Source organism: Ischnura elegans, chromosome 11, assembly GCF_921293095.1.
Source record: "Ischnura elegans chromosome 11, ioIscEleg1.1, whole genome shotgun sequence".
NCBI classification, from domain to species: Eukaryota; Metazoa; Arthropoda; class Insecta; order Odonata; family Coenagrionidae; genus Ischnura; species Ischnura elegans.
The window spans coordinates 42,078,496-42,222,674 of NC_060256.1; the positions used below are offsets into that span (position 1 = coordinate 42,078,496).

Here is a 144,179-nt window from a genome sequence, read left to right on the forward strand (position 1 = left end):
ATAATCTTCCACAATAAGAAACTCTACCGAAATATTCCACGAAAATTTTTTCCCCGAGTAGGAAAGAGGGTTAATTCCCAAACTAACCCAATGGTATCCGTTTGAAAACGGTAAGTAATGCTTTCTCAAAAATATCACTGAGAACACAGCGGCCAAAATGACACAAAAAAAATCTCTCGGAACACGCGACGCCCACATCCGCGATAGGTGAGGACTTAAAAAAAAAATATCTGCATTAAAAGAGGACGGAAACTGTCGCCAAGCGGGACAAACATATAATAGGGTATTCGCGCCAAAGTTATAATTCCACGGAGGGATAAAAATGGAGGAAAAATACGTCCGGGTGACTCTGAATGGGAGTTTTTCAGAAGCGAAGATAAAAACCATTGAATGGGAGCACAAAAGACAGGGATATGTGGGAAGAGGGGAGAGCTGGGAATAAAAAAATAATAAAGGAAGGATTTGGCGAGGGAGAAAAAGAGAGAGAGAGAGAGGCCTTCCGAGCATGTGAGAAAGGAAAGAGGCACTATCGGAGATTAACTGTGAGAGCCAAGAGGAGAAAAAGATGGAGGTCGGGGAGACAGACAGACCAGGGCACGTTGTCCGAGAAGTAGTGGGATTCATGGGATAAGGAAAGGTAAGGGAGGACGGAGAAAAAAGAGAGAAAAGAGGGGAAAGAAGAAAGAGAGAGGGAGAGATCGCAGACACCAGGGTAAGATCGCGTTTTTATTTCAATAATTTTAATTTTCTCCCGAAAAAGAAACGATTATTTTTTTCCACAAGAGAGAGGTTTCGGAAGCACCAGCTGAATCCGAGCCCAAGCTTATTATGAAAAAAATAAAGGAATCGCGTAAGTCACATATTCTTGGAAATAAAACAAATCTCTTCTTCCACTCTGGAAACAATTTCAATCGTAGACTGGAAGTTTTATCGGAGGACTTTGTGGAGTGAGAGACTGTTCGATTTTAAAAATAACGCAATAAAAGCGAGCGAAACCGAATTGATTCTAATAGGCATGAGTTCCTCCTTGAGAGAGAATAACTGAAATTAAGATCCCGCAGAAATCTTATTCAGCGGTCTTAATGTTCCCATGCAGATGCGAAAAAAATAGTCATTCGCATGGCCTGGGATCTCATTTCCAACGCGGCCAGTTAGACAATTCTTAGAATATCAGTGGAAAAGAGAAACTTTCCTTTGAAATGAATTTTTAACATTTTCATAAATGCGGTCTCATCCTCTTGCCTCCGCCCCTTAGCAACATGAAGTAAATTAAACTGTATGAAAGTTGTAATCGTTATCAAATTTATGAAAAGACGATTCACCATTGCCATTATTCTTTTAGCATACGAGGCTGAGTCAATCCGTAATGTAGTTATAAAATTTCATAAAAATAATACTGCAAAACTACCTACGAATTTTATAGAAAATTCGTTGGAAGAACCGTGACTAATTTGCAGACGATGTGCCACTTCGTCAATAGTTATTCTCCTGGCTAAGAGAATCATTTCACGTGAACGCTCAATGTTTTCTTCATTTGTGGCGGTAAACGGTCTTCCGGCTCCTTCATCATGCGGAACACTTGTGCGACCATTTTGAAAAATTTCCATCCATTCGTAGACATTCCTTTGTGGCAAAACACTGTTCCACAACTGAAACGAAAGTCTTCGATGAACTTTGGCCTCTGATACGCCCTCCGACCACCAAAAAAACGGATCACTGAACGTTGCTCTTCTTTGGCGCAATTAGAAAATGGAGCCGCCATGATTAACCCATTATAACCCCAATGTTACTTCTAAGTAACATCAAAAAAGTTTAAATGTCCAGCTTTAATCAGGAAACATTTACTACTTTTACTTCTGTTTTGTGATGTAATGGCGAAATATATTGCTGCCACAATAATTATGATTGAGTAGAAAATTTTCAAGTTATTGAAATGAGAAATCTTGAAATTTCATTCCTCCCAGAAGCAGCTCTGGGTTAAAAAGGTTAACAGCAGGACTGCGATAACGAAACTAACTCAGCAGTTTGAAACTTGAAAAGAAATAACAGCAATTAAACAAAGAATGCGTCATCAACGTAAAACAACAGTGCTACCAAAATAAACAAAGATAAAGCTAAATTGCGGATAATAATTGACTTTTCCCTCGTATTGACGAAACGAAACTAACTCAGCAGTTTGAAACTTGCAAAGACATAACAGCAAATAAACAAAGAATGCGTCATCAACGTAAAACAACAGTGCTACCAAAATAAACAAAGATAAATTGTAATTATAAATCATTATTATAGCCTTCCAGAAGCAAAAATAAGGAATATTATTCAAACGAATGAATAAGTGAAGGACTCAATAAACGGAAAAATTATGAACAAACAGTTTAAATATTAATTGTGTTTTTAAAAGTGCTTTAGTTAATTTAAATAATAACTTCAAAACAGCATTTGAAAGCAAGAAAGCGATGATGCCCAAATTTATAAGATAATAAAGACTAATTAATGTGAACTTAGTGAAAAATGAAATGAAAATTACAAACTATACTCTGTACTTCAAGTCAGAAATCATTCCAATGTATTTGAAGACCAACTTTACTGAACTCTTGACGTTCATTATTTAAAGGTCTACAATAAGTAATGACTAGTGTTGATCCAGCCCAGCAAAATATGTACCAAAACCACACTGAAATTACGATTAGAAACAGATCATTCCGAAAAGAGCAACACTAAGGTATATTTAGTGAATAGTGGATAACATATTATAATTATCAGCGATGGTTGATTTTAGTTTTTCTTGGGCACGGCGAAGTGCGATACGCGGTTGAAACTTTTTTGCTTAAGATTGGCTTTAAAGTATCTATCACTTGCAGTCAGTTGCAAAAGCTCTACGTTAAAGGTAAAGGTGGTTCCACGTACAACTTTAGTCTGCGCCCAACGCTGCTTAACTTTGGTGATCTTATGGGAACTGGTGAGTCGTTTCAGCTAGAATACTGCCCTCGACATGACATTTTCAGTCAGGGAAGAAGAGTAAAATCATTCAAATATAGTTCTGCCGATGAAGTATTACGACCAAATATGTCAAAATACTTACTAATGAACAAGTGCTAAAAATAGGGGAAGAAAAGATAGGTCTTCCAAAAAACGTGAGAAAAATACGAAATAGGGTGGTTTCCTTCATCAAAGAAAACGAAAGGCATTGATTGCGATTCGTTACCCACCACTAGTGTATTCATAATATACAAATTATTATGTTTTAGAAATACCGGGTTAGACGAATGGCAATGGTCCATTTTTATCCTCATTTGAAAAGGGCCAGATTGGCGCCCATGCGAAGCCACTCCACGTGACGTCACAGGGACCTAGTTTCTATACGAGAAGATAGGAGTTATACGTCGTCTGAGGTTACAATTGCATGCATGAGGCGCAGAGCTCAGGGAAACATGTCTTAACAATCACTTATTAAAACTGGCTAAGGTCGGAAGGTTTTCCTCGTTCGATAAGTTATTAATAATCCTTATTTAAGCCAAGCGCTACCAGCCAGCAGGGTACTAGGCTAGCCGCTAGCAGCCTGCGTCGTATCAGCGCTAAGCCTCGCCTCAAGGTCACCTCGCAGGGCGGGAGGGGGAACCAGAAATACGTCACGCGGAGAGACTTCCCGACATTCATACTTAAGCGTCGCGTTTTCACTTTTCACTTTTCATTTAATCGCGAAAAATAGATATCGTCATTTAAAAATCTGAAAGCGTGAAATACGTACTCCAGGAGTAATAATCTTTCGATTTAGGCAATAAAAAAATAATAGGAAACCACCCTATTGTCAGTCAGCTACATCGTGAGGTATGATTGAGGTATGAGATGAAGCCAGTCGTGAAGGAATAGTGGATGGGAAGAACGTAAATTCGAGCCTCAAATTAGCTGTAAAGGGTAAGTTGTAAAGGATGTAAGACGACACAAGTAAATAAGGAAATATAGAAGGCTACTATCCTGGAGATGACATTCACAATCAGATGAGAATAGTAAAATCATTCATAATAAGGTTCTCACGATGAGATATTACGATGAAATTGGTCAGAAGACTTAATAATGAAGAAGCGGTAAAAAAGTGGAGAAAAAAGATAGGTCGCCTGAAAAGCCTGAGAGAAATATGAAATAATGCGACGGCTAGAGGCGCATTTTTTCCTTTCGAACGAGGGTACATAGTTCTTCGTGATACTTAAATCCATGGTAGGAGCAAAGTGAAGCGGTCTTCTTCGGGAGTTCGCTGGCGAGGTCAGTAATGAGAGGAAACTAAGGAGAGGGGAGATGAAAGGTCCATTGGTGGAGATCAGAAAGCTGGCTTACCAACGTGATCCGTTTTATTTCATCCTATGGAAGCGGAAACAGTATTTTCTCTTGAGAAGATGATTTTTTTTCCTCCTCCGGTAACCATTCATATTTGTGAACGGTTTACGGTTTCTTTGTTGCTATATTCCTCTGTTTCCTCCATGCCTTTGTCAATTACAACTTTGGCCAGTGCATAGCTCTGCCATGAGAAAACATAAAACCTATTGATTCGGCTTTAAATTGGTGAAAATTCATACTGAATGAAGATACACGAATCTTTGAAAAAATAAAATTTGTAAATTTTCACAGATTTTTTTGTAGGTCTCCCAACCACTCTACCACCCACCCTCCTACCTCACCCCGTTCTCTCCCCTCCATAATCCTTCTCCCAAGTCCATATGACACATTTATTTGGATTGTCTTGTAAAAACTTTGTACTTGAAAGTGCCGCCTTACAGAGTCGAAACTTGCCGTACCAAATTTAAATCTGAGAACGTGCACAAAGGTTGTATACCTTCATTCAACATAAATAATTCGCATAATGGTGTTCGAAAGAGCGGTTATATTTGGTTTTAACATTACCGCCAATTTCTGTAAGTCATGAAATATTTCCATGATCCAATAGCAGAACAGTCTACAAGTAAAATTTTACATTTAAGTATTATGCATTGACATCGTACTATTAGGTCTTGAATGGGCTCTGATTTTATTCTTGCTCTTTCTTTATATCTTATCTGACAAGTCTATTGGTTCTTTTTCAAATGTCTTCATAACAATGATGCACCACTACGACATGAATTTCCTGGAGAAAGTTTAATGTAGATAAATTGGATCGCGATTGGTGGATTGATTGAGCCCAGCGAGAATATAACGAACCAAAATTGAGAGTGAAGAAGCCAGAAAAAAACAAATATTTTTGCCAGGGAAAACTAAAGGGTTTTGCACTAGGAAACCTTTTATCAACCATGAGTATAATAATCGCTCAGAGAATCTTTATCCATATTTTCAGGTCGGCGTCCTGTCGGGAAGGGAATGAGACAAGGCTGTTGCTAGGATGCGTGCAGGGGTGTCAAAGCAGGGGTGGGAGGAGGACTGGGGATGGACCGCGCTGTGTGGAAAGAGGCGGTCGTGAAGGGTACGTCGTCGGCAGGAGGAGGAGGAGGCGGTGGTTAGCAAATGTTTGAAAGCGTCCAATCAGCCTCTCATTGTCCGAAACTCCCTCTAAACAATCGGCCAAGTTCGAGGGTGTGAGGAATACATATATATAAATATATGTGTGTGAGTGTAGTGGTTGGCTGTGCGGATAGAAGAGGAAGGGGTTGGTGAGTAGATTCTCCACCCCGGAGACTTTGCCCGGCGCGGTGCTAAGCATCCCGTCCGACGTTTTCATAATACTCCGTCCCTGAAAAGCGGTCTCGGGCTTTTATATCGTCCAGGCGGCGGCATGCTCCTCGCTTTGTTCACCACAAAACTCTCCATATTCCAGCGAAGCAATCTCACGGTCTTATTAGCGAATCATTCAGTAATGGAAGGACGGACTGGGGATTGTTCCCGCAGGAAGAGTTTTTTAAGTAAACTAACGTAGGACTCGGGAAATATTCCCGCATCGGTCTGTGGTGGGAAGGTTGTTTCTTGTGTTCCTCTTCTTTTGTGGTAGTCGACATAATGCGATGTTTTGCTTCGGTGCGGGAATGAAGGTGTTTTTATTATAGACTTGTCATCCTCCATGCCATGATGTTGTTGCAGAATTTAGTGGATTTTTTTTTACCCTCGGTGTTGATTTACTGTCAAAAATGAAATATGTAGCATAAAAATAATGTCTATATAAGTTTATTTTTGCAATTTAAGGTCAAAAATAGAGGAAAGAATGGGCTTAGGTATACCATAATATCATGAAAGAATGGCGCGGTTTCAGTACTTCATCGGAATATACCAGATCTCACAGCTTGTGGGTACATCAAAAGCGTAATTTGGGAAGGTTGGTTCTTTAATCTTTCTACTTTTGTCGTCATCACCTTGACGCGATATTTTGCGTCGGTGCGGGAATGAAGAATTATAGATCTGTCATCCTCCATGCTATGCTGTTGCAGCATTTAGTAGGCTTTTAAAAAAAATAGCCTGAAAATATTGTTAATACAAATATATTTTTCACATTTAAAGGTCCAAAATAGACGAAAAAGGTGGCTCAGCCATCAATAAAAGGAAATGAAACGGAGATTGTCGATTGGTATTTGATATAATTTGATGGAATACATTCTACAAGTTGGATTGAGGTGCTATTTAAGATCATGTTTCTAAAATTATTCTTTGACGTGGATATTTATATTTGTCTCACAATGGCGTTAGCTCAGTGATTTGGAAATCCACAAATATCTTAGCCAAAACTACACCCAGCGTAAAACCCGAGAAATTTTCCTTCACTAACATCTTGTTGATCGATGCCCGTACCGCGATGAGGAAATAGTTATTAAATTTTTACTTCTGAAAATTAATAAAATAAAACTTAAAAGCGTTTGGATTACTTTTCTCTATCATTTTTACAAAATATTAATAGTACATATTTGTGGTTCCTAAATCATGCACTGATGAACTTCGATTTGCCACTTCGCGGTGGTTTATTTTCGGTAGCTTTATTTCTTATATTAGTCTGGTGATTTACTCATCAAGTGGCATGATCAGGGAAACAATACTGCATTTGACACATCGTTGTGAGCTTATAAACCTCTTTAATCAAATTCTCCCAATTGCTCCTCATTTTAATTGCTATTCGGAGGGTCCTTGGAAAGTAGCGTCATTTATTTCGTGGTAACTTCTGTAATCGGTATTTTTTTTACTAAACATTAAACTTCGATCTCATTGAATTAAGAATTAGATCTCATTGAAGAAAGAAGAAAATACAAGGCTGCGAAAACAGAGGAAGGACAGAATCGTTACAAGAGGATAAGGAACGAAATATGTCGTAAAGCGCGGAAGGCTAGAGAAACGTGGATGAAAAGAATTTGCGAAGACGTGCAAAACAATCTTAAACATGGAAAAGTAGAGGCCGCTTATAGGATAGTGAGGAACCACTTTAAGGAAAGGGGCGTAAGATGTTATACCCTTAGGGACAAAAACGGAGAACTATTGATTGAAAACGAAGAAAAAGGGAAGAGATGGAAGGAATATCTGGAAGATTTGTACAAAGAAAGTCGCCTCAGAACGAATGCTATCGAAAACGAGAGGGAAGTGGATGCCGATGACATGGGAGCCCCAATTTTAAGATCGGAATTTGATGCGGCTGTAAGAGACCTCAGGATAAATAAAGCGTCTGGCATTGATGACATTCCTGCAGAACTAATCAAAAATTCAGGAGAGAAGACGTTGAACCAGCTATACAAAATCATTAGTGAAATGTATACGACAGGTGAGATACCAAAGGATTTCGAGAGGAACATTATAATCCCTATTCCTAAGAAGAAACGAGCGGAGAAGTGCGAAGATTTTAGGACCATAAGCCTTACTACACATGCATCAAAGATACTGACAAGGATCATGTATAGAAGAATAGAACGAAAAGCAGAAGAGTACTTGGATGAGGACCAATTTGGATTCAGAAAAAACAAAGGCACAAGGGAAGCAATATTGGCCCTAAGACTGCTCATAGAAAAGAGAATGGAAAAGAACAAGCCAACATTCGTTGCGTTTGTGGACTTAGAGAAAGCATTTGATAACGTGGATTGGAGCACAATGCTTGGAATCCTAAAGGAAATTGGGGTTCTTTATAATGACAGAAGAATCATCCACAGTTTATACAAAAACCAAGTAGCCGTGATAAAATCAGGGCCCAGCTGTGAAGAAGCAAGAATTAAGAAAGGAGTGCGACAAGGCTGTACATTGTCACCCGTAATTTTCAACGTTTACATTGAAAAAGCCATTAAGGAAATCAAAGAAAAGGCATTGGGAGTGAATATCCATGGAGAAAAAATAAGCATGCTAAGATTTGCCGATGACATAGCCGTTATAGCAGAAACAGAGAAGGATTTGAAAAATATTCTGGTTAATATGGGTAGGGTAATGAGTAGATATCAGCTGAAAATAAGCACGAAGAAAACCAAGATCTTAGTATGCAGCAGAAGAGAAGAAGCCAAGACAAACATTAAAATAGGGAGGCAAAAACTGATAGAAGTGGATGTATTCTGTTATTTGGGAAGCAAGATAACTAGTGACGGGAGAAGCAAGAAAGAAACTATCAGCAGAATAGCCCAGGCGAAGAGAGCATTCCACCAAAAGAGAGACCTGCTTACAGCGGGAAACTTAAATATGGATGTAAAGAAACAATTTATAAGAACCTACATCTGGAGTATGCTCCTATACGGAAGTGAGGCATGGACAATGACCGCAGCGGAGAAAGCAAGGATAGAGTCCTTTGAAATGTGGTGCTACAGAAGAATGATGAAAATCAAATGGATCGACCGAGTTAGTAACGAGGAAGTCCTAAGAAGGGTAGGAGAGAAGAGAAGCCTCATGAAAACCTTAATAAGAAGACGGAACAACCTTATAGGCCACATCTTGAGACATGATGGCCTGATGAAGACAATCGTCGAAGGACAGGTGGAAAGCAAGAATGGAAAAGGAAGACCTCGAACAAAATATATGGAACCAATAAAGAGAGATGTGAAAGAGAAGAAATACGTAGGAGTGAAAAGATTAGCTGATAGGAGAACTGAGTGGAGAGCTGCGTCAAACCAATCCTAGGATTGTTGACCAGTGATGATGATGATAAACTTCGATGATTGCTCCTGCACCTAAATGCTTCGATCTGTCTGGATTCATTGTTATGGGATCTGTCTAATTTAGATTTATTCGCCTATGAAGAAATCCGTTGGTAGGCGTTTGAAGAAGTGCAAGTCGTAGTCTAGTGGTACAGCGCTTGCCAACAGTCGGAATGGTACCGTGTTCCTTTACCTGGGCGAGATGGTCAAGGGTAAAGATCATGCCTCCGAGTCTAGAATATTTCCAACCATATGACTGAACCCGGGGCGAGCTTTACCCTACATGGATTGAGGTCTTATAAATGTAAGGTTTGATCGAAGAAGATATTTAGTTTCTCGTTGAATATTTTCATTCGAAATATTTTTATACCTATTTATTTCACGTTACTATTATTATAAATTGAGAATGAAGGCTTCCACGCAGTGGCGCATTAGGCGCATCTCGCCTTCTGGGTTGTACTCCGCGTCGATGTATCTTCAGAACGACAGTTTCGCCGGCGTTTCAGCATGCGTCTTCAGGTTTGAAGTGTAGGTGCAAGCATTGAAGTGACAGATTCTTGCAATGCTTGAAGACGCCTGCTTCAACGCCGGCGAAACTGTCGTCATGAAGATGAATTGACGCTGAGGACATCCCGGAAGCCTAGGTGCGCGTATTACCATAAAGTCTAATTTAGATTTATTCGCCTATGAAGAAATCCGTTGGTATGCGGTTGGAGAAGTGCATGTTGTAGTCCAGTGGGTAGAGCGCTTGCCAATATTTGGAATGGTACCGTGTTCCTTTACCTGGGCGAGGTGTTCCTGGGTAAGGATCATGCCTCCGAGTATAGAATATTCCAAACCACATGGCTTAACCCGGGGCGAGCTTTACCCTAACCTATCAAAACCATACATATATCCGTTGGTATGCGGTTGGAGAAGTGCATGTTGTAGTGTAGTGAGTAGAGCGCTTTTCTACAGTAAGAATGGTACCGGGATCCTTTACCTATGATTGATGGTCCAGTAAGGATCATGCCTCCGAGTCTCGAATATTCCCAACCATGTGGCTTAATCCGGGGCGAGCTTTACCCTAACCTATCAAAACCGTACATCTGGTTGATGCACTGAGTGATTGAATGGGCGGAGGGGAGTTATCTTGATAAAAGAACTCTTAAACCCTTTCCTGTTCACGCTACTGTTCATTCTGGCTCAAACCTATGCATCGAGCCCCTTAACTACTACTCAATATCTCTCGCTGAGGGCACGCTGCCTCCCCTCAAATCGCTATGGAAAAGGCCTGCGGCTTTTACTGGTCAATCTGCCATTTCTTATAATTTTTGTTGAACCCTGTAGCGGAATACCGTATCTCCCACCATTGTACCCAAGGAAGTGGCAAATATCTGGTAGCGCAGTTTTCCGAGTTTTTGGCGTGGTCAAAATTCCGCATCTTAGTTTGACAATTTTTGGACATAGTCTTCGACTGATATTTTGAGGTGGCTGAGTTTTGTTCTGAAAATGAACTGCATTAAGTGAAAAATGCTACCATAATCATTAGTAAGTCGCCGGTGATTGTCATCGGATTTTTTCATTCGCGATACTTCTTTTAATGTATAAACTCTGTGATTGTTAACCACTTTACTGGTGGGGATATCCTTGCAATTATACTTTATTACGGTAATTGTTAATTTCCGTTGACTATAATGAAATTAAATACCAGTATAAGAGCAGGTAAATGACTAGTTTACTCTCGTAAGATTTTCTTTTCAGCTGACCTGATTGTAGAACGTAACCGGGGTGATTGATCATAATTTTTCCCTGAAAAAGATGCTTGAGCCATAACTTCGCGAAGCCTAACAATGAAGCCAGAAAAAAAGGTTTACATCGTGCGTTCCATACTTAATTTTAATGTATTAACGAGTTATGACCAAAATTTTCTCCAAATAGTAAGCATTGACCCTTAAAGTATTGTCAATGTTTTGTCAATGTGGGCGTGGCTTATCATACCCAAGCACTCCCATTCCGGCCACACTTCGCTCCACCCTCGAGACCAGTGGTGCCCCCTCCAGAAATTTACAACCTCCTTGGTTGTACCCCTATGACGTAATGCCGTATTTATGTTCCGTTGTTGTGGTAATACCTAATTCACGAAATAGTGAAATTGCACGATTTTTCAAAAATAAAAAGTGCTCCGATCGGTCTGAAAACTGGTTTTTCGACGTATCAGGAGGTCTAGATTCGATAAATTGTTTTGAAAAATAAATTTTTTGACCTTCAAATGCCTCTAAGAAGTATGGGAAATTGGCAAAACTGTAAGCGATGGTAAAGTCAGTGCTTTGGCTATTTTTCTTAGGTTTTACTTTTAGGTGGCGATTTTTAAAGAGGTCGATTCTATGACTTTTTGTCGTATCTCGTCTCGTTCACCCAAAAAAATTGCATGAGAGAGTCAGTCAGTAGTCGGAAGTGGGTTTTAAAGTAAATAGATTTTCTAAAAAAGACTGGATCAATACGTTACAGTTTAGCCCATTGTTTCTCTTCTGAGTGTAAACTCGCATTGATCGCTATAATCTGTACCTCTGATCACCAGCAGCTGCGGACTACAAAGCCCTAACATTAGGACTTCTTTATGTTGCAATAAATGCCTGGGATCCGTCTGATTTAATGCCGTGTCATTTTGTTTGCATTTTTTGCATTCCTGATTGAAAAATCATTTTTGGCTCGTAAGTTTCATCCTTAGGCATTTAGGAAACTTGTTGGTAGCTAGGGAAAGAAACGAATTTTTGTGGGCAAGCTCTAATTATCAGCTCCAATGTCTTTGGAATTTCTTCTAAATGCTCATATCTACAATAGAAATTTTACTCAAAATCAATTAGGGATAAAAAATTAGTCAATTTAGCTGACGGCGCTCTCACTCCCCGTCACGGTTTAATCTACATTTTACTTAAATCAGGATACGACAGGCTTTGAGTGTCGTTATTTGGAGATTTAGGAGGAGACCGCTGTAAAGTTATAAGTGGGATGGTACTAGGATACTAATAGGATGGCACTAGGATGGTAGTAGGATGACCCGCTGCAGGTACTTTGGATGGAAATCTTTACAGGAGCGTAAATCGAAGTATAGGCTAAATTTACTTAGCAAATTCGAAGATGATATTGTATCAGATGCCATGAAACATAACCTACGTTTACTATCGTACTATAGAACACGCGATCACGAGAATAAAATGAAATAAATAGACTGCAGAACAGAGAGATTTAAGATGTCATTCTTTCCTCGTCCTATTAAAGATAGCAACGCTGTCTCAATAAATAGAGTTAATGGCGTCACTCGCTTGGACGACTCATTGCATGTTTTTTACTTCCATTGCTCTAATCTCGAATTTTTTGCTATAGGAATTACTTAGGATTGGCAAGTTTTGTCTTAGCATGAATATCTACGTATATTTGGATACTTTGCGTAATATTTCCACGACCGTGCGGTGTGCACGTGGCGGTCCTCTTGCATGCTGCCTGTTGGTGATTGGTCACCCCCTGCCAAACACCATGGAGGTGGCTCGCAGGGTATTATGTAGATGGAGAAAGGTAGAGTGAGTTAGCCAACCAAAAGGCTCGGCGAATATGAAATGACGCTTTCATCTCTGACAGCAGGTGGCAGAGATTCTGAGGAGGCTTTTGGACTCGGATCCTCTCCGTACAAAAATGTAAGGAGAAATGACGAAGAAAATGGCCTAATCCTGTTACATTTTTCCCCGTCCCGCCATTGGCGCAGCTCGCGTTAATTGAAAAGTATTCACTGGGGCTAAAAGGAAGGTGTCATTCGGAGTCATTCAATTCTGTCTTCTTTTTTTCCTCTCATTTATTTCAGACGCTCGCCCGGAGCACGTGCACCGTGTTTGTGAGGAGATGGGTGTCAAAGGAGCGTGTATATATACTCCGGTTGCGAACCCCCGGCGTGCACCACCCCCACTTGACATTCGGAAGGGAGGGTACAGAGGGGAGAGAGAAGGGAGGCTAGGGGTATGATGAGCAAAGATGTGAGCAGAGAGCTCAAATACTAGCCCGAGTAGAAAGTTTTATCATGTGCTGGTCATGCAACCTAGGATTTACAGATTCGTATATCGCCATGGCTTTGGATAGGATATTAAATGTATATGATCACTTATCAATAATCGTAACATTGGTTTGACTTCAATGGGTTTTACTGAGAAGTTGAACACTGGTCCGCGTAGAAAGTTTGATCATGTACTGGTCATGCAACTTAGGATTTACTGATTTGTATATCACCTTGGCATTAGAAAGGATTTTGAATGTACATATAATATCACTTATCAATCCTAGCATTGGTTTGACTTCAATAGATTTGACTGAGAACTTGAATACTGGCCTGTATAGAAATTTTGATTATATGCTTGTCATGCAACCAAGGATTTACTGATTCGTATAACACCTTAATAATGGAGAGGATATTAAATTTATATTATTACTTGTAAACAACCTTAAGATTGGTTTGACTTGATTAGGTTTGACTGAGAACTTGAACACTGGCCCGCGTAGAAAGTTTGATCATGTGCTGGTCATGCAAACCAAGATTTACTGATTCGTATATCTCCTTGGCATTGGAGAGTCTATTGAATATAAATTATCACTTGCCAACCATCCCTAAGAGTGGTTGGACGCAGCTCTCCTCTCAATGATATCACACAGGGACTACTTTGCATCTCTATGTGATATCATGATGGATCTGTGAACTGGAACGTGTCGCACGCATTAAAAAATCGTGGAAAAGTTCATCTACCTTTATTTCAAAACGTCGAACTTTCTCTACATCACGCCTTAATTGGGTAGTTTCCTTCATCTAAGAAATCGAAGGGCATTGATTGCGATTCGTTACCCACCATTCGGTATTCATAATTTTGTATTTGTATAAAAATTATTTGGTTTTAGAAATCCCAGTTTAGACGAATGATAATGGTCAATTTTAACCGCCTTTGATAAAGGCCAGATTGGCGCCCATGCGATGCCACTCCACGTGACGTCACAGGGACCTTATTTCTATACGATAAGATAGGAGTTTTACACCGTCTGAGATTACCAATGCATGCATGAGGCACAGATCTTAGGGAAACATCTCTTAATATCCACCTATGAAATTGCCTATGGTCGGAAAGTTTCCTTTGTTTGATAGGGTATTAATAATCCTTATTTAAGCCCAGCGCTACCCGCTAGCAGAGTACTCTGCTACCTGCTACCAGCCTGCATCGTATCGGCGCTCATAGCCTCACACTAAGGTGGCCTCACACGGCGGCAGCTGGAACCAGAGCGACGTCACACGGGCATTTCCCAGCATTCATACTTATCCGTCGCCTTTTAGCGCGCTTGAAATGCTCACTTTTCATTCAATCGTGAAAAATGGATATCTTCATTTAAAAATCTAAAAGCGTTGAATACGTACTCCAGGAGTAATAATATTTCGATGGCGATAGGCGATAAAAAAATAGGAAACCCCCCTTTTGGTTGAATTCCTTCTATTTTGCCTCCTTTGTTGTTAAGTTATTATTTGAGCAGTGAGGGAAGAGTCGGAAAACTTCAAGCAGTAATCAATTCAAGGATAACCTGTGTTCCTTGATTTACTGTCATAAAATTATGCAATACTTTTTTTTCGAGCGAGCGAACGAGGAATACACAAAAATCATCATCATTGTTCAACACCCCTAAGATTGGTTTGACACAGCTCTCCACTCAATTTGCCTGTCATCTTATCTTTTCAAACCTACGTATTTCTTTTAATTCACATCTTTCTCCACCCCTTCCATAATTTTGTCCTAAGTCTTCATTTTTTGCTCTTGCCATTTACTTGTCCCTCGTGAATGTAACTACACGCAAAAAACAACAACAAGCTCTTTTTCAAAGGTCAGCCTAGTTTTGGACATTAATGAGTTATTTTTGAAGTATTTTTACTTTCAAATCAAGTGTCTTATATGTACCTACATCAAACATATTAGGTGTCTTTGTAAATGGAGAGTGAAAAGGGTCTTTCACGACATTTTATCGGCTTTAATACAGTGTAGATATTTAAGACTCTGAGCAACAATGGAAAATACGTTGCTAATTTACAAGTTCATCGAATACTTGCCATCTATCATTTGCTTGCCTTGATGTAGTTAGTGTCATACCAAAAAACGTGGCCTCCTCTAATGGTTCAATATTCCCATTAAACAGTTGGCTCTTTTCTGAACTGGAACCCCATTCATTTTGAATAAACTCAACGCATGATATTTTCATATGATACGACTCATAAGCATATGACATGTATAATAAAGGTGTATTGTGACGAGAATTTCTGTGCTTTATCACGTAAGCAGCAAGTTACGAAAGAGACATGAGAAGTATTTCATCTCTCAGTGCTTTCATCAAAGCGATAAATTGAGGCGGGATGGGTTTATTAATTTTTCAAATTATTACGCCGTGGTTAAATTCGTGGTTTATATCATTTTGGTTGAGATAGTGATTTGTATAGGTGATGAAAGGCTTGGGTAGATTTTTTTGCCGCATTTGTACCTCCCAAGGAACGAAATCTCATTAAATGCTCCGGTCGACAAAAAAAGTCTTTTCCAACTTTTTATCCAACTTTCAAAGCTTTGCCTTCGGGCTATGATAAAAATTATGTAATAAGCGAAGTAAAAGGGTTAGAGGCATGATTTTTGTGTCCATATCAAGAGAATTATTGCATGCGGATGTTGAGTATAGACATCACTTGGGAAATCACCATGGTTTGGCATATGTTTTAAAGAAAATATGAGAAGCTGTATTGAGAGGCTTAATGTGAAAGGTATTCAGGTTTCTATTTATATCATAAGGCTCAAGCCTACCTTTAAAACGTGGTATAACGACAGAATATTTATCGGTAATGACAAGCTGTTTTGGGAAAGGTGTCGAAATAAATGAAACACTGGGGTAAGGGTTTTTTCACCGTGACCAGCATTTCATTCATTTTGTTCTCCGTACTCTCGCTTTACTTGTATGAGGCCTTCGTTTTTTATTGGTATAATAGTCCTAAATGATGACGATGATTTTTTTCACGTAAAACTTTCAATATGAGTCATGCCGACGCATTTTATAGAGCTGCTAATTCATGATTCGCGATGAATCGACCTCTAAGGGAGTTATTTGTGAACAGTTTGGCTTCATAATACATCAAAGTGAGAGATTTACAAAAAAATGTATACTTCCTCCAGTAGAGAAAAAATATATGATCAATTTGTGTTGCTGACGCTTTCAAGAGGGCCACCGATTCATGGCGTGCGGTGGTCGGGGAATATATCCTCTCACACCTCGATCCTGGATTAATTAATTAATTAACTGCGTCCCTTACGGCCGCGTTTTTTTTAAAGGTATTCACTACCGCTAGGACGTGTCGCGACGCTTGCCACGGGGGTGATGATGCGTCTCTCTCACGCCGCGTCGTGCCGTGAATAAACTTCTCATGTATCGCTCCACAGGACTGCGGAATGGCCCGCCGAATACACACACAAGTGGCGAATTTGGCGTGGGTATGAAGCACGTGCGATGCAGTCAAAAGTTCTTCATGTTTCAAAGGTGAATTTGGTCACTTTTATTTATATTCCAAGTCCCGAAAAAGTGGAGAGGGAGAAAAAATTCACTGCGGGATACGGAAATTCTGTCGTCAGGAAACAGTTCGTGTTTTTCAAATGTTTCCTGACGGCTTCGCTTGCGGCGAGGTCACAGGAAGGACTGAATGAGGAAATGTGTTGCTTTGGGTTTTATGTCATTTCAGAAGGGATGGTTGCTGTGATACAATATTGGGTCCTCACATGTAAACGCCGCTCCATATTTTTCCATGAGTTTAAATTAGCTTGTCAACCTCCTTGCATACGTGAAACTAACGCCAAAAATATATATTTGGAAGATACGAATGGGCTTTGGTTCTGCTCGTTTTTAACCGAGTTAAAAATACCTTAGTCCGATAAATAAAGGCTTAACATTTAAACATTTTTTTAAAAGCCAAGAATGAGAACGTGTAAGGTGCAACTAAAAGCTTCTTCTTGTTGCAGTGGTGAATTATGTTATTTTTCATGCCCAAAAATAGCGAAAACGGTGAGAAAAACTCGCTGTAGGATACGGAAATTTCGTCGTCAGAAAACATTTCGTGTTCGAAAATACTACGGTTGCGGCAAGGTCATGTGGTGGAAACTGAATTCGAAGTTGCTTTTCATAGGGTGTTATTCCATGAGTTGGTGATATGCTGAATATCTTGATTTCACATGGTAATTAATGGTAATTCATAATTAATGAATGTTGGGCCTTCACCTCCCTCGTAAGTCAATACCGATCTATATATTTTTCTTGAGCCATGGTTTAAATTTAAGTTGTGAAACTTTTTGCACGCGTAATATTTATGCCTAAAATATATGTATATGAAGACCCTAGAAATCAACGGGTACAGGTGAACCTTTTATAATTTTGGAGAGAGGTGAAGATAATGGTTGGTGGGGTACAATTGTTATTACAATATTGTTGTGGCGAATGAGTACTACTTAGTCACGGAAAATATTTTAGTATACCGGGACTAGCCACGTGGATAACTTTTACGGGTGTTACCCGCAATGCACAAATAGTACAAAAAATCCACAGGAAAAAAATCATTCGACTTGACCGGAATCCCGGTCAAGGTGAATGATTTTTCTCTGTGGATTTTTTGCACACTGAAAATATATCACGTAATCCTCTCCGCTGAATATTCACCACACCGCGAAAGCCTACTCATGGATACTACTCTATAATTTATTGAACCTGAGCACACCCTCAGTTAAGAAGAATGTGTGATGCAGTTAAAGATTTAATCTCGCTTCAAAGGTGGATTCGGTGTATTTTATTCGTGCGGCCCATGAAGCAAAAGCGTGAATCGTCTAGTCCGCTGTCAGGGAATAGTCTATAAAAGCTCGTGTTCAGCGACGTGAGAAGAGCTTATCAGGAAATCTGTTCCATTGGGTGCTGCATCGTTTCATGAGTGCTGGTAGAAATTGTGCCTGAAAATTTCCATGCATGCATAACATTTATATCAAGAATACATTGAGCAGGCGGGGAATACACTATGGTTTCGCTTTAATTTTCCCGATACGAAATTGCCGTATTTTTTGTGATTCAAAAGCTGAAATTAGCCTTTGATTTCCCTTACATATCTGAAGTTAATATATTGAGAATGAATAGGGGCAGAGTTGACATATATATTGGTTTCTCCACCTTGAAAATGATGAAAAATAGCAGAGAACAGTTAACGCTTCAAATTTCAAGCTCTGAAATTTCTGTGGTCGCATTTGCGATTACTAAGTACCATAGTACCACATGTTGATAGGCGTATTGCTCATTCATTCTAAGTGATCTTGAGCTGTTGCGTAACTACATGCGAGGGGTTTAAAATCATGCGACTATATCGATAACTTTTTTATATTTTTAAAAATACATATAGGCATATTTTTAGTACTTTACTTTTTATTTTTTATAATACCTGTATTAATAGTTTGTTATTATTTTTCCTAATAATAGATTTTTAAGTTAAAATATTCATATTGTTTGAGTTCTCTGCTAACAGGAAGAAGGAATTGACAATAGAATTATAGTTGCTACCGTTTAGAATTTGATCCACGATTTAGATGTTGAAATGATTCTCGTGAATAACTTCATCATATGTAATTCATCGAATGCATATTAATCATCGTATTTAGGGTAATCGTTAGTATTAGTTAAATATGAGTCCGTTTTGTGATCAGCGTCGCATAAATGTGTTACTTGTTTTCATAATTCGGAAAGCTATTACTTTTGAGGTATGCACGATTTTGAGATACAGTGACAAGTTTTATATGAATTCTTATTGAGGATGTTTTTTTTAACGGTTATTCGCTTGGCTTAAGTATTTATTGGTAATACAGTGGAACTTGGTTATAACGTCATCAAAGGGACCAGAAGATTTTTAACGTTATATCCGAGTGACGTTATAAAAAAGCAGCCTTAAATCTGAGTGAAAGGACAAAGTAAAAACGCAAATGTTATGCCATATACAACACTGTTTATTGAAATCTACTCGTACATTGGAATATGTATAATAAAAAAAAGTTAGTAAAAAAATGATATTCACTTCTACACATGGTTTTTACGAACTTTGGGACATAATGTAATCACACTACCACTTTTGCAACCTAAGAACCGCAAAATTTTTGACGCTATACCCGAGCGTCGCAATATTTGTTGACGATATAAACGGGTTTTCGTACAACATAAAACGTTCAATTTTGGCTGGTTTGTATAAAATGTGACGTTAAACCCGAGTTGACGTTACAGCCGATGCCGTTATTACCAAGTTCCACAGTATATCATCAAGCTTGCAATCTTGGAGCTTTGCAAAAGGAAATTGTAGATTGTAAATGCTGCTGCGCATTCCTATCCTTGCCTGCAGGAGATATACACCGCTTTTATGAGGAATGGCCATTGACCTCATCATCACCTTCTCCCTCCATTGTGTAACAAACAGTCGTCGGGTTATTGAAGAGACCAACGCCGTCCCTTGATTCGTCACATCACCTTGACAACCGTTCCCACCCGCTTCGAGGCTTATTGTTAGTTGAGCTTCATCTCTCGTCTCTACGTCACTTAAACCTCATTGATTTCTCTCACTTCTTTCTTATTTTTACTCTTTGAGTCAGTGAAAAGTAGAAATATCGTGGGCTCCCTCTGCACGATAGCGTACGAGAAAAAGTTCAATCACTTCGAAGGTTATTCAAAGCCTCATTTTTATTCTAGCGTTCACACTGGGTGGTATTTCCTAACGATCTCTCTTGGATGCACGTATTCCCAGAGGATCATGTGCCATCATTTGCTTTATCCCTACTTGACCTTTTCTTTCATCAAGGCCCAGTTCATGAGGTATTGTGTTAGCCTTAAGCAGTTATGTGTGACAGGTGTTGAGATATAATAATGATAATCTTATTTATTTATCTCATTTTGAAGTGCATTGGTGAAAAAATGAAAGAAAAAATAGATTATAAAGAATACGGACTATTCGTTCTAAAAATATGATATACATTTATTTTCTTTATAGATCTCATATTGAAGTGCATTGCTCAAAAAATAAAATAAAAAGAGAGTAAAAAACGTACGGAATATCCAGTATACAAAATATGTAATGAACTTCACTCCATATGACAAATACATGGCATGAAAATTCAAGATAAAAGGAAAATCTGTCAGAGAAGATACTTTCGGAAGTGTAAATAATTTTAACCATAAGAGATCCTCTAAGACACAGCAGGCTCATTAGAAGCTACTCTCTAATATTAATACATATAATAAAACATTTTGCCGCAGTCATTGCGGATCAATCAATCCAGTTAGTCGCCTTTGGACTGTAACGCTGCGATGGGGGTTCATTTGGTCTAGTGGTTGGCTGTTATTTGGGCGTGTATTCATTTTGAAATTGCTAATAAATACATATTACGGCAAACTTGGTTATTTTGCACTAATTATCATTTATTACACTACATCAAAAAATAAAACTCATATTGCGTTTATTTTCAAATTTCGACTTTTTCCCATCTTAAAATACTATAATAAATGTTTTGTTTAAATAGGCTAGTCGGTAGTTTTTGCATTATTCATTAAACGTATTGACTTTGGCTAAACGTTTTGTCTTCGTCCAAATCCACCATCATGGCGAAACTTTTATGATTAACGGACTTAATACCTAATTACAATGATTACCACCCTCCAGATGAATTTGATGCTGAGATAATGCATATAAAACATAATGGGTTGATATGCCTTGAATTTTATTTTATGACTGCGAATCTATATAAACGCATTGAAGATATAGCCACCGTAATATTTTCTTAAAAATTATTGAACAAGGTGATCAATGCAAAAAATTCTGATGTTTAATTTTGCACTGACTAACCTTTGTTAAAGTTAAGTCTCCTTATGACGAAAAAACGTTGACTTTCACCCACACCCCATTTTGTTGTCTGTTTTAGGTCATCGGCCTTCATATGTTCACCCAAACTGTTCCCCCTCCAACTCCCTTCACGCCACTTCCATATACTCCCTCGTCCAGTCTTGGCTCTGGTATAAATACATGAGGGAGTGTCTGTTTCATATGACATAAGAATATCAAAACCATGATCGGTAGCGGAGCTATACATTTAAGTGTGGATATTACTTGTTAACATTTTATCATGGAAAAAAAGTCATTAAATTTTTCTACTTTTATATCCATATTGGAAGACACTGTTGGGTGGTGTGGTGTCATAAAATTTAGGCAAGGTTAGCCTAATACGGGAAAAAAGAAATAAGTATGAAAAAGCGAAGATAATATCGATAACCGCAACTAAAAGCTGCTTCCAGCACCATCACATACTGTAAAAGGTGATCAAGAAAAAAAATTCGTAAAAGTTTTCTACTTTGATCCTGGTAAACAACTGCCCCACGTGGCTGTCCTATCGAGAACAATTCCCCGCATTAACGTCCTCGAGGTGGAGATGGTCACTCTAACGTGAAATTAGGACACAATACTTCATGATCAAACAAACTGTCCCGAGTTAAAATCATTCCATGACTTGTATTACGGGGAATAAGAAGTTAGAATTTGCGAAAAATCGAAGATAACGTCGATAAGCGCAAATGGAAGCTTCTTGCAACATCGTCACACATTGTAAAAGGTGATCAAGACAAAAAAATTCATTAAATTTGTCTACTTTGATGCTCATTGCAGAGGGCACGGCTGGTATTCCTGCCCTAGAATCCTCCCCATTGTCGCCCTCTAAGTCTATACCCCCCAAGTCATAGGCGAAAAATTCTCTCGTTCCACCCATTCCACGGGGATACCGCGGCGCACACCCCTCCCCCACCCTGGGTGTCCTCTAAGTCTCCGTTGTGCGCCCTCCTTGTCTTGCCGAGGGCTTATCTCTGGCCGCATTGTGTCGGGTGGTGCCGCGTGGATCTTCGGCCGTGTGAATATAGTCTCCACTGACTCCTCGTTGGGGGTAGGATAAAGAGCAGGGTTGGTGAGAAGGAGAAGGGGGGTGAGATAGGAGTCTAGGAGTGGGGGAAGGGAGGGGTAAGATGTGTTTGTTGTGTGGGGTGAGGTGGGTTGATAAAGCGACAATGTGTGTGGTTTGAAGGGTGGGTTTTTTTGGTGGGGAGGAGGGGGTTGAAAGAGGAAGCCAGATAGTGCGAGAGAATGGGTGCCGTTGTGAGGCCAAGAGCACCAGCGCGCGTTTTGTGCGTTTGTCCCAGTAAGTGCTGCAGTGATATCCGAACGGGCTCCATAAACGGCTCGGCGCGCATTTGATGGCCCGACCTTCACACCCACGCTCGCTCTCTCTCTCTCTCCCTCTCCATCCCTTCGTTTGGCACCGAGATACACTCATTCCCCTCGTGAATTGTTCGCATATATGTCTGTTGTAAAATTAAATAAATGAGTGGCTTGAATGTGACTTCGTAAATATTTTCACATTGAACAGAAAATTAAATTTACAAAGAAGAACTTTGTGCTTTCACATTAATATTTATTCACAAATTTACGACCTTGATTTCAACGTTAGACGTCATCATCAGACCTGATGATGACGTCTAACGTTGAAACCATGGTCGTAAATTTGTGAATAAATATTAATGTGAAAGCACATAGTTCTTCTTTTTAATTTTAATAACGAATCGCTTTCACCAAGTTACGCCTCAAACACTCAATTTGAATTGAAAATTTTATAAATTTAGCACAAATTTCTTTTATACTCTATCCATATTTAATTCGATCGCTTTATACGATTTGACCCTTCACTTTCTGACACCACTTAGAAGATTCTTGTCAAATCCAGGTTGTTGTAAGTAATGCATGTTAAATACTCCTCCTTCCCCATTACTAACTCGGTCGATCCATGGAATAGGAGAGAAGAGAAGCCCCATGAAAACCTCGATAATAATACGGAACAACCGTTTATGCCATGTATTAATAGATGAAGGCCTGAAGAAGACAATCGTCGAGGGACGAGTGGATGGCAAGAACGGAAAAGGAAGACCTCGAATGAAATATATGGAACAGGTAAAGAAAGGTGTGAAATACTTAGAAGAAACACGTAGGTGTGAGAAGATAGCTGATGGGAGAATTGAGTGGAGAGCTGCGTTAAACCAATCTTAGGATTGTTCACCGGTGATGATGATGTTGATGTTAAATATTATCAGAATATCCGACAATGTGGACCGTATATAATATGACGTAAGATAAATCAGGAAATTATTGGCTTGCGAATCGATTGTGAATGAAAAAGCATACGGCAAAATTCTGGGTGAATTCTTACTTCATGCGTTATTGTATTTCATGATTGGCACCGTTCATGCCATGCTATCGATGGTAGACCTTGTAATAATTTTCCGTTCTCGATTTAATTTTTCGTGTATCTGATGATGTTAAATATTATCAGAAAGTGCGACAAGGAGGACCGTATATGATATGACGTAAGGTAAATCAGGAAATTATTGGCTTGCGAAATGATTGTGACTGAAAATGTGGAATATTTCGCTAAAATACATTTCCATACGATCAGTTTCCCTTATTTGCGATATCAAGAGGGGGACGGCAATGCAAACCAGGTCATTTAACTTGGGTTTTAACGTTTAGGGTGGCCAATCTTCTGGAAAACCTGGAAATTCAGGGAAATTCAGGATATCATTGTGTCTAGAAAGACATGGAATGTCTGGGAAAACGAAAATTCATACTTTTTACCGAAATCTAGAGGTAATTATAGTCATCCAATTTTAAATATGTATGTCTCATAAATTTAAGAATCACTTTTTCAATATTTCATTCAGGTGGTGCTTCATTATTGAAGGGGAGAAGCCAAGGACTACAAGTGATTTTTTTTTCTAAACAGGTAGAGGTACAGAAATCAGGTAAAGAAAAGAAACGAAATCAACTAGATATTTATTATTGCATTCGATTTTCCTGCAGAGAACAGCGCAGAAGAAAGACTCACTCGTATCCCTTCCCCGCTAAATTTTTGTATACTTCTATAAATTTCTGTAGCAAACTCTGTTCAGAAAAAAATTACTTCTACCTTTCGGCTTCACATCCCCTCAATCGTAAACATTTTCTACCATGATTTTTACTCAACGTAAGTAAGGATGAAGATTAGTTACGTGCCTTAAATTACATTTTTAACTCCTGTAGGAGTGCATATTTGGTACAGTACACAGTATAAAATGTCTAAAAAAACAATGGAAAAATTCTGGAATTTTTGGTAAAATCAGAAAATGTCAGTGGAAACGGACCACTCATTCTATAATTGAGAAAATCCTTAAGTGATTTATTTAAAATTTAAGTTTTCATTTAGAAATATGGATAGGTTATCCGCCAAAAATCTGTTATAAAAATATGAATTGGCAAATTCATTATATCGTCCTACTCCTACTACTATTTCTTTTAATCATCTCCCTCTACTCCCATTAAAATGTATGCTAAAATTATTTAAATGTTTTTGGGGCTATCTCGAACATTTTGGCTGGTGAATCGTTTGCGGAAGTAAGCAGAATTTCATCCCATTGTAGTTGTACTTTTGACACCTGTGGCTTGTGCAAATGAAATTCCTATCAACGCGTGAACGCCATCACAAGCACATAATTGGCAAATGAATATCGCATATAATTAAAATTAGAGATCGCTAAAACGCCCCTCAAGGGAAGGAGGAAAAATATATTAAGTTATATACATAATGCCAAAGAATGTACTCTTGCTAAATTATGATTCACTTAATGATTTAACCTGAAGGTTGGTGTGGATAGATGAGGGTAGAGGTCGTCCAAAACTAAACTACAGTCGTGTGAATTTCACACATTCAGAGTAGGTCCATTCTCTCGACCAGCTTGCAGTGCGATACTGAGAGGATTTTGTTTGGGGGCGTCAGAAGGGTTCTTCCGGGGTATGAAACCTTGACCTTTCCATCAGCGGGCAAGCGCTATACGTGATGGGCTACCATGTATTACCTCATATGTGATATATATTTGAATCGTTGCTCATATTTAGACGAATTACAAAATTTGGAACTTATATACTACCGTAGTAAGCACTTTTATCCGCTATTAACGTTTCCTTTTCACAAGTTGTATAGAATCGTAGACTTTTGCAGCAGGAATAAAGAATCACTTGGATGCATTTCGAAGCTGAAACTATAGACCGTCACGTCGTTTATTTCTCTCGCGTTTTCTTTCCATTCATTTCACGATGCAATCCAATATTATTCTTCTTCGACTGTAGAAAAGTGTTTTCTGAGGCAATATTTTGACGGAAAGGATAAAAATTCTCCGCCCTTTTCTACAAGTCCAATTTATCTGGAAGCGCTTCCCCTTACTTGGTTGTACATACATTCTCAGTGGTGCCCGTTGTGTTCTTCTCGAGTTTTATCCCTCTCCATTCAGAGCCAAACGGGTACAAATACTCTTGTCCTATTCCCTTTCTCAGACACCCCCGCTGTGTCCGGCTACTCGCTCAGCACGATCTGTTTACACTGTGTCGAGGCTGATAGCATTGTCGCGAAGGGAGTTTCTGTAGGCGGACGCAGTCGATAATCGCGTCTATTGTCTGATGTCCTCACGGACCGAAATTCCTCGACAAACAAGAGGCGTCGACGTATCTCTTTTGTTGACCGATGCACTCCAAAGGCTGAAGACTCTCTTTTCATGCCAAGTGAGATTATTTTGTCCCCTCAGTGAATATATCTTACTTATTTTTCCGGCTTCGAGCAAACCCATGCTTCTACAACCGACCGCAGTCTGCTGTTTTTTCCTTAATTCTTTATTTCAGAAGCATACGGCAATATTATGGTTGAATGCTTCCTTCATGCGTAATTGTATTTCACAATTGGCATTGTTCATGCCATGCTATTGATGGTAGACCTTGTACTAGTTTGCCTTTTTCGATTTAATTTTTCGTGTATCTATAAAATAAGAGAGACAATAAGACTGCAGAACAGATAGATTTAGAAGTTCATTTTTCTCCGCGACTGATTAGAGACAATAACGGCTGCGTTAAGACTTCGAAAAGGGTTAGTTGAATGGTAGTGTAGCTTACTAACTTCTGTATTCCTTGATTCATTTGTCTGAATTTTCCTAGTATTTCTAACAGCTTGTTTTGCACGTTTTAGCTTAATTGGTAGATTGCCTTCATAAGTAATTGCCAATTTTTGACTTTGCATGATTATGGAATAATACATTTTTTGTTCGCGTAACATTTATATGACCGTGTGGTGTGCATGTGGGAATTATCTTTCGTGCTGCATGCTAGTGATTGATTACCCCCTGCCGGACACCGTATAGGTGGATCGCTAAGTATTATGTGGATGTAGATGCAAAGGAAACACATGGAATTATGCCAAATTACGTACTCTTGCTAAAATATGGCTCACTTCGTGATTTAACCTGAAGGTTGGTGTGGATAGATGAGGGTAGAGGTCGCCCCAAACTAAACTACAGTCGTGTGAATTTCACGCATTTAAAGTAGTATATGTATAGGCAGGCAGGTAGGGGGGCAGGTCCTTTCCTTCGACTACCTTGCACTGCGACACTGCGAGGTTTTTGTTTGGAGATGTCAGAAGTGTTCTTCCGGGGTTTGAAACTTTGACCCTTCCATGAGCGGGCAAGCGCTATACGCGTTCGGCTACCATGCATACCCTCATAAATGAAAAAAAATCGTAGCTCATATTTAGACGAATTCCAAAATTTGAAGCTCAAGTACTACCGTAGTAAACATTTTTATCCGCTCTTTACGCTTCCGTTTTCCAATTTAAGATGAACTCTCACTACTCCACTACAATTAAATTTGCCCCAACGGATCCGATAACTCACTCCATATTAATTCTTCGTTAAAAATTTCGCGGGTGCTCGTCATGTTGAATTAAAACTTTTGGGTTATGTCGCCGCGTCAGATTTTGGGTGGCCCCAACGTTTCCCGACCGATGCTGGTCGCTTTCTCAAGGGAGTCTGAAGAGGTGGGATTTAAAACCTTAAGGAAGCAAAAATTGTTGCGAGAGTGAAAGGCTTTAAACAGAGACTCGTAAGAGAAGCAATAGAAATATCTAAAGAGGATAAAAACAACTTCAACAGAGACACTGGCCTTAAAATCAGCCGTACTTGGCAACCCGTAATCGGCAAAAATAATCGACAACCTACTCCTCCAACCTCTCACTCCCCTCCCCCCACCACCTGACACGTATACATATATATATCAATTTTAAATCCCACCTCTTCAGATTCCCTTGAGAAAGCGACCAGCATCGGTCGGGAAACGTTGGGGCCACCCAAAATCTGACGCGGCGACATAACCCAAAAGTTTTAATTCATCACTCCATATTTTCAAGATCCTTGTTAACCGTTACATCATTTCCGTTCATTTGTCAGGTAAATTCTCTTACAATATTCCTACGATTTTTAGACTTGTGCTAATGAGAGCGTTTTCAGTCACCGTGATTTTGATATTGAGTTCTCTGGTCAACCCGTTTTCTTAAGTAAACAGCGTTTACACTCCTGTTCTGGAAGTGCCTTCAGGCTAAAGATGTGGTGCACCTTGCGGCTATGTATTCGAAAACTCAAGAAGTACATCAATGCAAATACTATACGTGAAATTATGTATCCTGGATATTTGAGAATAAATTATCTTACAAATACTTCAGCATAATGTAAGCCGCACTTGATGCAAAAATAAAAAAATCCACTGATACCTCCGGAATGAGATTTGCTGTGAAATTTGAATTAATGGTGAGGAAATGGGCATTTCTTGCGAAATCAATTGAGTCTTTATATTATTACTAAAATGTATGGTGGATTTTGTGGAAATTAACGAAATAACTACTTATGGAATATTTCTGTTCAATTTCAAAATGTGAGATAGCGAAATCGATCGGAATTTTATCGTTATTTCTTTTGAAAAGGGTTGTTTGCTTTTCCTTCCGCGCATTATTTTCTCCTTTTAAAGTAACATGATGACAAATAGCGGCATTTTTGTGAAATAAATGTAGGTATTTTTTAAATCTTCCTCACCCCGAAAACAGCTCATTTAAGGCCTTTACATCGAGGGTTGTAACAAGTTAGGTCTAACACGCACAACTATACCCTATGTAGGAGCCACCTACCCAGGGCACGAGAATAAATTATTTAAAAAATAATGGTGCATAATGTAAGGCACACTTGATACGAATATAAACTTCATTGATACCTCCGGAATTAGATTTTTCGTGGGGTGAAATTTAAATTAATATTGAAGAATCGAGCCCCACCGCCACCGAAGCCGGCAAATAATATAATGCGGTCTATATATTGAATTCGATTGGGCAGAATGTGTGTGAAATCCTTTCCAAGGCAATGGTGATATGAGAAGAAATGTATCTACCCCTGTCGCCTTATCCTGTTTTTGGGGAAAAATATCGTTCTCTATTCTGCCATCCATTTGACCTTTAACGTCACCATTATTCTTCTCTTTCGTGCTTCAGTGCTGCCAAAGTTTTGAATTTCCTGCAAAATGACGTTTTTTATGACCAAGAAAGGGCGGACATTTTCCCCATCCTGTTTCTTGGTGTGAATTATAACTACTATCCATGCGTTCACATTTCATCGGATTTCGCCTCTTTGACTCTTTCGGTAAAAATTTCTGGGTTTCCGAAAAGAACTGCCTTTCACCTGACCTGAAAACTGTGTTCGAATAAAAATACCATATTCAATAAGTGATAAATGACTGAACATAGAAAAGCCTACGCTGAAGAATATTGGAATGCGCAATACGATAAAATTATTCAACAACACTGTTTTTTATTCTGTCCTTGATTCTCGTAATGCTGCAAGGAATTCACTGGTGTAATGACTGTTAATTAACGGTTAAACACCTTTCCCCTAGAAGCGACTTTATTTCTAATTGTTGCTTTTTTCATGAAGTACCCTATCCTCTCGGGAGAAATTTTTTCTTGTATATGATGAAGAAATACGCTTGACCTTAAAAGAGGTTCCTGATTCGTTGGCCCATTGCTTTCTTTGCCTTATTTCCTGTAGGTCGGATTAAAGCATTCGGGATTGCATGCCATTGAATGGGCAAGTGAATTTTTTGTTGAACTAGTTACTAGATTAAAAGATTCCCTACCTTTTTTCCGAATCGTTTTTTCCGACGACCGAATTTTTTCCCGAATCGTAACGCGTCCCCTTTCCCGAAAGCTTTTTTCCCGAAACCCTTTTCTCCGAAACATTTTTTACCGAACACCTTATTTCCCGATTGTATAAAAATGAGTTCATATTTTTCATAACCAAATATATTCATACACAAGATACATCATTTTTTCAGAAAATGATATTGTGCGCGATAGCTCTAAGAAATTCAAGAAAATTCCTATCGTTCTTGTAATCTTCTGAAATCGGTTGTAGAAGAATATGAAGATTACAAGAACGATAGGAATTTTCTTGAATTTCTTAGAGCTATCGCGCACAATATAATTTTCTAAAAAAAATGATGTATCTTGTGTATGAATATATTTGGTTATGAAAAATATGAACTCATTTTTATACAATCGGGAAATAAGGTGTTCGGTAAAAACTGTTTCGGAGAAAAGGGTTTCGGGAAAAAAGCTTTCGGGAAAGAGGACTCGTTACGATTCGGGAAAAAATTCTTTCGGGAAAAAGGTCGTCGGAAAAAACGATTCGGGAAAACGGTCGGGTACGAGATTAAAATGCCGCTCGTTTTGAAACGCGGATAAATAAGGAGTCTTCTTATTATTTTGATTTTGGCTTGAGTATTATATTTTTTCTGCCGCCAGATCATACGTCTATTTCTTTTGCAAGAGACTATGGCAGCCCATGGCCTGGGACATACATATTTCAGGTAGGAGCTTGTGCAATAAGAAAAGGTTTTGAGTCTTGTGTGTTATTCTTTCGATTATATTAGTTAGAGCATACAAATTCATGAGTATTGTTAATATCCGTTATTACTTATTTCAAACTAGTCTTATTAGTTGCAGAGAAATGGCTGTTGGAAATGCTGACTTTAGTACTTTACAAGAAAACCAAGATCTTAGTATGCAGCAGAAGAGAAGAAGTCAAGAGTAACATTAAAATAGGGAAGCAAAAACTGATAGAGGTGGATGAATTCGGTTATTTGGGAAGCAAGAAAACTAGTGACGGGAGAAGTAAGAAAGAAATTATCAGCAGAATAGCCCAGGCGAAGAGAGCATTCGACCAAATGAGAGACCTGCTTACAGCGGGAAACTTAAATATGGAAGTAAAGAAATAATTTATAAGAACCTACATCTGGAGTATGCTCCTATACGGAAGTGAGGCATGGACAATGACCGCAGCGGAGAAAGCAAGGATAGAGACCTTCGAAATGTGGTGCTACAGAAGAATGATGAAAATCAAATGGATCGACCGAGTTAGTAACGAGGAAGTCATAAGAAGAGTGGGAGAGAAGAGAAGCCTCATGAAAACCTTAACAAGAAGACGGAACAACCTTATAGGCCACATCTTGAGACATGATGGCCTGATGAAGACAATCGTCGAAGGACAAATGGAAGGCAAGAACGGAAAAGGAAGACCTCGAACAAAATATATGGAACAAGTGAAGAAGGATGTGAAAGAGAAGAAATACGTAGGTGCGCAAAGATTAGCTGATAGGAGAACTGAGAGGAGAGCTGCGTCAAACCAATCCTAGGATTGTTGACCAGTGATGATGATGATGATGATGAGTACTTTACAGTAAATCATCGAGGTGGCAACAAAAATGGTGGGTACATAGTTCATCCAACTTTATTCACATTGCTGTTCACACTGTTCATATGTATGATGTGTCGGGAATATATATTATTTATATGACCGAAGTGCTCATCAATCCAAAGCGAGTGCAACATATATTTATACCTCTCTAGTCGTACATTATTATAGTACAGGGTTGTCGTGAAAGAATGGTACGGTTTTGAATATAGCTTAAATAAACCAGAAATACTTACAGCTTTTGTTTGAAATATTTTGAAATATCATAAGGGAACCAGTGATGCCCCAATCGGGGGTTAATTGGTCCAATGCATGATATTTCATGGTTTTGATGCTTGTTTTTACTGATGGGTCAATGCTATCCCAAGTAGTAAGTTTGCGCATCACATTGCACTTTCATACCTTTTTCATGCTTCGGATCCTTGAAAAATGTGGGAATATCTTGTTAGTTTTGACAATGACTGAAAATATATAATAATAGGTTGACTGAAAAACCTGATGGAAAACATCAACTCTCCTTTTAGAGTGGTTTACGGTAGCAAGAAAATCTGTTAATGACGGGGAATAGTTATCGTATTATATGAAAAATCTTTTGTAGTTTACCACTTCCCCACACCTATTTCTACAGTTATTTCATCGGGGGTGCAATTTTTGTTTCTTGTGGGGGTAGCAACATGAGATGTTATGTCTAAGAAAATAAATTTTATAGCTGCGGATATACGAAGGTTTCTTCCTATGATACACTTGGAAAGACCTTGGTATCGCATTGGTTGGATCTCGCTCACCGTCCTCTTTGATGAAGAACCGGAAGTCGTGGGAATAGTAGTCAGTGTGCTTCGGGGCTTATATCTCTTGTCGTCTAAGAGGTTAGTTGTGAAAAAGGGGCCCTTAACCCCTCCCAGGATTCGCACATTCAGTACGCCGATGCTTCCGTGACACTAGGTCGGTGAGAATAGGAAATATATGGAGAAGGCGTTTTGTTAGGAGGGGATGACGAAGCCATCATTTCCATCCCCACCCAACAAAACGCCTTTTCCTTATTTCCTATTCTCACCCTTGCTACGCGCCCTTCAGATACGAGATTGTATCTTACGACCACGGCACGTTCCTCGCCGCACTCCCTGGACCTTCTGCCTCATCCGCGAGCCCCATAAAACATGTGGTGTGATGTGCAACAATACTTCGCTCTCTTTCCCTTGGGTTGCCTACTGCGTCGTAAGGGAATATTCCAAACGTTTGGAATATTAGACAGAGCGGCATAAGCGGAATGTTTCAATTTTATAATCCCTGTAGCGTACGAGAAATTCATTTTGGTCGCTACATTCGCATATTTTTGCTAGCACTTGTAATAACAACTATGTTTTAATAATTAAAGTGTCCGTGGTATTTTCATCTTTCATCTGGGCAACGAGTGAGAACTGCTATCTCAACGTCTTATTATGCATTAATATTTTCGGCGATGAGTTTTGATGATACATGTATTACCCGGAGTATAAATTCCCCCCTTCCCCTTGGCCTTCTACCTTGTTGCGGAGGAAAGACTTGCGCGTGCCTACGACCCATAGAGCTGCACTGGCGGGATTAATTCTAAATCATCCCGGTAGGGCCTAGATTGTGAAAAAGTATTTTATAGCGTGAACTGGGTAAAGTTAATGGATATTCTCAAGAAAATAGGAATAGATTAGAGGGATAGGCGTCTGATTCGTAATATGCATATGGCCCAGACTGCGCAAGTGAGGGTAGCGGACCGAGAATCTGGGTGGGAAAGCATTGGCCGAGGTGCGAAGCAAGGCTGTCCTCTATCGCCGCTGCTTTTTACCGTGCACGCTGAGGAGATAGTAAGGGAAGCGTGGGATGCGTTGGAAGGTGGAGTACTAGTGGGAGGAATGATATCCAAATCAGTGAGGTTTGCGGGTGATCAGGCGTTGATTAGCCAGTCAGAGAGGAGGCTTCAGGCTCTAGTAGATGCGTTACACGAGCGTTGCGAAGAGTATGGGATGAGGATTAATCACAATAAGACCAAGGTTATGCGGTTTTGTAAAGCATCACGAGCGAGGAATGTGAGACAAAAGAAAAGGTGGGTGGGAAAAACTAGAGGAGGTAGAGCAGTTCAACTATTTAGGCAGCACGTTCGAGGAAAGCGGATACAATAATAAGGACATTACGAAGAGAATTGCATTAGCAAAGGAAGCGTTCATGAGCAGGAAGGAGATTCTAATAGGTTCTATGTGTAAGAATTTAAAGAAAAGGTTGGCGAAGAGTCTGACCTGGAGTGTAGCGCTTTACGATGCGGAAATGTGGACACTCAGGAAGGAGGACGAGAGGAAACTGGAGGCGTTCGAGATGTGAGTGTGGCGAAGAATGGAGATGGTGAAGTGGTAGGAAGGAAGAGGAGAGACGAAGTGCTGGATATGGTGGGCAAGGAGAGACAGATTTTAGATGAGATACGGATGAGAGAGAATGTATGGATGGAGGGAATACTAAACGGGCAGGGAATGTTGTAAACAGTGGTAGAGGGTAGAATGTTTGGTAAACGAGGGAGAGGAAGGAAAAGAATTTGGATTATTAGATAGAATGAAAGAGAGTAGGCCTTACAGTGAATTGAAGAAGGCAGTACTTGATGGAAAGTGGGTCCGAAAATACTTTATGAGTACTCCATGGAAACCTACCTTAATCGGTAGAATACTTTAATAATTTTTATTTATTTTTATTTTATTCCCAAACCTCCGAATACAGCTCTCATAGGCCATTTTAAATCGGAGTATTAAACAAATTCAGCAATGAAACGTACACGAACAACCATGCCCTGGATAAGGGAAATTTACCCAGGCGGGACTCGAACCCGCGACCTCATGTTTGGCAGGCGAGGACTTTACCCCTCCGCCACATAATTTATTACCCAGGACATTATGCCATTAATTATATATTATTTTCTATTTATTTGATGAAAGGAGAAATGCGTCAGCATTTTTATGGATTTGCATAAAAAAAATAATGCTCACTGGTACACCGATAACGATGATTGAAGGGAGAGAAGCCGAAGTCGTTTGCGACCCATTCGGTTATAGCGACCGCCGCCGATGGCGACCAAAAAAAATCATAACTTCTCAATCCAACAACTCTTATAATCGCTTGGTTGCATGAAATTTGTAATTAAAATAAACTAATGGACTCATTCCCCGCATAGAGAATGTGTCCAGAACAAATTTAAAGGTTTTTCGGTAGTTTAAAAGTCTAAGTAAGTAAGCGCCCGCATTCTAATTTTTCATTGCAATGGGCTAATTCTTAGTGTCCATGAGCGGGGGTCTTCCAGGTGTCTCGCGGCAGCTCAGTCGCGACCTTGGTAGGCGTTTCCATGGTTACGGTGGGGGAGGGGTTGTTGATCGCCTGGAATGCGCTCTCGCTGATTGGTCGATCTTATTAAACGCCTTCCACCCCCATCTCCTCTCCTTCCACAGCTTAATTCCGCCGGGAAGACATTTATTGTTCCTCGCCTAGGTGTCGCGTGCTGTTTGAGGGTGCCCATGTCGTCCGGAAGGATTCTGCATCGTTATCAATTCTTCGCGGAATCAGCGTCGGAGAATATGAGTTTGGAAAAGATTGCATAATGGAGTTGAGGTAAAATTTAATTTTTTTCTTTAATTGCCACCTCAAATCAAATCTCGAGATATTTTTCATTAGAAATGTAGATTATTATTTTAAATTAGTGTGTTTTGCCGCTTCCGTTTTGGGGTGTATACTTTCTTATTCTCTTCCCCCAGTAGGATTGAATACGTCATGAAGTCATTAGGTAGTTGTCTATATTTCTACAGTATGCCATGTGAAACTCGATTCATTTGACAGTTGTGAAATGTTTTATTTGTGTTTGTTGGAAGTCATCTTCATACTTAACATTTCTATGCAGTTACTAATGTTTGTATTAGCACTATTTCTTGCTTTGTTGATACTGATAGTAATTAACTAACTCATTATTGACCCATTTGCCAGGTATAATTTCTTGAGATTTTCATTTTCTTGAGTTTTATGAGTGATAAATTTGATATTAACTATATATGCGTAGCTCGAGTGCATCTCCAAAATGCGTAGCTCAGGTGTTCTACCTTGTTGTAGGTTTCGGGCACGGGAGCTGGGTGTTTTCAGCGGTGGGTGCGATTATTGTTCACCTCTTTTTTCAGTATCGCACACGGCCATCTATTGGGAAGAATTTTATTGACAGAGGAAAGGCAAAACATTCATTCCTTTTTATCCTTGTGCCCTGAATCGTATTTTTCTATGCATATTCTAAGTCATGGCATTAGAGTAAAATCAGTAAAGGTTGGGTTTGGGTGAGGATCAAATTTATTCCCTCATTTTTTAATCTGCAATTTCCTTTTCCTCTGTCGATTCTATTCCGTGGTTTAACCTCTTAAGCCCCAGTGTATCATATATGAGTGGGTGAGAAGCCAAGGGGTGCAAGTGATTTATTTTTCTAAACAGAGTTAGTTACTAAAATTTATTGTATTTTGTTCTTCTTTTTCTCCATAAATAACATTAGACACATTATTAATGTAAATAATGATCTTATTAATCTCAAGTTTTACACGCCGTTGTTGTCTCTTTGATTGATTGATCTTATCCCGTAAGTAATCAACAACTCTTGACCCTTGACAACCCTTTTGCTTATTTCTATTAATTTAAATTAGCATTTGATTAAGTCATTAACTTTAACAAAATTAGGTAAAGAAAATAAACGAGATCAATAAGATATTTAGTGGTGCATTTGAATTTCCACTCGATATCGGGGTAGAACAGAGGCTCACTCGTATCCCTTAGTCACCAAGCTTTAGTATATTTATTCTATCAATTTCTGTAATTTACTCCGTTTAAAAAAATATCATGTGTACCTCTTGGCTTCTAATCTCTTCATATGATACATCTGGTTTTATGTTATTTGCTGATCTAATTGTAAGAGTGTCTCCATATGCTGAGCGCCGCTTGTGTCGTATACTATAAATTCTACGCTTGAACATACTAAGCTGTTTTCCCTCTCTCTCTCTCTTGAATCTCAGGCGTGGTTGATGGCAAAATATTCCAGTGTTGGTGTTATTCTACAATAAGCGGCATTGAGAAAGGTGATTACCATTCATGGACATTATTTTACTACTATTTATTGATTTATTTAAAAAACATGTTCTTATATAACTTCAATACTCTGAATGTATGCAATTTTTTAAATTTGTTGCGTAAAAACCTTTTCTTGTAATTGTTGCGTTATTTTTTACGTATCATGGGTGTTAGGAGGGGTTACTAGCACTAAAAATACAATTTTTTAAGCGGATTCATATATTTCAGTTCTATTTCTGTAGAAAAACGAGGCAAGCGCAAATTTTCTGCGAGAAATAAATTTTCAAATCTGAAGATGATACTATATCTTCATCCATCAAGTAGAAGTAGGCTCCTACATGTTCTCCACATTAGTATTGCTGTTAAAACCATCAATTTGGTGCTGAGATCCACTTCACGGACTTATTGTTAGTCCTTAAACGCTGGATTAGCCCTTAAACGAACTTATTCGCATTCAACATGATATTATTGCAGATTTATCGACCTCCTATCAATTTTAGTATAACGTTACCATTATTGGAAATGTGGTCCTACCGAAAGAATTATGAAGATAACATTGATGAACCGTGTAAGTAACGAGGAAGTGCTTATAAGGGAGAGAAAAATGATAAACCTTCTAAAAACGTTTGGGAGGAGACGGGACAACTTAGTTGGCCACATTATGAGACATGATGGCCTGATGAAAACAATCCTAGAAGTACAAGTGGAAGGGAAGAAGGGCAATGGGCGTCCCCGAATGAGTTACTTAGGACAGGTTATAAAGGATGTTAAAGAGAAGAAATACGTCGCTATAAAAAGGTAAGCGGATGGGAGAAAGGAATGGAGAGCTGCGTCAAACCAATCTTAGGATTGTTGACTAATGATGATGTTACCATATTTAATGAATCCTTTAGCCTTAGCCATAAGCTTTTTTCTTACCATCAGGTAACAGGTCTAAGAACGAATTAGTTCAACATTTGTATATTTATTTTACAGGTGCTGCAGGATCAGGGGCGCGCAGTAACCGCCTTTTGAGAGACTGTTATGCGTCCTCTTCAAAAACCAATTTTGTAAGTAGATGAATAGGGTGGTTTCCTATTATTTTTTTATTGCCCAAATCGAAAGATTATTACTCCTGGAGTGCGCATTTCACGCTCTTGGATTTTCGAATGACGATATCTATTTTTCGCGATTAAACGAAAAGTGAAAAATTTCAAGCGCGCGAAAACGTGACGGCTAAGTAGGAATGATGGGAAAAGTCCGAGTGACGTATTTCTGGTTCCAGCTGTCGGCGTGTGAGGTGACCTTGGGGAGAGGCTTGAGCGCTGATACGACGCAGGCTGCTAGCAGGTAGCGCATGGCTTAAATAAGGATTATTATTCCCCTATCAAACGAAGGAAACTTTCCGAACTTAGGCAATTTTAATGTGTGATTATTAAAAGATGTTTCCCTGAGCTCCGTGCCTCATGCATGCATTAGTAATCTCGGACAATGTAAAACTCCTATCTACTCGTATAGAAACTAGGTCCCTGTGGCGTCACGTGGAGTGGAATCGCATCGGCGCCAATCTGGCCTTTTTCGAATGAGGTTAAAATTGATCGTTGCCATTCGTCTAAACTGGAATTTCTAAAACCAAATAATTTGTATGTTACGAATGCACTAATCGTGGGTAAGAAATTTCAATCAATGCATTTCGTTTTTTTTGATGAAGGAAACTACTCTATTCGTAGTAGTGGATAATGCATGGAAATTAGATGTGTTTGGATTGCATGTAGTATATCTATGAAGTAGTGGTTGATGTTGCTAATTAATGAAATGCAAACAGTGCTAAAATTGGCTTATTGAGAAGGAGAAATGGTCAATTAAAATTCTTTATTTGACCTGCCTGCTACGTATGCAAAATCTAAATTTTACTTTTGAATGGTATCATATGTTTTTGAAACAATGTGTACTAAAATTTTCGGATAAATTTTGTCTTTATTTGAATTTTTGCAATTAAGCCTACTTAAACGTTAGCTTTTGACGCTTATTTGCCATGTCACTTGTAAGGTACTCAGTGGCCTTAGAGAGTTGTTTCAGAGGGGCAATGAGCTCAATACTGTTCGTTATGTCCCGGGTTCCGATCCGTGGTGAAGCCTTCAGACACCTTTAAATAATAGAAATCCACGGATGGATTACGTCATGGCACAGGTAAGTTATTGTTTCCCTACTTAAATTGTTAAATTCACACGGATCTTGCTAAGTCTTGGGTGAGGAAAACTCTAACTTAAGGGTATACATAAAATAATAAGGACATAGATGCTATGTAGCCTTTACCTTTTCCACTCGAACCTACCTTCAAATTCAATCACGGGAAGAATGAGTGCAGGGTTAGACTTTATTATATCTATTCCTAGGATTTTTCTTTGTGGTCTTAACTAGTTACTCGCTAGTTGTTTATTTATGAATGCAACGGTTCACAGAAAATACTTTGAGGCTATCAAGGCATGCTTATTTGAAATAAGCTTTGGAGAAGACATCTGTTCCCTTAATCTTTGTGAAAAGCGTTGATGTATTCAATTCCCAAGTGTGGTGCTTCTTGTGCTGTATTTGAAGCCCTTTCGAGGACGCCTTCTTTACGCGCTAAAAGGATATTCCGAATCTCACTGCCTTGTACCACATTTCTCCTTCACGTATACCTGAACGCCTTTTTTTGTCATGTGATCTGGTAATTTATCCCCCACGTCAACTAGAATGCCATACTTAAATATTAGATATATCAGAGGAGATGAAGAAATCAGACACTATCATTCATTTTAATGATTTTGATGGATTTATTTATAAAAACGACGTAAAATCAGTGAAACTTAAAAATACTGCAACCTTATGGAAAGAACAACTCTCCTCATGTTATTGCATCACCGTTTGACAACTTACCTGGTACCATAACCGGTAGCACTGGCCATTGAGTGACCCCTTTAATGTTATATTTCGTAAAATTTAACAAACACATCACAGGGATAAAAAATTAAAAGTCTTCAACAACTATTGCACTTGGTTTTTTGAACGTAACATTGAGATATAGAACATCATGATCTTTGCTCGAGGAAGATACTGCTTTTATTTTACCCACCTGACTGTGTGCATTATTTAGTTCAACCATCCACTATTAAGCGGTCCTTTTCACTTGTCGATTCACTGATATTCAGAGAATGTCAAGGCATTAAACTCACTCTGCGTCAACCGCCAGTGTTGTTCCAACAGAGGAACAAGCGTTGAAGTCACTGAGTCTGGTCCTGACGGCTTATCTCCATCTCAGAGGTAATAGCTGCACTTGAAGTCTGATCCTTAAGAATTTATCCTCCACTTCTCTACTTTGCACGAGTCCTTACACTCATCTGGCAGCATTTTGGCTGCCCACAGTTTCGTTCATTCTCGTATGGAGAACACTAATATTTGACGCCGCGGCGACGAATTCAACTTTGTTCCGGATTCCGTATACCAATTTATATTCACAAGAAAATGACATGTATGCACATTTAAATTTATAGTATATATCACATATATTCTCAATATTGCAATGAGCGTCTTACACATTTTATCAAAATTTCTTACTTTTGATTGGTACATGGAAAATTTAATAAGTATCCCGACCAATTTATTCCGTTTTCTTCTCAATGGCAATCAAACCATTTTCAATGACCAACTATCAAGTGTGACTCGAATTTGGGGATTGAGAATTTTTTGCTTAAAATCAGGATTGGTAATTCTGTAACCGATGGAAAATTTTAAAATCATTCAATGCTGTTTAATTACCCAATTTCTGAATATTACCCGTACACATTTTGGAGTTGATGCTACTCGTCCTGATACAAGGGGTTGGTAAAGATATGTTATCAGCGCACAATGTATTTCGGGGGATGGTTCTAAAAACTAGTCAACGCTTGTAGTGCCTAGGATAATATTTTAATCCTTCATCGGTTAAATTTTGTGCATACATTCCAGGATTAACACCTATTAGTAAGCACTGGAACTGGATTTGAGACAATGGCAAGCAGGGCGAGAATAAAAATATGGTGGGAAAGGTACTATAGAAATAATGGTTACTCGTGAGATACTTAGATTAGGAATTCTTTTCTCATGAGTTAATACATTTTTCCATATATTTTTTGCTCTTCGTAAATAGCCAATTTTCTTCTCTAGAATTTTTTCCTGGAGTATTTGCCGTTGCTCTTGAGTATTATCGGTCGAATCACTCCAAAATGAAATATATATGCATGATATTTGCAGTTTAGTTCACAAATTTGTCCCTTCTTATTCAGGCAGAATTCATGCGGAAAAAATAAAATTTCAAGAAAATGTGGAACGAATGTTGCATTTAGTTATCCGGCTGTTGAAAGCTATTTATCAAGAAACTGATAACACCGCACAATCAGGTTAACGAGGTAATTTTTTGTTTCATGTTGAAAATGAACTGTTGTGATTGCTTATTATCGTATGACGCGAACTTTCAAATGTAAAAGTAAAGATCGAAAAGAAACATTTCAAGTGAAGGGGTGAAATAAATTATATTCCCGCAATAGAAATTTCTACCAATTTCATGAATATGGAAAAAAGAGAAATCAAAGCTAAAGCAAATGCAAATATGGTATGAAACATGCATCAGTTTCATTAACCTAATATTGTAAATAAATTCTTTGTGAACTTTATTGCGGAGCTCACCGTGTATGGCGACATTATATTGTCTTCTTGATATTCGCGGTATCTTTTAAGTTTTTAAGTTATTCATTTACGATAATGGTGAAGAGGAGTATTGAAAAGTGGAGGAAATAATATCTGTTTATGTATGCTTGCTGTAGAATTGGGAGAATTATATTTCCAAATAGATTCGTGGATACGTGGAATATTTCCTGGTTGGGGATTAAAAAAAGAGGAAGTATCACAAAGATGATGTGACGTATTTAAATGTTGTCCTTTTTCAAGTTTTCACTTTACACCTATATAATTATGTCTATTCCAGCATTGTACTTGACTTATAGAGGTCAAATAAAGCATAACTTTAAGGATATATAACTCAGTGTAAATCGTGGAGAGAGCAAGCGGTATTTTTCCATGCAAGGAAATTACCGCGGGCTAGCCAGCTGCATACCTATAAGTAGCCACCCGCAGAGCACGTCGGGAGTGAAAAACATATCAAGTAAAACCATTTATCTATGTCGGATCGAGGCAAATTATTTTTTCTCTTTGGAATTTTCGCTCCTGGTATTTTTTAAGATGGATAACGAAAAAATACAGGCAAGGAGACATCTGTATACTTTACTTACCCCTTTAGACTTCAAAACTGTGTTTGATATGCTGAAACCGCCATTTGTCCTTCGATATGTTTATTAACGCCTAATATGCCCATGAAAATGGAAATTTTGCACCTGGTATTTTTAAAGACAGATAACGAAAAAATACAGGTAAGGGTATATCTGTATACTGTGCATATCCCTTTCCACTTCAATGCTTTGTTTGATATGCTGAAACCGCCTTTTGAACTTCGATATATGTATTTACGCCTAAATTGGCCATGAAAACGCGGAGACCTCACTTCCATCTCACTTGAGGACCACATGGACGCTGCGGTGAGATCAACGCTCGGAGCTCGGGACTGTGGACCTCTCCCGCGCTGGTGGCGGGTGACCCCTCCGCGGTGCCGGCCTAGCGATACCGCCCCACCAGGGCGACGCGCCCGGTCGCACCCCCTGGGCCGCGTGGCCCGAGGGCACGACCGGGAGCGGTCTTCATATGACGTGCGCCGCGGGCGGCGTCATGGGTCTCGGCGGCAGCAGGTCTCCCGGCGACGTCTCCTCCGACCGCTCGTCCACCTCCACGTCCTCCTCCTCTTCCTCCTCCGGGTCGTCCGCGTGGTGATGTGCCGGGGGATGGTCCTCCTCCCCTCTGGTCGCCTCTTCAGCGCGGGGCGAGGACGGCGGCGGTGCGGGGGACCTCCGCGTGCAGGAGCAGGCGAGCAGGGGACAGTGCGGGTGCAGGGAGGCGGCGTAGTGGTGGTGCTCGAGCTGGTGGTGCTGGAGGAAGGGGGCATAGAGGGAGGAAAGGGAGGTCGCATCTTTCCCTCCACCGCCGCCGTCCTCGCCCGGGAGGAGCTTGGAGACGTCTAAAAAGTGCGGGGGCGGGAAGGGTGACGGTAAGTGAGGGCGGAGGTGAGACAAGAGGGAGGCCTTGTCGAAGAGGGAAGATGGGAATGGGTGGAGGGATGGTGGGGGCGGTGGAGGCGGCGGAGGCGGTGGAGGGGCGAGGAGGGGGCCGAGGAGGTGTGGGAGCGAGAAGGGATGCGGGTGGTGCGGGTGCAGCGGGTGTGGGTGGTGCGGCATCGGATGGTGAGGGTGGAACTTGGGGCCGGAGGCTGCGGCGGCTGCCGAGGCCGCCTCTTTGGTCTTCATCAGGAGGGATTTGGGTTTCCGTCGCGGGCGGTACTTGTAGTCCGGGTGCTCCTTCATGTGTAGGGCCCTGAGAAAGCGAGCGAAAACAGATTTTAAATATTAAAATATGTATGTAGGTTTATATTAAGTAGGGATGAATGAATTCCACTTTTTTTTCGATTTCGATTCCAATTCCCCTTCTTTCAAATCGATTCTCGATACCGATTCCATCGATTCTTATTTATAATTACACGTCGGATACTAATTTTTCAGTAGCATTACTGCCATTAAAATTTAGGAATTGATTGGAATAAAATAACAAAGATAAATAAGTGGCCCAAAAAGGATATTTATTAAAAATAGCTATTCTGTATTATAGTAATATATCTTCAGCTGAAAAAAAATAATAAACACTTTAACTGTTTCAGACATAAATTGTCTTATTAAGGTACAGTGAACAATGGCTCAGGTGTGTAGTGACCTCCATGCCCTAAGCTCATAGTCAATATTCAAAATATTTATCTTCCTGATCTCGATGGAATCAGAATTTATTTTAGACGATTTATTCTCGATTCCGTTTTCTTGGTGGAATCGGTGGAATCGAGACTCGACTCATCCCTAATATCAAGTATATAGCGCGCCAGTCTATCTGAATCTTGCACTGTCACATTTTAGGCTCTATCTGACTCCTAGCAAGTGCTATAGGGATGGAGTCCAACGTAGAATCTCTGCACGCACATTTCGGTATTGGCCCTTGCGCTGTAGCTCGACATTGCGTCAAGTTGCAGACAGAAAACGTGCAAAAACGGACCAAAAACAGCCTGCCCACAAAACGGGAGACAGACAATGGAAGCCACAATGAATTCCTGTCTCCCCAGTGCAGTGGTTCTCCTTTGCAAAACTCTAGCAAACAACAACAGGCTAAACACTATGACAGGCAACAGCGCTACAACGATAGGCGACAAGGCAACGACCGGTAGCGCAGCGGAGTCAACCTGGTTGTGGAACAGGCAGAGCATTCGTCTAAACTGGGATTTCTAAAACCAAATAATTTGTATATTATGAATACACTAATGGTGGGTAACGAATCGCATCAATGCCTTTTGTTTTCTTTGATGAAGGAAACTATCTTAGTTGTTTAGGAGACACGAATGAGTTCACATTCTTAGGAATCAAGAATAAGAGGTTTATGACACTAAAAATGAGGAGATACTGAATTCTCCCTCTCTAACATAGATAGCTCCTTGTAGTGTCAGATTTACTTATGCCTATACCCATTTACTGTAGTAACGACATTTGATCTCAACCGAGGGCAATATATGTTGACGCTTGGTTGATTCTTAACTTATAACGTAATTTTATTTAAGACTAACTTCTTTGATCAATAGGAAGTTAATATTACAAGGTTTGTATTGTGTACTATATCTTGCACCCCATTTGAACTTAAAAGATTATACTCGGCCAATTACCCTTTTTTGGTAGTACCCATATGTGATACTGAGGGAAGTCATTCTGTTGACTTAAATAAAATCTCGTTAAGTACTAGTACAGTGCATCAATTAGACCACCTTTGCATTGTCTTATCCTAATGCTGACAGAATCTATGTTCATTTTGTAGATGAATTCCTTAACCTGGTTTTATTCTTCGAAATTAATCGTGTGAGACATGTCACTATCGAAGTTTTATAAGTATCATGCGGAGTGTATGGGTTTATCGCTATCATTATCGCCTGATATTTTTCATTGAATCCTGACTTTATACTCTTAACCTCTTTTTTTCCACTGATTAGTAATTTGAGTACGTTGTTATTTCTTTATTCATAAAGTCATCTCTTGCCTGAAGTACTCTTGTTAATTTCAATGAATATCATAAATAATAGTCGAACAATTAAATGGAAATCCCATTTTCATAATATATTAATACGCCAATGGTACAGTTAAAATGGTAGGGTTGCCAAGGGTGATCGATTCCCAGATACGAAAAATGTTAATTCATTTGTATGGCAGTGGACATGGTAAGACTGAAAGAGCTTTGAGGAGAGGAAACAGCAGTTATGTTACGAGTAAAATTATTAAGTTGAGCAGGAGAATTGAGTGGTGAAGAGAATCAGTAGTCTAGAGACCGCTTGATAGGGAATAATCTAGGCATAGGTATTTGAAGTAATACTTGGCTACTTATGGATAGATTACTGTGAAATAAACGAGTGAAAGATATTGATGAATATAGGCATATAAGTTTGGAATGCTTCAATAGATTGTAATCGATTTTAATTCCTTGGATGCAAAGATCAGCGTTTGATACAGAAGTGAAATTGAACCAGTAGGCACGTCGCGGAAGCGGAAAAATATTGTGCTATCTCTCGGAGGATAAATATTGGAAGGAATGGTTTCATAGCTTAGGCTTATTTAAATTTCTTTTTTTTTAAACTTAATGATTCGGTGGCATTGAATGCGCCTAAAAATTCATTCGAATTAAAACACAAAGACACACAAGTTGAGTTTTTCTTTTGTTTCACACTTTTAATTTGTGTTTATTATCCATTTTCACGCTACCCCATTCCACCTGAGGCAGAACGGGTCAATTGACATAATTTTTTCTTGTGGGAAAAAAATGCAATTAAGATTTTTCTCCTCTATATTATTGTATTTTTGTGTTCACAGAACAGAAAATCACTCGTATCCCTTAGCCATCAGGTTTTTGTACATTTAGTCTAGCAATTTCTGTGCCTAACTCTGTTGAGGCAAAGAAATATCACTTGCGTCCAGGGGTGTAGCCAGGACGAAGTGTTGCGGGGGGGGGGGGCACGACCCGAAGGATGAAAGGCGTGGAACCCCTTTTGGACATTTTTATCCCTAGATTCATGATTGATGATGTTATTTATTATTATTAACAATTGTTCGGTGGTCGGGAAGCTGTTTTTCTAAATCATACTAGGGTAAAAAACACATTTTACAAAAGTGAATTTAAAAAAACCTTATTAATATAATCAATAACTTTTACTCAAAGAAAACAATAAAGGAACATAAATAAATCACTCTAGTATTGTTGGAGTAAAATATATTTGTTTTCCAGGCTTATATTTTTCAGCTAAAATGAATTGGTTTTGGGGGATGCCCCCTGTTCCCCTCCTGGCTACGCATTGCTCGTATCACTTGACCTCTCACCCCCTCCATTATTATAAGGTAGGTTGAGATGTAGGTAAGGGTGGTTGTTGCGAGACAAAGAAATCATGTGCGGAGGGTGGATGTGATCGTGGGGAAGGAGGAAGCGGGGATATCGAGAGGGGGTTGAGCCCGCGGTCGAGGACGGCGGTATGGGCGCTGCGATCGATTCGGCGACAGTCACTTGTCTCTCGCTCTCTCTCCCTCCCGCCTCCGACCGCGTGGACTGGGACCCAGTGGCGGCTAGACGGCGGCCGGGCCGCGGAAGTGTTGGGGGTGGATGGGTGGGTGTCAGGCATTCCCTGTGGGAAAGACGTTTTGCCCGTGAGGAAAGGAATTAAAAGGATAGGTGTTATTTTGGGAAAGGGCATTATTTTTTGCGGAGGAATATCTCAATATGTAGAAAGGATTCTCGGGTTTTCCACCGAGTAGTTGGTAGCATGTCTCCCGACGCACAGTGGGCGGAAAGAAAAAAAAACCTTGCCAAAACCCTAAATTTTCAATATTTTTTTTGGAAAAAATGACACAGTCTGATAATATTATATAATAGAAAGATTTAGTTATTTCCTGGCGAATGGAGTTTCGTGAAGAGTTCTCGGGATCGCCACCGAGTCAGGAACTGCATTAATGCTGACGTTTCGATGTCCAACTCGTCCATCGAAACGTCAGCTATAATGGAGTTCCTGACCTGGTGGCGATCCCGAGAACTCTTCACGATGATAATATAATACCTGAGGATTAAGAAAGTATGGCTATTTAAATATCTGGTTTGTCCATAACATCATCAGAAGCCGTATAAATGAGAAAAAAAAACAAAAAAAAAATTCAATTCGGAATGTTCGCAAAAATCGAGTTTTTAATTTTCCCTCGTGAATCGTTTAGCTGATATTGTATAAATTTCAAAACATAATTTCTGAATGAATAAACGTTTTCTAAGAATTAAACGGAATATTAATTTTTATAAATTTCAAAAGTTTACTATTTTAGGACTATTTTTTTCATGAAGTGGTATTAATCTTTGTGAGGGCGACGAGACTCGTTCGAAAGATATATGGCGCGACGTTTTGAAGAACGACTTTCTCTTCATCCTCAGGGGATCTTCTGAATTGAAATATTTGCCATAATAGCCGTAACTAACTGAATTATTCATCATCATCGATTGTCATAAATCCGAAGATTGTTTTGACTCATCTTATGAGCTAATCTTTTTTGCACTTTCATGATTCTTTCGCTTAAAATCCTACATCACCTCTTCCATATAATTCATCCGAGGAGTAGATTTACCACCCTTTCATTACTGAATCATTGAGGTCAAAAAATTACTTATCGTTTTTTAGCTGACTGTCCTCAAGCTATGAAAATATTCCTGCCAACATTGTCCTCAGACTCTTAAAGCCTCAGACTCTTTACACGGTGAATGATCATGCGAATAATCATGCTGAATGATCACGTGATCATTCACCGGATCATGCGAGCAAAATAGACCATGTTCTAATTTTCATTGAATGATCATGCGCATGACGGTTCATTCGCGAATTTTTCCGTTATACACGGCGAATTTTTTCATTCGCATGATCATTCAGCTGATTATACTCTATCAGTGAGGTGCCTTTGAAACCCACCCACCTGTACCACTTATCTGTCATCTTTATATAACATAGACATCTGCTTTACACCAATCGTCTTAGAATTTCCTAGAAGAGGACTAAATCTGTGTGGAGTCGTTTTTATTAAGACTTTAGAAGTTTGTTTGATTCCTTTGCCAATGCGATATATGAACCATAGAGAAGTCATAAATGCTAATAGTAGGTGGAGATTGGAATCAAACTCTCTTAGAGCAAATTATTGAAGCGAATAACAATATCATTTTCTGCTTCAACTTTCAGGGACTAGAGACTAATTTTGTAAGGAATCATTGGACGGCTTCCTATGACTACGTTTTGATAATAGTTAATTAATAACAAAAAGTACGGCATTCCATGATTTTCTCATACATCGTTACAGTTTTTGTTGGACGACATTCAGCCAATATTATTAGGGGTATTGTAGCTCTGTAGCAACAATGTTACCTCGTTATTTTTAGAGACATGGCTTACTGAATTTGCCCTGCCTGTGAATAACTTGGGTGATCTTTTATTAGACGCATAGCATATTTTTTCTGCATGGATCAAGCGCTGATTTGCAGAGTTTTGTGTCCTTTGAGGGCTAGTGCAGAGTTTGATTGAAAGTTGCTGCCATGTGGTCGCAGACGAATTTTCGGCTTTGTGCTTTTTTGAAGCAAATTTCTATGCTAAAAATGGCAGTGGTTGATAATTAATTTAATAATTCAGGACTTAGTGTACTCAAAAACCTTCCAAAAATTTCTTAATTTCATTTATCTTTCTAAGTATCTAAGTGCAAGTAGCATTAAAACAGGCACTATTAAATTTTACATTATTTGAAGCAATGATAAATTGCGAAAACGCCGTAATTGTTACACTAAAAATAGTTTTTTCTTCCATTTGCTTCAGCACTTGAGTTATTGGGTGATTTCCTAGATGAGAAAAAAAATTCACATTAAGGAACCAATTTAGACGTGATACAGTGGAAGTTCGTCATATTGAAATAAAAAATTGTTTCAATTTTTCCACAATTATTTAATTCGAACGACGGGTATCGGCTCACAGAGCCATAATATCGCACAAGGCATTACAATAAAAGAGAGCATAACATTTGTATATTTGAGGAAGAGGTGGAGGAGGATTTGACAAGTTTGAAGATAAATTTGACAAAGAAGTTTCCCACCACTTCCTCAAAGTTGTCAAATCCTCCCCCCCCCTCTTCCTTAAATGTATGAATGTGATGTTCTCGTGTACAGTAATGTTGCCAAAATGATTTAAAATGCAATTTCAGTCAAAGTTCAATGTTATTTTTCAAACTTTTTCCTGAATTCCCCGTTTCCCGGGGGTTAGCTCCTAATAACCCTTCTCATCCCCCCAAATCATATTCCTTGTTACGCCACTGTACCAGATAATGGTAATAAGAGCTAAAACACATCGTACGCATTAAATAATCGCGGAAAAGAGTAAATACCTCATATTTCAATGTTTCGTACTTCCAATATATTACGTCTGAATTGGTTGAATTCCTTCTGTTGTTAGGTCTTTATTGTTTAATTATTATTTGAATATTAATAGAAGAGTTGGAGAACGAAAAACAGTAATCATCCTTAGGGCACACCATGCTCCTCGTTTTACTCTCATAAAATTTTGCAATACTTTCATTTTGGCGATCTTGCAAAACGAGGAATAATATAAGATATAATTAAATAAATGTGTGACGATAGCGGTAGCTGGAGATGGAAGAGAGAGATGAAAAAGGGAGGCGGAGGAAGGAGATAGCGTGAGAGGGGGTATGAGCACGTGTTATGCGCGCACGGAGGAGAGAACACGCATGCGCAATGGAAGGAGGCTCACCACCGCGGCGGGTAGAGCGGGAAGGAAAGGAAGGGACGAAATCCAGGTGGGAGGGGCTGAGACCATTTTCTCCCACCGTCCCTGCACTCCTAACATGTGCGACAGGGAGAGGACGTGTGTGCTTTATGCATGTGGCTGAAAGTAGGGGAGGGTGTGGGGAAAAGGGGAAGGATCATATATACATATTTTCAGAGAGGTGGGGGGAAGAGCTGGGGAGTAGGGTAGAGACTTCTATGGACCCTGAAAACCAATTGTGTCTGCTTAAAGAGATATCCATTGTGCGCGGACAAGGGAAGGGTTTTGTGGCCATTGTGCGGGAGCGTGTTTTGTGTGAGCAGCCGATGGGCGTGAGAGAGAAGGGAGGGGAGGGGGTTCCAGGGTTGAATCGATGCGGGAAGGGGATGGGGAATCAGAGGGCGTGACGGGAAGGGAGTGAATACAATGCAGGGAGAGAGGTGTGAAGCGAGTGGCACTAGATAGGAGGGAGGTTGAGGGGGGAAAGGGAGTTTATGACGGTACAGAGGAGGATGAGAGAGATTCCAACTTTGGGAGAGGTAAAAAAAATGTGCCAAGAGATGAAGGGGTGGACCGGGCGAAATTCCGACCATGCTGCGGATAGAACAATGCAATATGCTTGGGAAAAAGAGACGTGCATGTAATCGGCAATAGGTGGACATTCAGCTCCGACAAAGCCATCAAGCTTGATCGACATTTGGGTCCCGATTACCCGTTTAAGTAATAGTTTCCATCAACGCCAGCACATCTCAATCCGAATATTGGTTTATTGTAGTCCCGTCGAATCAATTCCTCACATGGAGTTTTTTTCCATTTATAGTTTGATTTCCCAGTTTCTTGCGGACTTCCACGTCACCATTTTCTTTTTTTCGCAAAGGGCCAAGTGTTGAAACTCTTTCATTAATATTAAGTATAAGTTAGTTGTACTTTTCCACATTTATTTAATGGGCTCGGCGCGTTTCAGCTAACAGAATCATTTTACCATAACTCGTAGAGATACGTGTGAGATCTCATATGATGTGTGAAATATCTATGTGGTGTCATATAAAGGCTCCGTGAGCCGAGACGCGTCATACGCATTAAAATACTTGTGGAGAAGTGAAACTGCCTTTGATTTTTATATGAACAACAGAAGGCATCGTTCCCTGCTACATAGATGTTCCATTTCTTAAAAGAATCAGAGAGGATCGGGTTGAGGTAGTGGCTAGAGTGCTGGCTTCCCATCCAGATGCTCCGGGTTCAAATCCCAGAGATGGCAGAGGTTTTTTCAGAGGCTGCTCGATCCCTACTTTGGGTCTTTGCGGAGGGCACTTCAAGTGCAGCATACCGTCCGTCGAAGGGACGTTAAGCCTTCGTCCTCTGGGGGCCTTTTGTTAAGAGTAGGCTTATACCGACGCCGGGTTTCTCTCCACCTTTCCTTCCCTACCCTTCTCTCGTGACACAAATCACATCTGCTGTCGGTCGCCTCCTTCAAATATCATACCATAAAATATATAAATCAATTCATTTATTTAATATATTGAAATCCTAAATTTGTTTCACTGCTGCCTCGAATTTCTCCCTTCTTACCAAGTCAGTTCCTTTATATTTTTCTTCATTGTGTCCTCTTCATCTGCTCCAAGTACGTACCTATTGTTCTTTTTCGGGAGACTTTCAATCCAATTTTTCCCTCCTTTTTATTCTTCACCTTATTGACCTTACGACACGACCTATCAACTGTGTCCCTCTTTGACGTGTGGTTCATTTTCTTCTCCTATTATTCGCTGCACTCCGTTTCCCTTATTATCCGACCATTTCAAATTCAGCACCCGCGGCTGGACTGAAGTTTCAACCTCTGTGTTGGCTAAATCAAGGAAATTGGGAAAATTTTTGCCTGGACCAAAACTGTAATTCGAAAACTCCATTGACTCCAGGGAAAGACATCACGTACCTTTTGTGAAAAATTGCCATGATCGTGGACAAGATTAAATATACTTAAAAATGAATGAAATTAACCTAGAAAATTCCACCGCAACCAATTTATTAGGAAATAATCTGAATAGGTGCGTTTCAATTAATTTAGTCGTGGCAGCATCGTAAATTTCAGCATTTGCAAAGTATTTGTTAATATAGATTTATAACTTGATAGTAGCAATAATTGTACGAAACCTGTATTAATTGAATAATATTTAGAATAGAAAAGAGTATTCTTGTGATTCCTTGACTGGCTTATATTTCATTATTTTGTCTCATAACGAAGTTACTATAGATAGTTTAACTTGGTCAATAATGTGATTAAGTTATAAGATACTAGGTTAGTAATGCTATATACATAGAATGTTCAGTCTGTGAATTAAAAAATTAAAGTAATGAATTCGCTTTCAGGAAATGTTTAGACTACAGTTGATTCGTTTTCCGGTCATATCGAACGTATTTTCGAAGTAAATGCCTTCGTTGTCGAATTCAACTCTGCACCTGTATGAATGAATAATTTTAAAGGCACTGTTTTTGTGCTTAGCATCAGTGAATTTTTAAATGCCATTATGCTCCCCGCGGAGTGGTCAAGGGTAAGCAATATTGCCTAGAGAAAGGAACATCGCCCACCTACGCTTACTGTGTTGTATGAACACGCCCGCATTAAATTGGTCTGGGGTGAGCTCTACCCTCACCTATCCTAACTAACCTTAGATTCAAATCACTGAGTGCTATGTGAGTGAGCAACATGCTCCCCCTTCAATTCCAATGAATTCTAGGGTATCGGGTGGGTGTGGTGGCTAGAATGTTGGCTTCCCACCCCGTGGGCTCGGGTTCAAATCCAGGCGGCGGCAGAGAATTTTCAGAGACCTGCTTGAATGATGTGAGGGAAATATATCAAGAGCAGCACTCCGTCCGCCGAATGGGACGTTAAGCCGTGGTCCCCTTGGCGCCTATCGTTAAGAGCAGGGTAATGCCGACGCCAGGTTTCTCTCCACCCTTCTTTCCATAAGCTGACCTCAGCTGTCGGTCGCCTCCTCAAAATATCTAACTACCTTATTTTAATTTATAAACATTAATTGACCATCATCCCCTGCCGAACACCCTAGAGGTGATTCGCAGGATACCTACCTTTTCCTCATGGCGCAAATGGCCTCAGCTGTCGGTCGCCTCCTCAAAATACTATTTTTTACCGAGTTCCTGTGGTTTTTCGTGTCCTCCTTAAGTCATCTGCCTCCTCATTAAATCATTATTCCTCCTTTGTCCCCGATTCCATATTTTATACACCTTCTCTCTTTCATTGGCCCATACTTATGATCGTGGAAAACAAAACCTAATATGGGACGACATAATAATTTTCGCCCGTGCGAAACTTGCAAATTTTTGCGTCTCCCAACCGTTCGCGAGGGCCTCGTCGGCAGTTTGAGCTCTCGGGGATAGAGGATATGAATCGATTAGGGTGCGGAGGGGTGGAAAGTTGGACAGAGACAAGAGATCCGCGGCACATTGTTGCTATCGGCCAATCCCTAAGCCTCTTTATTCTGCCGCCCTCCCTCTGCCGGCAGTCCCTTATTCTCTCCGAACAATTAGCATTGGGACAGCCAGCCAGGGTCCTATGGGGAGGGGGGGGGGGGAGAGGGGAATGGCCGTGACGCGTGGGAGATCAGGATTTGAGGGTACCTACCGTAGAGGGGTAGTGTGGCACGCATCCAGCAACTTATTTCCTCTGGGATACTCTCCCTTCCCCCTCCTGCCCTGTTCCTCCCTTATCTCTCCAGACGACGTCCCAGATTGAAGCCTTCCCCTCCTCTTTTCCATTATTATGAACCCTCTTCCCTAACCTCTAAATCCTGACAATCGGCAAACAGTCGCAGACGTCCACTTATATTTATAATAAAGCGGCGATTAGTGAAATGATACGGTGGGGACGCGATAATCCTTCGGAGTCCATTCACTCTATAACCACCATCGACGTTCCCTCTTTTCTTTCGTGCCTAGGTCGCATCTCAAAATGTCCTGTTTCTAAAAGTTTCCATGCAGGCTTCCGCAGAGATTTTGACTGTAGGGAGTGATTCATCCGGGTTTTCGTCCGCGTTTATCCACTCTCTGGACAATATTTTGCTAACATCTCTGTCCTTACTGTTCCTACTTACATTCCAGTTCACCCCCTGGGGATGCTATCTGCATTTAGATTCCAGTTTTTATTTCTATTAACTGTTTAGGCTCAGAAAAATGTCCGATATTTATGCATTCATGAAATAGACTTGTATTGGAAACAGTAGCGCCAACTCCATGGGGACTGAGGGGGCCCGAGCCCCCTCAAATATTCGTTATGGGTGTGAGGAAAAAATGTGTCAGGCTTGTCGATTTTCCCCGGAGTGGCCAGATATCGAGATTCGAGTTATCAGGGTTCTAACGTTGATCATATAACTTTTCTAAAATGTTTAAAAAAACTTAAAACTCACTACTTATAAAATTTCCCAGGGCAAGATCCCCGGTTTGGGCCCCCAAGATTTTTTGTGAGTCGGCATCCCTGTTTAGAATTATGATCAATCAAAATATTAAAGCAACAGTTAAAATTTAATTTATATTTTCTCCAAATCTGAAATTCTCCTATATTATCTTATTGAAAATTGGATGGTTGATGTTGTTTACTATTTAACAGCAGCATATTTCATTTTGTCCCCTGGTTTATTTCTAATCACCCCATGCTTTCGCGCTTTTCATAGGAAGAGTACCTATCCAGTATCATATGCAGTAAAGTTTATTTTCCGACCGTGCAACGTCTTTCACCAAACTGTGGTACTTTATGGCACTGTCCTGAGTGCATTTTCAGAGTGAGGAAAGCGATTGGTAATGGGTTTCCTCACCTATATTGTCTCCGCCATGCACTAAAGCATTACAAATAAGATTGCCCTCATATAATTTGGTGAAACATCTCATGTGGAGGAAAACTGAATTTCAATGGAAATTAAACGTTTTTTGAAACTTCATTTTGAAAATGCAATACATGCTTTAAGTACGACCAGAAGTCATCAATTTTGTACCTATGTATACAGTGTTTGTCTAAGGGATTTTGTTTTAGAGAGGCAAGAGGAGTTATTTTTGCTTCAAACTGATTAATTTAGTTGAAGTTTTTTCAAGGTTAAAAACGATTAGACCCCAATGATGGGACTGTAATTATGGCCTTGCCTATCATTGTGAAGCAAAATGTATGTCTCTTGTGCACATGAAATTTTTCCTTGTTTGTAAGTCTTATGTGTTGTTTAGTGTTGTTATGGGGTTTCTCCGTTACCATCTGCATACCCACAAAATTCGTCATAGAGTCTATAATTATTGATTAAATGAAACGAAAATCATGCTGCGCAGGGTTTGCGCTATTTCATTCAATGTACATTCATGTTAGTGTTTTCCTTGTATTTTTAAAGCTTAGTGTTTGGATTTAAAGATGCCTCCTGCTCTGCAAATATGACGTTTTGATTTAAAGCATTGAAATGGATACTAAGGAATCCGTTTTTACCCATTGAAATGATTATAAAAGACCCATTTTTATTTGTATCCCCGCGGAAATCTAGTCTCCATCAAATAGCTATTCAGTTGGTACGGTGATGGAATCGTAAGAGCCAAAGTTAAAATTCTTACTTATACATATTTACCTATTTTTTATCAGCCCTTTAGACATCTTATTATCTTGCTTCGTCCATCGATCATCACTCGGCTTCTTAGACAACATAACTCTTTCACCAGCTCAAGTTTTTCTTTTCCAATTTTATTGCTAGCCTTATCCTCTTCCCTACTGCTACATGCCAGTAGTATTTCTTATCGCATGTCACAAAGGAATAGTCGTGCTAACTTATCCACACAAGTCATCAATATATAATCGTCCTCAGTTTCAGCCCCAATTACTATTAATATAAAGACTTAGGGTCTTGCAATATTTTTCATTACTTAAATTGCACCAGTAATTTTTGAAGCGGTTGTCGGAACACTTATAAAATATTCTGGGTAGTTAATTTGACTGTGGGATTTTTTTTAACGTTAATGTAAAACATTTATAGCGTTTTCATAGAGACGTATTTCTTCTCTTTTAAGGCCGTTTTACACGGTACACGGAATTGCGCAGGTTAGAGCTGCATTAATTTCTAAAATGGCGTGGAATTGCGCGAATGCATGAACGAAATTAGAACAGGGGCTATTTTGCCGTCTCGCATCCACGCATTCTCGCATGTGTTCTAGCAATTCACCGCTTTACACGACGCAATTTTGATTGCGCCTTCACACGTACGTCAGATTGCGCAATTCCGTGTACCGTGTAAAACGGCCTTTACGCCCTATGGAAAGACTAGCGGATAGGAGATAGGAATTGAGAGCTGCGTCAAATCAATCTCAGGATTGTTGACTAATGATGATGACGTAAAAAATTACCACCAAGTTATGTCTGAATATTAATTTTTTCGGCGTTCAATTTACCCTAATCCCGTGAATATCCACTCGATGAGACCCATTATTTCACGCATGGCCCTCTCTTTTGTAAACTTTTATTATTGCGAGGGACTGTAAAAGGTCTTCTTACTGAATTACTCCTTCTTCACAGCTTGGTCTGATTTAATCACCTCCAGTCTCTCAAAAATGAAGCAAGAAAGAGCAAAGGCTTACCTACTGCTACCCTGCAAAGATGAGAAAAAATGGAGGCGCTAAGTAAAGGGCAAGGCGACCTCATCAGCGGGTATTCTTTAATCCAGGTAAGAACTCGTCCGTCTTCCATCGTTTCCACTGGCTCCTCCTACGTTTATACGTTTTTATTACCCTCATCCGTGCTCATATTATCACCTACTCTATTCCTTAGACTTCTTAAACCCTCCTGAACCCCCCTCTCCTCTCCCCCACCCTATTTTCTCAAGACCGTTCTTCTTTCCGCATCACTTGTCCCGAATCATCTCCCTCCCCAAACAGCAGAGTTCATTAAGTCGCCGGATAAAGACTTTATGCGCCAAGGCCAATAAAAATGTTATGCCGACGTTGGCTGGGGGACGGGAATTAATACTTAATTATTAACCTCCCTGCGTTCGTTTCAAAATTCAACCCTCTTCCTGCTTATCTCCCGCTCCTCACGGTATACACACTCCAAGACCCTTCGCCGCCCCGGCGAATAGGCAGGCTAATTGAACCTTTTCTCTCGATTTGATATATTGTGTACCGGGAGAAAGGAGGTATAAAGTGATCAGATCGGGGTGGTGGATGGGTGGGGTAGTTGAAGCAGTTTCGCTAATAAAATGATCCTGGAAGAAGAAGAACACGCTTATTAATCCGTCGCTAACGAGCACGGAGGACTTGGAATGAGAAATGGCGGGGGGGTGAAGAGGTCTTATGCGTCTGATGCAAGAGATCTCCGGTACAGGTTTGGAGGAATTACTCACACAATAATGGCGGTGTTCCGTGAACGGTAATTGTAACCCAGATACAACTATTGAGAAGGACGACACATCGCATTCGCCTTTAATTTATTTCATTCACTTTAGTTGTGAAACACCTGAATACTCAACGATGTATCCATGATAGTCAAATTGGCTATATTGGTATACGGTAATCGTTTTAGTTGCCTTTTATTGAACGAAACGGAACGGATTCAGTCAAACGAGTGGTTTGGAAGCCAATGGGTACAAGTGATTTATTTTTTTCTATACACAGCTAGGTACAGAAATAATATATAGAAAACAAACTAGATGAACTAGATATTTGATATTTTGCATTTGTTTTTCCACTCCATGTCAGCACAGAACTGAGACTCACTCGCATCCCTTGGCAAGCAATTTTTGTGTATTTCTTCTAACAATTAACTTTACCTCACTATGTTTAGAAAAAAATCACTTGTATCCCGTGGCTTCACATCCCCTCAAATATAAGTGTTAAAAAATATTATTCCATGTTATATACACCGGGATCCAAATATTTTTTCATGGCGAACTTCATCCTTGGTGTTTATAACATTGAACCCGGGCGCGTGACTGCGTACAAAGTCACTTATTTCATGCTATATTTATCTTATTCCATTAAATGACCCATCACCTGATATCAGTGATTCTTCCATTGGAAATACTTAAACAGCGAGACCAAGATTATTAGCTTGCCCAGGTTCCCTCATTATTGGAAAACAGATCAGCGAATCAGATTCTGCTGTGGCACTACAAACATGTGGGAAAAATGAACTTCGTGACCTGCGAAAATGTCGTTGAGCGTTGGGCGTAGAATAATGCTTACAATATCTGTGAATCTACAACGAAATTGTGTGAATTCCAAATTTCACTCAAGTGTTTCAAACTGAATGTTAGCTTACAGGCCGGTGTCCTCAAATTGGCTTCAGGGGAAGCTATTCTTGTGTGCGGGTCGTACATACTTAAGTTTTTCGTGAATTCGCCCGAATCGGAAATCGCATGAATTTCATTAAATCAGCTGCTTGTTTCGTTTGAATAATTCTTAAATTTAAATTTATCGCAGGTTAACGGCAGCCATTATATATTATGTATAGCTATATCGAAAAATTAAGCGTCAAAGGTACTTCGTGGTCCACTCAGCAATGTACCGCGGGTACTCGCCACAAGGGAAAAATATTTCGTGGAAGTTGAACCCCCCCCCAATTCCTCATGGCTAAATGCCTGTTGGTGATGATGTTAGAGATCTGCCCGAGCTAAGTCTTAGGCTTGTGAAGTTTGCACATTCAGGTTAGGGGACGCAGCTCCGGGGCAGTTGATGTGCTGGGATCACCTGATACTGCGCCGCCATGACTTTTACTTTTATCTGAGATTTCCAAAATTTTTCTTCCCGATTTGAGCCCAGAATCCTTTGGTCAGCAGATATACCATTAAAAAGTTATCCTTCAGCCTCAAGCACCCTTCACTTTGAAATTAGAAGTAGAAATTTGCCAACATTGTGAAGCTTATATTAGTGTACAAATTTCGTCAATCATAGCCTCTCATAAATTTTAACAATTGACTTTCTACCTTATTCATGTCATTGGCATGTGTATGCACTACCTTCTCATTGAAAAAACAAAATTTTGATTTTTTTCTCACTTACTACCTTCCCCAAATAATCGCTTCAATTCATATCTTTTGTATTTGTTACTACGTCTTACCTCTAGGGAATTAACTTCTATACATAATGCCGTATTCTTCGCGACGCTATCTAATACGATACATCCACTAGAGCCTGCAGCCCTCTCGCTGACTGGCTAATCGTCCTGATCGTCCGCGAACCTCACTGATTTAAACATCGTTCTCCTAAGACGCTATAATAACACAGAACCTAAATGCTTCAGTGCTGCCATCAGAAAAGTTTTTCATTCAAGTGGATAAAATGATCCTGAATGAGTGAAATCGTAATCGAAAAGAACTGATCCTTCTTTCCTGAATGTGTGATTTCCTGAATTCACATGCATTTGAACTTGAATGGGCGGGCTCTAGCGCTATATACCAAAGCCAGTAATTGTAAATCGAGTTCCGCAGCAAATAGAATGCAAATGAAAGGTATACCACCGCTTCTTCATGCAATGCGGATGGATGCATTTTCATTATTGCTTAGACTAAAAATAATTTCCATGGAAAATAATAAATGAATGAACTACCAACATGGTATTTATCAAATCTTCATTTGTGGGTATTACATTTCACACGCCATTAGCTATCCCGATTATCACTTGTCTTTCTTCTTCATTCATCTGCCCCCGCCCCCCTTTTTGTGAGGGCGTTTTACTGCAGTGGGTTTTTTCCAATAAGGACGACAGTCAATATCCTTAGGTTTTTCCAACGTTCACTAACATCTTTTTACACTTGGTCAATGGTAACTTTGTTAATTTATAATTTTATTTGTTGATTGAAAATGGAACTTCTATTTCGTTTTATGCAATATCTCTGCATGTAATGTCATGAGCAACTTGACAATGAATTTAACTGCATATATTTAATGTTTGACGAGGGGTTAGATGGAAGATGGGACTTTCTAGTCCCAATCTCGCCCAATAAAGACGTTTATCATTATATCTGAGCCAGTCTCCTATTCACAAAAATATGTCATTAGAAACTGTTTGATGACATTTATTACTCTTTCTGTAATTTATTGTTAACCATACTTGCAACGCAGGCTCTTAATAGATAATCATCGGGCACTTTAGTGTTGATTTCATGGCGATAGTCTTCCCTTGCAGAGCAGTGGCTTGAGACACAATCTTTGTTTTCAACTCCGCCAGTCGATTTGGTGGGTGAAGCATCCAGTGTACATTTTATCTTTGCCTCAATGACAGCCAGCTTTCCCTGTTTACGCGTTCTTGCCTTCTTTTTAAGTTTCCCCCCCTTCCTGCCCCTTCATGTATCTCTTTTTCGCTCTCTCTCTCTTCTTGGTTAACTGGGAGTTCAAATGGTCCCACTGCCGGCTCAGAGAGCTATGAAACAAGCGAAAGGAGAAAGGGAGACGAGGGCTTTGTCTAGTCGCGAAGGGAATAGAAATAGCAGGCGATGTTTGTGCGTGTGAGAGCGGAAAAGTTAAATGTCGTTCTCAGCAACTTAACTCAGCTTAAGAGCGCTTGAGAAGATCTTCCGCTAGGTCAAAGCAGCTAAAAATAGGCCTATGTGGATTAGGCGTTGTCATTTGTTGAGCAAAGCTTAACTTTAAGAGGACGAATCACTACCTCAATGCTGGTATTTTGTGGTGTAGTGCTCGGTTAAAATCAACACTAAATTCTTGAAAAGTATGTGCGCGACAGAGAAGACTCTTGCCAACAATTTCCTGCATTTTAATTTGAAAATTTACGTCAATATTTTATTAATTGTAATTTTTCTATTTGAAATGCAGGAAAATGTCGGCAAGGTCTAAAACAATATCAGATCTAGAGGGGTTGTTGTTGCCGTAGAGGATCCTCTAAATATAATAGCCAATGAACGAAGATCACAACTTCTGCCGATCGATATTCCTGTAAAAATTCAATGCGAAGGATTAAATTATGTTTCCTAGAGTGAAAAAAATTATGGAACACGAAGTGATGGATACGAACCTTATTTCAGCTTTATTCTGACATCTTTATAATTTAATCATTTCGAAGGTGATAGAAAAAATAATGGCTAATTTCAATTCGTGCAAAACCTTAGTTAACGCACCGAGCCTAGGTGTACCTAGGTGTGGGTCTTTTTTCATTTTGTAAAATTATTTTCAATCGCAATAGCACCTCAAATATTTAAAAATGAGTTGTAAATTCGAAATTGATAGTTTTACTGATATATAATGCTAAAATAGCTCATTAATTTTCAAAATGCGATACGTAGCTGCGTGCTAATTTTATCGCGCCGTCTGTAAGCTAGAATGAGTTTCCAACCCCAGATGTAGGCAATAATAAAAATAAAATATAAAATATATAATCCGCTAAAAATAATAAAGCTTAGATTTATTTGATATGGGTAAGAAACGAGTAGAAGAGCCTGATGGGTTAGTATGCATAGATACTGCATATTAATATCTAAGCCTCATAAGCACCAACGCCTTATTCTTCGAGGATTTATACCCTTATTGTTTTTTTGCTTTTAAGTGTATTTTATACGGTAAAAACGCAGTTTTTGATCTTTTTTACTTAATTTTTATTTTCTACGTGTAATATTTGAATATTTTAATCGATTTAACCAGAGTTTTTGAAGAAATTTCTGCAATACAAGTTTAACCAACGCCATATATTGAGAGATTTAAAACTTTATTTCCTAATGGAAATTTGGTCAATTAACGAGAGCAATTTTGAAATGTCTAATTACTGATCATTGCATTTTCATAAGTAACTAGTCAGTTATCAAAATGTTAATGAAGCACATTCAACATTGAGAAGTTGGTTAAAAAAAGCAAGATTCCATGGATGAAATAGGCAAAAAGTTAAGAAAAAGAGGTCAATAAACCAAGTTTTTGCTTTCGAGTGTGCAAATTTATCGACACTGATAGTTTCATTCTAATTGTAGTGTTATCTGTAAGGCGGAAATGCAATCTTTCTCAAAATACAATCCATAGCTGCATGCCAATTTCAACTCGCGATCCGGTAGCAAGAATAAGGTTTCCAACCCCTGATAAATATGCCATAATAAATCAAGTTACGCCAGTGAAGTTTATCTATATCGTCTCAGGCTCCACTTATTGGAAGTTCCTTTAACTTTAGTGACATGAAAAATTTTTTTTATTCCATCAATTTATTCTAAGATATAAATGATTTCGACTCATAGGCGTCATCCTCAGGTACTATTCATACCGTAAAATAAGTTGGTGGAATGCACCAAAGTTTTTCGTTCCATTAAAGCCAGTCAAGTTATTGAGAACTAGTCTCAGATCTGCGGACTCGAAAAAGGGTGTAGGAGGAGGCGAAAGGAATCCTCATGTCACGAGGGAGCAGAGGAAAGGAAGAGAATAGCCGAAGGAGAGGCATAAAAAGAGGGGGATAGTTGATGTTGGTTTCCGGTGGGTGGGATTATATAGATACGGCGGGAGCGGGTTGGGACGGAGGGTGAGGGAAATGGCAAAAACAATCCGCATTGGACATAATTTTGAAGAGAATGGCTCTTTGGAATGGTGACCATAACTCTGTCGCTTTATTCGCTAAGCCCTTGAAAATTATGAAGCATATAGGACGGCGAAGCGGAGTGTGGAGGGGAGTGGGGACTTCGAGGGGATAGGAGGGGCGGGGATGAAACGCGGGGGCGTGGAGGGGAGGGATTTTTCTCTCTTTCGGAAGTGCCAACTCTGCGGCAATCGGGTGCCTCCGTTTCCAGCTGATGTGTGGACGTAAGGTTTTTCAAAATATTCATTTTGCGAAAGGCCGTTTCGTTATAAATTAAATATTTTACTCACTTGGCATCATCTCATTTAATGTATAGTTACCATATGATTTGCTAAATACTGAGGCCTTAGTAATCGGTTTGTTATTTTTGTTTTTGTTTGATTAGAAATGGTAATTAGCTTGTTTGTTTAAATGTTATTTGTCATAAGTACTTACACTTTTAATTGGCAGTCATGCTGCAATTGTACTATTTTATTCAAAATAAATCAATAAAATAAAAATGACGGTGTTAGTTTATGCTCTTTTCCTAGCTCCTGTTATCATGTTATTTTTAAAATTTAATTTTAGCATAATATTTGGCCTTGGTGGTGGTGGGGTAAAGATCTCGCTTGCTAAACCGAACGTCGTGGGCTCCCGTCTGGGTTGGTGGTCCCAAACCAGGCAGGGATATTTACGCTTTGGATTGTTCACATTTGAACCTCCCTTACAGAGGCCTTATGTGCTGTTTTCGGGGAAGTTGGAAAAATATATATTTTAAATGTTGGTTTAATATTTTAACATTTTTTTGTATCATAAGTCATTTGCAAATATTCCAAGAAAGTTTCTCTCATGCTGGTCTATATTCACTGTAAGTACGTATTACCCCCAGTTATGCAATATTTTTTGTGTAAATTTTCAGTAGCCAATGTATTCAATTTGGTATATCCTGGTATCGCTAAGGCTTTCACAGCCTAACTGGACTCAAAGCCGGAAAAGGATTTTTAAGAGATCCATAGTTATTTCACAGCGTTCAATTTGAGTCTATTAAAAAATTGAAGGGGAAAAAATTTTTCTTAGATTTGAGTCAAATTGATATAAATGTCTATACACCCATTTACCCCCATTTGTAACCTTAAATGTTTGTTGGACGTGGATTCAATTAATTTCTAATAGGAAGTATCGTTTTTGAATTCCTAGCTTAATATAGCCCTGGGAGAAATCATTTAACTTTTCTCACCTCCTTATAATTTCTTCCGGGTCCGTTCTTCGTTTATTCCTTGATAAAATATTCCAAATCTCTAGCATGTTACACACATACAAGAGATATGTCGGCATTTGGAATACGTTTTGCATAGCCGAAACCCATTACCGCCCGTGTAGCGAGCGGTACTCGGAAATCGCACTGTGTTTGGTTATACTGGTGGGGTAGGATAGGATGGATTGAATTTATGCCTTTTCGTCGGTTTGGAAAATACGCGATAGCGAAATTTGTATAAATTATCCCTCCCCCTCCCCTCAAAGGGCTTGAATACAAATTGTCTTTTCTTGCATTCAAATGCTGCCCGGATACCTTCTCTCTCTCTCTTTCTCGTTCTCTTTCACCCGCACACATACAAAACAGGCTTTCTTCCTCCGGGATAATTCAAAAGTTTTGCCCCACCCCTCTTTAGGAATTGGTATGAGACGAGAGAAAGAGAGAGAAAGGGGATGGTATGGGAGGTTGGCTTGAAGGTGGAGAAGGAGAGGGTAGGAGAATGTGGAAGTAACGATATGGAGCACACTAAAAATGGAATCATTGGAGGCGTTCCCGTACTCAGAGGAGGTAGGGGGTTATTCCATTAGGGTGAGGGGTGGGGGAAAAATAGCGATGAGGTAGAGGGAGCGCGACATGGTGGAGTGAGAGGGAGACTCGCTTGATTCCGCTTTATCCTTTATCTAAGCGGGAGCTACAGCGGCGCTTGTTAAAGAGCGCCGCTGGGTGGTGGTAGGCGGAAGCTCAACGCGTGTGTGTCCCGAAGTGGATATAGTCTGCGAAAAAGGAAGTGGTGTTAATGTTGAGTTAGGGATGTGGCAGTGTCAACCATGGGGGAGTGGGTGTATTACTTACTTGGCTTTTGTGGAAACATCTAGGCTTTCTAGGACCAGGCAAAAGATAGTCACTGCAAGACCTCAAATGAAGATAATCAGGCGGAAGTAAAACATCCAAGCCAAATTCCTGTTCCTCAATAATGGTAACGGTTCGCTCTCCATTGTCAATTTTTGATTTCACTCGGGACTTAATGGTACACTAAAAAAAACAACTCACGAGCCTCACGCACGGGACCATTTTTAGCTCATTGTTACCATATGGAATCATCCGTCAGTTTTGGTTTCGAGTAAAACTAATTGGTTTTTTGTTTCTGTTATACAGGGTGTTTCACGGGGAATCTACAATACTTGAGGAGGTGGTAAGGGAGACAATTTTAAGCATATTTTATCCATAAAAATGAGGTTACAGCTCCTTAGTTACTGCGTTACGGCAACGCAAACATTATTTTAGATGCACTTTGCAGTTATCATGGAAACGGTTTTCTTGGGTATCAAGCCTTTTAGACGTTTTAATTGATACTCTGGAATTTTGAAGAAATTAAATAACTAACGTTGGACTAAAATGTGCAATTATAATATTCTTACACAAAGAATCTCAAATTGGGTGAGATTGCGCTATCGTAGTGATGATACTTGCTCAACACTCTTGATTAATTATGCTCGAAGATTAATTGTTTCAAACAAGTATAATCGCAAGTATAATTTTCGTCCAACCTTAATTAATCAATGTCATAAAACATCCAGAATGTGAAATAAAATGTCGAAAAGACTGGATACTCAAGAAAAACTCTTTTCATGATAATTACAAAGTACATTTAAAAAATGTTTGCGTTGCCATAGTTCAGTAACTAAGAAGTTGCGACCCCATGTTAATGGACAAAAATGCTTAAAATTGTCACACCTACCACCTCCTGAAGTATTTCAGATTTCTCCTGAAACACCCTGTATATTGCATCTATTATTCTTGGATCTAAATATCTCGTGCCATTCTATGGCATTTTGGAAACTGAGGCATGTAATCACTTGGATTGGCTTGTGGGATTGTTCTTGGCAGTGATCCTATGGTGCACGAGTCCGCTAGCTTTACATGATAATGCTCTAATTTCGTTCCCTGTATGTGGTTACAAGAATCCTTCGCCCTAATAGAAGAGAATGTGCAATATTTTGAGCTGACTATTTTGGTACGACTTATCGCGCGGGATGGACTAGTAATCTACATAGTCGTAGCCTGAGCTCAGAATAGAGAATACTGCATTCGCAAGATTACAGCGCGCTGAAATAGATATTGCACGTCCTACAAAACGCGGATTTTATAATTGGATTTTAGAAGTAGGACTTAACGCCAAAAAGTACGGTGAATGTTTTCCTGAGGTTTTATTTTAATCTTAGTTTTAGCATGCAAAAACTCTTTGACCAATTAAAACTTTGGAGTTACGGATTTTTTCCTTACTTTTTCACCTGAAGTCTAATTTTTAAATTTATATTACTCCTCCATCTGTGAAACTAATACATGAATAACTCATTTACTAAGATAGTAGCGATGGCGTAGCCTTTTATTGATTCGCTCCGACTGATCCACGGTTGGCTGAAGTCGTAGCGTCCTAGCGTGGTAATCCGCGGGTAGGGTCCTAGCCATTAACGAACGTTTACATATTATGATTCAGAGAACCCAAAAAGCACATTTCGTTTTATTTACTTGGCTTATGGAAGGAATATGGCGATAACTCAATATTTTTAATCGGAGAGGAAGGCGGTCGAAATAAGTTTTCAGTCGTTGACAGTGGGGTGGACAGGAATTTCGTCGGGGGTGGGACTGAAACCAAGGGGGAAAATTTTTGAAAAACTGGGTAATAAGTGGAGGGTCTCAAACTAATTTTAATACTTTTCATAATAAATAACACTTCAATTGTCTTAGATATCTTTTTTAGATTCACGATTTTTCAATGTTTTGTTATTTTTCAATATTTTATTTTATGAATGAAAGTAATTGTGTTTTATATTTCGAGGTGGGGGGTCCGGACCCTCTGAACTTCCCCTCTCGCTACGTCACTGGTCGTTGAGGAGGACTTACAGGATAGTGTCCGCAAACCAGGTCTAAGAATTCTATCAAACTCTGCTAACCTGGATGGCTAAAAGTTTCTTCAGTTTAAAAATAGTGCGTTTTCAATGTAAACATCATTGATAACTTTGGTCCCTAATGGCATCAGCTATCCAGAGTTCAAAATTTCGTGGCATAATATTTCTCCATCCTGTATATGAAGGACCACCTGCGAGACTTGGCATGCCCTGATGATGATAGACGACTCGTTCAACGAAACGTCGGTCATGATGGAGAACCTGACCCGGTGGAAATCCCGAATAACCCTACCTTGCGCACACAAGAAAGACGTAAACATAAAGGTGGATTTATACTGTCCGCTCAGACACGTATCCGTGTTTCTGTTCAGGAAAACTTTATTATGGTCAGTTGAGTGAGATTTTACAGTCGAATTCAAAAGTATTGCTACGTATTGAGCGGCTCCACTTTCACCGCAGTTCGGAAAAGGCGTTTCGGTATTTTCTAAAGTACCAGTAAGAAGGAAATTTGAACAATATTCCCATCTCTCGCAATGTTTTTATGGCTACATCATGAAATGGAAATGCATACGGGATATGTTCAATGTTTAATACCACATGAATTGTGCAGCTCACGCTAGATAATAAATACACCTCCAGAACTTCAATTAAAATTCTCACGTACATTCTCTTATCTAGGTTTTTTTCGGTTAACACGGTAGCAATTTGATGAAAGATAACGAACGTAAAATATATAAAGGATCTGCCACAATATCACTGCAAATAATTCCACTGTATGTTAAAACATATCGTCATTTAAAAATTACGCGATGGGAATCGGTTGACATTCACAGATTTTATGTGCATCGGCTGAAATGGAAAATTTAATTATAGTATTTTACGGTGAGGTAATATGTTGCAATTAAGTTGCCACAAGTATGCAATGAAACTTAACAGGACGACACGTTATGATTACGTTAACATTTTAAAACATATTTGATGGAAATAAGTTGAAAAATACTTAATTTCTTTGTGTAGGCTGGAGTTGGGAAATTCAAATTTGTTTTTTTTTAGGGAGGGACATAGTATGGTATAATTTTTAAAGTTTTGGGGCAAATGTTATAAAACTCGACAGGAAAAACGTGCTTCATTTCATTTAACATTTTAAAATTATCTCAGTGAAATCGATTCACTGATCGAGTTTTGATTGGTAATGGTTGGAACTCGCAAGTTCAATATTACTGTTTGAAGGTCTCATATGGTGTGATTTAATGGCAAGTTGTGGGAATTATGCAGTGAAAGTTGTCGGGAATGCGTGATTCAATTATTTAATCATTTTAAAACCTATTTGATCGAAACAGTTCAGAAATAGAGTTCTGATCAGTAAAGGTTGAAACATACAAGTTGGCTATTACTGTTTAATGGTACCAGGCACACCTATGTGGATGTTGATATTTACAAATGAAAAGACGACTTCGTTGACTTCCACTGATTGATTTTCTTCGTACGACATGCACATTCTTTGGCACTTGAAAATGACCTCTTTGGATCGAAACATGTCGTACCAAGAAAATAAATCAGTGGAAGTCAACGAGGTCATCTTTTCATTTGTGATTAACTATTACTGTTTGGAGGGAAGGCATTGGGTCATCTAGTTTTGGGCATAATACAGTTTGATTTAGTGACACTAGAAGACTGGACCCGTGCATGCCTTGAGAAAACTCGTAACATTTCTTGCCGTTTCCGCATTTCTACCTATTTCTTTGGACGGAGGTGTCAAGTTTGCTGCCCTGCACACGCAGGAAAAACGTACAGTGCCGGACACCCAAAGTGGGAATGAGATAAAGGGCATGGGCGTGCCCAGCGAGGGGCAAGAGGGGGCAACTGCCCCCCCCCTCCTAGAAGCAAAAATCGCAAATATCATGAAGGAAAATACTATTTTTTCAAGCAAATGATTTTAAAAACTAATAAAGAGCTATTACAGATTCCTTAAAATGTTGATTTCATTCATCTTTTCCATACTTATATCTGACGTACAACTTGAACAACAGTGGCTTGCCCCCCCTCTAGTTTTGATCCTGGGTACGCCCTTGATAAAGGGAATGAAGAAGGACGCGAAGAATGCAGCTTGATGGCGATGGAGCGAGGGGGTAGGTGTCTAAATGACGGACCCTTAGCTCAGGGGCGGGAGTATGGGAAGGAATCGAGGAAGGGTATTTGGAGAAGAGAGGGGGCACTATTGAGAGGATAGGGGAAGTGGGAAGGTGTGCATCGAAGAGAGGGGGGAATAAAAGGCCGGGATTTTGGAGGGTGGAGGGGGTTGTTTTGGATCGAGAACTAAACTGAGGGAGGGGAGGAGAATAGGAGGAATATGCGGGAGAGCGGACTTTGACTTGAGGGGCGGGAGGGGTGATATAAGCGTTCACGCGCATGCGCCAGGGGATTCCCTTATCTTCCGCGGAGGCGGACAAAAGATGGCCCTCTCGGCTCCTCTCTCAAGTGAATCCCATAATCGAATTTTTCCAAAACCTTTTGTGCCGCACAATGATCTCATCCAAATACACAAATTGCCGCACTCCCCCCCACTACTTCCCCTCTCATCCCCCTACCGCACTTCCGCACCCCACACGAGTCACACTGTATCCCCCGCACCCAATTGTAACCGTCTCCTGAAACTCGTATTTTTGTCCCTTTTGTGATTCCTTCATCCAGTTTCGGCACTTCCTTATCCGCCACGGTGAGCCAATTTTAGATGCTTCGCCGCTGCATTTCAGGTGCCCGATATTCTACCATTGGTGCCTCCTAGCTTCAGAGTAGCATGTTCTGCACAAATTATCTGCCGTTAGAATAATTACACCAAGACCAGCAATAGAACCATGGATGTTAATGGAGGCTTCCGCGGAGTTGTTCAGTAGGCGCAGCTTGGCTTCCGGGTTTTCCACCGCATTGATTAATCTTCGTGCTACTGTTTCGCCGTCGTTGCAGCAGGTGTCTTCTGGTATGGTATTTGGAGGAGGCGACCGACAGCTTAGGTCATTTGCGCCATGAGGGAAGGGTATGTAAGGAAAGGTGGAGAGAAACCCGGCGTTGGAATTAGCCTGCTCTTAACGAAAGGCACCAAAGGGACCACGGCTTAACTTCCCACCCGATGGACGAGTGTTGCGCTTGAAATATCCTCCACACAATATTCAAGCAGGGATCGGGCAGTCTCTGAAAATTCTCTGCCACCGTCGGGATTCGAATCTGAGCCCACGGGGTGGGAAGCCAACACTCTAGCAACCACACCAACGCGATCCCCAGGTGTCTTCAGGCATTGGAGAATCAATCCCTTAGACTGCGGGAACGTTTGTAAACGTTTTGTTTTTCTGGGATGGCAGGAGAGAGCTAAGCAGGATTAACTATCCATACAGTGAGGGAAAGTGTACTTAGGCTCTACACGGGTAGCAATAAAAATTTTGTGAAACTGAAAAAAAAGTAAAGCAATGGTCAAACTTTTAATAACGTATTTCCGCAATCTGAGTGCAAAACGAATAAAAGCGCTCCCGCAGTCTAAGGGTTAAGATTTCAAAATTAGTTATTATATTTGAGTATTAATTTTGGTAACAGGATACGCATCATTAGCCACGCATCTATATATTGAAGTCTGTATTAGATTTGTGTCACGTCGTTTAGGAAGTAAAAAGTAAAGTAAAAATATTTCAAGTACAAGAAGATATTTAATTACTCAATAACTTTACCAAATAACTAACCTAAAGACCCCTGCTGCAACGCCGGCAAAACTGTCGTACGGAGATGAATCGACGCTGAGGACAACTGGAAAGCCAAGCTGCATCTAGAATCATGGATATTGACTTCCCGGTATCCAATATGCTGGCTAGCAAATGCAGACTAGCAGCATGCAGATTAGTAATATTCTGGCAAGGATTCTTTTACTATCTTCATTTTCCAGCGGTCGTTGACGCTCCTCAACTGCTTTTCATTTCATTAAATGTTTTATCCTCTAATATTTTATCTCCCATTTTGATATTTATTTGTCACCGTAGTTATTACTATAAATTTTTCTAACAAGGGAAGTGTCCAAAATGCGTTTCTCAGAATTAAATCAAAAATTGTTGTGTTATGGTCGATCGGGAGCTGTTCTCAAATATCCCTCGTGAATCGTAGGCCAGTGGATAAGGTATCGAAATATAATGCCGATGATTCCGGATTGAATCTCATATATGGTATTTTTTACATTATTTATTTCTACGTTTTAATTTACAGAAGCCTATCGTTAGTACCATGAGTTTCGGATAATTATATTTCTATGCGAGAAAATACTTTCCTGCAGTGCGCCGTCATGTTTTCCTAGTTTTTTCAAACGAAAGCCTTTTTTTGTAATAATGTTATTTCCATGTTGGAACACGAAGCGTTTTTGCGCTGACATCAGCTATTCAGGGTTAAAATTTCGGGACATAATTTTTATTTATCCTGTATACTGACTGATGTCGATGGAGGACTCGTTTATCCAACCGTTGGTCGTGAGGGAGAACCCAGTGAAAATCCCGAATAATCTTCCACCATCACCATATAATACGCCTAGAAAGCCTGCGATCATTTGGAATGAAATGGTTTTGACCATAGGTATCTTCCCAATAACTTTTCTTTTTTCCCTTTGAAGTTGAATGACAAATGGGGTCACTAAATCACGTATCATTTTCTTTGCGAAAATTAACCGTGGTTTTTTTTTAACCCGCGCTGCAACTTAAGGTTCATAATTTCTTGCAGTGAAATTTCCACAGAGTTGATCAACGTACTCGCAGTTGTTAATTCGTTTTCTTACGTTCGTATCGGGTCCGACTGTCCAGAATATGAATTCAGGAATGGGAAGATTCGAAATAGCATTTTTTCAACGGTAAAAACGTGTCAAAGTATGCAATTATGGCACTACCTTCCTATTTTCATAAAAGCTTAACCATCAATAACTATAATGTACCTATATGTTTAACCCTACGTTGGTCGCACGGCATCTACCAGACGCTAGGCCATCGTCTTTTCTTTGCCCGCATCGTATTTTAATGTTTAGGAATCTCATATTCCTTGTATCTTATTATTTTATGATTCCAAAATAGTCACCAATATGATTACATGTTTTTTTCACATTTATGGAATAAATTTTGATATTTTTTTTAGTCTGGTAGATTCCACGCGACAACTTTAGTTACAATAATGGCACATGGTAATAGCTTTATGATATTCATCGCAAAGTTTTTAAATACGTTTGTTTATAATTTAAACAACAACTGCTTAAACCATTACATTTTAGATCTGCGTCTTAATGCAACGAATTTTTTATTGCAATCAATTTGATATAATTTCGATGAAAGAAAAACTGAGAGCGACGTCAAAATAAGTAATATTCAGTATTTGATTGATACAAATATCTCCATCATTATTATGCATAAATTTGTGGTCCATTCAAGAAATTGAGTATTTAATAAGCTGTGGAAGCTTTTGAGTGAAAACTCTGCGTATTGTTGGGCATTAATTCGTGATTATCTCGCTGCTTTTCGATAAGTTCAAGATGTCATTGTAACGCAAAGGTATTGGGAATGCATAGGAATTCCATTGCCGTTGGCGGGAGGTTTTCCATTGGGATGCAGATTCTAATAGCGAGGCCTTGCGAAACGATAGATTCTTGCTGTTGACCGTAATGATCCCTAACAAATGGGCGATATCATTTGACTGCTGTAAGGCTCATAATTAATTAAAATCGAATATTCACTCATTTCAAGTTGGCCATCGTGCACGCAGAGATAGGGTGATCGTCGAGCCTTTAGAATGCAAAAGCAATGGATCCGTATACAGGTAAGTGGGCCTGCAACTACCGCTAGGTAAGGGAATTCAAGTTTTCCCCGCACGATAAAGGACTAGGAGTTATTTCGTTTTTCTTTTTTATAGGTAAACGCCTGGTGTCCTAACACTCCCCGCCACACGCCTGTGTAGTCGGCTTGCGGAATGTAGATTTAGATATTAGATCATTAGACTTTTATATGAAGGGATGAGAAGCCAAGGGATACAACTGATTTTTTTTCGAAACAGATTTAGGAACAGAAATTGATAGAAGAAATCCACAAATAGATGGTGACCAAGGGATACAAGTGAGTCTCTGTTATGAGCTGACATCGAGTGTGAATTAAAATGCACTACTAAATATCTATCTGATCTTATTTGTTTTCATTACATAACTTTTTTAGCAAACTCTGTTTAGAAAGGAAACCACTTGAACCCAATGGCTTCTCACATTGTGAGAAAGGAATGTGAAAAATTGTAGAAGAGTATTTTTTCAAAACTCAACCATCCCAGATAGCATATGAAAGTTTTTTAAGCTGAATTATTCATCATCATCAATAGTCAGAAATCCGCAGATAGTTTTGACTCAGTTGTATTAATAGCTTATCTTTTTGGCTCTTTCATAATTCTACCGTTTTGCAACACCGCCATCCTCGTCCGCCGGTTCAACGGGGTGGGAAGCCAACACTCTAGCCGCCACACTAACCCGATCCCCTAAAATATCACTAGTGACCTTTTTTTGGGCAAATAACCGTTGCGTTGTGGCGGGATCACCGATGAATAAAATGTTAAGTGAAAAAAGCGAGAAGGTGATTTGAAAAGATGCACCGGCACCCTCTGAAGAACCGGCCTGCTGCTTCTCAAGAAAATCGAACATCTGAACCGGTTTACCGGAAAACCGATCATCGCTACCCTACGCCACTCACAGCCGGCATGACCCCTCTCTATACCCCCACTTCCTCCTTTCATAAGATCATACCCACCTTGCGCACATGATCTCTTTGCTTCTCAACTGCCACCTATCATCTACATCTCGAACCAACTTGTACCCTTTGGCTTCTCACACCGACTCACTTAAACTCCCCTAACACCCCCCGCCACGCGCTTATTGAGGCGGCTTGTGGGGTAGACTGTAGTTGTAGATGTTTCAGGGACTTAACAACCACGTGTTAACGTTTCCTATTCTGCGTAAATGCCGGTTTCTTAAGAATTCTAAACATTTTGTTGACCCGTAGCAATGTGTGATTCTCAACAAATTCAGAAGTTGGCCACCCTGTGTTCTTGTATATGCTGAACTATCCGTTTCCATCCCTCTTCTTGCCCCGTGTAAAAAAGCCTATAAGGAATCTAAAAAGTTTCACTGGCGTGTAGTTGTGTGGGATTCTCAACGAGTTCATAAGTTGGCCGCCCTGTGTTCTTGGAGAAACTAAACTACCCATTTCCATCCCTCTTCGTGCCCCGTGTAAAAAAGCCTTTAAGGATTCAAAAAATTTTCACTGACGTGTTATTATATGGGATTCTCAACACGTTCAGAAGTTGGCCGCCCTGTGTTCTTGTAGATGCTGAACTACCCGTTTCCATCTCTCTTCTTGCCCCGTGTAAAATAGCCTATAAGGACTGTAAAAATTTTCACTTAGGTGTAGTTATGTGGGATTCTCAACAAGTTCAGAAGTTGGCCGCCCTGTGTTCTTGTAGATGCTGAACTATCCATTTCCATCCCTCTTCTTGCCCCTCTGTTATATCTTCATTCCCAGCGCTGCCCCCCTCATACCCTCCTCAATGAAAAAAACCTTCTCTGTCCGTAATCCTTCGCTAATGCTTCTTTTATGGCCGCCCCGCTCCCCTTATATGCCATCCACGTGAATGCGATCGAGAGAGAAAGTGCGGACTGAGTGAACAGGATTGAATATGGCGGAATGGGGTAGTTTGAAGAGGGGGATGAAATTCGGAGATGGTGGGTAAAATATTGACATAGCCCGTTCTGATCCAGCAGAATTATGAACCATGACTATATAACAATTGGCGTAGCTCTTCCGTGGAATTTGTGTTTCACGGAATTTAAATAAATGAGAAAGCATTGAATGAAAGAAGTGACTTTGTTTCCAGTCACACGCACTGGTGATTTATTTATATACACTTTTTGCATTTACATACAATAGATGTCAAATGTCTAGGCTCAGATTTTTAGAACAGTTGAGAATGGATATCTTTAAGAGCGACACGGAGAACATAACATTAGAGCCCCACTATATTTCCAGGTCCGACAGAAGCGATAAATTGAGAGGGATGTTTTGCCAAACGGATAGATAGGCGAATTCCTTTTTTCCCCGAACCATAAAGGACTTGAATAAATGCTAGCAGTAATTTCGTTAGAGCATTTTCTTTTATGTATAAACGGCTTGTGCCCCAACACCCCCTGCCACACGCCTTTTAGGCGGCTTGCGGGGTAGTATGTAGTTGTAGATATGTCTTCATGGCGAACTTCATCCTTAGTTTAAATCAATAAATGTGCATTTAATTGGGGGCATTCCTTAAATCCTGATTGCTAATAGGGAAACTTTTTATGCACAGTACGTTTCATTTTTTACCCCACTATTTGTGGCAAAATGTTGTATCTAATGTACAAACTGTGGTTTATACCTCTTTGCCCTTATTCTCTTACTAAGTTTAAAGATGGTATCGTGTGGTATTTGGAGGAGGCGACCGACACCCCAGGTCATTTGCGCCATGATGGAAGGGTAGGTTAGGAAGGTTGGAGAGAAACCCGGCGTCGGCATTAGCCTGCGTTTAACGACAGGTGCCGAGGGGACCACGGCTTAACGTCCCATCCGACGGACGGAGAGTTGCACTTGAAATGTCCTCCACACTAGTTTTAAGAAATTAAGTTTGAATAAATAACGTTTTTGTACGGATTTCAAAATAACATAATAATAAATGAAATCATATTGCGGTTGAAGTAATGGACATATTTTTCTAATGTAGTGAATGAATTAACGGAAATTTTTACTTTTCGAACGGTAGTTTCATTCAAAGCTTTAAGCAGTTAAAGTATTTTTGAAAAATGCCTGAACATTTTTATTTACTATTGTGTAAAGTTTACTATTAAATTATAAATCAGCGTAAAGTGATTCGATATTACCACCAAACTAATAATTTATTTCGAATTTTTTTTGCTTACTAAGGATGAAGTTCGCCACGAAAACATATTTACATACCCTTTATTTATTGTAATGGCCGCTTTACGCATCGGTAAATTAATTTATTTTCCGACAATTTTCCAAAATATTTTTATTGCTACTTCACGGCCGGATTCAATACATTTTTATTATCTTCAGGCCCCTGAATATAATACAAAATGTTTGAAACCGGTCGTGCAATAAAAATAAAGTATTTGTGGAATTTCATCAGATTAATCCCGGGAAAACCCTCTGTTGCCGACTTACTCGACGCAATTTTGTGAACAATTTGATGTACGCGCGTTCAAAATTAAATTTCAGAGCTAGGCAACAATCGCGAATGCTATTGTCTGAAATATAGCCGAAGCTATAATACTTTCCCTTGACAACGCGAATTATTACGCTGCGTCGGAATGTAGGAATATTAAAAAAAAATTTGTCAGCGCTTTCTACTAAATTTGTGGAACCACCATGTTATACTGAGGAGTATTCTACCGGTCAAGGCAGGTTTACATAGAGCACTTTATTATCCCGGATTCTATCTCGTCCCAACTTGGATCTTCCTCATCAATTCACAATATGGCCTATTTCCTTTCATTTTATCTATAAATCCTATTCTCATCCTTCCTCTCCCTCGCTCACCCAACATTCTACCTTCTAACATTGTTTTCAACATCCCCTTCCCGCTAAGTACTCGCTCCATCCATACCTTCTGTCTCCTCCATATCTCATCTCAAAGCTACCTTTCCTGACCCACCTTGTCCAGCACTTCGTTGTTCCTCCTCCTCTCGGACCACTTTACTTTCTCCATTTTTCGCCATACCCACATCTCGAACGCCTCCACTCTTCTTTCGTCCTCCTTCTAAAGAGTCCATATTTCTGCCCCGTAAAGTACTACTAAAATTCGCCTGGTCAATATGACCATATTTTTCTGTACTCACGTTCGACTCTGATAATGACATGAATTTGGAGACCTTTGTGGGTGTTGATTTATTGACTCTGTGGATCTTACGAAGTGAATTCTATATCCATGAAGTTATTTTATATTTTTTGGTATAGAGCATCCCTAAAATTCGTCCTATTTTATCGCCATCTCATTTATTTCCGTATTTTGAAGTGATTCTTCCTGCCGCAGGCACAGTGAAGATGACTTAAAAAACATGAAACCCTATGGCGTAAATGGCTTCCGTAATCGTCATGCATCAGTTTCCACCGTTTCTGCTTTAATTTTTATCCAAATAAATCTGTAATATGTATAATAAAGACTGACAAGAGTGCACATAGAAGACGCATCAGTCGAACATTCGCATTTCGTATCGACCATTCGCATTTATATTTTTTCTTATTGCAAAACTTTTCAAATTGCGCTGTAGTTCTGAAAATTTCCGGGCATACACGGGTTGTTTGAGGAGGAATCTGCAATATTTCAGGTAGTGGTAAGGGAGATTTTTTAAATCATTTGCTGCCAATAAATATGGACATAGACGGATTTAGGGGGGGGGGTCACGGGGACACATGCCCCCCCAGACGCTGAAAAATATACGATATTTTTAATACAAATATTAATTAAGTTTTATATTTTAATCTAAAAGTTATAAATATTCACTTATTAATAACTTTAAATTAAAATTAATTGAAATTAAGACTATATTTATTAGATTAATTATTGCATGTAGTTTTTAATCCCAAAAATGAGAAGATCGTTTGCCTATCAGACCCTGGTGCCCCCACAGATGAAATCCTGGTTCCGCCCTTGAACATGGGTTCGCAACTCCTTAGTTACTGAGCTTTGGCTACGTAAAACGTTTTTACATGCACTTTGCAATTGCCTAGAAAGCGGTTTTTCTTGCTTATCCAGCCTTTTCGACGTTTTATTTAATACTCTGGATTTTTTAAGAACATTAAATAGTTAAGGTTGGACGAAAATGCGTTAGTATAACTGTCTAAAACAATTAATATTTGAGCTTCATGAAACGAGTGAGTATCAACAATACGATCGCGTAATCTCACCCATTTTAAGAAAAATTCTTTCAGACAACTATAATTGCACATTTTGGTCCAACCACAATTTTTTAATTTTAAATCCAAAGTATTAATTAAAAATTTGAAAAAGCTGGATACCTAAAAAATATCATTTCTATAGTAACTGCAGAGTGTATCCAAAAATGTTTGCGTTACCATAGCTCAGTAACTAAGAAATTGCGATGCCATATGTATGGAGAAAATTTTAAAAAAAATTATCTCCCCTACCACACCCTGAAATATTACAGATTCCTTCTGAAACACTCTATCGAGTACCATGTATACTCTTAAATTTTCAAAATGACAGCTTACGTTTTTTGAATAAGTAATGCGTTGTGAAAAAAGTTGGTCGAGCTGTAACGATGCGTCCTCGTGCTCATCGTGTGAATTTAACAATATTACTCATTCATAGCGTAGCTCTTCTAAGGTATTTATGTTTATTGCAATCTCAATACATGTACATTTAATAGGGGGTATTCGATATATGGTGATTGATTATATGGAAACTCTTTGTGAATAGTACACCTCATTCTTATTTGACTGTGATTGTGGCAAAATATTTTCTTTAATGTAAAAACTGTGATTTGTCAGCCTTTGGCCGTATTCTGCAACACAGTTCAAACAAATAACTTTTCAGCTGATTTTCAAAAAGACATAAAATCGCGGTTGACGCGATCATATTGTTTCGTAGCATGGTGAATAAATTAATGGGCAGTTTTGCCTTTGGGACGGTTTTACTTTTAACGGAACTTAGCATTCAGATTAGTACTTATCCATTGCCTTCTCATTATTCATTTCAACAGTCCATCGCACTGTCGTGCTGTCTTTCCACTTCCTTCTTTCCCCGCGTTATTCTCAACCCTCATTCCTCTTTCTCCTATCCGTCTCAATCTTCCTTCTTTACGCCCCCGCCTCCCATCTTACGACCCATAGCCTGCCTGCAATTCCCTTCCTACTCCTACTCCTCCTATTCCCTACTCCTCCTCCTCCCGTCTTCTCTTGAATGCCTTCCCATAATCCGCCTCGTCCTCCCGGCGCGCATCCATTTCTTTGCTCTCGAGCGATAAGGGGAATACATCCGATTTACGAGGTCACTGAGTGAAAGACTCGCCCCCGTTTTGCTCATATTATCGCTCTCCTCCTCCACATCTTCTTTCCTCCTCTCCCAAAAACCTCTCCTTTTGTGAGAGACCGGGAGGGAATTCATTTCCGCCTGGACTAATATTTAGACTCCCTTCCTTTTATGTCTCAGCTCTTCTCTCTCTCTCTTCTTTTGCATTCAATATATAAAAGGATAAAAAGAACGGCTCCGAAAGGTTGGTGTGAGCGGGGCGAGACCTTTTGGGAAGAGTAGGTGGCATTAAAAGTGGCTACTATCTTGCGTGCACCTGCACATAAATTCGTCCGCTTCATTGTGTGAGTATGAGAAAGTAGCTGCTTGAATTTTTTTGTGGGAGCGTCCGATGGATTATGAAAAAGGGGTTAATGTAAAAATCCGAGTTCCTTTTTGTAGGATGCCGCAGGTGAATGACATTTTGCTTTTCGTGAGTTCGCTAGGCGATGCATTTTTTCCCAATTTGTTAATTACGCTGCGTGTGTTGCTACAGCGTTCAAATTGCTCCGCGCCATTTGTTACAGTGGTCCCTAAAGGCCTGGTTACAGGGTGAATGAACGCAAAAATGCATTATGTAACCACCCAGCTTGTCCGAATGTATGCACAGAAAATAGAACCTTTTCTAATTTGGTCCATACATACGTACGTTTCTGTTCGGATCTAAAAAAACCATTTAAGTATTTAGGAATTAACTGGTACGGGTTAATACACCGTCCAACCTGGCCTCTACGCGCAAAAGTTTGATGTTTGTGTTTTTATAACATTTAAATGCTTTGATTTGGAGGTGTAGTGAAGGGCGGGAAAAATTAAATAATGTTAAAACCTTGTTTTTGTATTTTTTGCCATGAATGCGCCTAATAAAGCCTCAAGGTACTCTTTATATTCCGGTTATAACTTGATGCCTTTTGTTATTGCCGCGTAATTTGAATCGGACAACTTTCAAATGAAGGACCCTTCCCTGTTTTTCACACCTGCGTAATGCCTTTTCCGTTCTTGCCATCTAATTGCCCCTCGACGATTGTCTTCATCAGGCCTCAAAGGAAAGCCTATAAGTATAAAATCATATCCGGCTCGATTCTGTGGAAGTTCTTTATATCCATGATAAAAAGAAGAACACAATGGTAATTTCCACACTTTTAATGTCACAACCTAGCAACCGACCATGGTTTCAACACGTAAGTGTCATTTTCAAGGTGAAAAACCCAGTTCTCTCTCGGTATATATACCCAGGCCAAGGTAGGAGGTGGGGGCATATGGAATTAGGTGTGGGGGAGAAGGAGGATTTTGGAATCACTCCTAACTTTAGGCACTGGTTAATTGAGAGCGTAGCCAATCTCAACGCGTATTTTAACGCGTAGTTCAATAACCAGTGCCTAAAGTTAGGAGTGATTCCAAAATCCTTCCACTCCCTCACACCTAATTCCATGTGCCCCCACCTCCTACCTTGGCCTGGGTATATATACCGAGAGAGTACTGGGTTTTTCACCTTGAAAATGACACTTACGTGTCGAAACCATGGTCGGTTGCTGAGTTGTGACATTAAAAGTGTGGAAATTACCATTGTGTTCTTCTTTTTATCATGAAAGCCTATAAGGTTGTTCCGTCTTCTTGTCAAAGTTTTTTGGTTGAGATATTTAAGCTGATATTTACCCGTTACCCTGCCCATATTAACCAGAATCGTTTTCAAATCCTTCTCTGTCTCGGTATATTATATCTGATTGGATAAAAATTTCTGTCAACAGCTCTAATTGACGTCTATTATCATATAAAATTCGGATGGCTCTGCCATCAGCGATGCGAGGAACGAGTGGAGTAAACTCAGTAAAGCTTGAGTAAAAAAACTCGAGTAAACTCGACAGAACTCTAGGCGGCCAGCTGGAAATCTTCTGCTGCAATATTTGTGGCCACACGTACCAGCATACATGGAATTGTTGGGCGCCTAAACGTACAAGGCTATGGTAGCCTTTTTGCATCTACATACTCCCTTGACAGCCGCCTTAATAGGAATTTTGAGGGGGGTGTTAGGACCTCAGGCAAGTTTAGAAACAAAATAAAAGAAAATGCGTGTACTGAGTTCCACATAGCATTTATGAAAGACCTTTATTGTTCATGGAAAAACAAATTCCTGTACCAATCGGTTTGAAAAACTCTCTCTCTCTTAATTACGTTAATGTCGGACCTGGAAACATAGTGGGGTTGTAAGATGATTTTCTCTGTGTCCCTCTGAAAGATATCTGAATTGCTCAAGCAGTCTCTGCCTTGCACCTAGTGGCATCCCTTTTTTGGACTCTAGGTCTCATTTGCTTCCATTCGTTACGTCATCATCATCATCATTAGTCAACAATCCTAAGATTGGTTTGACGCAGCTCTCCATTTCTCTCTCCTATCCGCTAATCTCTTCATAGCTACATATTTATTCTCTTTTACATCCTTTATAACCTGTCCGATATAACTCATTCGGGGCCGTCCCTTGCCCTTTTTCCCTTCCACTTGTCCTTCAACGATTGTCTTCATCAGACCATCGTGCCTCAAAATGTGGCCAACTAAGTTGTCCCTTCTTCTACTTAATGTTTTTAGGAGGCTTCTCTTTTCTCCTACTCTCCTTAGCACTTCCTGGTTACTCACACGGTCAATCCATTTTATCTTCATCATTCTTCGGTAGCACAACATTTCGAATGCTTCCACTCTTGACTTCTCTGCTGCTGTCAACGTCCAAGCCTCGCTTCCATAGAGAAACATACTCCATATGTAGCATCTGATGAATTGTTTCCTTACTTCTATGCTGGTATTTTCAGCTGTAAGAAGATTCTTCTTTTTGTTGAAAGCCCTCTTCGCCTGCGCTATTAGAATGAGGAAATTAATATTAAATTGCTACATGTATGGTTCAATCATGGGCGAAGTTTAGTTTTACGTGGGCATAACGCTTCTTATTTTCTAAGTAAGCATAAATGAAAGGGAGGTTTTCGGCCTAGGGTGAAATGACAACATCCGAGGGGGTGGGTGATCAGCAATCCTGCCGGGGGTTTAGGGGCTGTGGAACATCCCCAATGAAAAAAGGGGTATTCAATAGCTTCTAAAAGTTCCTGAAAAATTTGTGTAAATTATCCTCCGAAAATAATATTTTAAGTACTTTACAAGACTAAAATTTATTTAAAATTTTGATTTTTTTCGTTTTCACTGCACTTGAATGTACAGGTTTCGTACTTTTTTTTCGGACAAATCACCATTTCAGTAAGGGGGAGGTAGGGTCCCCCTGATTCCCCCCAAAACTCCGCCCATGGGATCGATTATTGTGTTTCCAACATACATTCGCCCTTCCAAAGTCCTAATTCTGAACTGCATTTTCCCTCACCTCACTACCTTACGTCGATGAGTCAGGGCTGTCGCACATATTCGGGGGTTCAATTTTACGCGGTGGCGTATTCCATGCCGTGAGACTTTCTATGTAGACCCTGCTGAGGAGGAGGATAGAGGGGGTGGAGTGAGTTTCCTATCTAACCGAGCTCGCTGCCACAATCGGTCATCGAGAAAATCGGGTTACATTCTGATGCCATTTTATTCCTTGGTCCAACTCTCAACGAGGGAAGCTCAGGCACGGTGCACTGAATTTTTTTTGCATCTGAAGGTCAGTGATGGGATACCGGCAGCTCGCCTATCCAGTGCTCAGGCGCATTAGTTAGGCACCTCCGATAAGAAAGCCTGCAAGAAAGGTCGTTTCGTCTGCGTCGCGTCATTTTACTCCGTCCTTAGGAATCCAAGGATACCGTTCGCGCTGGTGACTCGCTAGCTTCAGTCCTCTGCTGGCAGCGTTTGTGTGCGTGTCGAGTGTTTCTGTGTTCTGGGAGCAGTTAACAAAATTGGATTTTGCGAGTAATAATCGTGTGCCCTATTGATATAACTGGTGGTGTTATATTTAACCAATCTTTTTTGGAGTTTTTGGAGGAATTCGTAGTTTTGAATGTACCGGCAGAAGTTAAAATAGCTTTGTTCATTCAGTATGGCCTAGAAGTTGCTGCTTGTCCGTGTGCATGGGTATCTACCATTCCAGGATGAAGATATCGGTTTTTCTATCCGAAAGGGTGATGATAAAGGAGAAACGACTAGTATTCCGTCAAAGGCAGAACGTCCGTCACACCGTCTGCATCATTTCGAGTGAGTACCAATACGATCCACACTACATTTTTGTACTTATAAGTGATATTGAATCCAAATCGAGGGAACGGAAATAGCAGAATTTTTTTGAATGCTTGTCTCCTTTATTCTCTACACCTGTATCTTCATTGGAAATATTATAACTGAACTCAATTGTTTCAGGCTTAACTTTGTGAAAACCCATTGTAAACAATAAAAAGGTATGGTAATTTTTCACACAATTTATTTAAGACGACCGATTTTAGTCGCAGAGGCGACATCTTCAGTTACGGAATTCGTTATTTAAAAAAATAACGATTTCTGTACCTGAAGATCTCGCCTTTGCGACGAAACCGGTCGTCTTAAATACATTGTGTGAAAATGTACCATACATTTGTATTGTTTAAGATTATAACTGCTTGCGATTAAAAATTCGCTTGGTAGGTACTCTCGCATTGGTTATCATCATATTTATTACACACATGGTTAGACCAATGTGGTCATATTTTTCAACTAAAATGGCCTGATATTTCATAGCCTTAGCTTCCGATGCAAATTTAACCCCTATAGCTGATACAGTACTATAATTTTCAAAAATATGTAGACACCCATGTGTCCTGTTGTACCTTACGATAGATTTATTCGGGCGAGGTTGAAACTGAAAAGTTTCCTCCTCCACCACCTAACCCCTTGTTAGCGTCATTTTATACATAACATTTTGGGGCTGGGATGGTGAAAACTTGGAAGATTGGCGCTCGAGGCAAGCTGAATCCTTGGCTTTTAAGCCACCAAGAGCCGATGAGGAACGACGGTATTGCCAGCGGGCTAGCGAAACGGTAGTCAAACTACAGGGGCAAAAGGATTGAGGAAATCTCACGTCCACGCACACTTTGGGCCGTCGGAGTGTTTTTTTTCGGGCTCCGTGGCGAGTTTTTACCTCTATTTATAGTCGTAGTTGGAATCACCGTTCATATTTCGCGATGAATTGGCTCGGTAGCCACGTAGGTTCAATCCATGCGCGGCAATAGGGTGGTTTCCTATTATTTTTTTATTGCCTAAATCGAAAGATTATTACTACTGGAGTACATATTTCACGCTTTTAGATCTTTAAATGACGATATCTATTTTTCGCGATTAAATGAAAAGTGAAAATTTTCAAGCGCGCGAAAACGCGACGCGTAAGTATGAGTGCCGGGAAATCTCTCCGTGTGACGTATTTCTGGTTCCCGCTGCCGCCCTGTACCTGCTGACCGCCCTGTATCTGAGTACCCTGCTGGCTGGCAGCACTTGGCTTAAATAAGGATTATTAATACCTTATCAAATGAAGAAAACTTTCCGACCTTAGCCAGTTTTAATAAGTGATTATTAAGACATGTTTCCCTGAGCTCTGCGCCTCATGCATGCATTGGTAACCTCAGACGATGTAAAACTCCTATCTTCTCGTATAGAAACTAGGTCCCTGTGACGTCACGTGGAGTGGCATCGCATGGGCGCCAATCTGGCCCTTTTCAAATGAGGATAAAAATGGACCATTGCCATTCGTCTAAACTGGTATTTCTAAAACGAAATAATTTGTATATTATGAATATAGTAATGGTGGGTAACGAATCGCAATCAATGCCTTTCGTTTTCTTTGATGAAGGAAACTACCCTATTGCGGTGTAATTCTGGGAGGGTTCGTATCGGAAGTAATCATATTTTTTCATTTTGTAAAAGACGAATTCTTACTATCAACACAATTGATACCGATGGCTCTAGAAGAAATTAATAATGATTTTTTAACGACTAAATTTATTCAAATGATGGCTCTATCTAAGTCAGCACATTTATTTCTAAACATATTCATTCGCTGAGAAGAAATACGTAAGGGACGAGGCAGTGGTCGTATCTTCGTGTCCGTTGGGCTAATTTCTGTCAAATATCCGTTGAGTAAACTCCTTTCTGTTAAATATCGACAATTATCAATAAATATGACCTCGTATCTCAATATATAAGAGTAAATTTGGCCATGTGACACATCTATTTTGGTCATAAGTGTATTATTATCAATAGTTTTCGGATTAATTTAGGTCGAATGATTTTATACACTAATTTATTTCCACCTGGTCTTTAGAGCTATTTGGTAAAGTCTCACCCAATGTTTATGCAAGCACAACATGATTTGGATGCTCTGGGCTAAGAAACTTTCACCTTAATGCAAACTTAGTGACCTTTACTGACTGAAAAAAGAACTCACCACATTTAGATTTAAATTAGGAAGTGGAAAACGAACATTGGCAACATTGTAGAGTGTTGCTTATTTTTATTTTTTTCTCCGATTTTTTATTTTTACCTCTTAAAATATGCTATGGGGTACAGAATGGATATCCTAAAAATTTCAGCTCGATTGTTAGACATTTAGAGGTCGCTCAAATATCATAAATGAAATTATTATTAAAGTATTTCTACCGATTAAGTTAAGTTTCCATCGAGTACTTGAGAAGAATTCTGGGATCCTCCCTCCCCATCAACCACTTCCCTCTTCAATTCACAATAAGGCCTGCTCCCTTTCATTCTATCTAAAAATCCTATTCTTTTCCTTCCTCTCCCTCGTTTACCTAACATTCTACCCTCAATCACTGTTTTCAACATCCCCTCCCCGCTAAGTACTCCTTCCATCCATACCTCCTGTCTCCTTAGTATCTCATCTAAATAAATTCAATAACATTTAATTTTCCCGATTTTTTGAAATGACATTGTTTTCAGGGATAATGCACAATTTTACGGTCCTTGAGGGACAAAATTCGCTCCATTTTTACGTCCCCTCTACAGTTTTTCAGGAATACAATACTTTTCCACGAGCTACAGCCGAAGCATCGACACGAAACATCGCCCTGAATCGTGGGACGTTTACTGTTCAGATGAATCGTATGCTTCTTTGGATATGAATAAAGTCTTGTAGAGAAAGTGTGCTCGCATTTCCATCTTTCCTAACATTTGCGAACTAATAATGAGTTGCAAAGCGAACCCAATTCAAAAGTACTAGTTAATGGTGTTTATTTTGCTTGCTTTGGGACAGCCATGTAGCCAGAAGTTCGCTCAAGCGGTGCATGCGTGAAACCTAACAACGGATCCCTGTTGGTGTCACCCCATGGGGTGTCTGTAAAGGGGGAGCGTTGTATTCAGACATTGTGATGTCAAATCAATTCTTCAAACCTTACGCAGTCCCCCTTGAGGCGATGTATGGCAGTGTGTCGGACACGGGCATTCATGGGACGGTTGAATCCGAAATTTCAATGAATACTTCGAAAATGGTAGTTACTCTATCAACGAGGTCAATGGGAAAGTTATGAACTGAACCGAAAATAAGTACTGGGAGATTCTTAGCCAATTGGAAACGATTCCTCATGTCTAACAGTCCGCAATGATTTCATGCTGGGACGCCGTTACGGCATTGGTTTACAAAAGTCATAATAACGTTGGGAGAATCGACCCCATACCACACCCGGTGGGATCACGAGAAATTTTTCATCAATCTATACGCCGGGAAAAACTAAAATTTTACAAAAGTCATAATAGTCAAATAACATTTTTATCAATTTTGTTGCCACAAAATTTCTAATACATAAATTTGTAACCAAAACAAAAAAATGTTGATAATAACTTATAATAAGTAAAATACATAGAGTAATATTTCACTGCTAAAAAAATTCAAGGAAAGTGCGTTCCGGCACTGCTAATTTTGCCATGACGTCACTGGTATTAAGGTCGCAAAGGCCAACGTTGTCTATCTTGCTAGTCGCAGGCGGAAAAACGTCAAGACATAATTGGCATTTAAAATAAATTATATCTTCAGCCCTTTTCTCCCAGCATGTATTTCTCATTTAGTGAATATTGTACATTTAGTCGGAGAATCAGGGATAATATTGATGATTAATAAATTTTAATATTTAAATTAAAGGTAGCGCTAAGAAGGTATTATAGATAAATATCAGGACTTTTTCATTTAATGATGTAGATGAGATATGATGGCGGGATGAGGTATGTGTTTGGATAATAGATGCTTTTAATGTCCGTTACACGTGAAACTAAAAGTGTATTATTTTGGAAGACCTCTACGCCAAAATGATTTGCCATTTGGCGATTATAATTCTCATGGGATGAGATTGGGGGATCAATTGAAATTCATGAGTGATAATTTTTAAAGAAAACTAGTTGCATCAATAAGATAGCAACAATTATGATTTCCGCTAATTACATTTTAATTACCTAAAATGGGTCCTCTGGTTAAAACAGAGCAGAACGCTGCTTATTTTCGAAGTAAACATAAATGTAACGGCCTAGATTGAAATGACAAAATCCGAGATCGCGTTACAAGTCTAATTGGCTTGTGACAACGATGGCGTTTGTTTTTAAGATGGCTGGTGGAAGGAAGCAATAGTATGTCATTTTTTAAAATTCCAAATCATGCTCTTTCAATCGTACTTAGGAAATTGACCGGCACAAAAATAGGATACCACGGTAGAATTACTGGAAATTACATTTGAAAACCTGCTTTTTTTAACGCACTCTTATGGCATTTTCTGCATTAATATTGGAAATATGTTGACTATATCTGGAATTTCGACAAAGAAAATCTGTTATAGCGTTCATTATATAATAAAATCATGATTAAGTGAAAAGTTAATCCTGTAACTGTGTTTATCACTGCGTTTTGAGTTACTAGAAAAAGTAGCCGTAATTGTAGTCAAATCACGTTAGTTACATTTGAACTATTCATCCTTAAACACAAACGTAACGCAACAGTCGGGTGGTTGGGGGTCTAGCTGAAAAAATTGTTTACCTTCAAGCATAGGGAATGTATGGTCAACATTTTGTGTTCCTTAATTTTTCTATAATCCTAGATGGATGTTTTTGATGTTCCTCCAGCCTTTCTCTACGACGTACGCGAAAGTTACAGGATTATTCTAAATTTTAGACCCTTATAATAAACTCTGTAATTATTGAAGTATAAAATACAAAATAATCAAGCCTTATACCATTGAAAAGAGTTAGTTTCAAAGTTTTTTCACAATGTGTGATATTATTATAATTTAATAAATTTAAGCATTTGCACTAATTAATTAGGGTTTAATAATAATTATAAATGTGATAAATATTCAAATTGGCCATTGCTAGCTGCACGGTAAACATCGACGTGCTAGCTTGTCCCACACAGCAAAGAGCGAATCTCCTGTAATTGAGTGCACGGTGACAGTGATCCGGTTCGGCAGATCGTTCATAGTGTTTGGTAGAAGCGGGACGAAAATAGCGGCCTTCCAAGAGCCCCATAAGAAATAGTCGTTGGGTGTGGAATCAGAAGATCTAAGTGGCCAGAAGTGCAGAGCTAGGTCATATTTCTAATTATTAAATACTAATTAATTACTAAAAGTTATTAAATATATGGAATTTAATTGATATCACACATTATGAAAAAAACGTCGAAACTTCCTCTTTTCATTGGTGTAACCCGTTAAGGTCTAAAACACATATATGTCCCAAATGTTTTAATTCTCTTAAAATTAAATGTGAAGGTGTGTGATTCTAAGAGTTGATTATATTGAAGAATAGGCTATTGGCTTCTAGTTTTAAATTCTTTTTGTTATCTCCTTTAGATATTCTAGTTTCTACAATGATAAGAACTTTCACTTGAAATGCTGTTTACGAAGTGGAAATTTCATATTTTATAACAAATCAACGAGAAGGTCAATTATAACAGAACTTTCGGTTTATCCTTTTTGTGCACCTAACCTGTGGAGTTAGTACAAAAAACTCCGCTTCTGTGCTTCATTTTTCACAAAATTAGTGTTTTTATGCCATGGGACACATATGTCCCTATGGGAGCGATAATTGGTATTATTTCACGTCCTAGACTGTATCAAGGAAAGTATTAGAGATATCGATTTCATATAAATATTTTTGGAATATGCGCATCAATATTAGCCTTAAAACGTATTTTTATGCAATCTAATGGCTTCAATCTTTATGGACAGTATAAGGTTATACGTTGTTAATTTTGGATTTTTACTTCAATAAATACAAAGTTTTGAAAATGGGTCCATCGCTTAAAAGAGTTAAAATAGCCCTCTGTTTACTTTGCATCGAGCGGTAGTGAACCTACTGCATCACCGAATCTCTACGATAGGAACCATCGGCGCAACAGACGGGCACTCCAGACGTCAGCGGGGGTGAACGTGTGAGGCTCACAGATTTTTACGGAGCGCCTGGTGAATTAGGGGGGAGGTGCAAGGGGGTAGGAGAGAAAGAGAGAGAGAGAGAAAGGGGAGGGGGAGGGGGATGGGAACAAGATGGTGCGGGGAGGCGGTCAGGGGCGGCAACGCAGAGATAGAGAGGTAAGGGTGGGAAGTCTGCCGGATCGGACCTCGTATTACGTATGGAAGGGACGCCGGTCCCCACTGAAAAAGGACGCGCTGGAAACAGGGAGGGTGGTAGGGGGTGGTCTAACAGAATGGCTCTTCGTTACGGCCAATAGGGCGCGAACAATGGGCACGGAGGGGTAGGAAAGAGCTGGAGTGGAGAGGTGTAGGAGAAGGGGGTGTGTGGCGTGGAGTGGGAGATTAGGGGAGGACTGGGGGAGGGTGTGCGAAGGATAGAAAGGGTTTTGGAGAGTTTAAGCCGAAGGGAAAAGGGTTGCGAAAGAATTTTTCTGTCCTCTTTGCAAGTCTTGGGAAAGGAGAGCAATGGATGTGTATATGATGTTAACCCTTCACTGCAGATTACATTACAGATTCGCTATGAGAGGAGCCTTAGGCGCAAAAGGCGGGCACTCCAGGCGAAAGAAATATGTATGCTTTGCACCAAGGTGGGAGGACTATGTTAAAAAAACATGTTGTGAGTGGGTCTATTGTTGGGAGAAGTCCCGTTGAGCCTATACCTAACTGCAGGAATTAGAGCTAAATTTTATTGTCCTGGAGCAACTTTCGTTGTAGCAGATACAACTGTCAGTGCATGAGCTCTGAAAAATAATGAACTTTTTATGTTATTGCAAAAATGGTTGAATAAATAAGGAAAATCTCAGCCCTCAATAATTTTGAAAGGGTTTGGGAGAGTTTAAGCCCAAGATAAAGGGTTGCGAAATAATTTTTCTGTCTTCTTTGCGACTGTTGGGAAAGGAGAGCAATAGATGTATGCATGCTTTGTGCCTAGGTGAGTGGACGATATTAACTCTTCATCTCTTTTTGTATCATATATTATGATACACTACGGTCCATGCTGGTTATATTTCTGAAGGGCACAATTCTTCCCCTCTAACAAATGTGGTATCAAATATGACGTACCCTGTCGTTATACTATGTGGTTCTCGAAGCAGTCAGGTGTCAAAGGTGATCAGCTTCTAATTATGCTGAAGGAAGTCTGCTCTCCGCATGAAAAACGAGTAAGAGGATTTACCCGAGTGATATACAGGGTGTCCCATTTATCTTGACCACCCGAAATAACTTTTTGTCCAGATGCAAATTCAAAAATGTGTCAAGCAAATGTTCATTAGCCGTCAGGGGGACATTAATCAGCATGATTGCCTTCCTTGTAGCTTTGGTATTTACAAAGATATGTACAGGAGGAGTTATGGGAGAGGAAATGAATTGCCGAATAAAAAATATAGGGCGCCATTTAAAAAAGACATACCGCTGTTCATATCTTTGTAAATAAGAAAGCTACAAGGAAGGCAACCATGCTGATTAATGTCCCCCTGACGGCTAATGAACATTTGCTTGACTCATTTTTGAATTTGCATCTGGACAAAAAGTTATTTCGGGTGGTCAAGATAAATGGGGCACCCTGTATACGCATGTAATTAGTAAAGCTACTGGCGCCAATGAGAAGTTTTAAATGAGTATATGAAATGAAAACTCGAAAAGTCGAAAATTGCCATACCTACGATACATATCCATTTAACCCTTAACGGTTTTTTGAGACGTTAGTAATGGCGTGGGGACACACCAGATCCCCAAATTTTTTATTTAATTTCTTAATAAATACCGATATTTAGTCAAAACCATCATGCATTTTTGAAAGTTTAAAATCTTTTCAACAGTTGTAGATTATTAGATATTGATCTTTTCACTTATCAATAAAAAATGCAAAAATAAAGTAATATACTTCACTTCACAATGGTAATTACTTCAATGCAAAACGCAACGCATTTGTAACGCAACTAGTGGCGTGGGGACATACCGAGTCCCCAGATATAATTTGCATAATGTTTACACTTCACAAGGGTGAGATAGACTGACGAAAATCAGTTTGGTGGGAGGGGGGAGTAGACTTGAAGCTACTAAGTATCTAAGCGATGTTGCCAAATCACCCAGGAAGTAAACAACCAATTTACCAGCCTGGGGATCTACCAACACCCCGCGCCAGTAGCTAAGGGGTTAATATAAAAGTTTTCTATAGCCATAATGTATCATATGTGATACATATTACAGCGTTTCCTTAAAAAATAGAAGAAAAAGTTATTAAAATGTCCTAATGGAAGCGTTTCTGGTTATATTTTATAAAGAAAAATTATTTTGACACGTGTTTAGAAATTCATCATTTCTTTATTTGGGGCCGAAGATTTTTAATAAATTACCTTGTTTGATCAAAGAGTTAAAGAGTATAAATAAGTTCTGTAAAAAGGCCAAAGATTGGTTGTTATCCCATGATAATATAAATGATCTTTTTTGATGTTTGTGAATAATATACATATTATTATATATTATTTTTATATTTTTGTGAAAGGAGGAAAAAGAAATTTATTTTAATGTGTCCATATATTATACTTCGTTCTTGTTTATTGTAAGTTATTGTCACATATATGTTTCATAGTGATAATGTTTCAAAAAATTATATATACTTTCTTTTTGTTTTCTGGTCTGCCTTGAAATTAATTTTTAAGATGGTAGCTCCCATGCTGGTTTTTTTATTTTAACCATTGAAGCTACCTAAAGCTCCATTAATTTTGTGCTGTTAAAAAAAAAGTGTACATTACAAGGTTGGAGTAATAAATTCATTCATTCATGCAGTTAAGGGTTTAAAAAAGGTGCTGTGAATGGGACAGTTGTTGGGATATGCCATTCCTAATGGCAGGAATTATAACTGGATTTATTGACCTGGAGTAAACTTCGTAAGAACAAACACAAAAATCAATTAGATGAAAAGAGACCGTTTTTAAGTTTTTCATGGTTTTTTAATCAATTTAATTTAATAAATTGCAATAATCAATGAATACGAATTAAATTAACGGGTTTAAAATTTAGAATAACTCTGTATTTACTTGGCATCTTGCTGTAGTGAACCTACTGATTCACAGAATCTCCACGAGAGGAGCCTTCGGCGCAATAGACAGGCACTCCAGACGAAAGAAATATGTACCTATGCTTTGCGCCAAGGAGCCATGTTAAAAAACGTGTTGTGAGTGGGACAGATGCTGAGAGATGCCAAGTTGAACATATGCATAACGACAGGTATTAGAGCTGATTTCATTGACTCTGAGTAAAATTTGAGTTCAATATTTTATTATTTTTTTAAATATTATTTTTATTCTTAATCAAAAATAATTTTTAAGAGTTGAAAAACTATATACCTACTCCCAAAAAGTGACAAATTTTAAACAATTCAAAATTTTTAAATAGATAAATAAGGTAGATAATTTCAAATAATAAATTACACATTGAGTAATTCAGTAGGTCGATAACTCAACAGTTCAGCAAGTTAAATAAAGTATTATAAATATTCATGCAACATGATAACGTCATTATAATTTAATAGGTCATAAAATCCACAATAAACTTTCAGTTATGTTAAAAGTCTTCTGAATTTGCAGTTTGATTTAAGAATTAATTTAATTATGATTAAGTTATTTAATCAAAGAAAGAGCTACTCCTTACGTCAATAAATGAAGCCTTATCCTCCATCAATAATTTATAGAGTTTAGATGTAAATAAATGAGTATTAGAGGAGGAACATTATTTCTGATGATAATTAGGTCCATACGGAAGTGGCGGAGGCTAGTATTAAATCATGATATGCATTTGAACACTGCGCTAGCTAATAAAAAAAATTATGATTAACTCTATTACTTTCTGAAGATTTTATGGTTTAATTTTAACCATGTCCTTTACGTCGGAAAAACCATTTCTTATCAGATCGTATTCTCATAATAAGAAAATCTAATTACGAGTCCCCTAGCGGTTCCATGGGCATGTGGAGGAGATTGATATGACTGAAGGCATGAACTTGGATAAAAACATTCTTAAAATTTTTTGTGAGCATGGGAAGATTTGGATACTTGCTCAATTTGCAGCGTGGTCCATAATTTCCTGTCGCAAAAACTAATTTTATGTTGAATTATTCCTAGATTTGTCTATTAAATATAATATTTGCCTATAATTTTATCGTTTCGATCGGGCATGGAAATACCCTGTTGTCTAAGAATGATTCTCTCTGCTTTATTTTGAAATATGTCCTTCCTCAATCATTGAAACGATCTTAGCCCAGGACGCTACCCCGGTCCTATCTAAACTCCTCCTCAGCAATCTCTCTAAAAATGATCTTCAGTAACTTCTGCAAACAGTATATTTTAATATTAATTATGCAGGGTCGTAAATCATATCCTTTCGTAAAAATTGAAGTGCCTTGCAGTCATTACTATAAGTCACGCACCCAATTTGCTATTTAAGGGTAGTATTTACCTAGTTGAACAAGCATATTAAGCATATCAATGCCATACTTCTGGATAAACGGCCACCTTTCAACCGATAAATAAGAGTCGTGAAGACATTGAGAATGGTGCTCAGTGAAGAAGCATGGGTATTAGGTACACAAGGAGATAAGCTCTAGTCTGTGACAAAGATATTCTGGAGGAAAAGAGTCTTTACTCTTTGGTTCATGAGGGAGGTGTATGAAGAATGATATAAACATAAAGAGAAAAAATTTATTTTCTGAAAGCTGTAGGGTCCTGAAAATTAACTGGAGGGTCATATTTTTAGGCGTAAGGATTCCTATAGTGAGGTTGAATAAACTAAGTGAAGAGGAAAAATGTGGTGAGGAAGAAGGTGATGTAGAATGTCTAGAAAAAAGTAATCTATAATGTAAAAAGTATGATGTCACCAATGGCTTGAAAATCCTATTTAAATGTTATAATTACCTTTTGAGGGAAAACTTCTGAAGGAGACAGTATTTATTGTGTAAGTGTCGATAGTTATATTAGTTACCTTTTGAGGGACAGGATTGATAAGAATTTTTTTCGAAAACATGATTGTAACCCAGCAAAGTTAGCGCAACAATGTGCTTATCTTGCAGAGTAGCGGGTCCCAATTTCAAATCCATGCAGTGTTTGTTGGCTACCACGCCTGAAAACCCACACTGTGCGGTTTAGCGTTTGTCAAACTAGGTGGAGATTCGCAGCTGTCCTGGAGGAAGGTAATGATTAGGCTGTCCTTATGAGTCCGCATCACTCCCGCTGACCGGTCGTATTTTGTCATTTCTCCTGAATAATTTACTTGCTTAAAACTCAAGATACTCATCGTCATGGTGTATAAAGTAGACCTTTTCCAACATTTAACTGCATCTTCAATAGCAAAAATTGCTTATAAAAATAATCTGAGTTAAAATTTTGATGCTTGAGATACAATCCAATTTTTTCAAGGACATATTCATATATTCAAGCATTTTATCTGAAAAAATAAAAATGACAGTTCCAGTATTAGACAGATAATAAATCAGGGAATACCATTCTAGGGGTTATGCGTATTCTTAATGCATGTATTTCATTCGCCATCGGGGTGCGCCATAGCTTCACCGATCAAACCAAAATGAGAACCTTACATAGTTAATTGTGGAGTAAGCCATAAGACATTATTAGTATTTTTCGGAACCTTCTCCTTGACGCTAGTGTAGATTGAGATTGAAGGAAAATTCTTTGAAACGCTCTACGAAATCAGTACCCACAATATAATAAATCACCGACTGGACTTCGGCAACAGCTTAAACTTAAATTTTCTTTCATATGGATGCAATACATTTTAATATTAATGCACGAGGAACTTATTGCTTCGCAGAAATTGCTAATGATTTCTGAAATTTCGGCGCTTATATTCCGCTCCATTTATCTTAACGAATTTGGTTTTTAAACTGAGCTTATGTACTGCGTCTAAATGATATAATGAGAATTATTCAGTTTATACGGTTCCTATGAAAAAAAGAAATAATAAAATTATTTCTTTGTAGGAAGATAAGGCCATCACATTATCAAAATGAATTTTTTTTCGAAACACTGCCCTGAATCGTTGAGCGTTTACAGTGCAGTGGACGGCTGATCATCAGCCATTGTTGGTGAATCGTATGCTCCGTTGGACACGAATGGAATCGTGTGGAGAAAGAGAGCTCGTATTCATGCTTATTGAAGCTCACGGGCGTATTAGCGTGGGCCAAGCGAGGCTCACAGGAGCATATGTGCTTCATAAACCCCTGGACGACTTTCAAAGGCACTTAAATCTCTAGAAATTGAACAATAACTTGTCTTGAAAACAAGGAGACTTCCCCTTTCGAGGCTATTGTATTGATGGAAATATGATGGGCGTTACAGCATAGTTAAAATATGCTTCACATTTGTTATAATCGTTTTCACTCATTTCTTGTTTACAATAAAGATCGAAATTCGATCGAAGATGAAGATCGAAGTATCGAAATTCAGCTTAAAATTAAGTCTGCGCTGGTGCTCGTGCACAATTGCTATGAATGTATCATCTATAAGTTTTTTCCCAAATCCACAACTTTCGCAGTTTTTGAATATTTAGTTTGATCTTTACTGATAAATATTTGCCTCATCGGTTAAGTAATTCTCATTGGGAGGATATTTGAATTATTTTTTGGTAAAGTATCTACTGAGAGAAATGGTGTGTGGCAGTCAATTATTTGAGTTTTTGCAGCCAAAGGGTTATTGATTTCCATTCAATGCTCCAAGATACTCCAAGTGATTTGACTAACTAACATTTTCTGGGTTTTCTCAGATACAGGAGCTGTCATGGCTATTTTATTCCGTAAACGTATTTAGTCTTAATTTCGATGCAATCTTTCGCTATTATTTCACCTTCGGGATTTATTTATATAGGTTGAGCAATACTGTGACGAAGTTGAGTCTGCAGTGCTAATGTTCCCTAATGATCTTACGTCAACATTAGGAGTAATAATTTTAAGCATGGCAGCATCAACATCTTCCATATGATTGTTGAGAAAGACCTATGAGTCTCGAAGATACCTTTGCTATGTTAATGAATAATGACGTAAGCGTGGAGATCGATGAATTGTTTCATTATTCATTGAAATTAGTTTGAATCGAGATGCTGTAATATTATTTTCAGTGTAAGAAGCGTTAAAAAAATTATATTTCTAATTATAGTTGTGAATTTCTTTCTGCAGTTATTTTTGTATTGATAATTGTCCACACAATTAAGTTTTTAAATGCCAAATGGAACATATTTATGTCAATTAATCCACATTCATTACATTGTTGTAACAGCGGTGTGTTCATGAGTGGAGACTGGAGCCTTTGACGTAAAGCCTAGGGCTAAATTTAAGTGATAAATTCGTGGGTATTTTAGGTCGATTGACCTCGATAAAGAAATCGTGTAGGTAGTTGTGAAAATATGATCAAATTTTGATGCAGTTTTAAGTCTAAATTGATTAGGCTTCCATATATTTGGAAATATTTCGCCCCCTCGATATGCCTTTGTCCTCACGATTAATTCGGAGCTAGTGTAATTGAAAAAACGAATAAATTGCCTTCCAAATGGATTAGGCTGCGTTTAGTGCGATGGTAACTGAACGCAGATTTCAATGTATACTAGAATCTTTTTGCTAATTCTGATCTTGCAATCCGACTTGGGATTTGAGTTCTGTCTTCAAGTTCAAAATTTGTTATTGTTTATGGTCATTTCAAGAGTTTTTATTCATTTGTTCCGGCTGCGTTTGAGGTATTAGTAAACATATTTAAGATTTAACTCTAAATGAGCGAATTTTGTTATTATTTGTAAATTCCGACTTTGTCGAAAGTGCACGATGATCCACTTGAAGTAGATTTTATGTTGAAATCAATTTTTGTCTTCTTCAGTTCATTAGTAAAAATATTTCACCAAGTTTGCATGCCCCGGATGAACTCATATTCTTTGAAAAGCAATTGAACAGCTGTGTATTAAAAAAATGAATCCATTAAAATTGGTAGAGAATATAGTAATCATGTCGAAGCGTCCGATGCAATTAATTTTCTTGTTTCTGAAAGACGTGATTGAATTTTCTCCTTTGCTGGAAATAATTCTGCATAACTTTAGTGTGGGGACTTCGAATACTGCTATTTGTCTTTTTATTGGGGAACTATTTGCACCGTAATTGAGAAGGTGATTGAATATCTCCAATATTTACCTCCTCTGTAGCCGCAACGATACTTTATTCCCCTGACAATTTGTTGACTCTAAGTAGTTAAAACGTGATTGTAAATATTTTTTATTGTAAATAATATTGAAAATTTCCTAAAATATTTCCTCTCTTCTTTTCTTAACAGTATTGTTAATACCATCTAGATAAATTGCAAAATATGTGATATAACTCAAAAAGAGCGTATTTTGATGTTAATTGTAAATTCCTACGTATTCGGTTGTTTGCGATGATTCTTTTAATTCATGCAGATTTCATTTTAAAAATTGTTTTAATTTTCATGTAATAATGAGTCTTTTTTTCGAATATTTTTTATGATCACAAAAAGAAACTTTTCCTAAAAGTCTTGGTAGCATAATTATTTAGTATTAAAAATATGCGAGATATTTTATATCAATGCCATGATGAACGCGCATCATCAATCATGAAGGTGCTGTAATAGTTACATATTCTTATTTCTCTGAGCCTCTAACACCTTACCGTCTATCAATTGTTTTGTTTCTGTCGGGATGCCTTACCATTAATTTTTGAAGTTCACCTGGGATAAAAGTGAAAGTAACTAAATTCAACAAAAAGATCGGGATTAACCTGCACGTTTTTATTGATAATTGGAAAATATTTCAAAATTTCTGTTGTCATTTTGCGTGTAATACGTATAAGTTATTTTAAATATACTTTGCGTAAAAATTTTCAATGTTTGGAGTCGAAACTGATGAATCCAAACTATTTTCCCCTCAATCTGGACTGAAATTTCATGTTATAGTAAAAATTTAGTAGTTTTAACATCTGCTCCATCTATATCCGAAACCAAAAAGAAGTTAGCCATGTATGAACTTGTTGAATTGCTATTTATTTTTAAATAAGTATGAGTGCAAGGTGGAAAACAATTAATGGCTTAAATACTGCGGTTGTCTTTGGAATATCTTTACTGACAACTGCTTTGCAAATAACTCGCGAGTTGTCGAATCGGCGAAGAGACAGTTTAGGATAAAAAGCATTTGTAAATTTAAGTACTAATTCCGCCCAGTTACAGCAAAAATCAAGTACGAATGTGATAGTAATTGAAAGGACTTCAGGCTAAGAAATCCATTTACGATCGATAAAAATGGCAAAAATAATGAAATTTCAAGGTACGCTTAGCATAATAATTGGCAAAATGCATATTTTTTCTACTTGGTAAGAATTTTAATAGTCATATACAAGTTTGAAATCACATTTTCTAAGAGGGGTGAAACGAAAATCTGGGATAATACACACAAATATCAGGTGTAAACGTTAGGGGTTCACTTTTTTATTATTCCTATCGTTGTTTCATAATAGCCTAGTATATATGAGAGGTGTTTCATTGTTTCAATAATCGATTATTAAAGGCTTTGCTATGAAAAATAATTCGCAAAATATTTGTTGACATCCACTAGTAATGAAATGGCACAAAAATCATGTAGATTGTTTTTACCGACCGTGATTTTTAAGTACTGAAAAAAAATTTTCCTAAGATAAGTTCGATTCCAACGACATGGCGTCTTCGAATGAAAAAATTAACTACGCATTGAAACTAGCAATCAGAATATAAAAAGAAATAAATCAGCATTTTAACGAAGTAACGACAATCATCGCGTGAATCATTCCTCATATTCCTACGATACGAAATGTTTTAAGCCTCGAATAGAAAATAATGCATTCTAAAATAGAATAAGAGCCAATATTTTTCAGCAATATTGACGAAACGACGTGTTCAGTGCTTTAGTTTATCAGAGTTTGTGGCAACTAAAAAAAAACTTTTGTAGTTCTTTCAATTATGAATATTTTTTTACTATCGCTTCCTTAATACCATTCCAAAAAATACTTTCACAGAGCTTATAATGAATGAGAGATTTTCCTTTAAACACTACATCAAGCTCCCTACCCTCGGTAAAGCTAAGGTGACAACCGCTTAGATAGTGGACCGGAGCCCTCTCAACAAAAGATATTCACTTCAAGAGGGGGGGTTGAGAGGGTTAGACGGTTTCCTTTCAGTAGATAGCCCTTTTCATCCAAAACCGTGTAATTAATGCGACGGTTTTTGCCTTAATTACTGGGCGATCCTCTACATTGGCGTGATCGGCTTTGTTTTACAGAATTTCATTGTGACCCCGGCATCTTTTGAAGTCGTGAACGAGGGTTGCGAAGAAAAGAAATGCTCGTGCTTTTCGTGTATCCGTCAACATTTATGCTGCCTGATCTTTTATCATACCTACGTTGTTTCCGTAACAAGTTTTAATTATTTCGAACCTATTGTGGGCAATTTTTCTCCGCGTTCGTCACGTTTAAGTTCAGCGAAATCACTCTCTTTCTCTGCATATACTATCCTAGGGTTTTTGTTTGACCCATTATGAATTATATTTTCGGCTAGAAGGTGCTAACCGTAGTTATTTTTTCTCCAAAGTTTTAGCATTAATTTGAAAATTCTTACTGGTATAAGTATATCTTTTGTCTTTTGGATTTCAAAAAGAGGTACTTAAATTACAAATTTGTAAGTCCATATGATTCCTTTCTCTAAAAATAAAATTCACAGATATCTGTGTGATTAATTCGATTATTTTCTTTGTTGCACTAGTATTATTAGTTTTTTTTAGAGTTTCTATAGCCTTAAGTGCCATGAGAAGCCTTACTTTGAATATCGTGGCAACTACAAAGCTTCTGCAACTGCAGGAGACGTTCCAGAGGAGTCATTTTAAGCCACGGTAGCACCTCGATGAGTGATAAATATTTTCTTGCTTTATTTTTTAAATGTAATTTGCTATTTTAAAAATAAGCCCTTAATGGCCAATCTCACGTTCCTTAAATCTCTGAGAAATTTTTTTGAGCGTTTTTAATCAATATTAATATACTATAGTTTCTATGGTAAATTTCATTCGTTATCGTATTTCAAATTAGATAATTTAGATGAGTGCAACGAAATTAATGAAATATGGGCGAGAATTTGATGATAATCTATCGAATCTTACTCTCTGCCTACAAATTGTAATAAGCTTTCTTTTTAATAGACAAACTGATGCCCTCATAAATTGGTTGATTCCTGCCGTGTCATTGAGAGTTTTTGTAGCTACTTGTAACGGCTCCTCGTCTAATTTCGTCTAACTTTACATCTGCGTTGTTGTCTAAAAATTGTGGTGATAAAATTTGTATCCTCAAGAGAAATGAATATTTTTGAACATTGAATCGATAAGCAATCCTGAATTCGCTTATGTGCATTATTTTTCTGAAACTTGCTTATTATTAAGTTTCGGCCATAATTTGTTTTTAATAAGTCCCTTAAAATAATCAATATTTTGATTGTCAATGGAATATGTAAGAAATTTGTTTTATCCACAGAAAGAGTTGGCATTGACGGAACCAATTTAGTCACAGTTGTGGGTGGTTTGGTAAGTAAGATTTCACAAAACGCTGTATTCTATTATACAGTACCATTCCATAACTTACATAATTAAATATTTGTGTCAGACTTTCTTACCTCAATGCAAAAAATTGTTAAATAGACGAATTAATGTGCGAAAGCTTTCCCTTGTCATACACCAGGACGATTACGGAATGGAATAGACTCCCTGCAGAACTGTTTAAGCCCTACCCTAACAACGTAAGGATTTTCAAGAAGAGGTGTAGAGGATTAATATTGGAAAATAATATCACTGAATTTTAAATATTCACTTTCTAGTTTCATTTTTGTAATGTATTTCTCATTTGCAATATTTTTGTTTTTCTTTTTATTTTGTGTATACTGTTACCACCTGGCAAATAGCCAACTTGTAACTTGTACAATATAATAATAATAAAACTCCTCTACACCTATTTCAAGCTACCAATAATATGCAACATTTTAATTTAGGCCCTCACGCCGCAATACATCGTAATTAATAATTTTGAGGGCTAAGTTGTGATGAGCTGCATTTAATTTCTCATAATGTATAGTCCTATAATGCACATGTTTAGTCCTGGAAAAATCTCAGTTTCATCCGACCTACCTTAAAATTTTGTCGGGATCAGTCCTTCCTTACCCGTCGACTAAAATATGCAAATGGTTAGCTGCCCACAACTTATGTTTTATTCTAAATATGGAAACTATGACTGTGGTTCATAGAAATAAAGTGGACTAGTGAGGAGTGTGGTCTATCGAAGAAAATTGACATACCACGTAGTACCATGATCGTTTTACTAAAAGGTCTTACGACGCATGAAATAATGCTAACTGTGATATTTCATTGACTTGCCAATGTGGCTTAGGGATTCGCCCATTAAGGGAGATGACGAATCTCATTGTTTTTGGCTGGGTGAAGATCTGTGGAAAGACTCAATGGAAATTTTCATATTAAGGGGGAATAATTATGGCACCTTGTGACAGTCGTAGTAAATAATGGGGAGTAGGTTTGGAATTAAAAAATAATAACTTATTGCATAACAATTTAAAGACTAAGACCAAGGGAATGATGAGAATTGAGGAAATAATTTTGTATGAAATGTGTTCTGTCGAGGCAATATTTTGCTTTTCATATTGATTATTAGAAATGAAAATAAGCCATGCAGCTTTTAGTTCAGATTTCGCTGCAATTGCACCTTGGTTTCTGAATTGAGTGGTTATGCACCTACAAAAAATTCTCCGTCGCGAGGAAAACCAATGATTTGTGAAAAGAAATTCCTTACTCGTGAAAAAGTACCAACATCTGATTGTTGCTGAAGCATTTTGAAAGTAATGAGTGCAGCTTTCCGAGCGATTAGAGCCGCATTCGTCTGTTACGAGTGACGGCAGTTTCGAAACCCATCCTTATTTCGTATGCCCGGTTGAACCTATATTTAACGGTAAGAATTAGAGCTGAATTTATTGTTCTGAAGCAGACTCAGTGAGAACAAATACAGTAATCAGAACATGAACACTAAATATATATTGAAATATTTAAATTATGGCAGATGTGGTTAGATAAATAAGGTAAAACTCAGCTCTCGTCAATTGAAAAAAACCACATTCTCGGTGACAAATTTCATACAATTCACATTTTTTTAAAATATATAAATAAGGTAGTTTCTGTCAAATAATATACTACACTATGCATCATTCAGTCGGTTAATAACTCAAGAGTCCATCAAGTAAAATAAGGTATTGAAAATATATCTGCAATTTTATGCCGTCATTTTTATTAAACAAGTCATAAAATCAACAGGAAACTCTCAGTAATGATACCTGTCTTTTGAATGAGCAATTTGATTCAAGATATAACTTAATTTATTTATTATTAAGCTAATAACGAGTTTCTCACCTCAAACCCAAAGAGGAAGGAAGGATGGTTTTCGAAACTTCCGCCTCTCGTGACAGACAAATGCGTCTGTAGCACCCAGAAAACTGCACTCATCATAAACAACGCCCTTCGCAGGAATTTCATTTCGAAAATACTACCGATAGCAAAAAAAAACTGCCTGGTCGTGGAGAAAAAACACGTCTATGCAAACCGATACCCTCAGGGATTGTCGCCTCGCCGACCGCCGCAGGAGACAATAGTTCTTGCGGGCGGTGGGGGTATCCGTTGGGGCGCTTATCGGAAAAGTATTGTCTCACCTGAGTCTCTTTGCCTCGTCGATGAACGGTCTCTTCTCCGACTCGCTGAGCAGTTTCCACTCCGCGCCGAGCCTCTTCGATATCTCCGAGTTGTGCATCTTGGGGTTCTCCTGTGCCATCTTCCGCCGCTGCCCTCGAGACCAGACCATGAACGCGTTCATGGGCCTCTTGATGTGCGCCCCGCCTTGGGGGCCACCGCCCCCGACCTCTGGCCCTTTGCTCCCCATCCCGCCAAAACTTGTTGGGGACTGGGGACGAAATGCTAAGGACCTCACCAGTTCATCGCCACGTGCGTTCAGTCTTACGTCCACTTCTTCACTGGGAAACAAGTTGTATAGCCGCGAGGGCAAAATCTTATTTGGAGGGGGTGTACCACAAGGTAGCGAAATGTGTCCACTCGATTTCCGTAATTGTCGGAGAAATTTCAAATAGTCTACTGCTTGCAGGACTTGCACTACACAACTGAGTGGTTATTGTAACAAATTTTTCTCAGGGGAGAAGGGAAAAATTATGCTTCTTGCAGGAAAAGACGTCTTGAGAGTCGTTTTGGAATTGGTTTCTGGCTTGCCAACTCTATTCCTGAAGTGTTAAATCGTTGTCCAGCAGTTCACGATGCTGTGATTTCCAGCGCCGGTCGCATCTGCGGGTCGCGGTGTTGAGGAGCGTGGATCCGGCGTTGATATGTCGAGGCACCGCGACAGCTGTGAGATCTGGCGGACTCACGGCTTAGTTGTCGGAAGCGCAATGCCGGTCATCCGCGTTGTAGCGTGTTCGGTCCCGAGCTCTGGCGGTTTCGTATGTGTGCCTAGGGTGGGGCGAATAGGGTCGACGGCTAGGTTATGGGTGTGAGTCGCAGGGGAAGGGGGGACCTCCTGTAGGGGAAGGAGCGGGGGTGGGATGTGTGTGTGGATGCTAGGGTAAACGGAGGGGGCGGTAACCCTCGTGGTCTTTAGGTTCGCGCATTCGTGGAGGGCGTGGAGAAGGGAATTGTGCGCAGGGCGTTTTGGAGGGGGGATCAGGAGAGGGTGAGAGGGGGAGGGGTTTCTAGAGGTGTCAGGGGAGGGGGAAGATAGAGTGTGGGGAGGGAGAGATAGGGTGCGGGGGGCGGAGAAGATTCGCCGATGGAATAAGGAAGAGAATGAGATGGTCCTGCCTTTCTTTCTTTTCCGCGACACCCACGTCTGTTGCCCCGACATGTGGGTGTTCTCGCCCCCTTCCGCTTTCTTTCTTTAGGGGTGTGGGCTCGAGGCTGTGATGTGGATATGGAGACAGCAGAAACGAGGAAGAGGGGTGCGGTTTTTTATGCTTCGTTCACATTGGTGTGTGGCGGGTTTTGAAGTTTTTCGGCGTGTCAACTAGGGTGTATGATAGTGGCGCGTGATTTGCTACAACGGTGGGAATACTTCAGTTGCTGTGTAATTTATTGCTTGCACCACTTCATTTTTGCACTCGTGCGAATTTTTATTAATTAACACATTATTTTTAAAATTTTCGTATGCAAATTATTATTCACAGATGACTTGTCTTGGCTTTCTTAAGGGGCAGGGAAAGGTGACGCATATTGCGCAAGTTATTCTGAGTTCTAAATAGGGTGTATTTTAGTGGCGCGTGATTCGCAACTACGGTGGGAATACTTCAGCTACTATGTAATTTATTGCTTACACCGCTTCATTTTTGCATTCGTGTGAATTTTTATTAATTAACACATTATTCTGTAAAATTGTTGTATGTAAATTATTATTCACAGATAACTTGTCTTGGCTTTCTTAAGGGGCAGGGAAAGGTGACGCATATTGCGCAAGTTATTCCGAGTCCTAAATAGGGTGTATTTTAGTGGCGCGTGATTCGCAACTACGGTGGGAATATTTCAGTTGTAATGTAGTTTAATGTGCACACAACTTCTCCATTTTTGCTCGCGTGTAAATTTTTTATTCACTTGAACGTTATTTGTGAAAATTTTTTTTGCAAAGCATTATCCACAAATGGTTTGTTTATCTTAGATATGAAAAAGAATAGGGAAAGGTATAGCATAATGCGCAAGTTTTTCCGATTGTCAACTAGCGTGAATGTTAGTGGCGCGTGTGATTTGCTACTACGGTGGGAATACTACGTATTTTATCGTTTACACCGCCTCTCAATCTTTGATATCATGTGATGATTAATTCGTTAAAAAATTCTTTCGTGAATATGTTATTTGTTAAGTAATTTCCACGTGTAGTTTATCTTAATTTTGAAAAAGAATAGGGAAAGGTATGTAGCATAATTAGTAAGTTTTTCCGAATGTCAGCTAGAGTAGATGTTAGTTGGTCGTGATTTGCTACTACGGTGGGAACGCTTCAGATCCATAGAAGTTCCGCTAGAAGTTGAAAAATCGAGTTTCGATCGAAACTTAAAGCTCACGCCTCGATATCGATTTCATCAATCTTTCGCTTTTAATCGAAATCGAAACCTACCTACACGATTCTCTCATTATTTATTTCATATTTGTAAAAGTCACCTTAGCTAAAGCCATTCTTTTCTCGGATATCCTCACTACTGTCTTCGCTTACCTCTAAATTTTTTTGCCCAAATGATAAAGTCGATGACTGACTGCATAAAGCTAGGTTTTTATGTCACCATTATTACCTCTAGTTTTGCCTTTTATCTTATACAAAACGAACTCTCCATCACCAGTCTCCTCATTCTTATTATGCTATTCTCGTTCAAATCATCTTTAATGATATAGTTTCCTAACATTTGATTTCGTTCATAAAATGCCTCATATTAATTATTTCAATAAAAAAAAACAATAATCAGAACTTTCAATGCCATCGTAATTCATTTTTGAAAGTAACATTCAAGACATGCGATAGCGAAATATCACGGATGTGCACTAAGGCTGCACAAGAAAGTGTGCACAACTATTTTTTTCACAGAATAACGTCGGTTGATTAACGCCTTGAAAAATTACCAAGAATTATTACAAAAATATCTCTTAATTTTAACACGAAATTATAATTAATAGTAAATTGTAAATACAGCTGTACCTTGATCAAAAGTCAGATCAGTTACTTACTGTACTTCTACATAGACCTTTCACCATGCTACTATAGATCCTTAACTAATTTGGAAGCGAAGGTTTTATTTGTACCGCATAGATCGCTGATCCTCTTTACCAGTGCCGATATTAGCTTTGCATGCTGTTATTTAAAATCGCTGCTCCGGTGGTGATTAAATGCACGTTAAATCTGTGTTAATTATGCCAGCAACGTATTCAGTTCAATAATTTCAATAAGTAATGCAACATTTTTTCTGAAACAGGGGTTGTTTTATTCAGCATTCGAATACATCATGTTATTCCCCAATCTTTTAGCTGCATATCAACATTTTTCAACGTAATCTTCGTTCAACGCTACGGCTTGACGCCACCTTGAAGGGAGGAGCTGCATGCCTACACGGTACCATTCCATTGGTCGGTAACAACGTCGCACTGAATCCATAACTTCTTCATCATCCTCGTAGCGGCGATGACGAAAAACGCTTTGTCCAACGACTCACTGTCCTTTCGTCCACTGAAAGATCAGTAGACACATGGCCGTGCCCAGAATCAAAATTCGGGGGGGGGGCAAAACTAGCAGTGGTCGTCGTTCAAGTTGTAACTTTTTTGCACAGAAAAGGTTAATAAAACCAAATTCTTTCAGAAAATTGTGACAATGTATTAGTTTTTAAAGTTATTTGCTTGAAAAAATAATGATTTTTATTTTAGTTTCATGTCTTATACTAATATCATTTTTCTTCAAAAGGAAAATTTGTTCATAACTTTTGTTTTGAAATAAATTTATTTTTTCTTCTAGGGGGGGGGGGAGTTGCCCGCTGCCACCCCCCCCGATGGGTACGCCCATGTGTAGACATGCTGCAATCGCCTAAGAATATGTGATACACCATGGTTTTTCGCTAAAAGAAACTCAATCACTTGTTTGGAACGCACACCCGTTTCAGACACCATTTGAACAGCTGCGTGTAGCGCGGTCACCTATCGGAAGTTAGTGCAAGTACACAGGACGAAGCGGAAATGCTTGAAAATGTTCCACAAGAAATTACAAGTTTTTTGAGCAAAATTTGCATGAGTTTTATGAGATGAGAAATTAAATGTGCTGCATTTTTTATTGAACTCCTCCCATATTTCTTTTCTGTTTTTTAGGGACAGATATACTCGGTTTCATCGCTTCTTACGGCATTCAGATGAATCCCATTTTTTATTTATATTTTTTCAATTTGGTCGACTTTCTTTTCGAGTGGGTTCGTCATTGTACCTAAAAGAGTCTATCATCAGATTCATAGCATGATGAACACATAGTGAAATCTCGTATCTTTCATTTCGTAACCCGTGTTGTCTTCTGAGAATATTGACCTAATCCTCTAAAAAAAATGATGCATAAATGTAAGTTATAATCTGAATGCGATGTGTTCAATTCAAAAAGGATATTCACGAGGAAAAATTCAAGTTTCATTGCCATGGCAAGCTCGTATGTTTCTCGAAAAGTGAAGCATTAATATTTCTAAATATTCTTAAGCATTTGTCGCCGCATATGGGGAAAAACGAATATAGCGTTACTCGGTGGCGTTGTCAGGAATTTCCTTCGGGGTTGGGTTCAAAATCAGGGCGTTTGGAAGTAAATTTTCGAAAAACAGGGTACTAAGTAGAGGGTTTTAAACTAATTTTAACTCTATAGTACGAAATAAACCACTTTGTAATGTTCCACAAAACTTCATTTATTTGACCCCGCGTTAAAACTACTATATAATGATTATCAAGTTGCTATAGCTATATATAGGGACTACATTGTAGTTGAAACTCAGGGTCGAATTTTACACATGTAGTGGGACGTTAAAAAGGGATTTATTTCGCAGTAAAGATATGTGATTCCACCAAGTGAAGCCTGAACACTAAATATATAATTTTTACACTTGTAATAATCGGAAAAACTCCACTTTTCAAAGAAATGTTATGTAAATTCATGATTTTTTCAATATTTTGTATTCTTTTATGATGAATCAAAGAAATTATGTTTTTATATTTAGGAAGTGGCGTACACAGGGGGGGAACTGAACCCCCCCTCGCTACGCCACTGGCGCTGCCCTTAGAAGAATTGTTCCGCTGGAAGCGAATCCGCCGTGTTGATTCGTGGGGGTGAGTTTAATTTCTCTGTCTTCCTTCCCACAATATATGTTTTTCCCCCTTTTCTTTCTGCGTGGGACAACAACGGGACTGGGCAGAGGCGTCGCCCGTGGCAACCGTCGCAACAATAGGGATTTCGTGTGTATCCTTGAGCTTATCAGGGAATGCGATTCATCGGATGGCTGGCGATTGAAAGACGGTAGGGAAAAAGGTTTTTAAGTTGTGGGGATGTGCGCCAGGGTTAGCATATGTGTGGGAAAGGTAGGCTGGCCGGGAAGAGTCTGGAAAGGGATTAACGCTTAGTATGAAGCGGTAGTGGTTGGTGATGGAGGAGCGAAGAGTAAGTTCATATGAAAGGAAGATCAACTGAAAAAAAAAATTGCGGCGATTACGCATGTCATCTGTATCCTTTATGAACATGTAAAAATTTCCTACGTAATAATCAACAATGGATTGTCGATAACTTTCAAATTAAATAAGTCCTAGGTGATTTTAAGTAATGGAGTACTATCGATAATTTCCATCTAAACATCTCCTAGGTTATTATGAACGATGGAGTGTCGATAATTTACAACTAAATTTTTCGTCAGTGATTATGAACAATGGATATTGACAATTTTGAACTTCATACTTCCCAGGTGATTATAAACAGTGGGCTATCGATAATTTTCATCTTAACATTTTCTTGGTGAGTATAATGAGTGGAGTGTCAATAATTTTCACCTAAACGTTTTATAGGTGATTATGAACAATAGAATATCGATCATTTACATCTTAACATCTCCAAGGTGTTTATGAGCAATGGAGTATCGATAACTTTCGGACGACCAAATTCCTCGCATCTTTATATCTTTTGATGTGTTCTTGGCGTTAGTTGTCGTCTAATGTCGATGTTGTCGAGGCCGCTTCTTACTCGAAAATGCCATTTGGATTTCCTGCAAAACCATTGAGATATGGCGTATTTAAAATAAAATAATAAGGTATTCCAGTATTAGGTATAAATGAGATACTCTAGTGAGATGAAGGCACGTAGCCCGACTTTTTCTTCTTGGGGGAAGTTTTGATGTTGTACAGGTTGCATACACATCTAATTTTTGTCGTAAATCCACGCTCATCGGTAAACCATACCTTTTAATAGATTGCCAACAAATTTCTTGTATGGACATAAGAGAAAATAATAATACCCTTTACATTCCTTCATTTCCAAGTTTTTATGACGTATGAGACAGAAGGATGGTATACTGTAACTTAAAAAGTTGACGTAACAGATAAAAACTGAGGTATTTTTCTCATATAGAGGCCAAAAGTTAGTCAACAGCAAGTCAAAGATCTTAGACAACAAAATTACTGTTCCCCAATGTTATTTGTATCGTCATATTCGAACACAAAGACAGTACAGTTCCACAACCTTTATGTTGCTGTCGACTAGTTTTGACGGCTATAGCGCCATTTTCAAGGCAAACGTTGTTTTGCTTATCTTGAGAATGACAATAGGCGACAGCAATATAAAGTTTGTGGAACTGTATCATGTTTTTTGTTCTACCATGAATGTCGAGCGAAGTCACGCCAAAATCATTTGCTTCCATTATTTGTATCGATTATATCGATGTGCCGACGCGTATTCTTTCACTCCCCCAACCTCCTCGTAAGCGATCAACCCCTCCCCTTACTAATATTTCCTCCTATCGAGCTGTCCCTCGAAAAGGATGGAAAAAATGACCGCGTGATTCACAGTTAATCTAAGCCCAATAAGCGGTGGAACCGATGTAGTGATGGAAAAATGCCGATTTTTTAAAAAAGCAATCGAATTTTAATCGAAATTAATGCTCGAGTTTTCAACATAGTTCGATATTTTTACTGAAATATCGATTAATCGAAAAAATCGATGGTTCTTTTTCTAAAATTTAGATTGCACAAAAAATGTTTATTATACGTTCGAAAAAACACAAAATATACATTTTAGATGTAGACAATATACCAAAAAATCTTCGTGAAATACATGCGTGAATTAACCATAAGTAGTGAAAATGAATAAATGAACGCACAGTTTTGGGATCGCGGCTTGGAACCATTCGGCTTTACTTACAAAAAGAATGGTCTACGAATCGATGATCGAAAAATGATCGCGTGAAACGGTCATTTTTTCCGCCATCATTGGAGCGATCGCTGCAGTTGTTCCTCGGAACGGATGGGAAAAATAAATGCGTGATCCAGGCTTTAGCAATGCGGACTCTCGAAATGATTATTTATATCGATTATATCGATGTACTGGGCGTATTCTTTCACTCTCCTCGTAAGCGATCAACCCCGCCCCTCACTTATATTTCTTCCCTCAACTTCCGCTTCTTCTTCCCCACACACGCCCCCGTTGTCAAAGGAAGGCTCTTTTATAGATGCTCTGGAGATCTTCCAGCCAATGGCATTGTTTCCTGCGCCCCCTATAGCTTCCACCTCATACCTCCCACTTCATTCCGCTCTTCCGTTTATGACCTCCGTCAGGGTTGCCAACCTCGGCGGGATGGCGATCGAGAACGTTATCGTCAATGCAAGAGGACTGCATAGGGGAGGCCCAATTCCATCACACAGTAGGCTGATTTCTGTTCCCAACGCAGTTGTATTTATATCGGTTTTCAAAAATGCCCACTGCGCTAGGGTGAGTGCAATGCGATCTTTTTTTCAATATTTTGCATTATAATGTTTGTATTTGCAAGGTGTACCATTAAAAAGTTTTAAATTTGATAGATCACATCATCATAAGTTTTCCTGGATTTACACAATTACTTATACCATTTATTTTTAATAATAATAATAATATTAATATTAATATTTTTTACCACTTTTTTATAATGGAATACCACTAAGTAAATCAAGAGTTAGTGAATTTTTTTTCACATCATCATGTTTATAAGTTTCGGTTAACACCCCTAATTATACCTTATATCCCGGTGAAGCTCAGATCACTGTGTCCGACAGTGACGAAAGTGGCGACGTTTGTAAACACATTTAAATGTGCGATGGGTGACGACAAATTTACTGGCCACCTTGAGGATCATCTTTTGTAGTATTCTTGCGTCAATGTTTTGTTAGCCATCGTGTTCACGTGTTGAGTTCAAACGACGCAAATAGACAGTTCTAGCCATAGAGAGTTTCACGGGGAAATAAGGAAAAATTAGGGGTCTTAACCGAAATTTATATTCATGATGATCTTATTTATCAAATTCAGAACCCTTCAATGCTATTTATTGAAATTACAAACGTTTAACAGCAAAATATTAGAAGAAAAAAGCGGATCGCATTGCACTCGTCACCGCGCCACGGACATTTTTGAAAGCCGATCAAATTGCGACCGACGTGGTAACAGAAATCAGTCTTTTATACCATGGAATTGGTTATATCTATAAAAAAGCATTTGTTATTTACCCTCCTTGGCGCTCTTTACTTCCCATAAAATCATCTTAAAGTAGAGCAGAAAAAATATCCTCGTGCGTTTCCGTGACTATCAAGGAAAAGATCTGTACGTGAATAATTTGTTTCGGGAAAGACCTCAAAGATCTTCATTTTTACTGTGTGCTCACCAGATTCCGCCAACCTCTTCAGGTAAGAAGTGACCTTGATCACGAATTATCGACATTAAACGGTTGCTAACGCAAAGAGGACTCTGAAATATGTAAAAACAAGAATAATTTGCTCGCCTGAAAATTATTTATACTTCAATGTTTATGATCTTTGTGGTGCTTTTAGTACTAGGGATTTGGTACTAGGAAGTTTGAAACCGAAAAATGTTCTAATATATGCTATGCTTTGGAATTGTAAAGTATCCATTATATTACTTCTTTTTACTATATTAGTCTATTTATTTAAAAATATTACGAGCCATTGCATAACAGCTGTTTCTCATTTGGCTAGTTAAATGAAGTCATATCTGGTTTTGCATTTTACCTCATAGTTGGTGATGGGCTAACTTCCTGTCAACTTATGCTGGAAGAGGGTCAGAGAACTCGTTCCGGAGGCATTTTTGGTTTTGTTTTGTCATAGATTTTTATGACCTTTTTAACCCTTTCTAAGCAGATGTGCTTCTGGGGTTAAATTAAATTTCAAGACCTCTAATTTTGAAAAAATTGAAAATTATCCACTCAATCATAATTATTGTGGCAGATACATATTTCACCATTAAACTTTACAGCACATGAGAACACGCAGTTAAAATCTTTCCTGAATAGAGAAGAAAATGTATAAATTTTTGATGTTGCTGAGAAACAACATTGGGCTATAATGGGTCATTGGGGAAGTAAGGAAATCCTTCATATTATGTTACCTTCATTTCTTCCTTTGGAACGTATTCGCGGTGTGATGTTAGTGGCGTAGCCAGTAATTTGGTTCGGAGGGGGGTCCAAAACCAGGGGTGGAAATTTTTCAATAACAGGGTACTAAGTAGAGGGTTTTAAACTAATTTTAACGCTTTTCTTAATCGAAAAAACTTCATTTTTCAAAGAAATCTTTTTATTTATGATATTTCAATATTTTATTTTCTTCTATGAAGCAAAGTAATTTTTTTTATACTTCGGGTTGCGTCTGGACCCCCCTCGCTACGCCACTGTGTGATATGATTCAAAATATAGTTTATGGTTCACCTAGCAAAGTTTTTAATATCCCCTTTCCGCTCAGTACTCGCTCAATCCGGAATATCTGCCATTCCAGTATCTCATCTAAAATCTGTCTCTCCTCGCCCACCATGTTTAGTACTTCTTTTCTCTTCCTTTCTCTCCCCATTACCTTTCTCATTCTCCTTCACACCCACATTTCTATCACTTCTAGTCTCTTCTCGTCCTCTTCCTCCCTCAACATCCACGTTTCCGCACCGTAATGCGCTACCATGCAGATCAGACTCGTAACTAATCTTTTATTTAAATTCTTACATAACGATCCACGCATCAGCTTTTTCTCTTTCATGATATAAAGCTCTCATAAACTTTTTTCCTCCCATAACAAAAAAAATAACTACTGAACACCTAGGAGATACCAGCCAGTACATTCCGGCTCTTTTGTCGTGTAGGGTTGCTTACAGCTTGCCATATTAGTTCGCCACAATCTGTGGGATAGCCAGGAATTTCGTTCGGGGGGGTCCAAAACCAGGGGGGGAAATTTTTGAAAATCAGGGTACTAAGTAGATGATTTTAAAATATTTTTTTACAATTTTTGTGATCGAAAAAACTTATTTTTTCAAAGAAATCTTTTGTAAACTCATGATTTTTCAGCGTTTTCTTTTTAACGAGGGAAATTAATTGTGCTTTTAAATTAGGGGGGGGGGCTTTCCGGCTCCCCATCCTCTCGCTACACCACAGACATGGTTCGCCGCGTTATCAAACCATAAGAAGATGGAATAACAATCGTAGAAAGAGATTCCCATTTTTCTTCACTATCTCTGGTTAATGACTGACATTAATATTCAAAATAAACGCCCTGGTAGGCATCCACTTTGATATTCTTAACTCTTATTTGTTAGGCATGTAGGTACATGAAACGCGCCATGTTTTACCCGTTTAATTTCAAAGATAATCCTCTTTATTTTTTGTCAATAGTTATCTTCGCAACAAACCTACAGCACTTAAGGCATCATATTAAAAAATTGTGGGAATTACATTGTTTCATTAAAATTGCATTTTATGCCGAAGAAATATTTAAAAATCTAGTTCCAAATGATAATTACCATCTTCAAGCATACAACTTCAACAAGGGGAACTGCGTTACATCACGCAGTTCGTGTAATTAAATACTCAAGTTTCTGCAACAATACCAATCCAGGTTCCAAGCCTCTCTCGTAGACCTCATCCGCTTGTCTGCAATGACAACAAAGCCGATAGCAACCCTGCTCCTCAGAGAGGGATACCACGAAATGACTAAGTAAGACCTCTCCCCAAAACCACTTCATACTCCCTGCGACCCTCCGAAACTGTAAACGAAGTGTGCGCTCTTGGTTTTCGCGACGCGTGAGAAGAGAGAGAGAGAGGGGGGGAGAGTATTCCATGTTGGAGGAGGGGTGGGGTGGGAGGGGGAGTTGTGTGAGACGCCAGAGGGCGCATGCGCCTCAGTCAACGTCGCGCCAAAGGAACCGGCCAATGGAAAGGCGCGAGGGCAGCCATGGAGACGTGGCGAGCGATGGGAAGCGGTCGATTTCTTCTTAAAAAGATATCTCGCACGCACGCACACACAAACGTTCGGATGATTAGCCTCGCCGGGGGGGAGGGGTGGAATAGGAGAGGGGAGGTATATATTTCCACCCCCTCCTCCTCCCTGCCGAAGGTGCTTGGGTGATTTTCGGGAGGTGGCGCCCGAGGAGAGGGTGACATGTGGACGTAGTGGAGGACCAGCTATGTACATATTAAGGATTTCCGACCCCTCGAAGTTCAATCTTCACGTCTTCTTTCATCGGCCTATCTTATATCCATAGGTCCACGATCATGTGTCAATTATTTTATTATAGTATTCTACCGATTAAGGTAGGTTTCCATGGAGTATTTAAGAAGCATTCTGGAAACTTTCCCTTCCCTCAAGCACTTCCCTATCCAATTCACAAATATGCCTACTCCCTTTCGTTCTATCTAAAAATCCTATTCTTTTCCTTCCTCTCCCTCGTTTACCTAACATTTTACCCTCTAACACTGTTTTCAACATCCAATCCCCGCTAAGTATTCGCTCCATCAATACCTTCTGTCTCCTCCATGTTTCATCCAAAAGTTGCCTCTCCTCACCCACCATATTCAGCACATCGTCGTTCCTCTTCCTCTCCGTCCACTTCACCTTCTCCAATTTTCGCCACACCCACGTCTCGAACGCCTCCAGTTTTCTCTCGTCCTTTAGTGTCTACGTTTCCGCACCGCAAAGCGCTACACTCCAGATCAGACTCTTCTCCCACCTTTTCTTTAAAACTCTTACATAGCGATTCTCTCATAAGCTCCTTCCTGTTCATAATCGCCATCTTTGCTGATGTATTTCTTTTCCTAATTTCATTACTACCATGAGTCAATAAGGATTGTCATAATTTGAGCATAGAACTATAATGAAAAATGAAAATAGAAATGAAAAATGTCGTGCATGAAGCACCATTGCTTTTTCGTCGCTGGTGCTGTTCTTCATAAAAATTTATTAAATACTTTAGGTGTAAGGTTGAAAGCCCCTACTTATCCTTTATTGGCGATAAAAACTTTCGTTAGCCAAGTATAAAAATTTCAAAACTGAGTATCCAAATTATGGGTGTCAGATGTACAATTTTGGTAGCCAAAAATGGTGTTGTTCAACTAACAAATGTTTTGGCTACCTGCGAACGACATTAAGGGTATGGTTGAGAGATAATTTCCACCAATCCCATGTTTTGGTGATAAAAGCTTTCAATAGCCAAGTAGGTATACAACTTCCAAGATGAATATCTAAAAATTGGTGCCTCTGATAAAGTATTGGTAGCTATTGCGTACTTCGTTTTAGTGTCACTTATTAGCATATAATGCTTTTAGCCAATCAAATATGGAATTTTTGTAAGGGAACTTGAAATAATGCTAATGTTGATGTCTAGCGGAAGTGATGTAATGGAAACACTTGCGGAAGAATTGAGGAATTCAGCGTCAACACAATATTTCCAAAATTATATGTACCATATAGTTACCAACCGATTTAAATTTTTAAAAATTTCAATGGAATAGATATCTTTTGCCAGCGGAAACTGTTTTAGTTAATGACGGCCTTTATGTCTGCCGCGGAAACCAGAAAAAACACCCTGTTGTGCATGCAAATTTGTGTATAATTATGCTGAAATTTATAAACCCGATTCGGCAGGGTATCATATACGTGATCAAACCGACCTATTCCATGATTCGTTTTCTTATGAAACTCTAACAAAAATTCACACTCATTTGAGGCTTAAAAAATGTTTGGGCCACCATAATTGTCCTAATTTTTCCACGGGGTGGATACTTAACCTCACGCCTCCTAGGCTATAATAATTTATTAGTTGCTGAATACAATGAGCTTCCTTTCTTGACGTAATAGAACCAAAAAAGAGTTCGTAATAAAAGTCAAAGATTTCAAAGATTAAAGATTTCAAATACCAATCAATCAATTTCTTTGGTGCACTCCGCAGAAATGAATGGCTTCAAAGCGCGATATGACGGATTAGGAGATGGAGGATGAGTTGATTGCGGGTTGTGATTCGCTTTGCTCAGCACAACCAATTGCTAACTCAAGAGATTAAGGAGGATTACAATGAGAAGATCACCAAGAATTCTTATTATCTAATTCCACTGCTTTTGGTGCATTTTTCAGCATAGTGAAATCGCGATCGTGTTTCTAAACTTTTGACAGCGGTTTCAAAACGAATGTATTTGGAAGAAGTGAGAACCTAGCAGTGGTTATATACCATCGCCTGTTGATCTTTCTGCTTCATTTATGGAGTTTTTCATCCACTGGAAACTAAATAATAATCGTTAGTATCAAGAAAATCCTTTTCACTTGAATTAGATGACGTCTAGATTTTACTTTTGGAAATAATTTTACAAGAATTTTTTGGAAAGCTGCATCAGAGACGCATTGAGATGATGATTAGTTTCCGGGTTGATTTCGCGCCGACTCATTTTTTAATGGACGACAGTTTCGGGCGCGTTCCAGCACCTGTCTTCGGGTCCGAACCGCGCTGTCGTCTGTCGTCCGAAACGCGCCCGCATCTGCCGTCCACCAAAGAATGAGTCAACGCGGAAATAGCTCGGAAACCAATCATCAATTTAATACCCGCGTAAGTAATGATTTCACGTATTGAGATACTTATCCTGATAACGCAATTCCAAGATCCATTCCTCGGAAAGGTAATTTTTTAGTGTGTTGAGGTTTTGCAAGTTTGGGAAAATAATTATACCTCGATAATAATTATTCCAGTCAAGTCAAGAAGTAATCAAGTCTGCAAAATGTCATGCCGTTCCGACAAAGACAAGAGGGTTTTAAATTAATGACACGATTCCATTGATGAAGCAGTAAAACTGACGAAGCAAGAAAAAGCGTGTTAAAAGTGTGAAAATTTTATAGCTATAATTATGCCAATAGTAAGGCAGGCATTCTGATATATCTGGTGGAAGGGTAAAGGAGAGGAAGGTTATAATTTACTAACTACCTCTGCTCCACCCCTTTACGCCAGATACAGCACCTATACAGATGCGAAAAAGAAACTCCCTTGGGAAGGCGACCAGCATCGGTCGAACAAACGTTTGGGCTACCCAAACATTGACGTGGTGAAATAGCTCAATTTTTTTATTGCCGTGACGATCAACCCTGAAAGTTTTGACGAAAGATTCAATGCATTGGTGCGACAAGGTTCTATCCGCGTTTACGTTAGTTTCAATGAATATCAGTTGGACTTCTTGCTTTGTTTCACAGTTGGGTATCATTTTGTAATAGCAGGTATTTAGTTCTTTACAATAAAAATGTTTCTAGGGCTTTGCATCGCAAAGTGCAACGAAAAAAACTCGTTTTTCGAGACGTTGACGCACATGCAAAGCATTGTCCGGTGATAAGTCCGGGATATATTTTTGCATTCAATCCACTGGTAAAACTTCAAAGCATTATTATACATTATAAGAATCACTGCCGAGCTATTTTTCATTTACTGTCCTTCCCTTTATTTTTTTCAAAATGATCTCATTTCATTATATTCAACGGGTAATATGGTGTCCACGGAGTAAAAACTTACAGCTTCATATCTGTCAATGACTGCTTGAGTAAATTATGACATTTTACTTTTTCAATTTATAATTCCTATTTTCCTATTTGTAATACTTTCATTTCTTTGTTTTTTTTACCGGATGGTATAAAAAGCAACCTGTATTTATATTTTAGGAAATCTAAAAGCCTTCGATTCGACTGATATGAATCGACAAGGTTTTCATCGCTCGCCTTGTGTTCTTCCATTGTCCTAGTGATTCATTTTAGTCACCTGAATAAGGGAACACAAAGGTCCGTGGTTCGATTCCCGTTCCATAGGAATTTTTTCCCTGGAAATTATTTTGAACCTGTGTTAAGAGGTCTTCAATAAAGGGTCAGAAATTCTGGCTAACATTCTCGAGTCTCAAATCAGCTTCCTTTACTTAAACAAATATTTATCTACCAAGGTAACTGTTCGTAAAAATATTGGCGGAAGAGCTTTATATTTAGCTAATAAGAGCTATATTTCTTTATAAACTATTCCGGTGTATTGAATCACATTAATCAGTTTCTGTCTCTGCTATATGATGTGACACTAAATATGGGCTTAAAATCCATACATCTCTATTGAATAACCTTGAAAGTATGCCATCCAATTATCGTGATACATGATAGATAAATAATGTCATAGTTTTAGTGATGAATAGCAAAATATATTTTTGATGGCTTCTCACGGCGATCTTCACTAATGTGTCAACGAGTTCATTTGGGTATTTATGCTTTTGCTCAGAAATCTTATTTTATATTCTCTTTAAACATACCAATACCCGTCACATAGCATTACGTTATCTGTGCAGAATATTTTATTATTTCAGGAATCTAAACCTAAAGAGTGAATTATGTGGATTCGTTAAACCTGCACAAGTATTATTTTAAGGCATACAATAACTACTCAGTATCTACATTGGCGATGGGCCTTTAGCGACTTAATCCAAATTCTTGTATCCTCCAGTCAAGAGTGCAAGTGAACTCCTCGAGTGCAAGCCAGTCCTTCACCCCTTTCAGGTGGGAATACACTAGCAAAATTTCGAATTTGCTAATATTTCTTGAGCAGTTTTTAGAGGTTGGTAGTCCTAACTCATTCATCCAACCTGATTGTTAAAATAATGATATTTTATATGCCAAAAATATTGGCGGTAGAGGTTGAAGTAATAAAATATCTAATTTTCGGAAAGAGGATCACTTTTTTTTAGCGTGTCCGGTGTGTTGACATTTATTTTTCAGTTTCTTTATTACATGCAGCTATGCTCCTATACGGAAGTGAGGCATGGACAATGACCGCAGTGGAGAAAGCTAGGATAGAGGCCTTTGAAATGTGGTGCTACAGAAGAATGATGAAAATCAAATGGATCGACCGAGTTAGTAACGAGGAAGTCCTAAGAAGGGTAGGAGAGAAGAGAAGCCTCATGAAAACCCTAATAAGAAGACGGAACAACCTTATAGGCCACATCTTGAGACATGATGGCCTGATGAAGACAATCGTCGAAGGACAAGTGGAAGGCAAGAATGGATAAGGAAGACCCCGAACAAAATATATGGAACAAGTAAAGAGAGATGTGAAAGAGAAGAAATACGTAGGTGTGAAAAGATTAGCTGATAGGAGAACTGAGTGGAGAGCTGCGTCAAACCAATCCTAGGATTGTTGACCAGTGATGATGATGATGATATTAAATTATGCAATGGGCATAAAATCCATAAATATTCATTAAAAAATTCTTAAAGTGTGCCGTTAAATTTTGCTGTTATTTAAAAATACCAGTTTTAGTATTGAATTAAAAATTAAATTTTTGATGGCATCTCAAGGCAATCTACACCAAACTGCCAACGAATTTAATTAAATTTTTGTGCTAATGCCGTGATATCTTATCCTATATTCTCTTTAAACTTACCAAGATCCTTCATATAGCATCACTTCATATAGATAGAATATTTATTTACCCGGGCTACCTAGTCTAGTAAGTATATTATATGAATTTGTCCGATAAACCAGCGCTAGTACACAGATAAGACTCACGAAAACCCTGGTGAAGGTCTTTAGCGGCGTAGGCCTAATCCAAACTCTTGTATCCTCCGGTCAACGGTCGAGTGTAACCCAGTCCCTCACCTCTGCGCGCGGGAATAAACCACCAAAATTTCGAATTAGCAAGTCCTTCCAGGGGAAGCTTTTCAGATGTTGGCAGTCCTAACTCATTCATCCACCCCTCTCCCCTCCCCCTTTACATTTCCACCCTCCTCGCCATTCCTTTAAATCTCTTCTCTACCGACCCATTCCACCCTCACTACCTATTACCCCATTCCCCCTGCAGCCCCACTAGTATTCCCGCTAACACCGTATCCCCAACGTCAGTTTCCCCCACCCCACCCTCTCCCTCCAACCCCCATCTCATCTCTCCTCGCCCTTTAACGCCTGATCACGTCTATTCATGCCGGGTTTGGATCCATGAATACTCGCCCTGATGATACAGAAACAACGACGGCCCGGAGAGGATGGGGTCACTCACTCGCTCCTCTTTTGTGTGCACGGGAGTGAGGTGTATGAAGGATGTGCTTTTTTTTGGGATGGGGAGAAAGGAGAGAGAAGTGTATGCTATGCTAAAGGGTCGCTGTTCCACCCCCGGCTCTCTTCCTCCGGCCCGTGGTCGCAGGGGAAGGAAAAGGTGCGCGTCTTTGAAGGCTAAGGTCATCTTGAAAAGATTCCGGGTAAAGAACGTTTTAAGAATAATAATTATAATAAGATAAACTCGATTGTTTCAGGCTTTACTTGAAAATCCATTGTAAACAATAAATAGTTATGGTACTTTTTCACACGATTTATTCAAGACGACCGGTTTCGTCGCAGAGGCGACATCATCAGGTACAGAAATCGTTATTTTTACAGTTATTTTGTTGTTGTTTATCTGGTTGCTATTACGCGTTGGTAGGGGAGGGTTGCGTTGGGGTTGGAGCGTTGGAACGTTAGCTTCAGGGGAATTTCCAAGAGGGGGGAATAGTTGACACAAATATTCTCATTTGCTAAAACAACAAAACAAAACAACAACAAAATAATTGTAAAAATAACGATTTCTGTACCTGATGATGCCGCCTCTGCGACGAAACCGGTCGTCTTCAATAAATCCTGTGAAAAAGTACAATAACTATTTATTGTTTAATTATAATAAGTTTTATTGCTCCATATAACTTGTTGTCTCAGGCGTGACTTTATGGAATCTACTAAACATAATGAAAAGTAATGAAAACTATGTAATTTCACATAAATATTTAATGCACGGCCTTTTAACTGTGGTCCATATAACAAACTACATTTCAATTATAAATGTAAAATACTTTTTGGTGGCTCTGAAGTAAAACTTGCTTAAGGCTACCACCACATAATAATGCATGACGCTTTTATTGAAAGATAAATTTAGCTCGTGTAGTGATACCATGACTATCTCTTTACAGTGTAAGTGCGTAGCTTAAAGGTACTTATTAACGGTTTATTTATAAGAACCGTATATGTCTGAATATAGTCCCCCCTTTTTTTCCAAAAATGCTCAAGGTAGAAGTTAAGTGGGGGACTATGTTCAAACGCATTTTTTTAAACTTTTCCCGAAACTGAAGCCTCAAAATTAGGGGGGGGGGGGAAACTATATTCAGAGTGGGACTACATTCGGAGAAATACTAATTTAAATCAAGTATTTACAACAATATTTGCTCTACAAACTCTTTGATGAGAAGACAAGAATATCCATTTCCCAAAAAAATATTAAAAGAATTGTGGATAAGAATTGTTTTGTCACGATAATTTTGTTTTTGGGTTGATAGTGAGAGATGGAAACAAAGATTAGCATGATATAGTGCATGGATACAGCAATTTAAAAAAAATTTGAAACTCCTTTTGAAAATGTTACCACCTGGATAGAATACAAGTAAATAATGCGGAATAAAAGGTGAATAGCATAGACAAAACTTCAGCAGAGACCATAGCTACCCCATCAGTGACGCGTAGATTGCTAACCAGTCAAAGTTCAGTGGAACGGCGGAAAGCCATATGTCCTAGTAATTCTAACATCTTTTATTTATGTTATAGCTTCATAGGCAGATTGCCTTCAAAAGTAGTTGGAAAATTTTGCATTTGAATGAATATGGAAGTATATAATTTGTTAGTGTGCGTAACGTTATTATGACCATGTGGTGTGCATGTGGGAATTCTCTTTCATGCTGGTGATTGATCAACTCCTGCCAAATACCCTAGAGGTGGCTCGCAGGGAATTATGTAGATGTAGATATATATAAGGCGGCTTAATACTGAGCTTATCACCTTCGACCTGAGGACGAAAGCAAGATGGATTTCGAAACTGCCATCACTCATAACACACGAACGCGGCTGGAGGACCCAAAAAATTGCACTCATCACGGTGAAAAGAAATGTTGCAGTCTTGTAAAGTCCTGCGTAGCGAATGTAGAGATTTAAGGTAACATAGTTTGATGGTATGCAAAAGAAGGAACCGCTGTTACAATACAATTGGATAACAGATTTTTACTGCGCCCTCTAGACTCAAAATAGGCGCTAGTCTCTGGTAATGGTGTGTGTAGGTTAATATTTATTCAGATTTTTACCCAGATTTATTCACATGCGGGTGAACAAAACACTTTTTATGTAGCGTTTGATCATTTTTCCTGATAATTTTTTCAGGCTACCTCCCACAGCGAGGATTTCTGCTTGTGATTGTCCGAATTATACGGCTCATCCGTACTCCATCCGCACATTTAACCTGCCTAGATAGATTTATTTGTTGTCTGATTTTGACCAAATTTTGACATGTCGTTAAAAGTTAGCTGCTAGAACGTCCGTTTTCCTTAGAGTGCCCAAAAGCTGACTTGACAGCAACTGTCCGTATTCCGCACATTAACCCTACCCCAATTTTCCTGACTGCGAGCGTCCAAACTTATTGCTGCCATGCCAACTGCAATAGGCTGTCTTTGGGATCTTAAGTAGGTATATAGTTATATATATTTATGGTACCTATAGGCAGAAAACATCTTGATTTTTTGTGAAAAAATCTGTTAATCAGCCAGTCGATAAATATGCATTAGCCCATGCGGATCCATCCCCTGGGATACCAAACACTAGCATTTAAAGGATTTGAAGACATTTGTAGCGTTGGCTTCAATAGGACATTTAATATAGTATTTGTTGACTGATTTGGACCAAATTTTGATATGTCGTTAAAAGTTAGCTGCACCTACATTTGGTTGAAATGTAAATATTTCTAGGGCGATTGAAATGGAAAATTTTTCTAAATACCCACCAAATGGTTCTTACAATCAGGTACACTATCTGGCCAAAAACTTACAAAAAACTCGTAATTGATTAAGCCTATCTCATGAGGATGCCATATACCAACAGCTACTCTAAATGAGGTCTCACAAAAGAATCCCGTTTCTCTTACTCATTCTTCGCTTTTCTCGAGAATTCTTTCCCCAACACAAACATTCAGCTACAATTTTTTGCGGAATGCAGTTCCGCTGATAAGTGGACCTTATTTCGGCCCTTTGATGATCATAAAATGTGCAGAATACGAATTCGACCGAATTCTACACTCGGATTTGATCCAAGGACGCATTAATAAGTATCCAGCCCTTATGCACTCATCCGCGGCACTCATATTTCTCTTTATTGTGTAATGGTTATGTACGAGGGTTAATGTTTTCAACCTCCGACGGCGAATGTCATTACTCATTACGGCATTAGAGAAATGAAAGAATACGATAAGAGTGAATTATGCGGTACCCTAACTATTCATTGACTAAAATTGGTTAGTAAGAATCTCAATAATTTCCTGAAGAACTTATAATTTGAGTCGTAATTTTTTTGACCGTATAGGGTAAATAGGTGATAGACGCCATATACGGGGTAGACTGCGCATCCCCTTAATTTCGGCGTTTCCTGACAGATTTCGGCCCGTGCCCAATGCAGAGACGCAGTAGATAATAATAAGTGAGGATGTCCCGTTTGTTTTTAATTGGTTTTACAGATTTAAAACGCAAATACTGAGATAAGTCTAGTATTTTACCTTCAAATATTTCCTCGCCTTCCGCTAAATTCGTATCGGATGTTGAACTGCTGCTATAGTACGATTGTTTGAGGTTTGCACCAACAATAAGTTCTTCTCGGAATGTTTTCAGTCTAGTTACGCCATATTGGCCTTAAAGACCAAAGAGCAACGAGGTGCGGTGTCTTATCCGTTGAGAAGAATTATATAAGTGTACGTTTTTGTGTGTACGTCAGAAACAAGACTTGTCACCTTATTTACTACTTAGTATTAGGGATGGTCGGATCGGATACCTCGGATCCAAATATCCGCGGATATTGCCCTTCATCGGATACATCGGATCCAAACTCGCGGAAGACATCGGATCTGGATCCGAAATTTTAAACAATAGCTTCAGTGAATGCAACTCCCCATAAGGGTGGAAAGAGTTCCGATTTTATCTCCGAATGCGCCGTCGCATGCGATTCTTGTCCTGCTCATGAACCGTTTTGTTTGAAAGCTCTCGTAGAGGTTACGTAGGAGAATTTCAGCCGTGGAAAATAAAAAAGGCAAAATACGACTGGCACATAATGCGAATATTCCCAAGAGATTGAACAATCATCGGGGGAATCTCAGCGTCAGGAATTTGAAAATGCATTTGGATCCGAAAATATCCGATCCCAAAGATCCGGCTCCGAAAATCAAGGATCCGATCCGAATCCGGATCCGAAAAAAATCCTGGATCCGTCCATCCCTACTTAGGATACTCGAAAAAGCAAAATAGAACAAAATATAGTTATTTTACAAATTTAATAAAATTTTCGCGATGTCTAAACATCCGCGCTTATAAAATATTGATCTCCATCTACGGTCATCATAGTGAATATTAGCTTTCAGTTTGTATGCTAAATCTTTGGAGCGAGTGGGTCCCAAATTCTGTTCTCTGGGAACTTTTTATTCCGCACGGAGATGAAAGCATCCGGCAACAGAGCAAACTCGTGGCCAATGGGAGAGCTTGGCTCAAAGTTTCTATTGTTTAAAAATGTTGCGTTTTCGACCTAAAAATTATTAGTAATCTTGGTATGTGTTGAAGTGTGGATCAGTTTTTAGTGGATATTCATACACATTTCCACACATCTCTCCTTGACAGCCGACAGTGTAGCCACCCAAAAAATACCTTTTTTTATACCTTTTCATGCTTTTTCATCCCCGCATCATTTTGCCATCCTTTACTCTCGCCTCCCTTCATTTTGAATCCGTCTCTCTCTTTCCTTTCCATTATCATCCCAGTCGCGGCGTAATCCCCTTAACCCCGTCTTCGGTGCAAGCCCCTTATCCCATCTCCGAAGCTCTTCCCTCTTCATCCTCCCTTATTTCTCGGCATTAACTCTTCTCAAAATTTTCCTTCCTTAGCTCCGGGAATCACTTTCGGTGGTTTAATGGCTTCATTTCGGATCTTTATGGCGGCTGGCGATTGTTAATCGCCGATTCCTATTAAATGCCGTGGAAACCCTATTATGTGAGGACTCATATTTCTTGGTAAACAACGCAGGACCAAACAATCGTTATCCGAGTTCTGATTTTTGGAAAGGTCTGGTTTTCCTCCACTTTTATTAGGATTCACGGGAGTAGGCTTTGGCGAAAGTTATTTGATGTGTTTCTTTACATTTTATTGGGTGCAATATCGATCTTCTATATTATTTCTACTGTATACATACCTTTTTTCTCAACTTATACGCAACCAAACTCTAAAAATGAGGTACCAAAATGCACAGAATTTATCAGAGAACATGCGACGGCATATCTTTTTCCCTAAATATTGCTATTGTTTCCTAAAATTGGTTTTTAAATAATTAAAAAAACAAAAGAAACAAAATAAAACAAAAAATAACAAAAACCGGTAAATATTCCTGACGTTAACGGCGCACAAACTGATAAATTTGTTCATTTGCAGCAATATCTCGCATTCTTTAAATAACTTTTATCAATGCGGCTGATTCCACATTCAAGTCTCCTGTTGATACGTAAGTATGAGTCATCATGTGCCTTTAACAGAGGATAGTGTAATTACTTCCAATGTTGTGTTTAAAGAGGTCCTCTGAACTCAATTTGTACATAAACATTCCAATTAAATTTGTAGATAAGGCCGTGCCTTTTTTTTTTTCTACATTTTAAAATTAGAAACGCGCCTTTCCCTCTGTGGACCTGCATTGAAAAGAGCGGGGGAAACCAGCTGGGAGCGGGCGCAGCACACTCGTATAATCATAATTATAATCAGTCAGTTGTGCTCAACGCTAACCTTGAGAATATCAGGATTTGGTTAATGAAGTAATGACAACGCTAGGCTGCTGCAGTTTCTTCTTTAGTGAGTCATTCCCCCAGTATTATTAACATATTCAAGCTTAATGCCGCAGAAGTTACCCATAAGTGATATATTTTCAGTACATTTTTCCAAAATTTTATTACGAAAGCTGTGCAATGTAGGTAAAGTGTTTTAAATGTTTCATTATCACTGTTCTAATCACTACTTTGGAGGACAAATTGTTATTATTTTTTAAATAATGTTAGTGAAGGCTAAGGGTTTTTGCTTCACTTTGAGTCTCTCATCGCGTTATCAACACGCTTTTCGTTGTTGATATCTGTAATGTTTTTATAAACTTATTTTAACTTTCTCACCAATCATGTTTCAAATTTTTTATGATTTAAGGGTCTGTAGGCCGTAGTTTATTGATATGATTAATGTTCATTGCTATGCTAGAAGATACAATTCAGTTATTTTTTAACATTGTTTAATGTTAAAGTTGTTAACTTCATGCCTATTGTTAACTGTTCCTGTGAAAATTTCACTTATTTTTTTCGTGATCGGCTTATTCCCGTATTAATACTTTGAAACCCGTTGTATTTTCTTGTTCAGGTTATGTGAAACCTAGGATTTTTGATATTTTTTCTATTAAATCCAGTTCATTTAGAAGTAAATATATTAAGGAGCTAAATGGCCGCACTTTCCATAAACAAAGAAGAAATAGTTAAATAAACAGGATAAATAGTTGTGGCCCGAGAAAAATTCACGGGCTATTTTTCCAAGGAATCAAATACGACAGCCCAAGCTCTGTTCGGGCTCGGGTCCCTGACAGGAAATATGCATTAGGGTGGTCCTTATTTTAAAATTTTTAATTTATTTTGGAACACCCCCCAGATTTGTTCCATTTGTTGTAAAATAAATCGTGAGCATTGTTTTTTCAATCGGATACCAATAAAACGTGCCGCATCCTACTCAAAGTTATAAAATTTTGGTATTTTTGGGTGTTTTTACCGGAAATAACTGAAGATGATGTCACTTTCGGATAATTCTATCCCTTTTCTGTTTTTTAAAACCACTCGTTAGACATTTGTAATTTATCACCTCAAATATCTTTCATTTCTGCCCTTTGGTTCCCGGGATATCGCACCAAGAATGAGCGCGCGCTACCCCAGGCAGGCATTTTGGGTGACACACGGGTTGCATACGGGTTGCGTATCGCCACCGAAAATTTAGTCGTTTGAGTCTTTTGTGTCATTCATTAAGCTCTATACAGTTGGTATGTAACCTGGGTTATATTTGTGCTAAATACGTAGTCGAGAACATCTTGGAGTATTTAATATAAAACCCATTTCGAAATTCGAAGGATTTCACGTGGCTTAATATTGCAAATAAATACCATGTTCCGAAGGAGTTCAATCCTAGAACAATATTATTAAAATGAGACTTTACAATATTTCCACTTGATAATGTCATTTGTAACGACGAAACGCGTTGTGTAAGAATAAAATTATAAGTGGAAATATTGCAATGTCTCATTTTAATAAAATTACGAACTTCCACCACATCGTGCCTAATATCATACAAGATATCTAGAACAATAAATGAATTTATTATTTTTTTAAATCTAACTCAAAAATCCAAGATAAATATGAGCCACAGACTAGTGTCCTCTTTTCGGATTTTCTCTCAAAAGGGGAAAAGCTATCGCGTCGCCCGCATTCTCTGTTATTCCACTCCATCTTCACTCTTTGCCGTATCCTCATCTTTTCTCTTCCTCCCTTCCGGCCCTCACCCCTTTTTCTTACCATCCAAGTGAGCCTCCTGTCCCTCCTCCTACCTACTTCCCCACCCCTATCGACGCCCCAGCTCACCCCCAACCATCCCTCGGAAAGAGGAATGTGCGAGCAGCAGAGAGAAAGAGACAATCTTTTGGATCGCGGCCATTTCCTCGGCACACTCCGTCGTAATAGACTCCGAAGAGCGTTCGGGAATGGAAAAAAAGGGATACGTTGCCATCTCAGAATAATCGAAAACCTTCAAAGCCTTTGATTTATGCCAGTGGTCTTCCACCTTTCTATAAATGTAGAATGTACATATGTACATATATATGCATGGGTACATATGTAGTTTTTCGCTCGTAGCACACCGCGTCTTTTCTGCTCGAGAGCTTCTTTTCCCTCGCTTAACCTCTTAGCTCTTTTTCCTGCTCAAACCAACCGTTTGTGATTTCCACTTTTTTATTTTAATGCATTAATAATAATGCATTATATTTATTGCTTCTTAAACAATTTACACGTTTAAATGAAACATATACATAACCAAAATGAGATACTAAAAATGGTTTAAAAAATTTAGTGTAGTCAACTCGACTAGTTTCAACATTGCTTGCAACCTTTGCACACTGAAATTTTGACGACACTTTTCACTAAATATTCACGATATAAGCGGTAAATTCTAAATAAATGTATTTATTTATAAATAAAATATATATAAAACGCATGTAAAAGCCGGGTTACAAAATATGTTTGCGGTGATTTAGGCGAAGTCGGTGAATTTGTTTTCGTTTTGCGATGTTGGTACCATAGATTCCCAGCCGCCTTGCCAGTTTCATGCAGTTTTTTTTGCAAATCTCTTTCTTATTTTATCGTGGACTTATACTTTCTCGTACATATTTTGATTTGTCACTAAATTTGGTTTATAATTAGTACCGTCTCAACAAATTCTTTTTACAAACATCTACGCTAGCTCGGAAAACCCGTATTTCTCTACAAGGTCCTATGTTAAATTCTCCTAATTTTACCGTCAAATATCTCAAAAACGGCTCATGGAAATCCGTTTACTTTGGATAATTGAAAATTCGTCTTTCAAAGAATATCTGAGCAAAGCTTCATCGAATTCTTGTTACTTTAACCGAGGCTCTCCGTCTACCTTAACGGAAACATGGATACTTAGGAAGGAGAACGAGAGAAGAAGGAGGAAGAGAGAGAAGGCGTTCGAGATGTGGGTGTAAAGGGGAGAATGGAGAAGGTGAAGTGGACGGAGAGGAGGAGGAAAGACGAAGTGCTGGACATGGTGGGCGTGGAGAGGCAGCTTCTGGATGAAATACATAGGAGACAGAAGGTATGGATCGAGCGAGTACTGAGTGGAAAGGGTATGTTGAAAATGGTGATGGGGGTAGAATGTTAGGTGAACGATGGATAGTAAGGAAAAGAAAAGGATTGTTAGATAGAGTGAAAAGGAGTAAGTCTTACTATGAATTGAAGAGGAAAGTCCATGCAGGAATCAGTACTGACAGAATATTCTTAAATACTCCATGGAAACCTACCTTGATGGGTAGAATACTTAATGATACTAATAACTAAATAATAATAGTATCATTTCCTTTTCACCAAGAAACTACGTCAAAAAGAAAGTACAGAAAGGTGCATCAACTGAATTACTCGAGTAATTCTGTAGATCGATTCCTTCTGAGGTTGCGTCCGCATTTTCTCATGTTATAGAAGTACGGATTCGCTAAGGAGCCGCTACTACCTACCTTCAGATCCGAAGTGTTCTCTCGCTGCTGTAGTCCGCCTCAAGTTATCCTTTAAAAGAAATTTCGTCATAACCGGGTAATTTTCTTGTCTCCAGCGGTTTCCAATCAGATCAATCTCCGTCTCTATGCAAGTAAAAATATTGCCTAGATCTCCATTTTAATATTTGTGTAGGGTAAGCTGCAAATTGGCTTCAAGTTAATTTTTCCAAGGAAATTAACAATTGAAAGTTTTTTTAAGCAAAAGTAAAATCTCCAAGATGCTGTTGATATATCACTTATCGTTCGGATATTCATTTATTTTTCTACTGTCGGACTACTTTCATTCTTGAAGTATTACTTAGGTTGCGTTGTAATACGATTTTAAATTTTGAAAAATTCCATTGACATTTATCGGCAAGTTATTGGATATAACTGATTCAGCCTTTTCATTTCCTGCCTATTATTTTGTAGCTCGATTGTCGACGAGTTTTCTTTGTGGAATTTCACTGCATTTAGATGGAAACAGCCGTAGTAATTATGAAAATGACATGTGAACGTTGAAACTGGTTGAGTTCATAAATAAACGTGGATATTTTCTACGACCACTTATATCTTATAAATAACATTTAACCTACATTATCTAAATATCTTTCAAATTCGAATTTCGAAGATAAAACTAAATTATGGTATTATCATATAATTTTAATAAAGTTAATTGTCACTCTCTTTGATATATTTTCACTACCAATACATTCAATCATTCTCATTTGAGTATGATTTAAACTTAATTTTGTTCTGCAGAATCAAAGCCTCGCTATAATAAGTATGCCCCTTTTGTAAGGACTACTCTTCCCCTTAGAATGCTAGCTATGCTATGTATAGAACAAGGGTTTCCATTACCTAATGGGGGAGATCCTGCTTTCTGAATGACCAGAAATATTCAACTGGTTTGCTGGATAAGCATCCTTCATACCGAGTGTCCGACATCTGTGAGGGAGATAGGATAGTGGAGATAATGAAGTCGAATCCTCACCCTTTGGTAATCATAGAGGAAGAAGCTAATGTCCGTTTCGTAATCTAACTTCCTTTTCCAGTGAAGAGTCGTACTCTGTAGAATGAGGCCTGGAATTTCGCCGTCTAAAGGGAAACCTAGGTTGGAATAATTATAGAGAATTTGGATGGAGTTAGCATCCACAAAACATTTCTCATTCTCTTCTTCCGGAATGTCTGCGAAGTTTCCAATGAGCCAGGGCCGGTCTGCCCGGATCGGAAGAGTGAAATAGACCGGAAATCCGTTACGGATTTGCTTCCCCTATCGATGTAATTGCATTCACTCTGTCCACCTCACTGTGTGATAATAGCCAATCACAAAAAATGACTGATTAGGATGACGATGCTTTTAAATGACTTAAAATTTCTTATGCTCAAATAATGGCAGCTTATATAAATAGCTTTCTTTGGAGAGGAATAAAAAATTCATATTGGAACCTTTCCCCGTATTTTTGTAGAACTTGGTACCAAATTATAAGGTTAAAAATTGGAAAATTTGGCGAAAATAAATATTTTTGTCAATGTCACAAGCTTTGCAGACATGATGAGTAATGAGTAATGAGATATAGAATAAGGTTAAGGTTGTGTGTTGATAAAATTGAATGATAGTGAATATCTTCATATCCCGTATTAATAAAAACTCGATGCAATCGCTCAAATCAAATTAGTATCCTTCAATGATGATAAAGCTGCAATCCGTATTCCCTTCGCCCGATAAATATTCATCTAAATGTATCTTTTGGCGTTATCAAAGCCAAAAGTAATGAAAACCGATGTAAGCATGCCACTGAAGGCGAAATTTACGGCACTGTTAGTGAAAATCGGTAGTGGCTCTAAAATATTCAATTTAACTAGTGCAATATATCGTAGAAGGGTTGTGGTTTGAGACGACTTAGGGAAACTAGCTGGGATCTTTCATTTTCGTCATTAGCATAGCTGCTGCTCACTGTGTAGTGCTACTCTTTTCGGATTTTCCTTCTAAAATTTAATTTTTAACATTTGAAGGATGTCAATAACATTGATCTGGTGAATTTCACTATCTCACACCGCTAAAGACGCTTGATGACACATACGATATTATTCTCTTATCCCCAACCTGGGTACTTCCCTCATTGTCGTAATTGTATCATTGCTTCACCCAGCAACGATCATGTGAGGGGATCATTGTAAATAGGAGTATGGGGCTCCAGCAATCAATATAAAATGTCTTTTTGTTTTGCCTTCGGTACTTGATCTCTCAATGCTGATGCTGTCTCCTTTATGAAGGGTGACACTGGGGGTTCTGCGTTATAAATGTAATTCTCGTAGTTCGAAGACACTCTTTCATCATGAATATAATAACGATCCCTTAAATGCTGAACAACATGCTTTTTAACCTCAATAATGCACGTATATGACAGAGCTCCGCCATAGTGCATGGCTTTGCGTAATATAAAAATATGCATGAAATTTTAAATGAAGGACCTTGAATGTAGTTTTGAGAAAGTGAGCGATGCATGTCATTTCAAGTCAAACCTTGGTTTTACATCGTAAGAGTTTCGACATTTTTGGAAATAATTTTTTCTCTTGCCAAGTAATACACTTTCCTCTTACACAGTGGCGGATCTATAGGGGGGGGGGGGGGCCTTTAGCCCCCTCTTGGGTATCCAATTTACAGTAGATAGAATGATGATTTTGTTCGGACCCCTACTGCTGCTGGGAGCTTTCCCCCTACTTAGCCCCCCCCTTGTCCCTATCCTGGATCCGCCACGGCTCTTATCTACTTTGGTTGCGGTTCTGCATTGCTTTTGGAGAATCACCATTGACAAAAATTGTTAGCTACTGATTTACCATTTTCCCTTGACATCTGGATTCTTGCCCAAACTTTTTTAATGTGAGGTCAGAACTCGAATTTATTTTACATCGCACTGTGCTATCCAATGTCCTCAATTGAAATTATTTCGTATACCCCAATTAAAAATATTCCATATTTCCCAGTTAAAATAACCATGAAAAAAGAGCCTTGCTAGCATTGTGATCTGCTCAGTGGATCAGAAATTGAAATATACATGGTTCGATTTTTTCAAATCTTTCCATGATTTGAAAATTTTTTCCCGTGAAATTTTGTGTACTTTTTATTAAGTTAAAATAACCACACATTTTCAATAGACCTTTCGATATGCATTGAACACAAAAATGTAGTTATATTGGGGAAAAATATTAATTATATATATATTTTACCAAAAACCGAAAAATTATGCCGTTTTGCCCCAGGTAGGGGGGGTAGTGTGAAAATGAATTACCAAAACAAATTTAAAAAGCGAAACAAAAGTAAAACTCCACTCTTATGTTCTTGTATTTTGATTTGAATGAATTTTTAGGTGCATTGCACTTTTAATTGGTTTCCTTTGAAGCCTAATCTCAACATTCACTCACAAGTACTGAATCATCTGCTTCGCTTTCCACTCCTGCACTCGAATTATGAGCCAATTTCTTGCAAATGGAACAAACGAACCAGCATTCTACTGATTTTGAATGGAAAACGCCGCAGTATAAATATAGAGTTACCTCTTTATCCCGTCATTATTTTTTCTATTTTTTCCATTTTTTCTTACTTCCCCGTTTCACCCCACCCGTTCTGCCCCAAGAACACGTTTACGCTTACTTGGGAGCTACCACTGTTTAGTCACGCGTCACGAAACTAACAATAATTAGGCGTACTACAAACGTATACTCCGTCGGCCGCGGTGGCGGCGGGTTAACGTCATCGCCCACCAAATAAGAGGTCGCGGGTACGAGTTCCGCCTGGATAGCTTTCACCTGTCCAGGGCACGGTTGGTCGTGTACGTTTATTTGTTAAACTTATTGAATACCCCGATGTAAAATGGCTCAATATGAGCTGTATTCGGTGGTTTGAGAATAAAATAAAATTAATAAAATAAAGTACCAAGAATAACTGTAACATAAACACTTAAATACGACTAACCATCTATAATATATCTTCCAAAGTTAGTAAAAAACAGCTAAAACTCACACAACTCACAGTTCACGTGGTAATATTCAATTAACCAAACCAACATGGCTTCAGAAGAAGAGCAATTACAGGTTAATCTATTTCCAATACTCTCTGAAAGTTAACAGCACCTTCTAGACGCAAAAAAACCCGTACCTCATTTTGCACTAGTCCCCGTTCTGACCCGTGTTCCCCTCCTATATGAGGGGCTGAGAAGCCCCACGTATAGAAGGTAGGTACAAATGATTTTTTTCTAAACAATTTAGGTATAGAAATTAGGTAAAGAAAACAAACGAGATCGACTAGATATTTAGTAGTGCATTTGATTTCCACTCGATGTCAGCACATGACAGAGACTCACTTGTATCCCTTGGCAACCAAGTTTTTGTGTATTTCACTAACAATTAACTTTACCTAACTCTGTCGAGAAATAAAGTACTTTTACCCTTTGAGTCCTCGCCCCCTCATGTGTCATTAGACTTGACGTATGTCAAGTATTGTGAATTTAAAAATAAAAAAATGCGCAATTTCATAGCCTGCGAATTATGTACATAAATTGAGTAACTACTACATGTATGATGTATATAAAACTGTCGAGTATGGTATCTTTAGATGTAGGTACCTAAGTAACTTTAAAAGTAGTTATACTTTCTGGAGAATTTTACTGAATGATCTTCCATTCGGAAAAGTCAAGAGGATGTTCAAACAAAATGTGACTCCCTCGTACTTTTACACTGTAGTCGTATTCGTCATCAGTTAAAGTTAAATTTTAAATCTCTTTTATGTCCTATTTTTGTAGGTAAATGTTCTCATTGAGTATATCCTCTGATCTAGATTAGCTGTGTCGGTAATTGTAAATGCTTTACTCTCTTATGTATTTTATGACTTTCCCTTGCTACATTAAATTATTTATTTTATAATGTATTTATCATTTATCTATAGGTTGTTTCCGAATTCCTATTTCCACTAATGTACGTGTGTAATTATTATTTTTCTCTGGTCTGTCTTAGTACCTTTCCATTTTTACTTTTCCTGAATTTGGTAAACAGAGTATTAAAAAAATATATTGAATATATAGTATGGGCAATGCTTTTAAACATATTTTTGAGAGTTAAGATATGGTTATCAATGAAATTAGGGTTACTGAAAACAACCTACGCTTGTTATATTGGTTTTAAAAAATCTGGTTGCTAAAAATGAATCGCTGCTACTATTTTTCTAGTCAAAGTGATGAAATGCAGGTTACATTTGATATATAAGTAGAGCAGAAAGGTTATCAAAACTACGTTCATAATTTGTTTTATTCCTAAAAATCTAGTCAATAAGATCTAAATTAAAGATAGAGAACATGTAAAATATCGTTACGGTTTTTCAGTTATTATTTGGAAGTTTTGAGTATTTGCGTTTTATCTATGAATAGAATATTTCCATCCAAGTACTCATACTAACTATTTTTATTTCCGCATTATTCCTAGTAAACTTTTTCAAGGTCAGATTATTTCTATTTTTATTGATAATAAGTGTAATGACCTCTGACAATGAGTGGTGTAGTTGTGGTATATCTGGAATATTCCAACCACAAGGTTAATAGATGCGAAATTTCGAAAATCTAGTTAATTTTTTTCAAAATAGACATCGGTAAAAGCTCAGCATTCTTTCGGGCTGCATCCGCGTCCGTTGTACAAGAACCACAACAGTTTCGCCAGCTCTCCTGCCAGGTCCTCAGGTTTCTTCACCTGAGGACGCTGGCAGGAGAGCTGGCGAAACTGTTGTGGTTCTTGTACAACGGACGCGGATGCAGCCCGAAAGAATGCTGAACTCAAGTAATCACCGCGGAAACTTGCGTACGAACATCGGTAAAAGCGTTTGAAAAGTAAATATTACTGCAGTGACGACCATCTGATCGGTTTGGTTTTTGTTGTTCGTACCTCTCAGGCATAAGAATCGTGAGCTTGCTGATTACAATGCCTCGTAAACCAATATTAATAGCTCATAAGTAATAGCTTGACAATCGCCGTATGATTTTTATTTCATGCGAGGCAGAAAATTTAATGCCTGAGTAATTATTCATGAATCCGGTGTGATGTTGAACAATGAGAAGGATTCGTCATTGTATTATCCATCTGACTGTGGGAGCTACCGTGAATTAGCTGTATGCAACTAATAAGAAAAAATGCTACGGATAAACCTTAACTTTTTCGATATTTTTAACAATTTTGGCGACTCTTTAAGTACCCCAAACATGCTGAACAAAATTTAATGTAGAAATTGATATTCGTCATGCATTTAAGTGTTCCTCATACATTGAGCTGCTTCTTGTGACGGGCGCGAAGCATATTTCACATTAGCTTTCTAACTGACGCAAGTAGGGATGTGCACTAATTGCTATGCGTTCCATCCAGCATTCATGTTAGAAATTTCTTCCAAATACCTCCATCGGGGTTTGCCACCAGGCCATGGGAATGGGGTTCCAATACCAAAGCATCTTTCTAACCTTGATACCTCGTGTGTTTCAGTTGGCCCTTTCAAATTAGGCTTCACTTTGGCTGCAAGGCACTTCCGACGGAATAAGTCCTGTCCTTGACGTCAACGCCCCAGCAATCCTCTTCAGGGATCTGTCCAATTTATCACCCTGCCCGTCAATCTCCCCTAATATTTGCCTTCCGATATTGGAAGCCTCCTTGTGTTTCCGTTGCTGAAAGACCATAGAAATCGGTGAAGTATAGAAAAAAATGATTTTTTACATTTTTACTGGCTTCCAGGTCAGAGGTGGAGATCTACGTTTATTGCCGTGGTATTGCGGGTTTTATTCTAGGTATGCGTATTGCGGAGCGGGGAGGGGATGTTGAGAACCGTGTTAGAAGGAAGAATATTGGGTAAACGAGGGATAGGAAGGGAGAGAATATGATTATTTGTCAGAATAAAAAGGAATAGACCTTATTGTGAATTGAAGAGGGGATTTTATGAAGTGAGGGGATACTGATAGAATATTTCGTAACCAAACCTACCTTAATCGGTAGACTATTTTAATGAAATATTATTGAGATGCTGAGGATATCTTTATCGTTCCACTGGTTTATCAACATTCTTTTTTACAATGGTTTTTCAATAGGATCAATTTCTCCTAATTCTTCAAGATTTCTGAGTTCCGTGTATCCAGGTTTAAATTTAACCGTCGGTAATTTAATTACTCTTTTCTCAAAATATATATCTAGATCTCCTTGAAAGGGACGAAAAACAGCGAATATTTATCAGCAAACCGTCTGCTTCAGAGACCGGTCTTCCCGCTCATGCCTCGTAAATACTCCTTGCATAATGTATTAGAATGCGTGGAGGAGAGAGAGTGCGCCAATGCCTAAGTGCCGGTGGGCAACTCAAGGTTTTTTTTTCCTATTGTATGTAAACTAGCTAGCTTTTATGTACGGAATGGCATACAGCAGCAGTTTTACCATTGAAAGCTTGCTAATCCCCTAAAAATATTTTTATACGTTATCTGAGGCTCACTTTTCATATTTTATAGCCCTTCTAGGAAATGAGAGCTATGCCTAAATTTCATCGCTCCTCAAACAATGCGTATTATACGTATAGTTCTAGATTATATGAACGTACCTAACTCGGGCTATTGATTGGGTTCTTGGGATCTAAAATTAAGAAATTAATGTATGGATTATGTCCGTATTTTACTGAGGAGTCAGGGACTAAAAAGCTAAATTTTAAAAGTAGTGACTTAAACTTGTACTTTCTTTGTAGGACTGATTTCGGTCAGACGTTCTACCCTAAAGAACGGATAGCCCTAGTGAGGGCAGCCGTTAGTAGGTGGTAGGAGCAGAGCACACAGAGAGGGGCGAGACGTTTCGGAGTGTCATCGCCTCGATTGTTTTTCGACCAAACAGATGACGGGAGATTGGGCGTGTTGTCCCCGCAGGGTATCGCACGATGCTCATAATAGCGGAGAGGTCCTTTTCTTTATATAGGGCGCGGGGGAGGAAATATCACTCAATGGACGCCATTGTTGTCGTGGAAAAAAGGAGCCTTCGCCTGAATCGTGGATACGCCGTATATATATCCACCTCCCGGCGGTGTCTTTCAATCCCAGACGTATATGTTGTGTGCTTTCCCTGCAGACACGTCTTCACTTTAGTGGCTCAATTCAATCCGTCAATTCTCTCGCCTCCTCTTTTCTTAGTTGCCTGCTCCTCCTTGGTAGCCAAAATACGGTAGGCTAGGTCTGGGTTTATGTGTCGAAATATCGGAAAATATCTCGACATTTTAAGATACCGGAAATCCGACTTTCCCACTGATGTGGGTTCATATTGTCCGTTAAAATTACGTGAAAGTACCAAATTTATGTGAAATTATTAAGTTTTTTACATTTATTTATTTCAAGTCGATTCCATGAAGTCATACCCGAGACGCCGTATGAGATGAATTGATATTTCGCACTCAGCATGTGTTTTGGTAATATTAACTGAACTGCACTTGATAATTTTTTTATGATATGGATATCCTTTAAAATCGTCGAACGGTATGGTAAATTGTAAAAATAGTCCAGAAACCTTATAATTATATTGGAATTTCTCTTGGATCTTTGGTGGACCACGCTGAATAAAGCACTTTTCACCGGTAAGAATAGGGTAGTTTCCTTCATCAAAGAAAACGAAAGACATTGAAACAGCTAAATCTTTTCTTAACCTTTGTGCAACATTGATTGCGATTCGTTACCCACCATTAGTGTATTCATAATACACAAATTATTTGGTTTTTGAAATACCGGTTTAGACGAATGGCAAGGGTCAAATTTTATCCTCATTGGAAAAAGGCCAGATTGGCGCCCATGCGATTCCACTCCACGTGACGTCACAGGGACCTAGTTTCTACACGAGAGGATAGGAGTTATACATCGTCTGAGGTTACCAATCCATGCATGAGGCACAGAGCTCAGGGAAACATGTCTTAATAATCACCTATTAAAACTGGCTAAGGTCAGAAAGTTTTCTTCGTTTGATAAGGTAATAATAAACCTTTTTTAAGCCAAGCGCTACCAGCCAGCAAGGTACTCAGCTACCCGCTAGCATCCTGCATCCTATCAGCGCTCAGAGACTCGATCAAGGTCACCTCACAAGGTGGGAGGGGGAACCAGAAATGCGTCGCACGGACTTTTTCCCATCATTCATACTTAGCCGTCGCGTTTTCGCGCGCTTGAAATTTTTCACTTTTCATTTAATCGCGAAAAATAGATATCGTCATTTAAAAATCTAAAAGTGTGAAATACGTACTCCAGGAGTAATAATCTTTCGATTTAGGCAATAAAAAAATAATAGGAAACCACCCTATTCGCGAATTCTTGATATCCATCTTTGTCTATCATTCGCTTTCTCTGGCGAAGTGAGCATTCGCTAGACAAATACCTGTCATGTCAACTTGTATTCCACAAAGTCAGCTCGCAAATAATAGAGGATACGATCATTTGTGAAGGAAGAGACTATTAATTGTTGAAAAATTCACAATTCCACATAACTATAATGCTGCACTACCTACATATATTAAATTGATGTGGAATCATTAAGTTTTTTACATTTCATTATGTTAAGTCGATTCCATGAACTCACGTCGGGGACAACGAAAGAAATGAATAGATCTTTCGCATTCAGCATTCATTAAGGTAATATTAATTAAAAGTTTTATTCTATTTACATTTTTATGCGATGAATATTCTTTGAAATCGTCGAACGGTCTCGTAAAATGTGAAAATAGTCCAGAAAACTTAACTTTTCCTGGAAATTTCTGTTGTTTCTTTAGTTCACCACGCTGAATATAGCATTCCTCATCGGTAGGAAATCGAAAATTCTTGAGATCCATTTCTTTCTTTTCCACGAATGTTATAAAAGAAGGTCCTAAGGTCGGCCTCTAAATGTGTTATTATCAACCACGCATTTAAGTGGGTTACAAAAGTCGCCAATCGTGTCGCAGATGGACAAATTGATCCGATTTTCACTGGGAAATAAGATATAATTAGGGGTATTTACCGAAATTTCTACACATTTCTACGTGATTCATCAAATTCATTACTTTTTAATGCTATTCCTCGCAACGAAAAACATTACAGTGCAAAATATTGGAAAAAAAATTGATCGTATTACACTCATCACCGCGATCGTCGCAATCGCGTCGCGGACGTTTTTGAAAACCGATTAAACCGAACCGAGCGGCAACCGAAGTGGCAACAGAAATCGGCCTTCTATGGAATAGAATTGGGCCTCCTCTATGCAGTCCCCTTGGCTTTGTCGGGTTCTTCATGCGGGGCAGAGCGTTAGCAAGACAAATGCCTTTTGAGAGGTCTTGCGCAGTGAATTCGGGAGCCGCTGTAATAGCCCTGGGGGTGTTGGAGTAGGGAGGAGGACAACGGGGTGTCGCGCCGTGGTGTTGGTCGTGAAGATAGGGCCGAATATGAGAATTGGAATCGTCTGCCACCCATCCCATCGGGCGCATGCCTGCAACCCTCCACCCCCTTTAGGAGTATATTCAGTCCGACCCCATTTATGAGTGTGCTCCCGTTAGTGTATAGGGTAAACTACCCAGTTATTGGCACTTTAAGGACCTTGACGAAGAAAATCAACTCTTGTGACCGTTGTGTCACAACTTCAGTTCATTTATTACTTGCCTTAGATCTGAGAGACATGTTGCTTTAGTATTCCCATTTAAGCGATTTATATTGTACATACAACTATTTACTAAAAATAATTGTTTAAAAAGTACCATAATCCCAGTTATTGGCACACTTTATCCAGTTATTGGCACACTGTATTCCAGTTATTGGCACACCAGATTTTCATGCACTGCTTAGCACATTTTCTTTTAAGTTATAATATAATAATGAAATATAGCCTTTTTCAGCTACTGAATCGATCATTATCTTACTTGGTAGTTTATTAAAACAGTGAGAGGTGGTAAAATATCTTTAAATGAAAATCCAATGATGTAACTTTAAAATTTTACGTTTTAATGATTTTACGCCTAAAACAAATTATTTTTGGACAGAAAAAGTAAAACTTTACATGTTTATTATGTATTTAGATTATTATTTGTTTTGTCTCTTCAAAATATCTATAGATCACTGTGGGAAGTACTGTCCTCTGGAAACTTATAGCATTCATGACAAACAAATAGATTAAAGACAGTATCATCTGGAAGATGCATTTGGTGTGTTTTTGGGACTCAATTTAGGTGATACAACTTCTTGCAACTGATGCATTCAATTCCTACCTTCTTTTGCCCCACAGTGGAGTTACACATACCATTGGTAAATTCCTTCCACTGACAGGTGTGAGTACGACTTTTCTTCCAATGCCAGTGAACGATGAGATTCAATGGCGAAAGACTTTAGACATTGTTTTTGTGATAGATAATAGTTGGTGAATGGGGGAAATGAGCTCTACGGCCTCTATAATAGAGGATTCTAAAGGGTTCTGAAATGTGTGAGGCGCAGCAGGAATTTCAGATAATGCTGCCTCAGTCTCCACAGAAATCTATCGCTAGTCGTATCTTCTGTGTTATGCTGGTTATGTACAAGTACACTTACTTTCTCACCCGTTCCTTCTTCCTCATTCTCCATTCTCCATCAATTTGCATTGTAATTTGATAGCGCTCCCACAATCTATATAGAACTCTGAAGTCCTCTCCTTTTCCCAAATTTTGTTGAATACTTGAAAATTTTCACTGTGCTCTTCCCCAACCATCAAAGAAAAATCATCTTATGGAAGTGGATTCATCTTACAAACTGATATATTCACACTGACTTTGGATGAACGGTTTCCTAGGCATTTAGAATAATATATTGCATTGGCATTCCATGAATATAGACCTCATGCCCTGAAACCATTCTGAACTATTCTAGACAAGTCAATGTTGTTCAATATGGCTGAAAGAATGGGAACAAAATCCTCTTTTTTATCGGCGTTAGGGTCTTTGGTCTATTCGAGTACGGCATCTTTCCACTTGGTCTTTATTGGCCTAAAGGCAGCCACATCAGCGGGTTGCAATATTTTGGTGGAATTTTGGTACAGAGCAATTAGAATAATTTGAAATTCTTTGCATAGCGAACTTCCGTGGCATAGCAGATGGGTTTTGTGGCCATCTACAAACAACACTACTGGTAATGGGATTTTATTTTCCAAAAGATAAAGATGAAAAACATGCCCAATAAATTTAAAAAACACTTCTGACCTCATCCGCCATTGTCACTGCGCCCTATTCCCCATTTTTTAGGAACCTTTTGGACTATTTTATTAGAGATCCTCTGTAGAAGGTAGATGACCATCGGAGGACACGTATTTCCTGAGGATGAAAAGGTACTTATGACGGTCAGCGTTGCCTTCACGTGACGGTGGGGGTAACTTCATATACATTTTTTGATCCAGAGGGGCAAGCACTAAGTTCTTTTCAAGGCATGACATGAAATTAGTCGCCAATTATCACACTATTCAGATCAGAGAGGATATCAAACTTGTTTTGTACTTTAAGAATATCCTCCACAGTTTTAAACAAGCCTCTGATATATATAGGATATCACTGACGCATGCACTTACATCAGTTACTCCTTCAAATGAACGGTAAGAGATTTCAGGGTATTTGCGTAAAAAGCCATGATACCACTTATTCTCGGGTGTATTGCCCTTAAAAGGATTTCCGCGATTATTTTGCTCGAATTCTTTGACATTATCACTTATCAATTGTTTTGCTTGGAATTCTTTGAAATTATTAATTTGACTATATCCAATTATTGGCACCCATTTTTCTAGTTGTTTGCACCCATGCCAAGTACTGGTTGCACTCATTTCTATGAGCCAAATTATAAAATACGCATTTATACTAGCAGTACGATGCATTTGGCGAACAAAATAAATATATAACTGCAGTTGCTGAAATTTCCAATACTTGGCACCCAGTGCCAATCACTGGAATTTAACAATATTTACATACCAGTGATTGGCACCCCATAAAAATCAATTTTAATTACGATAACAGGCTCTAAGTAAAAAAAAACCTCATTGAGTTATTACTGTCATTACAAATATCTAAGTTTCATACTATTAAATGGGTTGATATTGATAAAAAACGCATCCAAATAAAGTAACATTCTTAATTTTCCGCTAAGAAAACCTCCAATTTCTCCAAAGAAAATGCAGCACTTGGTCATATGGTCCACAGTCACTTCTCAAATGGTGTAAGGTGGACGGAACCGCTGACACATATTAAGTAAACTTCTTTGCTTCTAAATACAGAAGCATCAAAAATGCAATGCATCTCTGTCTCTTAATATCAAACAGTTAATTAAAGAGTGCCAACAACTGGGGGGGTGCCAACAATAGGGCATTCTACCCTACGTGCGGCATCCCCGTATATACCTACTATTCAACCCGACTACCCACCGCCACCATCACTCCTACCAACCACCGAACCCTCGCCTCGTAATCGGACACCCCAAGAGTGCGATGCAGATAATAGAGAACGGAGATGCAGTTTCTGTGGCAGCGGATGCGGAAGCCTTTCATGGAAACGGCTCAGGACCGCAGCTGGCCATTAATCTCGGCTGTTTCAAGGCGGGATAGGGATGCGAAGTTGTTTTGGTAGGCAGTTGCAAAAAATGGGGAAGAAGGAGAAATAAAAATTGATCTTTCTAGCTGCCTACTTGATCTATTGAACACAAGTACCTACTTATCATGAATATCCACATTATTTCGGTAAGGTTTTTGAATAAACAGCAGCACCAGGTAAGGAACGTGACAGAAAAATTTGGTACCTATTGAAAGAAATACTTGCAATTTTCACGATGATAAAATTATATCAACCTAGGCTTCAGTGCAATCATATCCAAGGAATTATTTCATTTCATTATCATATTTTCATTAAGGCTATTTACAAATCAATGTAATTCTCATTTAGCTTCATTTCACCCCTTTAACCAGGGATGGCAAACAAAACTAAACGAAAGTGAAAACCAGTAAAAGTTTAACAGTTTCGTTTCCGAAAGCGAAATTTAGAAACGAAACGAAATGTATTTAAACCCGGGGAACTAAACTCTGGGTCGAAACGAAATCGGAGTCAAAACTACTTCGGGTCGAAACTAAACTAAAACTCTGGAACGAAACGTAGATAATGTTTCGCACCGGAGGGACCACGTGCTTCACCTTCGAACAGTTTAGTTTCGACCCAGTCACTGAGTACGAAGTATGGTTGAATGAAGTAGATGTTTGGCCAGCCGCCATTAGATGCATGAGGCACTCATATTTTACCATTAACAGGAGTACGGTGAACGTAAACTGGCCATTCGATTATTAAGCTCACTGTTTTAACCTCTCTACATTCTGTCATGAAATCGGTCGAAAATATTCCCTCTTATCCCCCTCCACTCAACTTCTGGGATCGAAACTTTAATACGAACAGCGGAGTTTCGATTAATTTAGTTTCGTTCCCGGGAGTAAAGTTTCGTTCTGGTCGAAACTTAATTCCGTGGTGATTTCGTGCGGGAACGAAAATAAACCTAGGGTTGTATTTTCGTTTTCCTCCGGGTCGAAATGACACATTTTCGTTTCGTTTCTCTTGTCATGTCTGCCTATATATAACTCCTTAGCTGTGATGAATACTAGAGTATGGAAGGGAAAATGATGTAGTAACATTGAAACTTGGGTCGTAATAAATTTAACAATCCTTGGAAAATTGCAAGTATTTATTTCAAAATGGAAAAAATCCACTCCATTACCTTTGAATTTTCGGATTAGGAAACATTTGGTGACTAGACTGATGCAATGACTAAAGTCAGGGTTAATTAATCGAACCATTTTCTGAGATTGAGATCTAATACGCTGCTCACTTACCGATGAAAAATTACAACTGCATCTGCAAAGTACCCCGCAAACCACCACCAGAGTGTGTGGCACGGGGTGATTTCACTCCAGGCACCCAGCACTCATCCTAATGAGAATCGTGCTCGCTTGCCGAACATAGGCCAAGCACACAGGACAATGACGCGCGGTCAGACCAAAAACTAGGAGAGTGCTTAGGACATGAATATGCTACCATGCAAATAAAACTACTATTTAGTGATAGAGAACGAAAAGTTAGGTTAGCAAGCGGTTCATGCATGAGTTATAATATACCAAGAAATGCATGAAGATAGCTATAAAACTAGCTAATAGTTACAACTGACATATTAAGTTATTAACTAGACATGCAGCCCCTTTTTATCCAGTCTGAGTCGAGCTATCCTAGTGCCAAGGTTACTCTTTTAATAAGATTGCTATTTCATTTCATTATCATATTTAATTAAGGCTATTTACAAGAAAATGTAATCCCCATTTCGCCCCTATAACTCTTGAGCTGTGATGAATAGTAAAATATAGAAAAATTTACGTAGTTGCAATGAAATGGTGATTTTTTTGTGGGGAAACTGGGTTTACAATATATTTTTGCACGAGGACAAAAGTTAGCAATTGCAGCGGG

At 38.8% G+C, this 144,179-nt stretch overlaps 1 protein-coding gene across 1 annotated transcript; it reads right to left on the reverse strand.

The window, feature by feature from the left end:
- Positions 1-40,115: 40,115 nt before the first annotated feature.
- LOC124168367 (transcription factor Sox-21-A-like) lies at positions 40,116-102,639 on the reverse strand. Its single transcript, XM_046546575.1, has 2 exons — positions 101,913-102,639; positions 40,116-42,410 (listed from the first exon to the last, which is right to left on the reverse strand). Exons 1-2 carry the CDS (start codon positions 102,137-102,139, stop codon positions 41,684-41,686), a joined length of 954 nt encoding a protein of 317 aa, XP_046402531.1. The 5' UTR covers positions 102,140-102,639; the 3' UTR covers positions 40,116-41,683.
- Between the last annotated feature and the right edge of the window lie 41,540 nt (positions 102,640-144,179).

Excerpts from the sequence above, each read along its gene's own strand:
- LOC124168367 (XM_046546575.1), bottom strand. The coding sequence starts at position 102,139 with ATGGGGAGCAAAGGGCCAGAGGTCGGGGGCGGTGGCCCCCAAGGCGGG. Across the intron at positions 42,411-101,912 it reads GACGAGGCAAAGAGACTCAG|GGCCCTACACATGAAGGAGC; the intron begins GTGAGACAATAC and ends TCGCTTTCTCAG.